We start from the raw sequence: 110,879 nt of genomic DNA, 5'->3' as shown, positions 1-110,879 counted from the left end.
GGCAAAGATTCCTTTGAAACACCGTGCTGAAACATGGTCAGAACCTTCTCATTTTCCTCATTAGTACAACTTCCGTAAAAAAAAACAGAAATCAAATTTTGACAATGGAATAAACCATGTTCACCCATGTAAACTGTCAAAATGTACGAAGTGTTGCTGTGAACAAAGTAATTGAATTACCGTTGTGGTAGGCCAAGTTTTTCTCCTGAACTATACATGTAGAAAGTGTCAAATGCATCCAATTTAAATTCCTAATTTCCTCCAATATAGCACAGACGGTGAACCCCGGGCCCGAAAGGGAGACACAGAGGGAACGATGCCCTTCTCCCCTGACTGTTCTCTAGTTCCCTAGTTCCCGATGTACCCCCTACTCTCCCTTCTCTCTAAAAATGCAGTTTAACGTCCGAAACATGCCACAACCAAGAAGTAGTTCAATGTCTGTGCAGTATTTACAGTACATGCAGCCGAGTAATAGAGCTGCCAAACAAAGCGAAACAGTATTTTCATCGTTGCGTCCCTTCCCCTTCGAGATAGTTGGAAAATGAACTAATTTTGGTAGACTAAGCCTTCATATATTGCTTTAACTTGTCTACGATTGATGCTACAGACTCAGATTCTTTAAAAACTAGCCAAAAACTTCTTAATTGTATAGGTCTTGGAAGTGGACTAAATAAATGTCCGAGAAGGTTCTTCAGTAACGCCTCAGGTACTTAAAACGCGACGTCTGCTGATTCAAACGGTGACTGTGTAAGCTGAGTAGAAGAGATTCCCTGTCAATACATAGTAATACTTAGTTAAATTACACGTTAACTGACCGAGCCCAGTCCAAATCAGTTATCATCACACCACTGTGCCCGCACCTGTGCACAGGTGTTTGTAAATTTGGTTTCGCTAATTTGTGATAGGTTTGAGATGCCACCTTGAGCGTCAGCGAGACAGGTGTTGCAGGCATGCGTCGCGTGCAGGTGACAGTGTATGATTTGACACACATACCGAGAAAAAGTACTTACATTTCACAGATAAACACCCCTAAAATTGAATACAACGTATTTCGCCACGGCCACATAACATCTCTAGTATTTATAAAGGTTATTAAGATTCCTTGAAGTTCCATCTTGTTTCCTCAAGTTATTTTTAAATCGGTATCATCCACTCTTGTAAAAAGTTTAGGAATGACCTTTCAGCAAAATTCTAAATCGGCCAATTGTCGTGAAATCACTCTCTACGCCTCAGCCTTCCCCTCTCCCCGAGTTAGCCAATCACAAATCGGGATCAGGATATCACAACGTAAGTAATCACTCCTCTCTCTCTGCGTGTATTAAAGAATAAAATATACATGTAACTCTCACTCAAGCTCTGAGCTACACAGTTACTAGAATTGTGCTCCCATTCAAAGCTGAAAACATGACAATTGTTCGTACATTAGTTGTGTTAGTTTTTATGCATGCATATATTTTTGCTGAAGAACTCATACAGCATGGCGGATTCGAAGAGGAAGGGTACACGGCGTTTTGGGACTGTACAAATTGCGACATGGCACGTGCACAAGACAGTCACGGAGGAATATATGCATTGAAAGTGGAAAACAGGTATGTGCATTTGATGTAGCTTAAACATTGTGTAGACAGAAAAATTGTTAGCTTTTTCTTTTTAATTAAAAACACGTATACTTGTTTTTCTCGTACCCTCTAGCAGGATGGCAGATATTATAGGCACACTTTCCTCATTTCTCAGAGAACAGAATGGCCGTCTCTTTATCTAAAGACATCTGTGAATATCTAGTGAAAAATCAATCTGTGGCCCTTGTATTTTTCTCGCAGAACCGTAAATAACATGGGGTTCTAGGATCTTTAAAAAGACATCCTTAAATGACATAGAACTGTTTTTAGCTTTAAACGCCTATTTGTAAATTTGGTTAAAACTATACCACGCGGTTTAATAGTTAGATTTGCAGTGCCTCCGCAGTGTCTCTATGATGATAGAGTGATCGTATAGCTGTGTATATACTGCATAGAGAACATTTTTATTCGAAACAAAGTAATTATAAGTTCTACATAAATGTAGTCATACAAAATTCATTAGTATTATAATATCCATAAGTGTGAGCCAATAAGTAGGCCTAAACAACTGTAATATCCACTACTGAATACTGAGCATTGGCTTTTATTAGAAAAGCTTAGTACCTGCCTAAGTGACTTTACAAACCCAAAACCTGTATAAGAAGCAATCAAGGATGGAAAATTATAAACGTATAAATTGACCAAAAGACGTAAAGAGGGTTATGTCACTGGGAGACAGTGCATGTGAAATATCTGCTGAAAGCGACATGTTACGGGGCCCTGAATGACAGGGTAATTTAATAGAGGCTACTTTAAGTAATACCGAAAGGAGAAGTCATTAACTTGCAATCTTTGACACGAGGTCTATAGAATTTTTAATTTTTACTAAGTATTTTTGCACTGAGACTGACAAGTAGACTGTCAACTACTGTATGTTTTTGTTTACAACTGCGTTTCTGCTTATACCACTTCGTGATTACTATATGCCAGCATTTAATATTTAATATTAATGATCAGTTATGTTAGGCCTATGCCCTTGTGAAAAATGAAAATGTGAAGAACTTGCCAAAACCGAAACAGATATATTACATCCGCATAGTAGGCGATAAATGTGAAAGCGGCGTATTAACCCTTACTACAACTAGAAAAGCACTCCGAGAACGCAGACCTCCGCCAAGGCAGCGATTTTTTATTATTATTGATTATTGATTGATTATTGATCCGGATCACCACCAAAAACTAATCACTGCTAAGTTAACCCATTTCCCACCTGCCCTGAAAATTTCATCAAAACCGGTCCATAACTTTTGGAGTTATGTTGATGACAAACAGACAGAAAGACAGACAGGGGTGAAATCATAACTTCCTTGGCGGAGGTAATAATAAATGCGAGAGCGCTGGTAGTGAGAAATTTAACTCGAAAGAGTCAGTTTAATTTTAAGTAAATGTTCTGATAACTTGTTTCTGTCCATTTGCCTTCACTGTCGCCGTCCCTTTCCTCTGTCTTACACATTTGTTCACCTTATAACTGCCAAAAGGTAATTTGTTTTCCTTTAATTTACTCAATAAAATGTAGAATGCAGGAATCAGTGCAAAAATCAGCATGATCGGATTGTTTTTACAAAGGTTATTGAATTTTTACTGATTTTTATTCATGAATGCGTCGTTCGCCTCGTAAGTGAGAAATCGTATTTTTGTTTTACTTAAGATTCAGTAAGGAGCTTCATATGATAAAAACGACAGGTTGATTATGAAAGTCACCATCATCGGTTTGTTTTCACGAATATTTTTTCATATACAGTATATCGCAATGTTTATGCGAATCTTGTTTGTTTAACTTAAAATTTAATTGATTAAAAGGCAGGCCAAATTAAAAAATCAGCATGTGCGATTAGTTAGGACTAGATGTCTAAGTGTATCTTCATGTGTATTTGCCAGCTTGGCTGACTAGTCGTTAAATACAGAAACTGGCTTCGTTCGTGTGAGATGATACACCGTCACCTGAAAGACATATGCCATAACACTAAGAGCGTCAGCTGTTGCGATTGCTTGCGATTATTATTTCCGTATTTCTTAGGATAAAGTGCGTGTAAGGCGTTGAATATGTAAAGAAACTTGTTGATCTAGATGATTTTAGTGGGGGTGTCGCACTTGTGACGCACTCCCTCCGTGCGTTAGATTTTGTTCGCAAGTTGAGAGGGTGTGCGCCGTATTCAACACGCAAGGGCACAAGCTCCTTCATTGCTTGCGACGTGCGTCTGAGATCACGCTTTTTTCCCCATGGTACCTTAAAAATCGCACATCTTAATTGCTAACTCCTTGCAAACTCCTTGCGAGGTGAGCAAGTTACACTTGCGTTTCGCTGTTCGCCAAGAATTCGTAGAATTTCCTAGACATGTCCAACATCCTCCGTATGTACTTAAGCCTGGGGCACAACCCAACGTACGGCTGCTACGTGTGATCTACGGACCAAAAAAATGGGGAAAACTTGGGATTTCGTGCGTGAGGAGCGCGTCCATCGTGCGGCTTTTAGACACCGCGTAGACACCACGTGGAAAATTTTCGACATGATCAACAGCCGCTGCGTGCGGTCTACGAAATCTCAAAAAAAAAAAAAAAAAAAAAAAAAAAAAAAAAAATAATAATAATAATAAAAATAAAATAAAATAAAATAAAATAAAATAAAAATAAAATAAAATAAAAAATGGAACACGTTTGCCTGTCGTACGGGACACGCGAGTAAATTCTTTTTTCCCCACTGCGATTGGGTGGCTACGATTCGTGCGATGCACGTGGTTAAGGCACACGATACACGTACTTATTTCTTGCTCACTCCGTGCTCACTCCACACTTCCACGCGCCCACCGTGTAGACCACCGGAGCTCGTGCATGTTGAGTGAGTAGTGGTCACTCCTTGAGCATGGACCGTGGGTTTAAAAGGAGGAGCTTGCACGAAAAAGCATCCTTTTCAGCCTCGGATTTCTAGTTTGAAAAATGCTTTAAAAGACAACATCTTTGACCAGTGCTGCGGATATATTGATCTCCTTAAACATGCACTGTTCTTTAACCCTCCCAAAAACATCTCAACACGCAATACTCGCATGCAAAGGACGAGCAACAACCGTAGGAAGTCAGCAAGACTGCCCTATGTTCACTTGCGTTGCCCTTGCGTTTCCCTTGCGTTGCTCGTACTCTTAGTACGGATAACGTACGTAGTGCACGATGCTTGTACTTAGAATGCACGGGGCACGCGGGACACTTGCAAAATCCCGTCAGGCGCAGCAGATACCTCTGACGTGCGGAGCTTGTGCTTCTCACGTACTTTTCACGCATTTTCTTCAAGCGCACTCCTTGCAATCACCAATTACTTGATTCGTTCCCTGCGATCTAGCTACGCCCAGCCAGACGAGAGGAACCTAAAAAAAAAAAAAAAAAAAAAAAAAGGCTGTATGCGAACTCGAATTTTCGTAAGAAGGACTTGTGTGGCATGTCTAGCGCTATATTTATTTCAGTATCGGATCAATGCCGTGCGGTTTATTGCCACCCGTTTATTCTGTATATTTTTTAAATGCTAACACAGGACAGATGAAAGTGCTGGACCACATCAAACAGTAAATGTTACTAGGAATGCTTTCTATGGGGCCGAATCCTATGTCAAGCTGCTGACTGACGAAGAGGGGTCGGTTCATACTAGATTAGAGCTGTTTACAAAGATCGCCTACACAGATGGTAAGTTGTTATTAATGCAACTGGTCATCTGATCACATCGTTCATGTACAGATACAAGTGTGTTAGTTGTGACGTTCATTGCGTTTGCTATTGCAATACATTACATAGACAACGCTTGCATTTTTATCTCTTAATTGTGCAACCATTTTCTGATTTAAAGGAACAAAAGAAAGTAGAAAAATCGGCAATGGCCCTTATATGACAACGGCAGAAGGTTGGAAGAAACTTGGAGGCGTGTTCAGGGCACCTGAGAAAGGTAAAGTCGGTCATTTGTCACTAAACCTCGGTATAAATAGTTGTGTAAATTAATGCCATATTTACCCATGTGTGCAAGAAAAGACAGACAAATAAATTCTGTCTAGCTCTGTGATGTGAAAATCAATTTCTTCTTTCCCGTCCATGTATAAAACAATGCACCGTTACGTCAATTAATGAACTATGATTTTATACTTAAAGTGATAACTGAACTTTTTAATCCATCCTTTCAGACATAGATGACTTAAAAATCTATTTCAAAGGCCCGGGCCCGTCAGTGTCCTTCTTACTTGACAGCGTCTCTCTGAAGTTAATTCCAGAAATGAGTGATAATTGGAAAGAAGAAGCTAACGAAACAATTCAGCAAATCAGAATGGCTGATATTAACCTCGAGTAAGGCTTTTATTACATGAAATCAATTGTAGTAGACAATGTGGTCGTAAAATAGGAAATTATTGTACACTTCTTTTCGTTTCCCGATACGAAGAAGCTTCCAAATATTGTATTAAAAATATTCATAAGAATTTGTTGAATATTTATTTATTCATTTATTTTGTTTTCAGAGTGTTCATAGGAGATGAATACGAATTAAGTGACGTAGAAGTGAGGGTAAGATTAGGATTTTTCTTGTTATCATGTTATCCCGCCCATCCGTGGATACTTTTGCACGTCCGCAGGTCCGTTTTATTTGCCAAAGATTTGGGTGAGGAAGTTGAATCGACGGGGATTGATAGACCTGTCATCAGGAATGCATCGTGCTGCATGGGTCCTTAGGAATTATAGTTTGACTGGGGATGGGACTGTCCGTGGGGTTTTATGATACTATCTTTTCACATAAAAATAATTTCATCGATACTTAAATTAAATAGCCACACAAGAAAAAATTGCTGATGTTTATTATCAATAAACATTACCCAGACTGTGACATTGGAGATGGAGCCCCTGGGTGCGAGGATATGCCATGGCTACCCATTGACAACACCTAGTTTTATAAGGCAACTAATCCAGCAGCCTGCATACAAGTTAATCATAATGATATCTTTATTAACAACGAAAAAAAACTAAACAAAATTTTTTTTTTCTTAAAAATTTGGAGGTCATTTTCACTTGCAGGTAGATCAAGTAAGAAGCAAATTTCCAATCGGGGCAATGGTCAAGGCAGACAGGATTCTTGATGAAAACGACAATAAGTACCGTGAATTTGTGAGCGAGACGTTTGAGTGGATCACGATAGCCAACGCTTTGAAATGGAGGTTAATGCAACGGGAAGAGGTACGAAAAAGAAGTTAAAAAATATAGTCTGTTAAAATTGAAACAATTTTAACGAAAATTACCAAAAGCAAATGTTCAATTCTGCAATCGGTCACTATATACAGTGATTTTTTTTTTTATTGCAAGGATTTGCTGGACTACGAAAAACCCAATCAAACGGTTGATTGGCTTGTGGAAAAGGGGTAAGGATGAATATCTGATATCGTTTGATCGAGGTACTGGACTGATAGTAGTGTTATTTCAATAAATGTCTTACATACATTTTCTTACATTTTTCTCTATTTAAATGGAAGACATTGACATTACAGTGTTGTCATTAGATTTCATCGATGATGATTATGAATATCTTAGTTCCACTAATTGGTGTGGCTAACTTTTTCTGAACTCTTCCAGCAAAGAAATACGAGGACACAATGTTTTTTGGGGTGTTCCGAAAAATGTTCCAGAGTGGCTGAAAGACAAGTCAGCAGAAGAAGTTAAAAAACATGTGGACGACCGGTTAAAGGGGGTCGTTCAGGCATTTAAAGGGAGGTAAGCGTTTAGATTTCACTCTTGTTAATAGTTACATTTTTCTCGAGACATTTTTAAGTTAACTATTTTATATGCAATCAGACGTAGGTTCTATTCACCTTATTTGGAATTGTGTCATGATGCTTAGTTTATTTTATGGTGAAAATATTGTTGAACACTAAAGTGTTCATAAGGTGTCTCATTTGGAGAAAATAATTGATTCTTAAAAAAAATTCTCTGCCTTTTAACATTTTTAACTTTTATGGAAAACATTTCGTATACATAGATTGGCCCACTGGGATGTAAACAATGAATTCATCGCTGGACACGGAGACTGGTACGAACAAAAAACTGGAGACAGGTTCCTTACAGAGAAAATGTTTCAGAATATCTCTGTCATTGACTCTGACGTGAAACTGTTTTTTAACGAGTTTAACGTAATAAACGGAGGAGCTTCTACGGACGTAAGTACAAAAATCAACATTTGGTATGATCTCGAGTAATTTAATAGAGGCCATTTGTTTGGACTTTTAAAAAGATATTTAAAATTTTTTCTAGTAAGTGTAGACCCATGGTCATTTTAGTGTGTTATTGTCCACTAAAACACACGGATTTCTGGGCTTCACTGTCCAGAAAGCTCTTGTTTAGTTTATGATGATATATGCCACTGACTTATTTCCTGAATTTCCAGGCCCTTGTTGACATGGCAGAGCAATACAAGGCTAAAGGTCTTCCTCTGTATGGTATTGGAACACAAGGCCATCTTAAAAACACTGGATACCCAGACATTCTAAGGATTAAGGTATTGAAAATATCTCACCAGCCTCACTTGTGATGATTTCCATGCATTGAAAAATGTACGACAGATTCCTTCTTTTAACATTTATGTTTCAGGAATTCCTTGCAACAAAACTGATTTTTCCATATTGCAAACCGACACATGTTTTGATTTGATTAAAGACACGATTTTCAATTATTTTTCATTGTATCCCAAGGTAAACCTTGACAAACTAGCCACGACTGGTCTCCCAGTTTGGATCACGGAGCTGGACACACCGGCTGTCGATATAAACGACAGAGGAGACTACTATACAGATGTGCTGACGTACCTGTACAGTCACCATGCGGTGGAAGGAATCATAATATGGCTGTGGCACGATGACGAAAATATGAGGAAGAATTACACAAATCTGGCAGGGGGGCTTGGTAATGATTTCCAGGTAATGTTTTCTGTTGCAGCTGAATAGTATTATTACCTACGACAATTTGCCGGTGCCGTGGTTATGTATATTTGTTATCGTTAGTGGGTTTGTGAGTTTGTCTGTGTACATCATTAGTAAGGAACAGATTTTGATAAAATTTTCGGGATATGGTACAGATGGCCCAAGGAGGATTGATTACATTTTTAAAAGTGATGATCCATTGATTAATTAAGAAATTAATTTGTCAATTAATAATGTACACATTTTGATGTTATTTACAGGATAGGTCACAAATGGGCCAAGAAAGAAATGCTTAGATTTTGGTGACGGTCCATTGATTAATTCATTAATCAACTAATAATAAAATTTTCAGGATTAGAAGGGGCCAATTTCATTAAATTTTCAGGATAGTTCAGATATGTTCTAAGGAAGAAAGGATCAAACTTTGGTGATGATCCATAAATTAATAAATTAATTATGACTTAATTATTTGTCTTGGTGAAAGTTGCTCAGTCGGAGTGCTTTTCTGCTTGTTGAATGTGATACTACTACTACTACTACTACGGAAAACCGTATATGCCTCAACGTTTTATCCAGCCACTTAGTCAGATACTGGTACTAGTAGTGAATTGTGCCCCCCCCCCCTCTTCTTCTGATGATAGTTTTCCACTGTATCAGTCAATATGAGCGGGTAGCCTAAATACGCTGGACAGCATTTTTTACTTGGGGTATCAGTGCTGTTAACAAATTGTAAAAATGAAAGCAACTTTGTTACAATTTGTACCATTAGATTTAATTAGGACATTATAATTCTATCTTCTCTATACTTAATACTTCTAAAGTTTGGGTTCTTTTCTTTTTTAATCACCCAATGTAATTTAATCAATTCTCTTTTTTTGATTCAGTTGAATGATGCAGGGATCAGGGTTCAAAACCTTTTAAGGAAGACATTGCGAACTAACAAAGTTATCAAGCCGACTTCCCAGTTGAGTACCATGGCAGTAAGGGGTAAGACTAGTTTTTTTTTTTCATTTCTCTGATTTGCCTCTCACTTTCTCAATATAAATTACATGATTAAAGAGGGCAATACAGGTTTCTTTCTAGATCTGTGTATAAAGAAGCACAGGACTGGTGAATCAGTAATTTGCCAAATTTGGGGGGGCGGGGGGGGGGGGGGGCGGCACAAACTAGGTTCACTTCACTCAATAAATACTAGAGGATCAGAGAGGCGATACCGCCTCCGAATATTGTACCACCAGCTGGAGCAAGCGCATTCGTATAGACCCCCACATACACAAAATAAGGGGTGCAGCCACCAGTCTTGTGCTTGACAAGCTGTAAAAATGCAATCAACAAGAATTTTCAAAATATGCAAAAAATATATATAACTAAAAATGGTGCAATCAAAGTTAAGTTCATTGTAAGGTAGGTCAAAGGTCAATTTCAAGGTCACAGTAAATTGCCAGTATATGACTTCCTATCCAACTTCAATAGTAACTATGGACCTATCTCTGCCAGTTTTGGAGATAAAAGGGAAGCAAAATTTGCAAAGTTCAGTTCATGGTGAAAAGTAGGTCAAAGGTCAATTTCAAGGTCACAGTAAGATTGCCAGTATATGACTTCCTATTCAACTTCAATAGTAACTATGGACCTATCTCTGCCAGTTTTGGAGATAAAAGGGAAGCAAAATTTGCAAAGTTCAGTTCATGGTGAAAAGTAGGTCAAAGGTCAATTTCAAGGTCACATTTAGATTGCCAGTATATGACTTCCTATTCAACTTCAATAGTAACTATGGACCTATCTCTGCCAGTTTTGGAGATAAAAGGGAAGCAAAATTTGCAAAGTTCAGTTCATGGTGAAAAGAAGGTCAAAGGTCAATTTCAAGGTCACAGTAAAATTGCCAGTATATGACTTCCTATGCAAGTTCAATAGTAACTATGGACCTATCTCTGCCAGTTTTGGAGATAAAAGGGAAGCAAATTTTGCAAAGTTCAGTTCAAGGTGAAAAGTAGGTCAAAGGTCAATTTCAAGGTCACAGTAAAATTGCCAGTATATGACTTCCTATTCAAGTTCAATAGTAACTATGGACCTATCTCTGCCAGTTTTGGAGATAAAAGGGAAGCAAAATTTGCAAAGTTCAGTTCATGGTGATAAGTAGGTCAAAGGTCAATTTCAAGGTCACAGTAAGATTGCCAGTATATGACTTCCTATTCAACTTCAATAGTAACTATGGACCTATCTCTGCCAGTTTTGGAGATAAAAGGGAAGCAAAATTTGCAAAGTTCAGTTCATGGTGAAAAGTAGGTCAAAGGTCAATTTCAAGGTCACATTCAGATTGCCAGTATATGACTTCCTATTCAACTTCAATAGTAACTATGGACCTATCTCTGCCAGTTTTGGAGATAAAAGGGAAGCAAAATTTGCAAAGTTCAGTTCATGGTGAAAAGAAGGTCAAAGGTCAATTTCAAGGTCACAGTAAAATTGCCAGTATATGACTTCCTATGCAAGTTCAATAGTAACTATGGACCTATCTCTGCCAGTTTTGGAGATAAAAGGGAAGCAAATTTTGCAAAGTTCAGTTCAAGGTGAAAAGTAGGTCAAAGGTCAATTTCAAGGTCACAGTAAAATTGCCAGTATATGACTTCCTATTCAAGTTCAATAGTAACTATGGACCTATCTCTGCCAGTTTTGGAGATAAAAGGGAAGCAAAATTTGCAAAGTTCAGTTCATGGTGATAAGTAGGTCAAAGGTCAATTTCAAGGTCACATTTAGATTGCCAGTATATGACTTCCTATTCAACTTCAATAGTAACTATGGACCTATCTCTGCCAGTTTTGGAGATAAAAGGGAAGCAAAATTTGCAAAGTTCAGTTCATGGTGAAAAGAAGGTCAAAGGTCAATTTCAAGGTCACAGTAAAATTGCCAGTATATGACTTCCTATGCAAGTTCAATAGTAACTATGGACCTATCTCTGCCAGTTTTGGAGATAAAAGGGAAGCAAATTTTGCAAAGTTCAGTTCAAGGTGAAAAGTAGGTCAAAGGTCAATTTCAAGGTCACAGTAAAATTGCCAGTATATGACTTCCTATTCAAGTTCAATAGTAACTATGGACCTATCTCTGCCAGTTTTGGAGATAAAAGGGAAGCAAAATTTGCAAAGTTCAGTTCATGGTGATAAGTAGGTCAAAGGTCAATTTCAAGGTCACAGTAAGATTGCCAGTATATGACTTCCTATTCAACTTCAATAGTAACTATGGACCTATCTCTGCCAGTTTTGGAGATAAAAGGGAAGCAAAATTTGCAAAGTTCAGTTCATGGTGAAAAGTAGGTCAAAGGTCAATTTCAAGGTCACATTCAGATTGCCAGTATATGACTTCCTATTCAACTTCAATAGTAACTATGGACCTATCTCTGCCAGTTTTGGAGATAAAAGGGAAGCAAAATTTGCAAAGTTCAGTTCATGGTGAAAAGAAGGTCAAAGGTCAATTTCAAGGTCACAGTAAAATTGCCAGTATATGACTTCCTATGCAAGTTCAATAGTAACTATGGACCTATCTCTGCCAGTTTTGGAGATAAAAGGGAAGCAAATTTTGCAAAGTTCAGTTCAAGGTGAAAAGTAGGTCAAAGGTCAATTTCAAGGTCACAGTAAAATTGCCAGTATATGACTTCCTATTCAAGTTCAATAGTAACTATGGACCTATCTCTGCCAGTTTTGGAGATAAAAGGGAAGCAAAATTTGCAAAGTTCAGTTCATGGTGATAAGTAGGTCAAAGGTCAATTTCAAGGTCACAGTAAGATTGCCAGTATATGACTTCCTATTCAACTTCAATAGTAACTATGGACCTATCTCTGCCAGTTTTGGAGATAAAAGGGAAGCAAAATTTGCAAAGTTCAGTTCATGGTGAAAAGTAGGTCAAAGGTCAATGTCAAGGTCACAGTAAGATTGCCAGTATATGACTTCCTATTCAACTTCAATAGTAACTATGGACCTATCTCTGCCAGTTTTGGAGATATAAGGGACTAAATGTTATAATTTTGGAGTTACCATAATGTGCCATAAATTTCCTACAGAAAAAATTAATTAAAATAAAGAAAAGGTCATTTTGGTCAAAGTTCTTGAAATGGGAGGTTCTCTGAAGTTGCAGAAGTTTAAATTTGATAAAATAATGTCATTTTTGACCACAAGTTGTCTGCTTTGCCAAGCATTATGTTTTATTTTTCCGGAGTTCAAAATTTATTATCCATTACCGTACTGCACATTTTTACGGAAGCCGACTGGTGCCATATGTTGAAAAAAAAAAATTATCTCGAAATTTCGAGATAGCATTTTTTTTGTTCAAATTTCAAAATACTATCTCGAAATTTCGAGATAAATTTTTTTGCTCAAATATCAAAATGCTATCTCGAAATTTCGAGATAATTTTTTTTTTGTTCAAATTTCAAAATGCTATCTCGAAATTTCGAGATAAAAATTTTTTTTGTTCAAATTTCAAAATAGTATCTCGAAATTTCGAGATAATTTTTTTTTCTACATATGGCACCAGTCGGCTTCCGTACATTTTCCTTTCACCACCAATATGTACTTTCTGATACAGCGTAACTCGAAAACCGTATGGAATACAAAAAAACCGAGACCACTTCCAGTGTTGGGCTTTACATGCTCTACAAAATGCAAAAAAGAATGGGTCTCTAGCATTAACGGTTCCCGAATTAGAGACAGTTTTCAGTTTCGGTATCTTATGGCCGCTACTCCTGTGAAAATGCACCGATTGACCCCAAATTCACGGAGATGAAAGATGACCTGAAGGGTAACACTTTCCAATAATATTATTGGTTAAGTCTGTGTGGCGTCTGAATAACAGGGCAAAAAAATTTTTTTTCGTAAAAAATTTCATTTTTTTGAAAATTTTGACCCATTTGACCTTGAAGTAAAGGTCAAAGGTCAAATCCGAGGGTATATTTGAAATCTACACATATGACTTTTGGAAAGCCGTCTATAGAAATTTTTCCCGTAACTCCTTCTGTAGGGTAGATAATTAGCATTTAATTTTGCCATTTTTAGACAAGGGTGCATTGCAATGAGTGCCACACCCAGACCCCAATACCGACAAAGCCCAAATTTTACGTGGAACGAGTTGAGATTATAGGTGACCTAAATCCATGAGATGGGTACGGGGGCCCTTACCGTCTAAGAGGAGAAGCGGTAACGGTAACATGGCGGCGGAGCCGGCGGAACGGACCGGACGGGACCGAAACCATGTGTACCGCCAGCGCTAACGCTGGTGGTAAATTTTTTTGTTCAAATTTCAAAATAGTATCTCGAAATTTCGAGATAATTTTTTTTTCTACATATGGCACCAGTGGGCTTCCGTACATTTTCCTTTCACCACCAATATGTACTTTTTGATACAGCGTAACTCGAAAACCGTATGGAATACAAAAAAACCGAGACCACCTCCAGTGTTGGGCTTTACATGCTCTACAAAATGCAAAAAAGAATGGGTCTCTAGCATTAACGGTTCCCGAATTAGAGACAGTTTTCAGTTTCGGTATCTTATGGCCGCTACTCCTGTGAAAATGCACCGATTGACCCCAAATTCACGGAGATGAAAGATGACCTGAAGGGTAACACTTTCCAATAATATTATTGGTTAAGTCTGTGTGGTGTCTGAATAACAGGGCAAAAAATTTTTTTTTCGTAAAAAATTTCATTTTTTTGAAAATTTTGGCCCATTTGACCTTGAAGTAAAGGTCGAAGGTCAAATCCGAGGGTATATTTGAAATCTACACATATGACTTTTGGAAAGCCGTCTGTAGAAATTTTTCCCGTAACTCCTTCCGTAGGGTAGATAATTAGCATTTAATTTTGCCATTTTTGGACAAGGGTGCATTGCAATGAGTGCCACACCCAGACCCCAATACCGACAAAGCCCAAATTTTACGTGGAACGAGTTGAGATTATAGGTGACCTAAATCCATGAGATGGGTATGGGGGGCCTTACCGTCTAGGAGGAGAAGCGGTAACGGTAGCCGTCCGGCGGAGCCGGCGGAGCCGGCGGAGCCGGCGGAACGATCCGGACGAGACCGAAACCATGTGTACCGCCAGCGCTAACGCTGGTGGTACAATAAAACAGAAGACTATTCAAATTATAATGTGTCTTGATTTTGTACACATAGGCCTAAAATGTTTATTTTGTCTAGATAACTCAAGAGGCTTATAGTTACTTCTTACACAAGTTAATCATGAAGGCATTATTATCATTATTTATGGCATCTTTTGTATTTATAAGCTATATATAACAGTCACTTTTAGTGATGAGAGTATAGATCCTATAAGTTTGAAAATGTGTAACCATCCCTGGACTATATAATCCTTTCCTATGCTCCAGCCTTCATGGGGGACTACACCATAAAGGTGTTGCACAATGGAGAGACAGTTCTGGAGAAGATGGTCACAGTTGGAAAGGAAGGTGCAAATGTCAGCTTGCAAGCAGGGTCAGGACTGAGCTGTGTGAACAGATGGTCTGCACAATCCGGAGTTGGTAACGGGGAAACTGTGACAGTTCCATGTGATGATGGTGAAATCATGACAGGATGTTCCTCAAGAACTATTGTGAGTATTATTTAGAAAATATTTTGTCCATTTTTCAGTAAATTGCCTTTGTCTGACAAAGATTAAAGTAATATATATTACCAGAACATCTTTAGTTTAGCTTTTACTGTAACTACAAAAATAAGAGTAAAACATATTAATGATAATATAAGGTGAATAATTAAAAGAAAGATATGCCTGTTTTATTCAATTCCCAGTTAACATACCCCTTTACCATAAAAAATCAATATAATGTTATGTAATATTGCAGGATAAATCAGAATATAGAGATGGTGAAAGGTTTGGGCGGGATTCCTCAACCAAAGAACGCTTTTGCAAGGCTATCAACAGTGCCGGTTCCACTGCCCCTGTCCAAGCCATTGCCCGCTGCTGTAAACTACCTGTGGACCTGCAGTGCTCCTACCCCCCAGCACAAACTTCGGGCACCGGCGATAATGAACAAATATCAATTCCTTGCCCCTCAGGCGAAGTACCAACAGGTAAGTCTAAACACCAGAACCATAAATGGTACTTACAAATGCTCACTTTAAATTACAGAAAGGTGACAGAACAGCTATCTTTACACTAGCACTTAAATGAGATACAGTGCAATTGTTAACAAACAATTTTTATAGTCTTTTTATCTGTTCTTTTTCATATTAGTTTTTATTGTTATCTGGCATGCATTTTGATGTAATGGACACTTCAGAAAAAAAATAATAAATTGACTAACATCAAGTTCCTCTTGAGCAAACATTTAAACTTTCAATAAAAAATGAATAAAAAATATTACAGGTGTCTGTACGCAACTACATGATGTTATCACCCATGCTTTGTCCATTTTAGGTTGCGCTTGCCTTGCTTACAGAATGACCTTTGATGGATCTTTCCCTGATATGAATACTTCATCGTGTATAGCACAAAATGATGGGGAAAACGGAGGTCAGTTTTGGCGCTATATATTCAACATTTTAAATGAAAAATTCCCATGGAGTAGCAAAAACAAAAAGCTACTGATATGCTAGTACATGAAGTCCAGTGGCGGATGTAGATGGGGGTCAGGGGTGTCCTAACCCCCCTTCAGTTTCTGAAAAATATGTCACAAAACTATTCCTCTCTTGAAATTCTTAACTATACCAAATTACCAAAAGTTTTTCTGGGCACCAACAAAGGGGCGATGATCGGCTTCGCATCTGAGACCTGTCATTTGGGACCCCCCTTCAAATAATCCTGGATCTGGTCCTGTAGTGACATATACCAGTTGCCTATTACCTTTTACTTCATTAACCATGTTTGATATTCACAAATTAAAATAAAAATGAAGTATTAAATCATGCCATCAGTCAAGGCAAGATCTCAGACAATGTTTTGAATATTTTTCACATGAATGTTTCTAGGATCTGTTGGGACTGGTGCCTGTTGTCAAGCAAGTGGCCTGGAGTGTGTCACCAAAATGTCAGAGCGCAGTGGAGACAATCAGGGTGATCAAGTTTCTGTCAGCTGTGATGCTGGGTATACCATCACAGGATGCAATGTCTACAATGATTTTGGTGGAACAGCTGGGGCATACATAGGTAATAAATAACAAAGTAGATCGACATGGCACAACTTCAAATATCAATTATTTGAAAGTTTTCACCGTTGATTATAAATAGATCACTCAAGATCAGTGCACTTCTGTATAATAGCCTTCACACCTTTCAGTTGAAAATAAGGAATGATGTAATTAACAGACTTCACAATTGATAAACAACAGACATATGATTAATCATGTCATTTCTTTATTTTTCCTATAGCACCGGGTGATGGCAATGGCCTTTGCATAGCATTTAATGGCAGAAATAGGACCACGCCCAACCAAGGTGTGAAAGCTGTGGTCACCTGTTGTAGGATTGCAAACTAATATTGATACCAAGGAAAAAGTCACTTCCTCAAACTTTCAAGACTTTCAATTAAAATGGTTATCTAATGTAATCATCATTTTCTTCTTTGTTCTCAAAATAAATTGACTCTCAAGACGAATCTTATGGCAAACTGTAGTTTCTTTTGCTTTATTTTTTACCCTGACATGCTGTGTAAGTTTTTATCCTCCCAATGTACAAACTGTTATTTATTTTTGCAAACTCTTGATAGAAAATTGTTAAATCTTCAGAATGAGTAGACATTTTAATCAAGCTAACTATTTGCTACCAGGGTACATGTACTATAAATACACACATCTTATATTTAAAATGTCTCATAAAATAAAAATGTGGAAACCAAGGAATAACAAGAAAATATAAATTCTTTTGCAAATATGGAAAAGAATATGATGAATATATTATTACCATTATATCTAATGTAACAAATTAACATCTGAAAGAAAAGCAAGCACACTGGTAAATGTCTTCCATCTTCATAGCTTTTTTAAAAAATTATATTTTAATAGAATCTTTAAAAATTCAGGCTCACTATAGATGATAGACCTAATGAAAAATAAGATTCTATGGTTGGTCTACAACCACAATTAAAATCGATCATCATAATTAGAATTACATGTTATTAGAATAAATATTAATGATAAACCTCATTACAATTCATAGAAAATGGTTTATGAACCCTTTTGTTATTCATAGGTCATTGTGTATATAAGTATTTGAAAAAAATGTGCACTGAATCAGCTAAATTTTTTCAAGCCGCATTTTAAAAGATAAAGAGCTCTTCAAGTACAGATATTCCAATCCAATGATCTAACAACATATTCAGATTCACATACTAGCTGGGCTATTCCAACTCTGCAATCACTGGAATCAGCTTACATAATTGTCTGAGCAGCTAAGGGGTGATTAACTATTGTGTTTTGATCAAGATGATTCCATTGATTGCATTTTGGCGAGAATCCCCCCCCCCCTCCCGCATAGTTGGACTGCCCCAGCTAGTATGTGTGCATCTGAATGCGCTCTAAATGTACGCCAATAGCCCCATCCACATTTTTTAAAATAATTGCCTAGTATAGCTAGAGGCTGAAAAATCACTGAAAGGAAAGACATTAACCCACTCGTATGACTCTCAAATTACTCTCAACAAAAAGCTTGTCAAATCTGAAAGATGATAACCTCTCATGCAGTGAAGGTATCATGAAACTCCTATTTGAAAATGAATTTGGAGATGCATGCATCTGGTTAGAACAGAATCCACACAAAAACTTCTTAAGCACCTTCAAAAAAACGCATCATACAAAACTGGCACAGTGAACTTGAGGACAAATCTAAATCTATTGCCAAATCAAAAATACATTTAAAAAAGAAAAATTTCTGGATGTTGTTCACAATGCTGAAAATAGAAAAAGCCTAAGTTGTTTTTGCACCAGTGCACATAAGCTCCACATTGAAACGGGCAGATATACTAGCACTCCTCGGTCCAACAGAACATGCTGTTACTGCTCTAAAGACAAAACTGACGAGGAAAAACACTTTCTAAGAATGTGCCCCCTATGCAAACTATATTGTATCCGGTATTTACAACACATTATGCAAACTTTGGCCTCAGAACAATTGATGAAGTTTACTGAAATCCAAAGAGGAAGAAACACTCATTGCATTAGCTAAGTTTCTCTCCTTTTGCTAAGAGCGATCTAGAAGACAGTGCTGCACCTACTGGCAATTGAGTAGTAGTAATAGTAAATTGCCTTAATAATTGTCTTTAATAAGTTAGGAGTCATACACCTTCTAATTGGTTTAATGTGTACTCATTTAAAATTACATTATATTGTCATTTTCATCCACCCAGGTGGATGCATACGTTACAATGAAAAAACTTTAAACTTCTTCTATGACTATATATAAATATAGAGAAAGGGGTTTTCATCATGACTGGCACATTGTCCTCCAAATGCTACCTGCTGACCTATACTGTAAACTTAACAAATGTATTCATCTTAATCTGTACTTCTGCTTCATATGATTTAATAATAACCACATGGATTTATCATGGATAGGCAAACAATTACTGTTTGTTACAGCTGTCCTTTTGGAAGGGCAGGAAGGTACTTTTTTTCAGCCTCCACTAGCTCATCTTCATTTTGAAGTTTGAAGATGTCTTTCACAGATGCAATCTGAAAAATTGAAATCACACAACATACAGTTTAATAAACGCAATTCTCAAATGTTCCATTTGTGTGTAAGTAATTCCTTAAACATAGCTGTCTTAATTAATACATCTAACATTTTTTTCATATAGCATAACAAATTTTGAAGGTCTTCCAGAAAAGATAATTACATAAAACCATCACAATTTTTCATAATGAAATTTAAAACTGTATCCATTTCTACACAATCTAGCTGAAAGCATATCTGGAAAGCTTTCATCCGTACACTTTGGACTTCAACAGTCACACAATGTACTCTAGATTTCTTCTTTTATTTACAACAGTTTGTGGTTAGTAGCTATAATTAAGTCTTAGGCAGTCAAGTCAATTGCAAAATGGGATATCTTATAGATGGTTTGCATTTAAATACATACTACCTTTTGCTCTACATTTTTCAATGACTTCTCTTCATAAATCTGCTGAGATGTGTGTTTTATCGCAGTTAATGCTGCTCTTAAATTGTGATTAGCCCATATGACCATAGAAATGCCCAAGTCATTAAAATAGTCAGTGGATGTGCTATAATAGTTGGTTGGTACGATCACGACTGGACCCTGAAATATAATTAATATACCTATTAACAGTAAATATAAACTAGAAAGCCTTCAAAAAAGGCATGGGTTGATTCTCAAGGAAAAAATGTCTATGCAAAAATACTGAGTGTCAATTTGCAATTTCAATCATTATCATGCACTGGTACAGATGAAAAATACATGTAAGTTTGAATTGGCACTATGAAATATCAAAGGCATGCATGGCTATTTAATACAGCAGTAGTACTGTCAGTGTACATAATAAGTGTGGCATTAGGAAGCAGTTTTAATATAAAATACACTATGTGCCACATAATCAAAGCGATTATTGCACATTTGACTTATTCAACATACATATGCAACACTTAGACAAAACACTGGCAATATTGACACTGAAGTGGGAGTTTCAGGCATCTTTTCTCTCTAGATTTTTTATGGCTGTCAGTGAAAGGTTATTTTTGTAAACCAAGTTATAGTATATGTAAGGGGGAAGGGGGTTGCAGGATAGTCATATCATTCCTTCAGTGTTCATCTTTTGGTTTGTTAGGTTTACTTTACAATGTAGCATGTACAAGTTTTTTTAAAATTTCATCTCAGGTTAGTAAATTAACTATAGTGACCTTTTCATTATTTCCATTTAAGTGCTGGTAGACATGCATATAGGCTGGTGAAAATCATTTGCCAGCATGTGCATTACTTAAACAGCAGTTGCGAGTTGTTTTGGAAGTGATCATTGTTTTGAGATTCTTCACATCTGGTTTATAAAACAGGTTTTGCAATAACATTTGTTGCATTTCATCATAAACATTTAAATACAGTCAATTTCTGTCTTTTGACTGAGCTGAATAAGAGAGTACTAAAAGATGAAACTGGGAAAAGAAGGTTTGACCGTCTCTAAATAAACAAAAGCTAGTGATGTGAAAAAGCACCAATAAAACAACCTTGTTATGGTAAAGATATTAAAATGTAGTACTTAGCATTCAAAAATTTCATTTCTTTTTGCCAGTCACACATGTACACGCATACTAAAGCATATATTATTTCAAAAGTGTGCACTTGAAATCTGCACTCTAAACCACGTCTAACTGACAAATTCACCTGATTTTTCCATGCCCTCATGAAAGCTTCAATTTCTGATGGATCTTTCTTCTTACTGTGCATCAAGATGGCATCAGCTCCTGTGATATTGCATATCATTTATACATGTGCATACTAACAAAATGAACTTGTTCCATGCTGATTTTAAAAACTGTTCATATTTAATTCCATTTTTCCAGTTATCAGTTATCAAACAGCTAGACTAAAAAATGATGTCTTATGCTATTTATATAAAATAACAAAAGAGACAAATAGATATATAACAAAATAGTCTTAAATAAATCTTTAATGTTTTAAGTTTTGAGGATGCATGATTGACAAAATATGGGTATGTCAAGAGTGACATTTCTCTAAAGTACCTGCATTTCTGTAGGTTTCTGCCCTGCGGAGTGCCTCATCAAGTCCCCAGCCTGCAATAAAAGCTTCCACTCTGGCCACTATGCAAAAGTCTGGATCTTTTTGGACTTCTTTACAAGCCTTTTCCATAGAAAGATAGAGTAATAAGTCATTAAATTACTCTTACTGATCGAATAACAAGACACTAGGAAAACTTTGAAAAATTATCACCTTATCAATACAACCTTTACTTATTAATGAATATGAAAATAATATTATTCCACCTTAATTTTTAATGCAAATTCTTCCATATCTGCCAGTGGTTGCATTCTACCTTCATGAAGTGAGTTTGTCTTTGGAAAGACCTTGTCTTCCATGCAGGCACCTGTATCATATAAAATTCATATGTTTACTAGTAACATGATATACTTGTTACATATAGATACAGAGCATACACACACACATCCCCAGTATGCAATAAGCAATGGTCCGTTTACACAAAAATTGAACCTTTCTAACATATTATTAAGTGAATATCAGACATTTTAATTGGGACACATGTAACACGTGTAATACCATTTGCAATCAACTGAAAAGATTATACTAATTATTAATTCAATTTTTTATTACACGAAAGTCACATTACTATACACATTACTATACTTTAAATATGAAAATAATGTCCCTGAGAAAAATTTGCTTCTCACTTTGTTTTTTCCCCCAACACTTCAAGACAGTCAACATAGGACTCAATTAAAATACCTCTAATAATTCTTTTACATAAAAATTAATTTCTTGCCAAAATTTAATTAACATGTGGTTAATTGCAGTAAATCGTTACCTCACTCAATCACACTTAAACCAATAAGTTAAGAGAGGACAGGCAGTTCATATATGAAAGAAATAATTTTTAATGCAAGTAAGAGTAAATGAAGGGGGGAAAGGTGAAAAGATAATAAAAGGAAAAAAGTTAATCACTTTCATGTGATAAACCTCATTCACTCATGTTCTTTTTACACAAGCATTAGTTATTTCTTCTTAAAAATATCATAAACCTGCTATTGCCCTAGATTCCAACTTCTGAACTAGTCTCCTTGCATTATTAAAGTTGCCATAGCCAGTGTCAGCATCAAGCAAGATTGGAATGTCTGTCGCATCACTCATGAATTCTATCAAGTCAAGAACTTGGGTCCACGAGGCTTCATTGCTGTCTCTGATGCACCACTGAGCAGAAATGGAAAGTCCGCTTGCCCAAATGCCCTTAAAGCCTAATGAAAAATAAAATATTCTAGTTTATAATAATTGTTTTTAGTAATTGAGACCACAGATCCATTTCACATGGCATTTTGTTTACAAATTGATTATTTATGAAAGTTGCAAAGATGGCACATATATAGGAAGAATTTAATGTTTAAACATTCAGTTTACATGTACATACCAGCACATACAATTGTGACTATCACATAAATAACACAATATCACAATTACAAAGGAAGCAACCTGCTCCAGAGGTACACTAGCAGAAAGATGCACACAATTAACACAGATCAATACACTTTTCTCCAAAATCAAGATGAACATATATGCAAGAATACTGGTATGGCAGCCATGATGTGGTGTGTAAACTGTTGTGAAGTGATACCAATCATATTGATCCATTTCGTTTGAAAGTTCACCTGTATAAATTCATGATAGCATAAAGAAATAAAGTTAACAAAACAGAATGATATTCCAGACTGACTAAAGCTGATAAATTCATAAGAAATACTGGGTTAATATTAACATTCTGGTGATGTCTGAAGGAAACCTACATTTCAGAAGAAAACTACAGGTACATTAGAGAAATCTTATGTGAGATGACTTGAAAACAATGTCAGCAGACAAATGGATCAATGTCACCTTTACCTCTAGTTGTCCAGTCTATATATCAGCCTTCAATAAATTATAACAGACAATATCTGTCTACTACATGTACCAGTAGCTGGTACAAGTTAAACAAGTTAGATCTAAGGTCAGGTCAGACAAGGCTAGGGGGACTTTTAACTAGTTAATAAGGGGCCCTGATGTTGTTGGTTTGATTTAATCTGAGAATGCATATCCTGCCATGGAATTAACATACATATGATACTTTAACTTTTTTTCATGGCAAGGATATGCATTCTCCAACTACAATTAACTATACTAGTAAAAAAAAGCTTAAATGTACTTATAAACAACAACACATAAACTTGATGGTAGACAAACAGGCCTACAGTCAGAATTCTCTATGAAGTATTAAAACGTGCCAATCCAAATTTTTCTTAGTTAACTATATTTGTGGGATCGTGCAGTTGCAGAAAAACATACTGCTTGAAACACCTGGATTATCAATATGATTTTCTTGAACATTACATTTACTCTCAAGCATCTTAGGAACTTCACTGATTAACCAAACAAATTTATTTCAAAACTTTCCCTTACTATAGTGCATAAATGCCATTATAACTAACATTCAAAATCGAACGAGGGACTCGAGCTTTTAAATCATGTAACATTGTTTAATCAACTCTCAAAGTCTCGGCACCAACTGATAAGGAGATTTAGCACCAAAATTAAATGTGTTTGCATGAGATAATCTGAAAATAAATGAAGTTTTCGTTTTCATCGATTAAAGCTGTTTCAGACATGAGGACATAGTGATTAGTCTTCAGCTGTTATATTGGCCCAAACTACTTTACCAGTATATAGGTTTTGACCAATATTCTCACTTGTTGATATATGCATGTGCTAGATATCTTTAAAAAGATCTCACATTACAAAATAAAAATTTGTATGTGTTAAAATATCATCTGAGATTGTTGTAAAATGATGAGGGATAAGTCATACATATACCTGAAATCATAATAATAATAATAATAATAATATTATTATTATTATTATTATTATTATTATTATTATTATTATTATTATTAATAATAAAAAGGAAGAGTTCTTTAAAACTGCACTACACATTGTCTCAGCATTATATACAATGTCATTATGTGTAGATTAAAACTTAGAATCTAAAATTATAAATTGTTCTTATTCCTCCATTCTAAAACAAATTTAGTCAAGAATATAACAACAAATAAGCAATAGTCATTTTAACAGCGACAGTCTACAAATATTTTATCTATAAATTACTTCTCAATAACTTCAACACACTATATTAGAGCTGTTACCTGTTTCCTGTACCACTTTAGCAGTGAGGCCATTATGTGCTTCCATTAAGAATTCCAACTCTGATGACTGCAGCATTGTCTTTAATTTTGTGGTTTTCTGAAACAAGCTTCTGTTTTATCAATTTCAATCAAGAAACTAATTATATTGATACCTAAGATATCTACTCATCTATCAACTTAGAATGGTGACACTCTGAGAAAAAACAAACCAACTAAAGACTGTTCAAGTGGGTCTCTTCAATTGCATTATTTCTAAATATTTAATGTTAATAATGTTAATTAAAATTAAAATTTGGATGCTTTTCAAATATCATTCCCATTTTGAAGGTAATTTTGGGGTATCAATGAAAACAGGTAGATATTCACACATTTGCCTGCCACAGGCCATTGTGGGCATCTTATACCCCATTTCCATAGATTTTTAGATCGATCTATCCCTGTGGGGAGTCTCACTAGATTACTGTCAGCTTGGCCGGCTTAAGCATCTGTCCCGCCTACTAAAAGCTGTAAGGGGGTAATTAACTATGGTGCCCGCTCGGCTGACTGCAATTTAGTGTGAACCCCCAGGGAGTTAGGTCGATCTAAAACTTAATCTTTAGATCGATCTAAATCTCTGGGAAAGCACCCTTACAACATTTAATTACTATTATTATTATTATTACTGTGGTTGTTATTAATCATAATTAAAATAATAATAATCTTAGAAAACCATAAAGGGTAGGATGAATAGATAGACATGATGGCATAATCAAAGAAAATTGCAAATTATTTAAGTGAAAATAAGAATGTTTACAGGTAATTATAATCAATATATAATTTCCATTATACTTCAAATATAAAAATCAATGAATAAATAAATGACAGAAGACAAAAAAGGAAAAAAGAAAAGAAGAGAATCAACTGTTTCTGTGGAGAGCCCTTATAACCTCATGTCCGGAAAAAAAGAGAAAGAGAAAAAAGAGAAAGAGAAAAAATAAATACACGTACAAAGTTACAAATAATATGATACCAGTAGATTTCTCATTTCCTAATTAATATCACAATTAGAGGCATTACCATTCAAGACACATCATGGAAAAACATATTAAAACTGTAAATGCTCTTGACATTTTTTTCTGACACAAAAATATCACAACATAAATTGTAACTTTGAGGTGGATTATGTCTTTGTTAAAAGTGTTATCATAATACATAGACATACTCTTAATGGTGTTGTTTTCCCATGGTCTGGTGCTCCACTGCAGAAATAACATTGTTGGTTCCTGGCAAAAGACTGGCCAGCAGCTGTAATAAAGAATATGCATTGTCTGGGATTTAAACTTTAGAGGTAAAATAAGTGCTGTTTTTTATTTCTTTTTGTCACATATATATATATATATATATATATATATATATATATATATATATATATATATATATATACTCGTACAGGAAAAACGCTTTTACTTTCAATATATATATATATATCTTTAGATAGGAGCAAAGGCCTTGGAACAAGCCATTGATGTTGGGGTAAAGGATGCAGTGGAAAGACTAGAGAAAAGATATCTGGATTATTTGGAAGTAACAAACGAATACAGGGTGTTATGTGAAGAAACAGATGCAGATACTGAATTCACAGTTGTTGCTGAGATGGATCTTCATGAATACGATGAACAGGTGAAAAAAACGTACCTCAATACAATCCAAGTTTATAAGCAACATAGCAAACGAAATGTAACTCAAAATTCAGACTCACCCATTCAACTGAAAAAAAGGGAAATCCCTAAATTCTCAGGACACAGAAGTGACTGGCCAGAATTCAAAAACATTTGGCAAAATATGGTTATTCCAGCCGTACAAAATAAAACAGCCTTGGCTGTGGATTTAAAAAACTCTTGTAAAAGTGGTCTAGCTTATGTAGAAATTTCCAACATCTCAGCAGGTTCGGAAAATGCTTATGATAAGATGGGAGGCTTTATGCCTACACTATGATAATGTACCATTGGCAGTGTCCAATGCTTTAGAAGAGATAAACCAGTTAAAACCAGTGTCATCTGAAGATAATTATCAAGAGCAAGTACAATTGATCAGAAAAATTGATTCCATATTTCAACAGCTAGAAATGTTAGATCAAGTACACATGGTTTCTTGTAAAGACGTGGCACGCATTGTTTCATTTTTTTCACCCTTACTCAGAAAAGATTGGGCAGAATTTATCAATAAGTTGCCAGTCTCAGCACAATTACATCCATTAGGTCCACTTCAGGATTTCTTACAATCAAAGTTAGGGGTTCTCAAACAAATGGCTAATGATCAAGCGTTATTAAAACCTGTCAAAACACAAAAACAAAGTCACAGTCACAATGTTAGAGCAAGTCAGAATGATAGTTGTTTTTTACACAATGGCAATTCTCATACCACTAGTCAGTGTAAGCTGTTTTTATCTCTTTCAGTGCCTGAAAGAAAAGAAAAACTCAGACAAGCAGGTAGATGCTTCAGGTGTTTTGCTTCCCACAGAAGAGCCAGCTGCAAAGAAAATAGTCCATGCTCTTACTGTAACAGACGTTCCCACCATACCCTGATGTGTTGGCAAGCACCCACTGTAGATAAAGGCTATAACACAGGTGACCCTTCTGTGGAGAGCAAACATGCTGAGAGCAATGTAGCCAAAAGTAATGGTAAGACACTCTATGCCATATATGATGTCCCAGTTTCTTCATCCAAAAACAAAACTGTCATTTTTTGTGATGATGGTGCTGATACTACTTTCATTTCTCAAAATGGTGTGAAAAAGCTAAATGCAAAGAAATTGGGAAAATTTTCTATTCAAATGAATACATTAAACTCTACAGACACAATTTCTACTCATTTGTATGAAGTCACTCTCATTACTGTCAGTGGTAGAAAAGTGAAAAATGAAACCTTTTGTTTGCCTACACTCTCAAGCTCTGTTTCTCAGTTAAGTGAAACTGCCATTGCAAACATTTTTCCAAATTTTGATCCAAAAACTCTTCAAAGGCCAAACTGACCCGTTGACATATTGTTAGGTGGGGATTATTTTGGTTTACATCCAAAAAAAAGAAATCGAGTCTGATGGGGCTAACCTCAGTGTAATGGAGGGGGATTTGGGTGTGTATTTGCAAGGATATCATCAGTTAATTGAGGAACAAACAGAGAAATCCAACAGCATTGGTTATTCAGTTACTCTCTGCAAATCTGTCAGTACATGTATGCATGTGAACTCCTCTTGCATGAAAGTCACTCACAGTGAATTTAACCCCCCCTTCTCAGACCCTTCTAAGGGTGGGGGCGCTGTGATTATTAATCACTCTCAGAGTCAGGGTGTTGTGTCCTCTATTGTCCCCCTATCAGACCCTTCTAAGGGTGGGGATGTTGTGAAAATCGATCCCTCTCAGGGACATACTGTAGATAGCTCTGTTGATCCCTTCTCAAACCCTTCTAAGGGTGGGGGTGTTGTGAATTTTAATCCTTCTAGAAGCAAGGGTGAACTTGTCTTTCCAGACTCCTTTGATGGGCACAAAAGTGTACAGTCTTTGAAAACAAAAAGTGAGTCACATTTTTTTGAAAAGCTCTCTAATATTGACACTTTCATATTAGGTGAGGAAATGGGAACGGAAATGAATCCAAAATGTGGTGCTTGCAAATGTGGAAAATGTCCATCTGTGGGACATACATATTCTTTTAAAGAGGAACAAGAATTACAACTGATAACGTCAAAATTGCATCTTTGCGACAAAGAACGTGAATGCTGGTCTACTGAATATCCCTGGTTATTTGACCCAGCATTATTGCCTGACAATTATAATGCTGTTTTTGCCACTTTGAAAAGTACTGAAAAAAACTAAAAATGGACCCTCAATGGGCAGAGAAGTACTCTGAACAAATACATGATATGGAAACTAGAGGTGTACCTAGAAAAATGACCCAGGAAGAAATTCTTGAATGGGAAGGTCCTGTCTTCTATTTGGCACACTTAGCTGTCGAGCAGCCACAAAATTCATCAACTCCAGTCAGAATTGTTTTCAACAGTAGCCAACTTTTTCAAGGGGTTTCTTTGAATTCATTTCTTGCAAAAGGCCCTGATACATTCAAAAACAATTTGCTAGGACTCTTGATTAGATTCCGTGAAAACCCAGTTGTTTTGAATGGTGACATCAGAAAGATGTATAATTCAGTTTTTCTGGGGAAGTTAGAACAAAATACTCACCGATTTTTGTGGCGTGACATGGAAAATAGACCCCCAGACATTTGGTGCATTACACGTGTAAATATGGGAGACAAGCCTGCAGGTACAATTGCAATTGAGGCAAAAGACATGACTGCTGACTTCTTTTGTTCTATCAATCCACAAGCAGCTGTTATCATCAAAGAATCTTCTTATGTTGATGATATAGTGGAAAGTGTGGAAAGCTTTTCTCAAGCTGAACTCTTATCCAAAGACATTGATCTTATTCTTTCCAAGGGAGGTTTTAAGACAAAAGGGTGGATCTTTGGGGGTCAGAATGTACCTAAAGCCAAGTCAGAATTACACAAAGTTTTGGGCATTTCTTGGATTCCCTCAGATGATGTTATTGTTTTCAAAGCATGTTTGAATTTCTCTACGAAACGTAGAAATATTCGTACTGAACCTGGCCTTCTTTCATCTCAGGTTCCAGGTGAAATACCTACTGTGCTGACCAGACGCATAGTTTTGGAGCAAGTGATGGGTATATTTGATCCATTTGGCTTCCTTGCACCTTTTCTCTTACTTGCAAAGATGTACTTGAGAGAAACATGGGCACTACGTCTAGATTGGGACGAAGCTATTCCAGAGGTATTAAATGTCAAATGGAGGAAATTTTTCTGTTCATTGTTTCAGATTGATGAATTGAAGTACCCCAGATGTTTGAAACCAGTACATGATGTTGTTGGTGATCCAATGTTAATCATCTTGTCTGATGGTTCAGAAAACGCATATGGATGTGCAGCCTACATTAGGTGGACTTTGAAAGAAATTCCCACTGTCTTTACACAAGTTGCAGATTTGCTTAATGAAAGACCAATAGGAGTGATGCCCAGTGTTGATTCTACTCTCAATATCCTTACTCCCAATTCTCTACTTCTTGGTAGATCTACTTCCAGAAATCCTGGAGGTTATGATCCTTCCTTGAGATCCCGTCTCACTTTAGTAGAAGGCTGTGTAAAACAGTTCTGGGAGCAATGGAAGAATCTCTTTGCACACACTCTTGTCCATCAAACGAAGTGGTTTAAAGGGAATCGAGACTTGAAAGTGGGAGATGTTGTTATAGTACCTGATAGCAATGTTCTCAAGGGAGAATATCGTCTTGCAAAGGTTACTGAAGTTTTCCCTGGCACTGATGGTCTTGTAAGAAGGGTGAAAGTGTCTTATAAAAATTATAGAATGGGAGAAAAAGTTCATGAGTACAAGGGTGCTAAGAATATTGAGGTAGAGAGATCTGTTAGAAGATAGGGTTTATTAATTCCTATTGAGGATATGTAATTGCTCTCAAATACTAATGCAACATTGTATATATATTATATTAGTACACAAGTTATTAATGATATTATATGATTATTTCTTTATTAGTTCTAGTTTAGTTACAGTATATGAATATATTTCATTAGTTAAAATTTTGTGTGACATTTAAACTTTAAGTTTAATAATTAGTGTCACAGAGATAAAAATATATAATGTATCTCTGCGAGGAGAACCTCCCGATGTTCTGGGATCAACAAAATATTGTCGAACTGTTCAGTCTAGGATGTAAAATGTGGTCACTCAGTCATGTGACACATGAAGACAAAAGACCACACCTACAGTACTGAGAGGACACACACACACCACTGACTTTGCTGGAGATAGACAGAAGTACATGACTCTCTAAAATATATACTCCACAATTTATTGACTGGCTTTCGGCTTTCGGCTATCGGCTATTGACAAAGATGATTTGCTATGAACAATTTTGAATAAAGCTAACCATGTGCAATAAGTGGTTTTATGTTTTTTTTTTTTTATAACCCAAAACATATATATATATAAGCTGTTAAAGCTATGTGAAACAATTTCACTGAATTGGCCACCATGAACTTTATTGTATAATTAGATGCAGCTGGAAAATGAACAATTCCCAACATTTAATGGTGCCCATATTCCAATTCTAATAATGATGACAATAAAAATGACCATTAACTCTGCCACGGCAGGTTTTATTACCTCCGCCAAGGAGATTATTCTTTCACCCCTGTTTGTCTGTTTGTTTGTTTGTCTGTCTGTCATCAACATAACTCAAAAAGTTATGGACTGATTTTGATGAAATTTTCAGGAACTGTCAGAAGATGATTAGTTTTTGGTGGTGATCCGGATCAATAATCAATCAATAATCCATAATAATAAAAAAACGCTGCCTTGGCGGAGGTCTGCGCTCTCGGAGTGCTTTTCTAGTTTTCTATGGCATTAGTTGGTCTGTTAGCAGTTTAGTGAGCAAGATATCTAAGGGACCATTCCCAGACCCTGTCGTGCCAACTATGGATCAATCTATCTTCAAGGGAATTCTCGATAAATTGCAATCAACTTAAGAGGCTTAGATGTCTGGCATGCCTACTGAAGCTGTTAAGGGTAATTAACTATCGTTTAAAAGTTTCAGTAGGCGTGCCAAACATCTAAGCCACTAAAGCTAAAGCAATTTAGCGAGAAACCCATTGGAGATGGATTGTTCCTGTTAGATCAATCTAGGTATGGGAACCAAGTCTCAAAAATTCTTATCAAATTTTGATAAAAATTTCAGCTTCATATGGAATAAGTTTGAACACACACACACACAAACACACACACATATCAGGCCCCTAGCCAGGGGGGGTTCGGGGAATTTGAAAGAACTGCCCTTTTTGTCAGGAAAAGGTCTAATCGGGTAAAGTTTGATCTATGCGCACTAAGGATTCATTGTAAAAGGTCCACTTTTTCGGAAAAAGAACCCCCCTTTTGAAATTGTTGGCTACGGGCCTGCATATATATATATATATATATATATATATATATATATATATATATATGAATACAAATAATGAAGCAAAGAAACTTTTTATGGAAAACTAATGCTGTTTAATTCAATTCATATAATTTGGGTGAAACAAATGTAGTACCCGGTACAACAAAAAGAAAGGAAAGAGTCATTTCATTTCTTTATTTTGTTATAACTTTAATCATCATAACATTTCCTAAAGTGAAAAGAAAAAACATTTTCCCACCATAATGAATAGATTTATACATTCCTTTAATCATGTTTTTTTGTTTTTTTTTTTTATTGCAACATTTCAATGTATTAAAACAATAAATAATGATATGTGGGTAAAAAATGAAAGTTTTCTATCTGCATCATCAAAAAAACAATAACGCCCAGACTGCAAGTGGATAAAGTAGAGGTGTAAAAAATAAATAAATGAATCTTTCCCCCAAAGGATATTCTCGAATTGCATGGGTAAACCCGTATAATACATAAAATGGGGATGCTGGGGAGCGAAAATTCAGTCTACGTATCATCAACTGCCCACGCACATAAACGGTAGCTCTACTGTAAGTATACTCAAAAATTAATCCGTTTTTCTACTGCGTTTCGATTCTGTTCTAAATACCTACACATACACACACACCCCCCGTTCCCACACGCACATAAACACACACACAGTCAAGTGCAATTCTACTTTTCATAAAATACTTACTCTTTGTAAAAGTAATCCTTGCTGCAAGGAGCGATATTCTACTGCTTGAGCACGCCATAAGGCCCGTCTTACTAGGTCACCCTATTTGTCACTATCTGTGGCCTTTTCAGGCATTTAACTGGTTTTCTATGTTGGTGCAGCTAATGTCTCTCTCTCTTTCTAGTCTACTACGATGTGGTAGCGAAGAAAGAAACTGATTGCTAGAAGATGTGTCAAAAATCCTTATCATATCTTGGGTCAAAAATATGGAATGATCTCTCAAATGACTTAAAGCAAAGCATCAATTCAAATGAGTTTAAATCACTTTTAAGGCTTTGGGAAGGACCCAAATGCAGATGTAGCCTGTGTAACCTATATGCTTTTAGTGAAAATGTGTAATAATACGTCATGTTTACATTGTTTATATAACTGTATCATTGAGCATTGTATGTAAAATTGTCTGTTTTTCACAGTTGATTTAGGTATAGCATTCTGCACATTTCCCATAAAAAAAAAACTTTTTTCTCTTTTTTCTAAATTGTTATCTTAATAGATTTCGTGTTTTTGTTTACTCTTTGTAGATTTTTTTTATTTTTATTTTTATTTATTTATTTATTCATTTATTTATTTATTTTTTACTAGACTTCATGTGTAATATTGCATTATTGTAGATATGTTTTTGTCCTTATACAGTCGGAGAATAGCTGTAAAGCTAATGTTTCCATTCAATTTGTAACCGACATGAAATAAAATTTATTGTATTGTATTGTATTGAGTCTTTATTTACTGAAATGCATTTTTTTACAAAGTATACACAAACAAAACAGGCCCGTAGCCAGTGGGGGGTTCGGGGTTCGAAAGAACCGCCCTTTTTGCTGGGAAAAAGGTCCACTCTGGATAAAATTTGATCTCGGTACACGAAGGTTTTATGGTAAAAGGCCCACTTTTTCAGAAAACGAACCCCCCATTTTAAATTGCTGGCTACGGGCCTGCAAAGTGTAACGTTTACTGACAATATGGACAAAATTCGCTATTATGTTCAAGCTGGCAATAAAAAAAAAGTTCATCAGAAGCGCGTTCAAACGATTTTTCGGACCAATGAACCTTCAAATTATCGAGACGCCCCTGGCCCCAGCAGACACCAGCTGAATGGCTCAATTCTTTTGATCATACTCAAACAACACCTCTTTACACTAATCTATATAGCCTATAGGCGACGACCTGTGAGAATTGCTTCCATACTTGTTGACAGTTCTATATACTTTACAGGAATAAAATATAATCAGTGACAATATTTAAGCTATTTTACAAACGTTTTGCATTACATTCATGTTCATATGTTAACGAATGAATTGGCCACATGATTACACACCTAACAGAATATCATTATGTTTCGATTTTTAAATTTTAATTAAAATGGTATTGTCCTGATGACAGTGAAATGTGTATCATTATGCACTGTAGGACCTGTTGGTCTTACTGACTACGACGGTAACCTGTCGGACTAGGCCCACAAGGACCTAAATGCCCCCATAATTGGCTATATCTATAGGCATAACATACAGGCCAAAGTTCAGACAAAACTAGCTAGGCCTAGACCTACGGTCTCAACATGATAAAAAATCATTTGAGTGCTCCCTCATGTAAATTTCTCCTGGCTCAAAGACAACATCTTTACAGACACACTTGGAAAACACCCTGCTTAAGCAAAGTCCAATTTTTTTCATTTTAAAAATATCCGCCGCTGACACTTATTTTTTAAAATTTTTCACCACTTTGCATAGAAAATCAGCGTGCTGTGTTGCGTGGTAAGTCAGCGCCATCTGTTGACAGGTTGAATCTCTACGTGACTGTCACATCAGGGTGAAGTATACTATGGTGCCCTCATCTTCCAGTCTTGTAGAGGCTTGGCTTCTTGCCTAACAGGGTATGTATAATTAAATATTGATCAATAATATGATGGACTCGTTCTCGTGGCTGTGCCAGTTCCATATGACAACCGATACGACAGGACTATTGTAGAAATAACTGTATGAAATTGACAGCTCGATAATGAAAGTTGATAACTAATTTTAGACGTAAAATAGATTGAACTTTTTTTGACGTATCAAGAATTACAGTATTAAATATTGATATATATTTTCCTCTGGGTAATTTTACCATCTGGGCTATGACTCTGAGTTGTAATATGTTAATCTATGCAATATCACACTTTTTCAAGGTGATTTTCATTACTCTGTAGCAGACGTCAAAATGCTGAATGGGCGACTCTTCCATCTAACAATAACAGCTGCAGCATGTTTTACAACATGTTCTTTAATACCAACATATGCTGCACAAAGAGATGACAAACATGGTGGTATTGCAATGGGTGTCAGCAAATACGGCTGTGATGATGGCAAGGTAAATTGTACACTATTTATGTTGTGCCGTATACTTGTATCCGGTATTATACTGCTTAGGGCTATGCAGGGGTCAACATGAATATAAAGCAAATGGTGAGATACAATGAACCTTCCACCCTGTCATTGTTATAATTGTGACCTTAATGCATTGTTATTGGATGCATTGTTATCCTCCCTTTATATAAAATTTTTAACATGCACTGAGAAAAGGGATCTTCATAAAATAAAGGTGCATGAACAATAACTTGTCCATTAATGTATTTTAAATTTGATCCAACTGTTTGGGATAAATTTGCAGAAGTGACAAATAGATGTTGGTGTGTCTTCTGTACAGCAGGTGCATCTTGGAAAAACATTTAAATGTATAGCTGGGGTAGATGTGCACAAAGTAGGCCTTTTAAAAAACTGTCATGCAAATTTATTTATTTATTTATTTATTTATTTATTTATTTATTTATTTATTTATTTATTATGATTTTGCAAGGCAATTTTATAATAATAAAAATGTGGTTCAATATCTGTCTCATATAATTCCCTGGTATAACTAAGTGGAAGACTGCTAAATGAAGACTGCTAAATGAAGTCTCAATGCATGCATGTGCTTGGTGAGTAATTTTTTTTTCTATACAAATATTCTGAGAACATGACATCTGCTTGTTTATTTCAGCATGGCATAAAAATAGACTGGGATGGATCAAGTGTGGAATATCATTGTTCTTTACAAGAGCCTTTCCTTGTTTTTAAAGAGGTAGTGCATTTTTATTTCTTTGGATCAACCGTGTGTGTGTGTGTGTGTGTGTGTGTGTGTGTGTGTGTGTTGAGAGTGAATGTACAAAAATATACAAAATTCAGTGAATGTTTTGAAATTGCCATATCACCTTATGATTTAGTGACTGAAGTACTTAATTGACAGTTTGATGTTTTACTTATTTATTTCATTTTCAGGTGCTTCCTGTTGAATTTTGCAAAAAAAAGTTAGACAAGGTAGTATACAGTGAAATATAGGTGTATTTTTTGAGGCACTTCCTTAGTCAATTATATATATATATATATATATATATATATATATATATATATATCAAGTCTTTCCCCGAGATTCGTCCAGCTGTCATTTGGACGGCCATTGGCCTTAAAAGATGGCCTATATTTCAAAAGATGGCTGGACAGCTGACAAATATTTGGGGTTGGTTGGTTGGGCAGGACTCCCAGTGCATCGATGACCAAATTACAGATTCACATTTTGGACTCCCTTTCCCTGAAATCCTGGGGAAACCCCTGATATAGGCACAGGGACAAAACATTGATCTGAGAACCAGGTCAACTAGACAATTCCTGGCATTTTTTGGTCTCTAAATTCTACAAATTGTTAATTTAGCTAATAAATAGGGCAAGTATAAGTATAAGAAGTTTTTTATATCATATTTAAAATATTCAAATTTTTACGAGATTACAAATTGTACCGTAATTGTTTGGTACCATTGCCGTGCTTTTGAAATAATTAAAACTGTCAGTCAGAACACGGAAGTAGAAGTTCAAAATTTTATACCAGCTAATTTCACCTACGCATAGGAAAATCCTCAGAGCATTACCTGAAATTTACCTTCCTAAAATTTTTAATGCATTTTACAATATCATTTTCTGGCACATAGGAATCCCCTCATTATGAAGCCAAAATAAATGTTATTCTAAGCAAAGTCCAAATGGAGTTGCCCTTTAACACATACAATCAGCAGAACATTTCTAATATATTTTCTCAAAGCAACACCAGAAAGCAAATGAAATCAACTAGATGGTAAACCCAGGCAGGCTTTGTCAATTTCAAAATTTTGTTTAGTTCAAGCAGCATGTTTTTGAGCATACACAGATGTTTCGATGCTGTGATATATATATATATATATATATATATATATATATATATATATATATATATATATATATATATACAACATTGGTCAAAAAGGTTGTCCCACCCTCATTTCCATGTGCTTTTATTTACAAATGATCACCTTACAGCTGTAAATTGTTAGAAATAATGCTTTTTATTACGGATACCGTGTCTAACATGATTAATGGTTTAAAAAATACAAAATAGTGATGAAAATATATATATTTTATACCATTTAATAAAATTTATAAGAGGTACCCCCTCAAATCGACTGTTTCACTGTGACTTCTACAGATGTAAAGAAATGTCTATAAAATTGAAAAGACGCCATTAAATGTTACCAATTTCACACACATTTAGCATTAGGGTGTGCTCGTTAAAAATCACGTGCCTAACAGCGTGTGCGTCTACCGCGCACTGCAATTATCTCCTGTAGACGGCGCGACAAGCCTTCAACACGGGCTACAATTCTGTTTTGTGTGATATTGTCCCATTCTTCTTAAACAAGTTGGGGGAGTTGGTCCACGTTTTTATAGGGTTGGTTCCCCTTTGCATTGCACACTCCAATTCATGTCACAGTTGATTAGTAAGTTTAATATCAGGGCTCAAAGATGGTGGTTCCATCCTTAGACCATTGTGTTTCATCAACAAACACTTGCCAGGCGAGAGGTGTGAGCAAGTGTGCAGTCATGATAAAGCCTGGAGTTAACCCCAAAGTCAGTTCTTGAAGATGGAATGAGATATCAGCTGAGATGCTACTTTCAGTGATCCCACAGGCACCTGAACCTGGCCATCCAGCACTGGAAGGAAGTCGATTTTGATGCAGAATCAAATTATTTCTTGTATCCCATCGATGGTCAAAGAGGGTCCATAGACATGTTAAAAAATGCCTCTTGGAAGGGTGTGTGTAGGGTAATATCGTGTTATTTCAATCCGCATTTGGAGAACATTCCAAGCCCATGGTATTAGTACATGGTTCCTTTTGGAACAAAACGTAACAGGGGCATTTTAATGTAACATTCTCAACAGAAATCTCACTCCATTTGCAAGAGGTGACTTCAGGGATGCTACTGGCTTCATTGTGACAACGCACTTACTCACAGCTCTCGTCTGGCAAACGATTTGTTGCAGAAAGACAGGGCTCTGAGGATGGGACAACCGTCTTTGAGTCCTGATATTAATCCTACTGAGCACCTGTGGCATAAATTGGTATGTGCATTGCAGAGAAGAACCAATTCCTAAATAATCTTCACCAATTCCGCCACGCTCTTTAGGATGAATGGGACAATATCCCACATAACAGAATTATTACCCATGTTGAAGGCTTGTCGCGCCGTCTACAGGAGATAATTGCAGTACGCAGTAGACGCACACGCTGTTAGGCACGTGACCTTTAACGAGCACACCCTAATGCTAATTGTGTGTGAATTTGGTGACATTTGATGCCGTCTTTTCAATTTTGTAGACATTTCTTTACATCTGTGGAAGTCACAGTAAAACAGTCGATTTGAGGGGGTGCCTCTTATAAATTTTACTACATGGTATAAAATGTGTATATTTTCACCACTATTTTGTTTTTTTTTAACCATTAAACATGTTAGACACGGTATCCGTAATAAAAAGCACCATTTCTAACAATTCACAGCTGTGAGGTGATCATTTGTAAATAAAAGTACATGGAAATGGGGGTGGGACAACCTTTTTGACCAATGTTGTATATATATACCTGTATATATATAAAGTGACATCATCATATTTGTTAAGTTTAGCTCTTCTTCTTTTGCTTACTTTTTTGTTGGGCATTTTGTAACTTACCATATTGACAAAATACCATGTTTTACAACCACAGGACAAGCTTTGGTAATTCTTTTTAAATTATTATTTTAACCTATTACTGTATTGTTCAACATTGTTTTTTCCCTTTTTACAGCCCTTACACAAATGTCTTAATGAAGAAATAATTTATAAAGAACATCCACCAACAGAGTGAGTTGATTTTGCATATATTCTCTCTGTATATGTTACAGTTGATAAAATGTGGGTATTGTGCAACAAAAGTTTGTGCCCCTATAGTAAATTTTAACTAAGTTTAACACTAAAAATCTACATTTAAAAGCCTTTTATATATTATATCAATTGGGATTATGAATGAAGATGATTATACTTTTGACAACATTTTCAAAAAATGGGATTTGTACCAAAATGTTGTTATATCTGTCTTAGACTGAAATATTTACCTCAAATGTTCACACTTTACTTGGGGTTAATAACATTTATTATTTATTTATTTTTAAATTGTATGTAAATTTCAGTGGTCCTCATCGCCCATTGTGGCCAGTGTATGGAGAGTACAGGTACCTCCCACCACAGAGATGGGTCCACTCACTAGAGGTAAGTGAAGTTCAACATGAAACTTTACAAATGTAATGCTTAGTTCAGTAATGACACAAATTAGCCACTTTACTCTCCTTAGGCATTTTTTTAGCAGTTTTTATTTATTTAATTTAATTTGATTTATTTACTTATTATTTTATTAATTTATATTAATTAATGTGTTATTTTTATTATTATTATTTTTCTTGCATATCTGAAAATGGACTTACTAATTACGGGTAAGGGATTTACTCAATACCTATTAATACCTTTTTTACATTTCATTCAGCATGGGGCAGCAGTGTTTTTGTACCACCCATGTGCAGAACCTGGTGTTATTGATCTATTCAAAAGCATTGCACGCTCGTGCCTGAGAAAACACATCATCACACCATACAGATTCCTTCCAGAGGAAAGGGTAATATCATATAGGAAACTTTGAAATATTTAGTGAAAAATCACATTTTTCATGTATGCTCATATGTTGTTTTTATCCATCACCTGCATCTGTCTGTGTCACTTAATTATGCCAGTCCAGTTCTGTTATCAATTTTTGAAATACACAAGAGTAGTAGCAACATGTATCTTCTGGGTTAAAAAATATTCTAGTGGTAAACATATTTCATTGCTGTTTCATTGCTATTGTTGTCTTTTATGTATAATTGCAGTTTTTTTTATACATAATTTAGAATTGCTGATATGTTTTTAGCCCTTTGCTATAGTTACATATGGCTGCAAGCTGCTGATGAGCTATATCAATCAAGATATCATTATAGCTTTTATTAAGGTAAGTCTTTTCACAGATGCTTAAAACTGGGTAACAACAGTGGGTTCTCATCTTTGAAAGTCTGTCAAAATATTCCTTTGTTGGATTACAGTGGGGGTGCTTTCAAGTGAAAGGGGATGGATTTGTGTTATTATAACAAACAATTTTTTAAATTCTTAGCTGAAAATGACACTCAAACAGCACTTAAATCTGGGACACAGACATACCAGTCTGTTTTGCGGCTTTACATTATAGAAAAGAAAGCGCTTCGAATAGTATTGTCATGTTTTTTGGTCATCTCAGGGATCACTAAGTCAGACACACTAGAGAAATACAAAAATTGTTCTTCGTCGCAAATTTTAATGTGTTACTGTGCATTACCATCATTTCTGTTTTTAACTCCAGTACAAAGTATGATCTCCCATACACGTGAACTAAACAAATCATTCAGTTTTGGGATTCAAATACCTGAAATACGCTATGCTTTTCATAAAACAACAAGGTTTAAGGGAATTCCTGTCAGATGTTTTGACCCAATCCTATTTCGATTCCTTCAGGCACGCATGATGGCGAAACCACAGCTAGCGGGTAGTTTCCATTTTCCCATTTAGATTTGGCACAGGGACCTAGAGTACATGGTGGAAGTTTCCATTGATGACATGATGACCTGGTCACATGAATATTAAAATTTTTATACTTTTTTTTTCAATTTTTGGTTGTTGTAATGAACAATTTATTTTAAGTCAACAAATTTTCCATTTGCTTTTCCTTTTTTCAGAAAGAGATGTTTATTTATCTTAGCTTTACAGAGACGCAGCAGAGCCTGCGAAGAAGTGCAAAATATGCTTTAAATATTTTAAGTAAACATGTTTTCAGTTTCAGAAAGCAAAATGTAATTGAACTATGCATTGAAGGTTTTAAGAGACACTAAAATAAATAAATAAAAAGAAAACTATAAACATTTTCTCAGTTGGGATTATAAAGTTTATAATGTACACAATATTACAGGCCCATGCTCCAAATGCTCCAGAATGGTTGGAAACTAGAGATGGTCATTTTAATGAAGAATTAACAGTTAAAGCAAAAATTGTGTCTGATCTGAAAGATAGTAGGTTATGCCCTTTTTGGGATGATAGGTGAGTAAAATAAGATAAAATGTAAATGAAACCAAGCTTTGAATTAAACTTCTTGCACTGAATTTAAGTTACACCATGTGTACATCCATTTTCCAGTAATCAGATGAAAATTGTGAACATATTCAAGAAAATTCATTTTTCTATTTTTGTTATCTTTTTTTTGCCTAGTCTTTTTTGATTCTGCAATTTTTACTATTTTTAATATCTGTATACTAGTATATGTAAGTTCTTCTGTCCAGTTGCCAGGTTTTTAATCACGATTGCAGTACTGTTAGTAGATTTCTTTGAAAATACCAACTTTCTCAACAGATGTATTTTTTCTCCCATCTTGATGTTTTCTAAAGAATTATTTAAAGGTGGAAGTTTCATTCATTTTCTTTTTTTTTTTTTTTTTCAGAAAGGTGACAACGTAAAATATATTATGAAAATCTCCATAAAACAACAGAACATGACCTTCTTTGAATAAATGGGCCGAATTCTTGTCCAACAATCCATTACAAACCTGACCCATCTCATCTCTTGCTTGGAGAATTCTGAAAACTGGTTAATATGTTTTTTCACCCAGGAAAAAAATTCCTTTTAATTTGGAGCACATAGTTTTGCTCTGCTCATTTAATATATTGAATTATAGTGGTAGTCTGGTGTAGGAGTGCTTGTTTGAATGCACAATTTTATGAGCTTAGTATATTTCTTAAAGTAACGTGCAAGTCATGATAAGTGCGTGCCAACCCAAAGTTTCAGTGTGGACTTTGGTTTCTTCTCAGCTTAAGTTATGAATGCTATATAGAGGCAGTCCTGTTAAACACTGTTAGACAATCTCAATATCTTTATGTCTTTTACCCATCAATTATTATAGATTGTGATTTTTAAACGACTTTTTTCATCATCTGAGAGTAGTGCAAATTGAATAATTCCCATGACACTGTGATTTGTTAATTGGTTATATCTTTTGTTTTTAAGGCATTTAGGGTTGCTTTTAAATCATTAATTTTATCATTCAGTCTTTTATCCCACCACAGCAATAATTCAGGTATTTTAACTGTGCAATGTTTTAATTATAAGGTTCACATTAAGAGATTTTTGAAATGTATAATTTCTGCATTTTAATTTTTTGCATGTGATTCAATCTTGTTTTAAATAATTGGAAAATTAAACATTTCAAAACCATTAACTTTTATGATTTTTTTGTTGTTGATTGTCTGATGTTAATTTAAGTAGTTACCATAATATACCACTGTTTCAGCCACAATAGAGTGGGGTCATAACATGGTTGCAACAAAAAAGTTCTAGTTAAGGAAGGCTGCAGGGTTTTAAAATTTTGCAGAAGTTCCCCTATTAATCATTAGTTCCACCACAGCACTTAAAGAAATCGGATGATATAGTGGCTTTGAATCGTGTCCATTCCTCATAAAATCCAATACTATTAACCCACAGATGTTTATCCACAACTTCTCAGGTATAACCTAATGAAGCTGTTGAACCATTCAAATTCATACAAACTAACAAGAAAATTGAAAAAAAAAAAAATTTTTTTAACTGCAGAAATCTAAAATGATGGCAAATAATTTCAATACGTGAGATTTGTTCTTTTAACTTACTTAAGAAAGCTTCATCCTTTAAAAGGTATTTGGAATGCTCAAATACTGTGGAAAGAAGTGATCTTTAAAACCTGTTTGGTAGCAAGTACTAGAGATTTAAAAGTGCTAAGAAAATGGGTGCATTTTTAATGTTTGCGACAGTGGCAAATGCCCCACATAGTCCATAATACTCTAGCCAATAATTAGTGTCAAGCCAAGATGAAGTTTTCTGATTGTGTAAATAAAAGCAACTGGAAATTGGGGTAGACAAACAAAATGTGTCCTTATTTGTGTAACATTTAATAAGCTTCCAGATCTATACTCAACTGATGGTCCAAAAATGATTACAAAAAGTCAATGTACGTAGACAATGACAGATTTTGTTTATAATAGCACTGAAGAAAATGTTCCTACTACAGTTCTTCAACATGCTCCCAACGGCAAAAGTCACTCCATCTTATACCAGGGAACTGAAACCATTCAGGCTTTGTTCAGTGTGATATATCATTTCACTTTCACTGGTTCACTCAAATCTTTTTAGTTTCCCTTTGTGAGAACAATAATGACACTGTGCCACAAAAACTGTGTTAACTTTTTCTTTTTGTCTATCACACAATGTTTGGTGATGCAGGAAATCTCCAAATGGTCAGAAGATTTTACATATCTAAGTAGATGCATGCTAAAATTTACTCAGTCATCGTCTTCATCGTCATCAGATCCAGAACCTGACCCAGATCCTGCACCAGAAGAAGGAGGTGTGCTGAGAATTTCCTCATCGTCAGGAAGCTGGAAATGGAGAATTGTAGATATAAATTAGCAAATTAACCAACCGGGCAGAACACGGATTGTCTTAAAAGCAGAATTCAAATTCATTAACCAGTCTAGGAGCAATATAAAATGAAGAATAATTGCAATGCTGTTCAGGAAGGCCTACTTAGTACCACTATTTCATAAATACCTGTATCTACCAAACACGTTTAGAAATCCTACGAAGTGAAATATGCCTAAATCTCTTCAACATAAACATAAGGACTTGATTTTTTTTAAAGCATCACACCTCTTCATTTTCCGATTCAGATTCTTCCTTTTTCTTCTGTTTCTTTTCTTTCTTTTCCTTCTCTTTCTTGGGCTTCTTCTCTTTTTCTGTCTTGGTTTTCTTTTTAAGTGGTTTATCATCACTGTCTGTGCTTGAGTCCTCAGAGCTGGAGATGAACTCCTTACTTTTGTACTCTCCCCCAGCCCCAGCCTTGCTCTCCTTCTTGGGGCTCTTTGTGCTGCTTGAACTTTTCTTTGGGCTCTTGGACTTCTTGGCCTTTGGACTGTAATCAAACAGGTTATTGATGATCAAACTTAAGCTAATTGATGTGCTTTCAAATTCAATATTTGCAACCTCAGTTACACTCGTTAATTAAGCTTTGGTACATGCTTCTTTTTATTCAAACAATGTTTTTTTAGTAGGGACATGGCTGTAACATTACAACACACCTTTCAGAGTCTTCGTCTTCCTCATCTGCATCTGCTTTGGCTGCTTTGTATGCTTCCATTGCCTTCTCATATTCAGCTTTAGCGGCAGCAGCTTTCTGTTCCCACTCCTGAAATACCAAACACTTTGTTTATAATGATGCTTAAATAGAAAAAAAAAAAAAAAAAAAAAACTGAAAATAATAATTAATGAGACAGATACAAATAAAAACAAAATAAATGAAAATCTGGTTTATTATATAAAATGATATGAGAAAAAAGAACAAGAACATGATGCACATTACGTTATACTACATCACATTTTAAAAGACAGACACTTTGTCTAACACAAATGAACAATATGCTATTCCATTCACCATTCCCTTTCGTTTATAACTTCCATTTCCTTTTCCCCCCCAGCTTACCGTTTTGTCTGTGACTTCCTTCCACATTTCTCCAGCTTTCTTTGATACTTCGGTAATGGATATCCCAGGGTTTTCTCTCTTGATCTGCTCTCTATGCTCATTGAGCCACAGAAAATATGCAGATTGTGGACGTTTGGGAGCATTGGGATCTTTTTTCTCCTTTTTCCTCTTCTTTCTTGGTCCCTCGCGCTAACATAAAACAATGACATTCATATTTATTATTGTTCACAACAGGATATTCAAGTTGATGGAATTTTCCAATTTTTTAATTTTTAAAATCACTTATCTTTAAAACAGAAAACAAAAGTCTTGTTAAAAATTTATCTAGACTTAGAGACTCACCACTGTTTTAGTTTTCATTTCTTTTTTCTCTTTCTTTTTCTTTTCTTTTTTCTCTTTCTTCTTGTCATCATCTCCATCACCCTCTTCATCTCCACTTGATGAAGATGTGAAATCTGTGTCAAATCTGAAAATATAAAGGTTTTTTTTTCACAAATGCTTCTCTCCAGTGATTTGTTACAAAAAATGCACTATGTGTAAACTATATAAACGGTGATGTAAGTCATTTTCATACATGAGGAAAATATAATAAAACTGAACAATTGGGAGAGATTGCCCCAAGCGAATGGTATCATAAAAGACAAGATCACAACAAAACAGACGAGAGGACCTCACACCTCATGCTAATTCTCTTTTTAGATTTTTGCTAAGCAACTGTATACTCTGATCTTTAAATATCGATTAGTAAAATAAATACTTATCTTAAATAAAGTAAACATTAAAAAAAAAAGAGTATTAAAACACACAATAACATATATACTTACTCTTCTGCCACTTCACTTCCACTTTCAGGGGCAACGTAATCATCATCTGTAAATAGAAATTTATCAAAACTGAAATATTAAAAGTGCTCAAAGTCTAACTTGACAATGCCAAATCTGGATATTCATTAATACCCGTCTTTGCATTTGTGTAAAGACAGAAGTAAATGACTTGACGTACCATCCTCATCTTCATCATCATCCTGGTCATCATCTTCTGCCCTTTCTTTTCCTTCTTGTTTCATTCTCTCCAAGTAGACATCATGTTCATCTTCATCCTCACTGTCCAGCAATTCATCATACTTGTCATCAGTCTGAAAAAGTAAAGCACACACACCATGTATTCCCAGTTTTATTACTCATAGCCTATGTGATTGCGACTAGGCAAGAGCAAAATGCCCTATGACAGGGTTTGAGATCAGAGAAACTCCAGAATAATGGAATCACTATAACTTATTCTTCTTGTCAATTTATAACTAATTTTTTCTAGATGTCAGATAAACAAAATACCACAAGTATAGTACATACGAGACCACCTGCTACCTTTTTCAACAATATAGGAATATAGTGGAGCTGGCATTGGTTTAATGTTTGCTTTTATAGAATGTAAGTACATAGGTAAATATAGAATATGTAAGTACAGGGTACTATCCAAGTCTCACATTGAAAAGCATCCTTACATTTTAAATTTTATTGTATTGACATCAAATTCAGGAACATAACAAACAAACCACGTACCATCTTCTTGCTTCCTATGTTCTTCACACCCAGCCCTTTGGAAGTGACAAAGTCATAAAGCTTTCCATACTCATCTCTACAAGAAGTAATTAAACATGTCAGATTCAGTGTTAGTAGTCTTCATAAAAAGATTTTTTGTTCAAAATCCAACATTTTTTTGCTATTAATTTGTTAATATTTTAATCATTTAAATTCATGCTCAAAATCCTTGACAACAATTTATGTATAAACTATGTATAAAGGTAACTGTTGTCTCCTAAAAAGAACAGAGCCTGCTGAACCATCTTCCTATGACCATCTTCTTATTTTGCTATCATTATGCATTTATTTTTCATTTCAGTATATTTATAATATTTTAATACAGTTAAAAAAATGTTACCACATTTCAGCAAAACTTACTTTTCAATATTAACAAATGTGTGGATCGTTCCCGACTTAGTCTCCACCTCAAAATCAAAGGACCTCGTGTTTGCAGCACTCCTAGCAAAGTTCACATTGGCCACTTCATCAAACCTGACATGTATGGGAGGCTTGTGGACAAACATAAAACCTCTCTCCAGAGGGTAGAGAAACCCAGTAGCAGCCTTATAGGAACAGCCTACAGCATGGGTTCCAGAGTGCCTGAGGAAAAGGAATGTGATGTTTAATACACAATGTATATGATGTCCATTTCTTATCCCTATAAAAGATCAGGATCTCTTGTTGGCAGCATAATTTGTCCACTTTTGCATTAAAAACATTTAAAATGGGAGTTACAGCTAACTGAAAGACTGTTTGCACTCGAAAATTTACTTGAATTCAGTAAACCAGTCATATTATCTGATGAGATCTTACTTTGTGTGATATATTTAATTGCTACATATTCCAAAGAAACTTACCCAATAAAGCTGCCAGGCACTGTAATCTTCCTATTCACACAAGCCTTCATAATGCGGCTTACTATCTCATACATTGGTCCAGACATCTCTTTTGTCAGTTTCCCTTCATACTTCTCCTGAATGTCTTCCCTAATTAAGTCAAATGTAATAATGTATAAACTGATTATGTCTGTTTATATCTATTTGATTATATTATATAAATTCATAAATATGTGTTACTTGAAAAATTAAGGAAGAGGTTCCAGATGTATCTCAACCAGGTCAACCCGCGTGAATCAATCATTATACAGAAATTAAATTCAAAGGTCATAAAACAAATTCACTGATAAGATAATATAAACTCACTCTGATAATCCAAGCTCTAAAGATGTCTCCTCGTCTTTGTTGAAAAGTAAAATTAGGAAGGGATATCTAGTCTGACCTTGTCGGATTGGTGGATCCAAACTCACCTGTCAAATTGAAAATTAAAGAAATACTTATAAGCATATAATTATAATATGTTCTAATATAATTATCTATCACACATACATTAAACCAAAATATTCAATAGTTTCCACTGCTGAATATTTTTGAATCTCAACTTCTTTTGAACATGTAATTTTTGTTATATTCATATCCTATCAAAACTAACTAAACAAACCTTACCGCAAAAAACATTTGTCGTCCATCTTTGTGTGGTAACAAAAACAGTCGCAGTACTGTATTATATGGAATCTTGTAATCAAATGTTTTACCATGGAGTTGTAGAAACGTAGGATAAATCTTGATATCATAACGACCCCTGCAAGAGAAACACAATGAAAACATTTGTACAACACTTTGAAGAGTAGACGTAAAAGCAAATAATAAAAATTCATTTTGCTTTATATTATAAATCTAATATTTTACATACACTTTCAAACAACAGTAAAACAAGAGATGATCCCAACATTACCTTGGTGTAAGACATTGAATCTCTTCTACTGTAGCAATAGCAGTTCCAGTTGCCTGGATAATATCTGCCTTTTCTAGGACATTCTGATGGAATTCCTAAAAAAACGAAATCATAATGAAAACAGTCACTTTTGGTAAAAACATTTGCAAAAAATATGGAATTTCATACTATTATCAGTAATATTAAAAGTTAAAAAATGAAACTAAGAGAGTCAAGTGGCTAAAAACTTTGAAACAAGAACTGCTTGAACAGTTCCTGTTATCAAGCTGTCAGCAGAGTAGTCATTATATACTGTCTAACAGGATAGCCTTTGGGGAGTTGTTAACACTCAAAAAGTGCACAACTAGTATCTCTCTAATACACAACCTGCACTTAGGTAATTATCTTTTAAAAACAAATACGGAAAACAACACTTACAGTCACAGGGTCCTTGTCTGGGTTGTCAGAACTCGAAGGAATGTGAAATCGGACTTCCATTAGCGACACAGGTGCATCATCATTCTGATGGAACTCCAATGTCACCTCATTCTTTGATGTTGTTGCATGGGATACATTTGATAAGGGAATCTCAAATGCCAATTTGTCATGAACGCTAAAATGTAAGGAGTTCCCTAAAAAGAAATAAAGCAAAAAATAAATCACCTTGATGTATATCTTACTACATAGAGTTTTGACTCTATGAGATAACAGCCTCCGCAGCATTGATAAAAGACAGACTGGAGGAATAATTTGTTTTGAAAATGCATGCTGACAAAAACATGGCAAACATGCAGCAAAAGAACAGACTGAAGCCACTGCAATACCAGCACTCAAAACCTACCTACGAAGTCTGCAACACCATAATTCCAGCCTCTCACTGACAGGTCTACTTTTTCCAGATCTTTCTGATAATATTTACTTAGGAATGGTGCTAGCTTTTCAAAGTCCTGAATATGAAATGAAAAAAATTGTGTGCAATATCCGATAATGATATGGATAACACTTTCTACATAAAATAAACGGATTCATTTATATTATTTCAATCCAACTGATGTAAAGACAGCACAATTCTTATCAACATTACATAACTAGGCACTCACAGAGTCAAACCAACAATACAATACAATACAAAAAATGTTTTATGAGTAAAAGCAAAAATTTTCAGCTACTTTTCCAAGTTTGGCACAGAAAGATACTAACGAATGAAAATGAAAAAAAGGTCTATATTAGGGGAGTGACTCTTAAAGTATTTAACACTGCACTGCTTGGCTAGTCGAACGGCAAGTGTACCACCCCCTTTTTCAAAATCACTTTAATCGTGCATACCGACTCTTTGAAGCCATCAAATCTATGTATGGATCCATTTTCAAGTCTGAGTTTCAGGCAGTAACCTCTGGCTCTGCACAACCACTGGGCCTTGACTACTTCACTGGACGGAAACTGCTCTACACGACCAGTTTTGATATTCTTGAAAATGACCAAGTTGCTCTGTAGTTTTAAGCGTCCAGGGTTCTGGAAAGAGTTATCATATGGAACATAAAATAAATTAAATGTCAATGAACTGAGGTGGTGTTTACAAGACTGTATTTCCAGCATTGTACCAAGTATGAGTCAGGGTTAACATATGGACTCCTAAAATCAGTGAATTCCCTGGTCCTGGCTGAAGCATTGAGTTACATCAAAAGTCGTCATGCATTCTTAAACCAAATTAAAGTACATGAACTGAAACTGATTTGAGTAGCTACAACATTCATCCAAATACATGATGTGTCGTAAAAAAAGATCGCTTCTTAATTTTTAATTCAAACACTACAAACCAATGTTTTACTAAAATGTTGGTCGGGGCAAACGTGAACATGTAACGTTACACGAACAATGTGCATGCAGTTACTAGTATTACTAGTAGTAGTGCAGCATGCGACTCGAAATGATCCTTGCCGGCCTTCTCGTAAATTACGAATATAAAAACCACCTTGTAAACAACTTAACTTACCATAGCCCCCCGAACCTCCTGAAGAGCATCGGGATATTCCAGAACATCACTCATTTCCAGATATTCGACTATATACCGTACTTCTATGTTACTGCTTCGTGAAAAACATTCGCCTCTCAAAATGGCGGGAATAGGCTCATGCAAGAGGTGAAGTTAAAATTGGTCAAAATTGTTACAAATATCATTAATGGATTTTAATTATGATCCTTAAAACGTAATTGGTGCATTGTATCATCAACGCGAAAAACCTATTAGAATAATGATTGAATGGTTCATTCTTGTTTCAAAAATATTACAGTATTATGGTTGCGTCTTGGACAAAAATATTCACCGATGTAGCAATTGAAAATGAGTTATTTATTTAGAGAGATTCTTTAGTCCAATTAAAAAATATATATTTTATAGTTTAAAAGAACATTGAAAAGTGTAGGTTGTGAGAAGGCTATTAGATGTCAGATTTTCAGCTTCTCATCTGCATATTAAACTGACCCTAACTCTAAGAGGTGCTGCCGCGGGGCTACTGGATTGATTAGCTAGTAGCAGGAAATGTCGTCAAAGAGAATAGGTTAAGGACAGACTTTTAAATAGAATTTGTAAAGTCGGCAGAGGGCAGCAAGACAAAATAGGCCTATGCAAAACGAATAGACCCCCCCCCCCCCTTAATGCCATGAACTGGTAGGCTGGCGTGTGTGAGCGATTAGCTACAAGCCCTCCAGGTAGGCCTACTAGCCTATTCTGCTAAAATGACGTTTGTAGGCTACTTTCATTCTTTCCGACACGAAATAAACTTAAAGTTTAACGTACGTAGGCCTCCTGTATTGGTATTGTAGAATAAGGGCTTAATAAGGCTTTCAACTTGTCCGAGATTTTTGGAAATATTATTATTATTATTTATTATTATATTTTTGTTATCCCTCACCCATCTTGTTGCCCATTAATCCGATGATGAGAGACGTATATTATTACTGTCCGCTATTCGGTGAACATATTGAGACCGGTAGACTACGGAGCGTTTATACGCTGTTTACATAATCCAATCAATCTTTTATTACCATTACAATTTGAATCTGCTATTCTATACTAAAGTCCACCTAAGTGATGGAATTAATTCTATACCGAAAGTCTCGTTGGAAACATACAAAAATTATCATGAATTATTATATAAAATGTGGTAGGGCCTTCATGTAAACGCATGTGTTCTTGTGGACATTAATGCAAACACCAACACCATATGATTTCACATGTAGGGCATTTTCAAATTTTACGAATTCAGAATAAAGAAAAGGCACATCCTCCTCTGTTTGCTGCATTTACTTCCTACAAAACTGACTATATACAACAATTAAATAAATCTTCATAATTAGTACAAACTGTAGACAAAAAATTCTGCGTAGCTTGAACCGCATCATTCAGCTTGCCCTCATGGAAACTGGCGACCTAGTTAAACCTGGTGTATACGTGATCAAAACAAAAATAGCTATATAATATTGATATTGAAAGTCGCTGCATGTGATCTGATTTTCAGGCTCAGTCTAGACGACGCGGAGATCTGGAGCCGGCAACATGGACGCAGCGAAAGCAAGACCGTTAGACGCATCTTCTGTCGACAGTGGACAAAACCAGGAAAACGAAGAAATGTTATATAATCGACGCCCTACATCATCAAGCTCGTCATCTCGTGCCAGCTACCACCCGGAAGGACAAGGTATTGTTCGAGGGAACAGGCGGTTTAGATCAGTCACTGATCAGTGGTTGCTTGGTCTCTCTCTCTCTCTCTCTCCACTATGCTCCAAACTTTATATCCAACACAATTTATCGATATTCGCTAAAGCACATGCCATATCAACGAGCTTTCTCTGTCTGTCTCAGAGGTCCACACAGGCGGTCTGGATCAGTCGCTGATCTGTGGTGGTTTGGTCTCTCTCTCTCTCTCTTATCTTTCTCTCTTTCCACTATGCTCCAAAATTTATCGATATTCGCTAAAACACATGCCATATCAACGAGTTTTCTGTTTCACAGAGTTCCACCTTAAGTGCCACAAATGCAAGGCGACCCTAACCAAAACCCGTGTTGTCATTTCTGTGGATGATCTCCGGGCTGAGGGCGTGGCCCTCGAGTACGAGCAGGAACAGGGGAGGGATGTGGAAATATGTTTGACAGACGTTCACGTGTATTGTTTGCCCGTGAAAACCTTCTACGACCCAGACGAAAGTAAGTAATGTTTAAAAAACTTTTTCGTGATCTGTAACCTATATCTCAAGTTAAGATACGTGTGTTAAGATACTTCATGGTATATTACCACTTCATAGGATAAGAATTACTACTTCATGATAGACTTCATAGTATATTACCACTTCATAGGATAAGCATTACTAGACGATGTTTGTAGTGGGGGTGATTGAGTAGGGAATTATGTAAACGTATTCGTGGCCAGTAAAATTGATACGATAGAAAAAGGAAAATTTAAAAAGACACCTTAGGCAAGTTCATAAAAATGCACGTGCCACCATTTAAAATATGCTTACCACCTTGGTGTAAATATGCCACATGTTATACATGTATAAGAGTCAATCTAAGAGATTTTGTAACGTTCAAGGTCGTGGCAGCTTTTCGGGGGAAAAAAACAGATGTATTTTTCTGCTTTCGCTTTGCATCTCTCTGTTTGCAAGAGGACCATTTACGTCAATAGCACCACTAATAGGGGCCTACTGGTGTTGAGCATGTTATCGAAGATCAAAAACAACAAGAGCAAAAATGAAATAAATGATAATTTTAATGTGACGTGAAAAAACAACTGTACACAAATGTTGAATAAAGAGATATAAATGGAAAATTGATGTTGTCACTGAGCTGTGGGCTGGTAGATCGTGTCGCTGTCGGGTCGTGATCCTTTGGCTGCTGAGACTAGGTACTTCTGAGCCGACGAATGGTAGATCGTGCTGTGGGCTGCTGAGACTAGGTACTGCTGAGCCGAGGAACGGTAGATCGTGCTGCTGCTGCTGTCGTCGTTGAACCGTGACCGGTAAATAGTATCGAGGAACGGTAGATCATGCCGTGGGCTGCTGAGACGAGGTACTGCTGAGCCGAGGGACGGTACATCGTGCCGCTGCTGGACCCGTAGACGCTACTGTGGAAGAGTAGACTGAGCAGTAAAACTGCCCAGCTTATATATATATATATATATATATATATATATATATGTTGCAGGTAAAAATCGTTCTGCTTCGGAAGAGTTCATAAAAAAGGAGGGGGCTTAGGTAAACCGTCGCTGGCAACTGGTTTTGTTATCCCTGTATAAGCGTAGCCTTGCTTTTATCTGGTATATTATTTTTTGTTTGTTTGTTTCTGACCCACTTTTCTTTTTAGGGTGCAAGCGCGATATTGTGTGCGTAAAGGAAAACTGCAACGTACACATGGAAAAAAAGGTAAAGCTAAATATTAGATTGGATAAATCAAGAAAGAAGTGCCACCCAATCCACTCCCCCTCCCCTCGCCCCCAAAAATCCCGGAAAATTGGATAATATCACTTTAAAAAACGTACTTAGGAGGGCTCAGAATCTATTTTTTCCACTTGAAAAATGGGGTTAGGATGACTCTGTCATTATCAAGCGGAACCTGCATGGATAAGCCATTTCACACCCCATACTATATGTTATCTTGGTCTATATTATTCTAGCAACTGATTTGGTTATAAAAAGAAACTAAAATCGTTTATGTATATTTTATTTGCCATTCTCTAGAATTACAGTATATCGTGATGATGTAATTGTTGTCTGTGCGTCTATTCTAAATTCCCATGATAGTGGACGTATCAACGATAACAACTTTTACAGACGCGGACCAAACTGATGTGGTTCCAGCATTACGTCAGGTCGAAATGCTACTGTTGCAAATGCAAAACGCAAGTTGGGAGGTAAATATCTAAAACGGCGGAAAACTGTTCATCGAACATCTCAAATTAGATACTTTGTTAGACTTATTGTATATGGAACAGTTCTAATACTTCTTGAAATTAAAATTTAACTAGTGAGAAGTAGACGTGAACGCCCTTTTTCTAATATTCTACAAGTAGATCGCTTGTAAATGAAGACAATTGTAAAAGAAAACTTTCTGTAGACACAGTGTATCCAGGGCCGTAGCCTCCGGGGGGGCAGGGGGGCAGCTGCCCCCCCTGGGATTTGAGGTGCAAAAAAAATAATCGCAAAGGTAAAAAAAAAAATTGCAAAGTTGGTATCAATTCTGTGGCCACCAGACAATCATTCAACAATCTGTTTACAAAGTTGTACTGTTTTTAGCCAACTCAGTTCATGCCAAAAAAATTTAATTGGCGTGTTGTGTTGAAAAAATGACTGTACTTATGGCAAAATGAACCCACAATTTCTGACTTCTGATTGAGCAATAAATAACATGCAGTTAATATGCACCAGAATGCAGTATTATACATACAGTTTTTAAAAATGTCCCCCTCCCACCCCCCCTCGGGGGCTTTGCCCCCTCGTGTCCGCTTACTGCCCCCCTGGCATTTTGCTCAGGCCACGGCCCTGGTATCTGTTAACTCAAAACTATGAAATAGATAAAGATTTAAATGATGAATAGGGATTGGTGACATCTTATCTTATTTATTTATTTATAACCAAAGCGTTTAATTGTTCAAATATATGAGAAATGTTCCCACAAAGAGATAGAAATTCTTCATGTTTTATGTTTTTCAATCAATTTCACAGTTTCTACAAGCCAAAAGACGAGTCATTCAACCTCCCAACGTTTTACGGTCTCATGCTTGAAAAGCTGGACGGAAAGCACCAGAAAGGTACTATACTGTTAAAGATATTTAATATTTAAGAGTTACGTGTACCTTTAAAAACGTATTTTTCCACTTTTGCTTTGCAACTCTCTGTTGACAAGGGCACCTTTAACTTCGATAACACCACACTACACGGGTATATTGGGTTTTTACCACTAGTTCGAAGCTATCATTATGTAAACGTAAATGAAGCTTGTTTTTATCTGGTACATTATACCTTTTTTAATTGACTCACTTCATCCTTTTAGTGATTAAGTGCCATGAATATTGGATTTTTTTCACTGGTGTGAAAGCTATCACTATGTAAAGCGTTACAATAATCTTGATTTTTTCTGATACATTTTAGGCCTACCTTTATATTTACTCACTTCATCCTATAGAGATTAAGTGCCATAAATGTACTACACTGTTAAGGCGTCAAGGATATTAATGAAAAAGTCCAAAATTAATGCAGCTAATTTAATTTCCTATTTTAATAAAACTAAAGGATAGTCTACCAAACAAAACAATTTTCCAAAGCTTGTAGTCGCAGTGTAACACGAGTGACGTAATATCAGCGTTTTGGGACTATAATTGTCATTTTTTAATCAAGGTTTTCTTTTAAGCAAGAAGCCCTATAAATACGATTGAAAGAGCTATCTAAAGTTGTAAAGTTGTCATTCTTTGCTAGTGGTGCACTGCGGGGGGGGGGGGGGGGGGGGGGGGGGGGGGGAAGGAGGGGGGGATGGCATAACAAGAATGTAATCTAAATTTAGATAGCCGACCAAATTCTCAAGACGTCGTTGTGTATGTCTCAATAACAAATCAAAGAAGCTGCATGAGCAAGGACGGTGCTGTTATAAAAGAAAAATAAGAGAAAAGCAGAAAATATATCGAAATTACCGTAAAAATGGCGTCCATTTTTGTGGAATTCCGACCCTACCTCTTTTTAGGAATAGTTTGTTTAGGTTTTGAATGGATTATTGAAGCAGGAAAAACACCTACTACAAGGCGATATAATAAACAGAATGTGCAAATGGTTATTTAAATAAAAATTTATTTGAAGTCACTGAAAAATGATCACAAAATTACCGTAACTAACGTTACATGCCGTGTCCCAGCCCAATGAAAAATTAATCTAATCCTATCTCTCCGTATTAAAACTCCATAAAAGTCCATGCTAATATCAGTTTTAAATGCCGCGTGAAAATTATACATCGATAGCGATCTGCATACTGACCTGCTTCCATACTCACTGACTGATGACGTCTCACACACGAATGGCTTCTTTTTGCACACTGAAAAGCCAGCTCAAACTGGTAAACTGGCGCGTGTCCCATTCTAATAACATGTAATGCAGCGCCGCTGTCGAGATCGGATGCAGGGCACAGGTGTAATTCCCTCGATTTAACCGACACAGGACTGTTTATAGAGATCTTCTTTGTATGAAGGTGAGCAGTACTGAGTTTCGTTTCATTTTTCTTCAATTGTTTCAACATAGACCTCTATATATGTATTGATTGATTCTTACCATTCGATTAGTAGGGACGTGACTTTGTCTGAACTTTCGTTTTCGTCAGTGTCCCATGGTAACGCGGTGACACCTTATTCATGTTCTCTTGTTCTCGAAAACTCAATCATCGATATTGGATGGCATTTTTTAGTTTTGTCTTAAATTAAGATGCTACACTGTGTTCAGTGCGTTTAAAATTTAACCGCCTGAAAAAACGGCAATGGATTTCTCGCAACACTAGCATTAGAGAGACACATGTACAATGAAGCACCGAATATGGGTGAAGAAAATGTGTCCCAGTAATGAGTGTTTGCCACTCATAATGCACTGTACTTTGTTTGAATAAGCAATAAACTATTTGTAATCTTAGGTTCCCTATTGTTCGTTATCAGAGTAAACGGATTCCTTGTATGATTTTTTTCAGAATCCCAAGAGTGGATGCTTTGGTAGAGCGCATGTGGATTGAATTCTTCAAAACCAGTTTTAAAGCATTGAGACAACACCCCTTATGATTTAAACTAAAACTGAAAACATTCCATTAGACCTCCATTAGTTTGTGCCAAATATATCTCCCAGTGTAGAGTGTCTTGGATTTGGTGGGTATAGCTGTTCAACTCTCCTGTGTGTCTTAACAAGGCCATCTGCTGTTTCCTTTTTTATGAAATGATTAACTGTGATGGTGTAGCTATCACGTTGCAAAATTACAGCTTCCCAGAGAACGTTTTAAATTTTTGGTCAAATTCAACATTTTGTAACCACTAGCAAAAAATGGCAGAAAGGTTAGCACAAAAACCAGTAAACTGATTCTGGATTTTCTCTTATTATTTTTACTTTTGATTTTATTTCGATAAAACGTGAATTTCACGAAATATATATGGACCGTCCATTTTCAGTATTAATAACTTCAAAAATAAATGGTCAATCAAAAATTCAAGGTACAGTTGACTAGAAATTATACTGAAACACAGCCACATCAAATTTCATGTCAATCTGACAGTTAAATAATGAGATATGGTGGTTGAAGTCTAGACTATGTTAATCATCTTCAAAGCAGAGAAATCGCTTGTAATCCATTTGACGCAGGTAATTGGGCTAATTTAGCAAATTAATTGCACTTCCACCTTACCTGTCATCATCTAATTGATCGGGGAGATCTATACACCATTACATGTTAAAATTGGGGTGTTTGTCTAGATGTCAGAAAATCTTACTTTTGTACGCAAACTTATTCGCCCCAAGAAAGCCGCTCTTCCCTGAGAAATGATTGACAGCTGAGTAGGCCTACCTACTCTTGTTTCACTGACTTGATTAATTATAATTATGCATATACAGACTCCTAATTATGCATAGGAGTCTGTGCACTGTCTTGTAAGTGTCTAAGGAAGCGCGAGCAAACAAAAAGCAAATTATTTGAGGTGCAAGCAGAGGACAATGCCACCCGTCGTGCGTGGACGCCCCCATAGTAACGGTGCTTGACAACGGAGGCGGAGCCTACAGGCTGCCACGCATACCAGTCAGGACAGGTAGAAAAACTCGTCCTAATGTACATTTTTTAAACTTAATTCAGTATAAGATCCAATATTGATTATTTCTAACATATAAAAATCCAAAAGATCGAGTTTTAGACGTATTTGTAATATCCTTGACGCCTTACGAGGTACTCGTTCTATTCCACAAACTTCGCTTTGTATTTGACCCTGTTATATTCTCTTAAAATGTAGCCATAAGACATACAAGCTGTATAAATGTATAAACAAATTTTGTGAGGTTGCAATAAGAACGAAAAGGGCAAACTGTGAGGTTAAAAAGCGTTTATAAAACCGTTGCCAAACATAAAGAAATGATTTGTTGTAAAGCAAATGACTCACTTTCACGAATCGCAGATAATAATTACAACGGAACCAAACAAGTAAAAGGATAGGGAAATATTGAATGTAAGTTAAATTTATTTAAGAGTCATCGAGTGTAGAAATTGTTTTGGTGGTAGGAAAAGATGGAACTTGTCAAAGTTATACATAGTTAGATCTGATTGGTTAATTTCTCAATAGATTTCTAACACGTGTGAAACACATGCAAACTAAGGATGGATATGGTCCTAGCATGAGTAATTCAAATAATATTTAAATATTTTAAATTGAAAACAAGTCTTCTAGAAATTACCTAATAAGGAAATGTTGTACGGTGGTTTGCAACATGAGAATGGAAAATTCCTTGTAATCACGCAAAAACAATGGAAAGAAAACAAGTAAACGCATGATCAGTATGGATAAATAGAGTAAAACTTTTTATGAAATTTTATGAAAAGTCGGTGAAAAAGCGTTCGAAAGCTCTCCAGACTGTTGTCTTTCCTTCACTATAACAGATTGTTAAAATGATGGTTCAGTCAAACAAATCCCTGATACCATATTTAGCCCAAAATATATGATCAAAATTGGAGATTAAGAGGCTACCAAGTTCTATACTGAGTTGGGATCGTGAGATGCAAATTTTATTTTTTAGTCATTCAATGACCTAGAAGTATGAGGATTTCAAGTCTGTGAAAAACCTAGAACTGGTGTTTTAACCATAGGCCTATTGTTTACGATCTATTAAATACTGACTGAAATTGATGGAAATTGGGGGTGGGAGCAGATTCTCGAAAGAATACCATAAAAGTTCTTGAATTTCCATGTAGATGAGTAGCCCGTGTTACAAGGGCAGCAAAATCAATTTAGACGTTTTTATAAAATTTCAAGCCCATTCAAATACTACCCTCTACCAGAGCGAGTGATAGATTTTTTACAGATATTCACATGTCTCTAGCTAGATAGATGGTGATTTAGGGCTGAACTCACCCTGTTGAGGAACCTCAAGGCTGATTACATGGCTGATAATTGTTTGCATAACTGCTCAGGCACTGCCACTTAGCAGGTCCAGTCTAAGGCTGTATTCCCAGAGCTTTTAGATCGATCTATCCCCGCGGGGAGTCTCACTAGATTAATGTCAGATAATCTGGCTTAAATGTCCGTCCCGCCTACTACAAGCTGTAAGGGGGTAATTAACTTTCGTGTCCGCCCGGCTGACAGCTATTTAGCGTGAACCCCCAGGGAGTTAGGTCGATCTAAAGTAGATCGATCTAATCTCTGGAAATGGGGTCTTAGTCTGCGTGACAGCAATCGAGACAGTTAATTACTCTGACTTCAATCACTTGCTCTTCTGTGACAGATAAAAAGCCTTAGACTGGTTGCGTAATGAGCAGTTATCACATCGTTGTGAGCAAGAGCAAGTACAAAGCCTTTGGCGCGCGCGCAGAGATAATTGTTTCCACATGGGATTCCTCAACAGGGTGAGTTCAGCCCTAAATGACCATCTATCTAGCTAGAGACATATCTGTGAATATCTGTAAAAAAATCTATCACTCGCCCTGGTAGAGGGTATTCAAATATAGGGCCGAAATTTTGTTGGAATTTTATTTGACAGAGTTTGAAAGTTTACTGTAAACACCGAAAAATTAATATATACAGATACATGTATATATTGCCAAACTAATTTATTTGAACGACATTGCTAAAAGTCATCACATAACGATTTTTTAAATTTTAAAATGAAAATATTGAAAATTAAAAACTTGTAGGGTGGATTGAGGATACGGAAAAAAGTATCTAGTTTAGCAGGAGAGTGCTATGAATTGTTTATTATTGGTCAAAGGTAGGTCGCTAAAGAAAACCGAGAAAATATGTTTTAATGCACTTGTGTTGTTCTGATATGCATGCACAGTATGGTAATGTTTTTTAGACTAAAGATAAGAAACATTGATTTTCATTCAAAGAAAATCAATATGAACTTTTTATTTTGCCGTCTAGATGCATTTTGGATTTTCTAGTTTTATTGTAAATTCGTACATAAATTTTTAACACATGGACTTTGCCACTATCTTTAATATACACGTATGTTGTATTATAGAAAACATAACACTTCGATATCTTGACACTATTACATGTATGTCATAAAATGGTTCATATTTTATCAACATTATCTTTGTGTATTTTATTCAATTATTTATTTATTCATTTGCAATGCTCTCAAAGAGTTGTACCTAAAATGCCGCCGATGTCAACACAGAGTGTCATGGAGGAGCAACATAATAAATTTGAGAGAGCACGTGTCTTTTGGAACTGGATTTCACGGGTCGGAAGACATTCATCTTTTCGAGGAAAAAGTCCATACGCAAGTTCACAGTTTCAAGGATGAAAAAAGTAAGTGGTATGGAACGGGGGGGGGGGGGGGGGGATAAGGCCGCATTCAGAAAAGTGGATTAACTTGTCCGAGGATCAAATATGGCGACCCACTAAAAAGCTTGTAGTCTTATCCGTTAGTAGACACGTGGGGAAGTATTCAAGCGGGTCGGCTTACTCAGGCTGTTCTACCTTCTCTAAGTTAGCGGACCCAAAAGTAAATACTTTGGGACATTTGGGATATATAACACTCAAAAACTTTAACAATCGCAAAAAAGGGAATAGCATGTAAATTTCTGAAAGATTTTTCGGTCCAGACCTTATGGACTAAACTGCTTCTGGTAGAGTTTAAGGTTCCTGAGGGTAATCTAGGGGAGACCGGGGCTAGTTGGCACAGTTAGACACATTTGACCTTGTAGAGCCAACTAGGATTGAGTTGGAGTAACAAAACCGGTTTCAAAGTTTGCCCCATGAACTAAGCAGCCTTGAAATTAATTTTTACCCATTTTTAATTTATCAAATTGATCTTTGAGAGTCTTTGATTTTTTTCTTGTCTTTTCTGGAACACCTCGTCATTTTTACTTTTTTGGAAGTGGTATCATTTATCATTTGTGTTCCTTGTAGATGATTACCACGTTTTCCTAACTGTAGAAGATGTTGACATTGACTGCCGCAAGAAAAATAAAGTAGGTTTGGGTGAATTCCTTAGAGGACCGTTTTATATATTTAATTAACAACTGGGCATCCTTATAATGTATGAAATATATAAAATGTACAACATGGATTAGATATATTTGTAACCTCGCCACTCTTTGAACAACATTATCATCAGTATGTGTATTTTTACAGGTAAAGAGTGATTGGTTTGTTGGTCTTACGGCAGCTGAGTGCAGATGCCCCCGGGACTGGTGCCAGCGGCTCGTTGGTTGGTATGTTTGTTCTTTTATATATTCTATATTAAGACAAAGAATGGGACACCGGATTCTACTCCTTTTTTCCAGTGGAACCCCCCCCCTCCCCACCACCCACCCCCGATAAGAGCACCTACAGCCTTCATAACATAACATGATGCGCTACCCGTGAAACTGTTCAGGTGTTTGCCCTCATAAAAACGTTGCAACGGCTTTATTTCTTTATATATATAGATCGGAAACACTTTGAATTTCAGGCGCTTCCAAAATGTTGACCGTCATTTCTACGGCTTGCTTGTCAAGGAACTACATGGACCCCACCTGAAAGGTAAGGTGGAAACTACTTTTACTACCTCATAAGTAAAAATTATCAAACACAAGCCGAAATATTTTCGTACCGTTAGCTTACGGCCAACCTGGGCGAAGGCCTTCATCAGACTGATGTGAGTAGATGTTGACACGCACTGACCGCTAGGTGGTATAGCGGCCAAGACCCTCTTATAATTGTCAGGAAGATCGACCCCCCCCCCCCCCCCCCGGTCCCTATTCATGCTTGGCTTGTGACGGCTGATGTTGATCGCTTTATGTTACGCGGGGTGTCAGTTGACTCAGATTCAAGGATCTTGGTTGAATTCCAGTCGATACTGTGTCCGGTCTCTATTACATGTTCAGAAATGGCAGAGCTGGTATTGCCTACAGTCGCTGATTTTCTGTGTTCACTCACCCTGGTCTTCAACTGTCTACCTGTCTCACCAATGTAAAAAGAATTACAGTCATGACAGTTGATATCGTATTATATTGTCACACAACGTTGTTCTCAAGGGGTTTTGTCCTTCAGTGCCACTTAGTAGGCTTGTTAAGGACCAAAAAATGGCTAAACGCTGCATTTTGTAGTACAAATTTCTAACTTGGCATAAATGTTCCTTGGGCCAAAAGAATTTTCAAAATGTTTTTGGCGGCCATCTTGGAGTTGAGGGATAAAAGGGCCACCAATGGCCTCAATAATGGTAAAAATGTGTTTTTTTGCTCATAATATAGTCCAATAGCGATGGTATATAATAAAAAATTGCATTGAGATATATTTGAATACGGGTTATTAATATCCATGGTTTTGCAACGTTCTCACATATCTTGGTAGGCACTTAAAACACCCTCTTTGTCCCTTCAAATCACCTACTATCACCAAAACAATATCAAAAATGACTTTTGCACCCCAAAATAGTAGGAATCGATATATATATCAAGTATATATAGACCAAACGCTTCAAAATTCAACATAAAACAGCAAAATTATGTCCACTTTCAAAATGGCGGGTGGCGGCCATCTTGGATTTGAGGCACAAATTGGCCAACAATTGCTTCCAAATGATCAAAAATGGGTTCCTTGTCCCTAATTTAGTCAGGTTTGATAATCTATACATGTTTCTAGGTCAAAAATTAATGGGAATATGAAATATTATATATTTTGGCACCTAATTTTCATAATTTATGCTAATTTATGCATGGATAGAGCGCGTCTCTTTGGATAAAAAAATTTCTTTTGGCCCAAGGAACATTTATGCCAAGTTAGACATTTGTACTATAAAATGCAGCGTTTGACCCCTTAACAAGCCTACTAACTAGATGTTAACATCATGTTACAATTGTTTCAATGTGTTTGTACTGGGGCCTAAAGGCTGTGTTGACACTGTGCTTTTTGTAGATCCTGCACACTTTCTCTGAAATTCCTTTACAATAAGGGAGAATCACTAACTGTTTTTCCTGTCTGTATCTGTTGGCTCACGGTTGGTCTTGGCGAGGTTTTGTCTTTAAAGCCCAGGGTGGGTAACCACACGTCATGAGAGCCTCATTTAGTGTCTTGTTCTCCAGTGTCTTGTCTTCCTCATTTGTCACGATCGTGTTGCACCTGTGTTTTAAAGTATTTACTACCCCAAATACCAATGGAATTGTTTTCCTCCAGCTCTCTAGTGAACTTGATGTTACGGTCTTGACTGTCGATAAAGTCAGTGATAGTAGTTATGTGGATTCTGTGGCAGATGGTGAACGTGTCGTCTACATATCTCAAACAAAGACGTGGAGGATTGGACATAGATCCCATTGCGGGATCCTCAAAGTACTCCATATACAGACTGGCCACAATAAGACTGATTGGACTGCCCACACCCTGAGCTTCAGAGATAACTTGACACTAACCTCTTCACTATAGCCTATCTTCATCGTGTCAGTGTATGTCGGTGTAAGTCGGTAGGCCTACACTAGTGAATAGTGCACTCACATCATACGATACTAGGGCTTCCTGTAGTCCCAGAATGATATCCTTCACTTTATCCACTAAGTCGTTAGAGTTCATTACATGGTGACATAAATTTTCCCACTAATGAGCGCTATACCACCTAGCGATCAGTGAGTGTCAACATTTACTCACATCAGTCTGATGAAGGCCTTCGCCCACTAATATATAATTTATTTTGCCCCAACAGGATGGTTGTGGTGTCAGTCCTGTAGGAACCATTTATTCCAACTGGAAGATATCGTTCCCAAGGATCCAGTGTCATCCAAGATAGTCTACAAGGAGAGTACAATTATTGGTCGAGTGTTTGGAGTCCGCGTTCCAGTCCTAAAGGATGAACACGGTTAGTGTTTAAAATGTGACATTAAAATGTTTCGGTTAAAAACGAAAAGAAGACCATGGGTAATGCCAGAAATACTTCACTCGATAGCTATGACATAATTTTTAAAATGCTAAACTGTAAATAGAACTACTTTGTTATGCGTATATACATATACCTATAACCCTAACGCACACTACAACCTAATCACTCTGCGTAGTGATATCTGGAATAAAGTTAGTTTGGCAAGCACATGGAGTCTTGAGTTGATAGCACTCATAAACATGGTGTCAGAATCGGGATGATTTACCTGTTTGTAGGAAACCCGCTGACTGAAAAAGCATTATAAATTATGGCGGAAGGACTCAGAAAACCTACTCCTTTGTCATTCGAAGGAAACGTAGAACAGAACTGGAAAACTTTCGTGCGTGAGTACGATATATATGTTGGAGCTTGCTATAGCGAGAAAACGCCAAAGCAGAAAGCGTACATGCTATTAAATCTCGCCGGTAGCGATGCTATCGAAAAATTTGAATCATTTACATTCAATGACGATGAAGACAAAGAAGATCCAGACATTTTAAAGGCCAAGTTCAGTGAGATTTGTAATCCCAGAACCAACGTTATACTTGAACGATACAGATTTAATTTACGCGCGCAACAAGATGGCGAGCGATTTCAGTCATTTTTAGCTGACCTGAAACACAAAATCAAAAGCTGCAACTATGGTAACCTTGAGGAAGACATGTTACGAGACAGAATAGTCATCGGTATAAAACATGAGAATACCAGAAAGGTGTTGTTGAGAGAGAATAACCTCACACTTACAAAAGCGGTGCACATTTGTCAAATTCACGAGTGCTCCGAGGTCGACGCCAAGCAAATGCAACAGCAGAATCCAGTGACAGTGCATCTAGTCAACAAAAAGAAGGCACAGAAGCCACGACAGGCTTTTAGCCATGGCAGATCACAAGCAAGTGAGACGGCCAAATGCAGAAACTGTAGCAGTAGTCACGCCAAAGGAAAGTGCCCAGCTTATGGTAAAAGTTGCCACAAGTGCGGTAAGCTCAATCATTTCCAAGTTGCATGTAGAAGCCAGTCACAGAAAAGTAAATCACCCCGTACACTCAAGGTCATTAGAGAAGTTAACACTGACTCTTGCAGTGACACTGAAGCAGATTTACTTGTAATTGACTCAGTGCATAGCCCACACGCAGCAAAGAAAGACTTACATGTAAAGTTTCTAGTCCATGATGTGAGCACAGAAGTCAAAGTTGACACAGGAGCTAAATGCAATGTAATGAGCCTAGCAACGTTTGATATGCTTCGAGACAGAGAAAGCATCAACACAGCAGACAAAATGAAACTTATTGGCTTTACTGGAGATGCCATAACTCCAGTGGGAAGTGCCATTTTATCCTGTGAACTTAGAGGTGAAACACATGACATTAAATTCAATGTCATTGATGCCAATGTCCAGACATTATTAGGACTACCAGACTGTATGAGGCTGAAGCTGTTACAACTGGGAGAAAGTGTGTACAGCGTGAGCACCACACCAGACATGTTTGCAGAATTCCCAGATATTTTTGACCAAAGGTTGGGACAACTACCTGTGAAGTACAAGATTACAGTTGACTCCCAAGTGACCCCAGTAGTCAGGCCAGTACGCAAGCTACCTGTTGCTGTTAAAGACAAGGTCAAGCAGGAACTAAGAAGAATGGAAAGCCAAGGAATCATAGCCAAGGTGACCAAACCTACAGATTGGGTTTCAGCAATGGTGGTAACCACGAAGAAAAACACGGACACAATAAGGATATGCATTGATCCAGGTGACCTTAACAAGGCAATCAAGCGTCCCAGGTACCCCATGAGAACCGTGGATGAAATCATAAGTGATATGCCCAATGTGCATTACTTCACTGTTTTAGATGCCAAGCAGGCCTTTTACTGCATTCCATTAGAAGAAGAATCTTCTTACCTGACCACATTTGGTACACCATTCAGTCGCTACAGATACCTACGACTGCCAATGGGAATCAGCTCAGCATCAGAAGTATACCAGCAAGCAATAGAAAACTTGATGAACGGGCTGCCATGTAAAATCATAATGGATGACATCCTAGTGTCAGGCGCGACAGAAGAGGAACACGACAAAAATTTGAGAGCAGTTCTTCAGAAGTTGAAAGAAATCAACATAAAACTCAACGCATCCAAGTGCAGATACAAGATGACCAGTGTGAACTATGTGGGACACACATTCACAGCTGATGGTCTCAAACCAGACCCAGAGAAGGTCAGAGCAATCCAGGAGATGCCCAAACCCAGAGACAAGACAGAGTTGTTACGTTTTCTAGGTATGACCAAGTACCTGTCCAAGTTCATTCCACAGCTTAGTGAGAAGTGCGCACCACTTAATGAACTTCTACGCAAAGATAACTTATTTGTTTGGAACCATGCACATGACACAGCCTTAGAAGCAATCAAGCAGGAGATAAGTCAGGATTCCTGTTTAGCATACTATGATGTTTCCAAGGAAGTCACGCTGACCTGTGATGCTTCACAAGCAGGCTTAGGAGCTGCATGTCTACAGAATGGGAAACCAGTGGCATATGCATCCAGAGCAATGTCAGACGCAGAGAAACGCTATGCCCAAATTGAGAAGGAACTTCTCGCAGTAGTTTTTGCATGCGCCAAATTCCGAGATTATATATATGGCAAGGACATAACCATTGAAACTGACCACCAACCACTGATCTCCATATGGAAAAAGCCACTAGCAAGTGCCCCAGCAAGACTGCAACGAATGCTACTACAGCTGCAACCATACCGCATCAGACTGGTATACAAGAAAGGGAAAGATTTGTTGGTTGCTGATACACTGTCAAGGGCATACTTGAATGAAAGCAAGGATGAATCTGAGAGCAGTGACGTGGAAGTTCTGTCCATAATACCTGTCGCAGACTACAGGATGGAAGAGCTAAAAGCAGCCACAGCCAAGGACCCTATACTGAAGAAAGTATGCAGTACAGTTCATGAGGGATGGCCTAAAAGTGAAAAGAACTGTGACCCAGATTTGAGACAATATTTCGCATTCCGAGATGAGATCATAGTTGATCAAGGTGTAGTGCTGAAAGGAAGCCGGATCATCGTGCCAGCAACTTTACAGCATGAATATGCATTGAAAGCACACAGAGGACACGCAGGCTGTCAAGCAACAAAGTCGAGGGCTAAAGACATAATGTATTGGCCCAGCATGATGAAAGACATTGACAGTATTGTAGAAAACTGTACCGTGTGCCTGTCTATGAAAAAGCACCAGCAGAAAGAACCACTTATGTCTTACCCAGTACCGACCAGACCATGGTCTATTGTGGCTACAGATTTATTCGAGTGGAGAGGTGTAAACTACATGGTAGCAGTAGACTCGTACACTAGCTGGTATGAAGTCAATACCCTAGGGAACAGTACAGCCAGTGCAACAGTTATAAAAAAACTTAAGTCGCATTTTGCAAGATTTGGCATTCCAGATATCCTCATTTTTGACAATGGTCCACAATTCAGTGCCAGAGAATTCAAGGAATTCAGCCAAGCTTGGAAGTTCAACCATGTAACCAGTAGCCCCCATTTTCCGTCTAGTAATGGATTGGCAGAAAGAGCAGTACAGGCAGCAAAAGCGCTTCTAGAGAAAAGTGCACGTGAAGGCAGTGACCCTTATTTAAACCTGCTAAATAGCAGAAATGTACCAAGAGATCCAGTGCTTGGATCAGCGGCCCAGAGGATGATGGCACGTCGCACCAAAAGTGACATACCTATAAATGAATCATTACTAGCTCAGAAAATACTTGACCCAGAGATAATTACACACCGCCTTTCAGAAAGGAGATTACAGCAGAAAAACACATATGACAAGACAGCTAAACCACTCCCAGCATTGCAACCAGGTGACAGAGTCATGCTGGAAAGCAAAACAGGTTACAACAAACCAGGGATAATCACCAAGGAAACTGCCCCGAGATCCTACAATGTCCAGTGTGATGATGGCAGTGAACTTCGCAGGAACAGAAGACACATCCTGAAAATGCCAGACCAGCACAAATTATCACCAGATTCAGGGGATATGAAACCAGATAATCAGGACAGTGCGAAAATTACGAGAAGTGGGAGAGTTATAAGACCACCCAAAAGACTGATAGAGGAATAAACCATACATGAGGACTGACATTCATTTGTGTTTGTTATGTATTGTTATTTCAGAGTGCCAGTGCAGGAAAGCACTAAGTTATGCAATATTTTCAGTGACATTCTTTTTACTTTACTTTCTGGGAAAGGAAAGGATCAGACAGACTGTAATTGACAAACTGTTGAAAGTGAATTCAGAGACTGTTGAGAATACACTAAAGTTAGACTGTTGAAAGTGAATTCAGAGACTGTTGAGAGTACACTAAAGACTGTGAATATAAGAGACTGTTAACATTGCAAAGTTTGCAATCATTCAGAGACTGTTCGTTTATTTGTCACAGTTAATTAATGTCAGATCAAATTCATTCAGGAGGACAGAGACTTTTCTTTCATTGAACATTAAAAAAAATGTTGACTTTGATGTTAATGTTGATTGTTTGACTTTGATGTTAATGTTGATTGTTCATTATTGACTTTACTTAAAACACTCAAAGTTATTCATTAGAAATACAATCAGTAAAAAGTTACAGTGCCAAAATCAAGGGACTATCTAGAGCTAGCAATACTGAGCTACAGTTACAGCAGTCCAGTAATTTAATAAAGGGAACCGGAGAAGATCAGCATTGGTCAGAATTGTGCCGGAAGTGACGTGCAGTGGTGTTAGAAACGAAGCTGAGTGGTCATTTTAACATAGAGGTGAACGGCAGTGAAGACGGGTTGTCGGAGGAAAAAGAAGTTTTCTAAACAACATGGTAAGATAACTCTCTTTTTTACGCATTTTGGGCAGAGAAAACTTGTAGAAATAATAAATGCGTGATATGAAAACGTGACACGGAACTTGAAGGTGCAAAATCGTGCTTAATTTGCGGTCAACTTGTTTAGAAATAAATGCTGCGTCGACCGCCAGCGCGACAAAAAGCGTAAAGGGGAAATAATTCCCGGGAGTCTGTAAATCGTCGCCATGTGGAAATTTGGCATTAATATAATCCGATATGTCCATATCTAAGTATTTTTGGGTGTTTTATGGTATGGGCTGCAATTACAACGATGTATTAGAGTTCTTGAAGGACCTTGTGAAAACCAGGAAGTAGTTCGTAACTAACAAGTGAAGTGTACCGATCTCCGACTGCTGTGCACAGCTGTATCTTTTTTTCAATATATTGACGAATTTTTGTCACAGGACAAATAAAACATTTCACTGACAAGATCTTCCCAAAAAGACAAAAAGAGAATTCAGGTGAGCTGACAGGTAATTAAGACTAGCTCAAAGTACTAATAATTGACATTATTATACAATACTCAGTTGGTAAAACGATTCTCACAGGTAGATAAGATGTAACATGACCAATTTCTATAGGCTAATGATTGCCAGCCTGAGGAAATTGATTGCCAGTCTCTTTTGTCAGTGATTTTTAACTCAGATAAGAGGCTGTCAGAATGTCACCTTTGTCTTGGCATTTGTTTCTGATTAGCGCCTTCCCCAGTGTAAAAGGTATATCAGTGTGATCATGTGTGTGAAATTTCATGCCAGATGGACATATAAAGATCTAAAAATTCGTCAATATATTGAAAAAAAGATACAGCTGTGCACAGCAGTCGGAGATCGGTACATTCCACTTGTTAGTTACGAACTACTTCCTGGTTTCCACAAGGTCCTTCAAGACCTCTAAAACATCGTTGTAATTGCAGCCCATACCATAAAACACCCCAAAATACTTAGATATGGACATATCGGATTATATTAATGCCAAATTCCCACATGACAACGATTTATAGACTCCCGGGAATTATTTCCCCTTTACGCTTTTTGTCGCGCTGGCGGTGGACGCAGCATTTATTTCTAAACAAGTTGACCGCAAATTAAGCACGATTTTGCACCTTCAAGTTCCGTGTCACGTTTTCATATCATGCATTTATTATTTCTACAAGTTTTCTCTGCCCAAAATGCGTAAAAAAAGAGAGTTATCTTACCATGTTGTTTAGAAAACTTCTTTTACCTCCGACAACCCGTCTTCACTGCCGTTCACCTCTATGTTAAAATGACCACTCAGCTTCGTTTCTAACACCACTGCACGTCACTTCCGGCACAATTCTGACCAATGCTGATCTTCTCCGGTTCCCTTTATTGTTATAGCTTTCTAGAAAAGGGGAGATGTAAATAGAACTACTTTGTTATGCGTATATACATATACCTATAACCCTAACGCACACTACAACCTAATCACTCTGCGTAGTGATATCTGGAATAAAGTTAGTTTGGCAAGCACATGGAGTCTTGAGTTGATAGCACTCATAAACATAAACCGTTTTAGAAAAAGTGAAAATGTGAAGGTTATAGGGTGGGGGGGATACTGAGAAGTTGAGTCTCAGTTCCAGTGGAAAGATAATTGTATACGGTGAACATTGTGTTGCGCGTTGGGTAAATTTTGGAATCCCATCTTTGTTTTGAATGAGCGTAAAAGGCTGCTTTGTTAGGTGTGACATGATATGGTGTATACCGTGTTGGGCCCTCAAATAAAACGTCTATTTCCAGGTATCCTAAGAAAGATTCTAACCGTAACAGGTGATAAGTTGATGGGAAACAGAGGGGACCCTGTAAAGGTAATTATAAGAAACCACATCGAAGTCAATGAATTCAAACAACAAAACCAAACGATGACGTTTCCATAAAGACTTGACAAACAAAAGGTGCCAAGAAAAGATGACGGAGAGAAAATTACTCTTTTTCCCGCGTGCAAAACGTGGTTGGTTGCAAAATCATGAAAATGCAGTAGAGCTGCATTTTGCAAATAAGCAAAAAGTAATACGCATTTTACCACCACTGTGCATTTTTAACCAGTTATTTAACATCCAAGTCACAGACTATTTGAAGTATTAAAGAGTTATAAGTGTGATGGGGATGGAGGGACCTTGACACCGAGTATGGTGTATATTAATATCGATATTTGCGCTTATGTTTTTACTGATAAAAATGGATTTTCTCAATAGGCAGGGGATGGCTGGTTTAAGGATTATAAAGAGTTTTGTCCAGTATGCTGCTCAACCTGTGAAGAAATCATAGGGCGGTATGTACCATTTGTCTTTAACATGTTAAATGCGATTCGGTCTTTATTCCGTGTATTTCAGCCACTTTTTGATGTATCCTTCAAAATGAAGTGAAAGTGAAGGAATTGTGACATTTTTTCAGTATCGACAACCAAGACGGTTATCACTTATTTCTAATACTAGTTTGCTATTTTATTACTAGTTGGCTATTTTATAGTGAAAACTAAGCAAAACAAAATCTTTTTTTTTCACAGGGAATATAAGGCGACCAAGAAGGGCGGCGACACACTTGCCGTTGTGTTTTGGGAGAAAATTGGTGGACAGTTTACCATTCCTACAGGTAAAATATAAAAACCATTACAAATATAAATACGGATGTGAAGCAATGATAATATACAAGTCATAACTGAAATATACAGATTTGTGAGAGCGAAAGTGACAGCACCATATTTATTGTTTCCAGGTCTCCGCTCTCTTCCTTATAGTAACGTCAGTGACAGGAAGGCCATTATTGTGGGAAACACTTACGTCAGCGACCCCGATACGCGGAACAAACTCATGTGCTGTGCCAACGACGCCGACGCCATGGAAAGAGAACTAAAAAGTCTTCGCCTTCCCTTCGAGGTGCGCACATTGAAGAACGCAACCAAAGATCAGATCATTTCAGCTTTAGAGAATATTCCGACAGAGAAAGACCAAGTTGTGCTGTTCTACTTCTCTGGGCATGGATCAGCCGAGAAAGGGTTTCACTTCATAGTTCCCGACAGCGATGACCGCCGGCACTGGGAGGAAGCAACCACGACGAGTTCAACCACGACGAGTTCATACATAAATATTCGCCAAATTGAAACGCTGTTGATGAAGACTGGGGCAAGGGTGAAGATTTCTATCATCGATGCCTGCAGAGGAACAGGTCAGTTCCACGACCAAGTTTCAGAAGAGTGTAGGAAGGCCGTGGACGATCTTTCACGCAGTTATCTGGATGATGATGATGATGGTGTCTTTGAAGAAGCAAGTTGTACACAAGTGGAAGAACGTGACGACGAAGAGGAAAACAGTACTCAGAGTACTGACGAAAATCGCGCCGCAACTACGAGCGTCGAGCCCAGCAGCGATGAGAATGGGAGAGATTTCCGTCGCTTAAATGAGTCCCACCAGGGGTATGGGTTTGTTAAGATGTATTCATGCGCGGACGATACCCTCTCTTCTGCCGGCGACCGAACATCCTTGAGCAATTTCACCAAACATCTGGTCAGCGAAATGACGAAAGAGCTTAGCATTTATAGGCTTTTTCAGCACGTGAACACCTTGATGAAAAGCGACGCAGGGCGCTTGAAGCAAGTACCACGTGTTCATTCAACACTTACCGAACCGTTCCGTTTTCAGACTCGTGATCTGCCGGATTTTTCTCACTTGCCAGCCAACAGGGATTAAGTTATGATACCATCAGTCGTCAAGCTTGATATTGATAGCTAGATAATCAAAATCTTAATTTGCTGCTTTATTCAAATATGAAGTAAGATAATATACCAATACAAATATAAGGTATAATTTTTGAAAAGATACAGAACAAATATAGTCGTTCCATATATTACGCTTCATGCTAGCAATTATACATTTTAGGATATTATATAATTTGACACGTTTTAAAGACAATAATCCAAAATTTCAAACAATCATACGAATAGGAATTGTTTGACAAATACATAGGCGACACATAAATGTATTGCATGTAAACGTGGATTTCAGTGACACAAATTCAACTTAAAGGTGCTATAAGTTTACAATAATATACTATTTCAAAGTTATTCAATTATTCAATTCATTTTGCTGATTTCTGGTCATTCGGTTATTTTGCATATTTTCATATATGTACTACTTCTTTATCTCAGTGTAGCAGACCATACGTAATTCCAGTGTATCCGATTTTCAGTGCATGTTGACTTCTTGAAAATACCTTTATTTAATTATATTCATAATCACTGCATCATACATTTTAACACTAAATTATTTTTATATATTATGTTGACCAGCCTCAGCAATGTCTCAATCTGTTGATTTTGAAAAACATAGTAATAAACATATCCACGTGCGATAGCAACTTTATAATATCTCGTTTTGTTTGTCCATTTATGTGCAGATTTGATTTCGGAGATAAAAATGGAGCTTTCTCATTGGGATGTAAAAGTAAAAAATTAAAAGAAATGGAGTTTTGAAATATAATGCAGAAAAAAAGTTCCCAGTCCCCAGAGGCAATTCGGCTTTTGAACTCTGAATAAGCCTAATTAAACCAGATATCATAAAGTGCGAGAGCAAGTACATGGCACCTGTATAGTATAAGGTTTTTTTCACTCTTCATCCCAACGCTGCCTTGTTACTTTGAAATGGTTCTGGGGCTTTGAAATTCTACAATAGTTTTCCGAACAAAATTATTTTTGGCACGGCTTATGAATGATGGCGAGAGATTTGCAAAAACTTCAATTGTAAGACCACTTCACCCCCAACTTCTCCCCCCTCTTTCTCTCTTGTTATTTTGGGAAAACAAATTTAAGGCTCTTATGCTCCAGGTAAAGTACAAGAATTTCTGGGCTACGAATTTTTTATCTCAATAACATTTTCATTGCAACGTTCGATAGTGGGGTGAATTTCAAGCATATGTAAAGAAGAAAATTTTTTGCACTGGTTATAAAAGTTAAATGTTAACTGCATCTCCGGGGCATCCTTTCAAGAGCAAGATGAAGCTCCCCGAAAGCTCTCTGTGCCAGAGTAACGGTGAAGCCATTGGCAACAGAATGTTGGTTTCAGCATATGGATTGGGGCAACTACCCACTTGAATGCTTGTTGCGCAACCACCGACGGGAATCTATTCAGTGTCTAATCAGGAATTAAGTGACAAGTTTTTAGTGAGTCGCTGTGTATGATCCTCTGATCTGTTTGTCCGCTGTTCTGAATGCGACCTATGGCTCCTGCAGGAGCTTACCAGTATGCCTGGCAAATCGCACTCCTATCTACTTCTCCAAATTATGCAGAAATTCCTTCTCCTTGTTAGTTGGAGTCTGCGAGCTGGAGAAAGGAAGAGGGGACCCCTACCCATTTTTTTCACTTCCTTCCATTTAAATGGAGGCAGTCTTCATGACCTTAAAAAGACAAGTTAAGATAGACATACGGTCCCGCCTCCAAGACAAATAGGTATACCAGATAGGAAGACAGTATCACTGTGCAGACGAAACAAACCACAGGGTGCATTAGTAGTCTGTTAATTTGTATACTATTTTAGAAGCCCCTGATATCAGGCGGCACCCCACCCACCACCATCCACAACCCTTCAACTTTTGGAGTTGTCCGACTCAGTGACAAATTTAAGGTGCCGATTTAAACAATCCGAATTCCTTGTAGATTTTACATTCGGTTGTACATTTTGTTAGCGGAGGTTTTTGTTGCACCTGAATTCGCCTCGCCGCATAAGCCTATTGGCAGTAGTGGAAACTAATGATGTTTCTAATATCCTGAAATTATCAAATAAATCTCCAAATGTCAAATTGCATTAAACTCAAATTTTGATATAAAATGCATGTATCTGTTTAAAACGATGTAACGACTGAATACACGATAGGCACATTGCATTGATAACTTAATATTGTATGCACCCAATGCTCCCAATGCAGCCTCCATGCCAGCACTGAATTACCCTCTACCTCTGATCGATCAGCAAGAAATGTCCACAATAATAACTGCGACCCTGGTAGAGGGTAAACACACAATACGACTTTATCTCTATAGACTGTAAACAACGTATTATGGAGAATTACAAACTACTGTAAAAACAAAGGCTACGTGAGGTAACCGATAATGCTTGTGAATTTTGAAGTCCCCGGCAAGAGACAAATGTGTGGATATTTAATGAAAACAACCTGTAGTCTCTGTAAAGGACATTAGTTTGCTGTTGTGTATCTAGATTGTTTATTGACAATGATTTATTACTGACTGTTGAAATAGTGGCGCTCTATATCATAGCTCATCCCAGTATGCCTTCCTTTATAAAGGGTACCGGAGAAGATCAGCATTGGTCAGAATTGTGCCGGAAGTGACGTGTAGTGGTGTAAGACGTAAAGCTGAGTGGTCACTTTTAACTGGAGGTGAACGGGAGAGAAGACATGGACTCGGAGAAAAAAGCAGTTTTTCAAACAACATGGCAAGATGACATTTCTTCTTTACGCATTTTGGGCAGAGAATACTTGTAGAAATAATAGGCACATGATATGAAAACGTGCCACGGAACCTGAAGGTGCAAAATCGTGGTTAATTTGCAGACAACTTGTTTTAAAATACATGCTGCATCGACCGCCAGCGCGACAAAGAGCGTAAAGGGAAAGGAATTCCCGGGAGGCTATAAATCGTTGTCATTTAGAATTTTGACATTTATATAATCTAATATGTCCATATCTAAGTATTTTGGGTGTTTTATGGTATGTGCTACAATTATAATGATGTTTTAGGGTCTTGATGTTTTAGGCAGCATGTATTTCAAAACAAGTTGTCTGCAAATTAACATGATTTTGCACCTTCAAGTTTCGTGACACGTTTTCATATCATGTGCCTATTGCTTCTACAAGTATTCTCTGCCCCAAATGCATAAAGATAAAATGTAATCTTACCGTGTTGTTAGAATAACTGTTTTTTCTCCAAGCCCACGTCTTCATTCCCATTCATCACCAGCTAAAAATGACCACTCAGCTTTACGTCTTACACCACTACTCGTCACTTCCGGCACAATTCTGACCAATGCTGATCTTCTCCGGTACCCTTTATTGAGGTTGCTGAATTAAAGGAAGAATATTGGTATTGTGCGTAAGTAAGATCGTCTGCATGCTCTCTAAATCTGAGGCCTCTTAGACTGCATTCCCAGAGATTTAGATCGATCCAACTAGATCGACCTAACTCCCTGGGGGTTCACGCTAAATTGCTGTCAGCCGATCACGCACGGAATTTAATTACCCTCTTATGCCCCTATTTCACACAGACCACGAATTCCACGAATTGCCATGAATTGACAAATTTCAGGATTCGAGGTTGAATCGTAATCAGTTCGTGAAGTTCTTAACAGATTCGTATATAATCGTAGTCAGTTCTTGCAATTCTTGATCAATCGGGAATTCGTGGCAAAAATTTTGAGCTGTTCAAAATTTTGGCCACGAACTCTCGATTTCAAAAATTCGTAGTGAATTTCTGGACAATATTCGTGCGATTCCAAATTCCCTCTTTGACGCTCGAGTTGTTCCTCTCCAACCTCCCATTACACCGGGCTTACGAAAAAGGAACCCTTCCATTAGACAGGTATTTGTAATGCGACCTCTGCGGTTACGTCACCTCCTGAATAGGATTGTGGAAAGGACCGACTCGAGCGTCAAAGCGGGAATTTGGATTTACGGTTTGATTGTGCGTATGCCATGCACGGAATTTACAAACGATCGACGGGATGACGTAGCCTGCAGCATTTGCGGTAAGCGCTCCGATGCCCGGCATTATTTTATTTAGATTATTATGTTTAAATTTGTGGAATCTTGTTTCACAAGCTTAGTCTATTTTATTGTCTCTATGGAGGTATATGGGGACTTTACGACATTCGGCTTGAAGGCTTTAACCACTTGTTATAGTTTATTTTTGCATTGTATTGGATTAATGTGGCAGTCTTAAGTTGTTCTAGGTGGTTTTCAAGTTTATGCACCCGTTTTTAAAATCATTTAGTGATATTACGACAATCGTTTACTATCCAATCATGGTGACAGCCGAACGTGCTTGAACCGCATTATTCAGCGCGCCCTCACGGAAACTGGCGACCTAGTTACACCTGGGCTCCGTATCTCGAAAGGTTCGCTATGTTGCGCACGTGCGCAAGTGTCTCGATTCCATGGTCCTGTGTCTCGAAATAGAATCGGTTATGGAATCGAGACACTAACGCACGTGAGCAACATAGCGAACCTTTCGAGATACGGAGCCCGAAAGCATTGCGCATTGCGGCCGAGCGCTAGAGTCTCGATTCCATAACTCTCCCATACGCGCCCCATATAATACCATGTAGTCTCTATGTCAGTAGTGATATCGCAATACGCGATGCTTTCGAGTAACCAAAACAAAAATAGCTCTGTTGATATTGGAAGTCACTGCATGTGATCTGATTTTTAGACTCAGTCTTGACGACACGGAGAGCCAGCAACATGGCCACAGACAAAGCAAGACCGTTAGACGTATCTTGTGACGACAGTGGACAAAATCAAGAAAGCGAAGTAGTTCGACGCACTACATCAATTAGCTCGCCTTCTCGTTCCAGCTTCCACCCGGAAGGAAAAGGTATTGTTCGAGGGGAGAGGCGGTCTGGATCAGTCGCTGATCTGTGGTGGTTTGCTCTCTCTCTCTCTCGCTCTCTCTCTCTCTGCTTCAAACTTTATATCCAACGCAATTTATCGATTCGTTAAAATACCATATTAACGGGTTTCTATTTCTCAGAGGTCCACCTAAATTGCCACAAGTGCGGGTCGACCCTGGCCAAAACCCTTGATGTCATTTCTGTCGCTGACCTCAAGGCTGAGGGAGTGACTCTAGAGCCCGAGCAGGAAGAGGGGAGGGATGTGGAAATATGTTTGACAGACGTTCACGTGTATTGTTTGCCCGTCAAAACTTTTTACGACCCAGACGACAGTAAGTAGTATTTTCAAATCTTGTACGTGCGCTCTTATCTCATTTTTTATATCTCAGCTTGCGTGGGATGGTGTTTGTAGTGGGGGCGATTAAGTGGGAAATTATGTAAACATATTCAAGGCCAGTAAAACTGATAGAGAGCTAATCGAAAGGGAAAATTAAAAAAGATACTTTAGGCAATCCATAAATATGTACGTGTTTATACGTCATCATTTAAAACATATTTGGCACTTTGGTGTAAATATGTCACATATTAACGTCAGTAACACCACTCTGACACTGTTTTTTAAACTATCACTATGTAGGCGTAGCCTTGCTTTTATCTGGTACATTATACTTTTTATTGATCCACTTTTCTTTTTAGAGTGCAAGCGAGATATAGTGTTTGTCAAGAAAAACTGCGATGTACGTGTATACCAGGAAAGAAAGGTAACACTAAATATTAGATCGGTTATCAAGAAAAAGGGCCACCCAATCCACTCCCCCTCCCCTGAAATATTTGAAAATACCGCTTATAAAGAGGGCTCAGAGTCAGGATGACTCATTATCAATCAGAACCTGGATCAGCCATTTAACACCTCATATCTTATGTTGGTCTATTTTAGTAAACAGCCGAAAAGCACATGAAACTGGTGGTGGGGAACCTTTTTGACCAATGTTGTATGTTATCTTGGTTTATATTATTAAAGCAACTGATTTGTCGAAGATGTTATTGTTGTCTGTGCGGCTATTCTAAATTACCATGATTATAATAGCAGGGCCGTAGCCTCCGGGGGGGGCAGGGGGGGCAGCTGCCCCCCCCCCCCTGGGATTTGAGGTGCAAAAAAAAAAAAATAATAATAATCGCAAAGGTAAAAAAAATTAATTGCAAAGTTGGTATCAATTCTGTGAGAAAATGCACTCATGGCCACTAGACAATCATTCAACAATCGTGGGAGGGGGACATCCCCTCCCACACCCTCCCCCCTCAGGGGCTTCGCCCCCTCGTGTCCGCTTACTGCCCCCCCCTGGCATTTTGCTCAGGCTACGGCCCTGAATAGTATAAACGATAACGACTTTTACAGACGCGGACCAAACTGATGTGGTTTCAGCATTACGTCAGGTCAAAATGTTACTGCAAATTCTGCAAAAAGCAAGTTGGGAGGTAAATATCTAAATAATGGAAAACTGTTCATCGCACATCTCAAATAAGATATTCTGTTAGCCTACTGTACAGGGTTACTACTTAATATGGAAGATTTTTTATCATTGTTATTGTTGAGTGCTGATTAAATTTTTTTTTGGTTTGATTCATCATAAAAGTATGTCATTGAGTGATAATAATATCCAGTCTTCCATTGTGAGATATTTTGGTCAATAATGTCAAATCTGACATAAGATGTTATTCAAAAGAAAAGAACACCCCCAGAAAACCATATCAACAGTTTGATGTCAGTATTAATTTTCAGCTAAGATATTTAAAAAATGCCTCCGGACTGTAATATGTTACACATTCAAAGAACTCACTACAGTAAATCATGAAAAGTCATCAGTAGGGGGTATGACCTCCAGCAGCCGATTGCAGCGCCCACATCCCACATGGCATACCCTGTGACAAGTTTTTTAAAGTTTGGGTGGGACATCATTCCACGCAGTGATATTTGCCTATCGCAGTTCATCACTATTTACCGACCGATGACCATAGCTATTAATTCTGCGAGTTTCTTCCGCCCACAGATTTTCAATTGGGTTCATATCTGGGGAGTCTGCAGGCCAGGACAGTTGCTGAACCCATTGGTTTCGGAGAAAAACAGTGATTCTGCGAGCTGGATGTGGAGTTGCGCAGTCGTCTTGGTACCCAAAGTTGTTCCTGAAGGTGACTCTTACAAATCGTAGCATTGTTTGTTGTAGAATGTCTCTATAGGAATTCTGGTTGAGGTTGCCTCCTAGAAAAATTAACTGGTTCTGGGCACCGGCAAGAAATGCTCCCCAAACAGAGACGTTACCACCCCTTGCTTGCACCCTAGGCAGTACATAATCATTGTTTTATGCCTCTCGTACACGTCGGCGGACAGGGATTCGGCCCTGAGCACTAAAAACTCCATATGATAATAATAATAAATTTATTTTAAGTCTAAAATCCATTTAAAATGTTCAGTAGACTTTACATTAAATATCATAAATAATACTACATAAAATATCATAAATAAAATCTAGGTAAAACAGCCATACAATTAAATGCAATTAATACAAGATTTATAAAACCAATTAAGAGTTAATCAAAATATTTCCTAAAAAGGTATGTTTTGAGTTCTTTTTTAAAATGTTTGGTAGACTTAATTGCTCGGATTTCCAGCGGTAATAGATTCCATTCCTTTGGACCTGCAGCTTTAAAAGATATATAACCGTAGGATTTTAATCGCATTTTTACTGGGTTGAGTAGCAATTGGTCTACAGACCGCAGATTTCGCAGTGGAACATAGTGACTAACAATTAATTGATGTAGATCGGTGCCAATCCATAAAAAGCATCGTGAGTAAAAACTAAAAATCTGAATAAAATTCTGGCTTGTAGAGGTAGCCAGTGTAAACTTTCTAAAACTGGGGAGATGTGTATGCTTGTGGATGTCCGAGTTAATAATCTGGCCGAAATATTTTGAATGCGCTGCAGTCTGGCAATTTGTTTCTTTGGACAACCGTATAAAATGGAGTTGCAGTAATCTAATCGAGATGTAACTGAACAATTTATGACTGTGGCTGCAGCAGAGTCAGACAACTGATTGCGAATTGCACTTATGTTCCTAATGTTAAAAACCGCTGTCCTGCATACACTGGCAATATGTTTGTTCATACAAAATACACCAAGATTTTTTGCATAGGTTTTTCGCTTAATAATGCTTGATCCAATTTTGAGCTGAATTTGTTGTGCTATCATACGATTATGTGGCTGACTTATTACCAAAAGTTCAGACTTTCCATCGTTAATTTTCAACTTATTACTAATCAGCCACCTGCGAAGATCGTCAATACATTTAGACAATATATCAATAGATTCTTTTGGATTTTCTAGATTGCAACAAGTAAAAATCTGTGTGTCATCAGCATAAATATGATAGCCAATCTTATGATGTCTTAGTATGGCCCCAATTGGTAAGGTATACATGCAAAAAACAAGAGGTCCTAGAACACTGCGTTGTGGCACACCGAAAGCTATTTCTGAAACATTTGATAATATGCCTTTTATCATAACCTGCTGTGACCGGCCTGTAAAATAAGAACGTAAAAGACTAAGAGCAGATTCCTTAATACCAATAAAATCTAGTAGTCCATGATTAACAGTGTCAAAAGCTGCCAATAGGTCCAACAGGACTAAAAGAACCACTGAATGTTTATCCACTCCACATAAAAGATCACTTTTAATCCTAAGTAGAGCTGACTCAGTACTGTGTCTGGCCTTGTATGCAGATTGCATTAGCTCTATAAGATTGTTTTTCTCTAAGTGTGCAACCAGTCTGGCGGCAATGACCCTTTGACCCTTATATCTGGCCTCATCACCGAAAACGACGTGATTCCAGTGTTTCGGCTGCAAACGCACGTGGTCCCCAGCCCATTTCAGACGTCGCTGTACATGACCTGCTGTTAACAGTGGTTTCCCTACTGGTCTTCGTGCAAAATAACCGGCTTGCAGTTATCTCTTGTTCACGAGGGACCTTGAAACGGGCGTTTGAATGACATTCTGCGACTCTTTTCTGAGGACACTGGTTGTCTTTGTACGACCAGCATGGCGCACTCTAAGGAGAAGGCGATCCTGTCTTCTTGGTGTGATACGCAGACACCCTGGTCGAGGTATTGGAGTAGGTGCCCTGTTGTAGCATTTCTTTGGAGGACTTTACTAACAGTTCCTGATATATGTTGCATTGCCTAGCAATTGCTATCCGTTTCTGGCCATTTTCTCTGAGAGCAGGGATCCCCTAGTAAGCTGCGTTGCTTAGCTGTCGAACCATATCTTCTCTAAAGTACCTGTCAAGTTTCAGAGCGATCCCTTTGTTGCTTCTCTAAATACACTCCAAAGACTGGCCAAACCCATGCGTTTTTATACAAGGGCAGAAATTGCCAAAAAGACCACCGGTCACATTTCTGACCACAGAACATGCAACTGCATGCATCAATTGTTTCGAGAGTTGTGTGGTAATTAGGTAACACACCTGGCTACACATGGAGTGACACCTAGGTTTTGGATTTAAAGAGAAAATAAATATTTTGTAGAAAATTTACTTGCCAAAAAATAATATTCCATATTAAGTAGTAACCCTGTATATGGAACAGATGATACTTCCTGCAATTAAAATTTACCTGATGAGAAGTAGACATGAACGCTCTTTTTCTAGTATTTTACAAAAAGATCTCTTGTAAATGAAGACAATTGTAACTTTAATATGAGAAACGTTCCCACGAAGAGATGGAGAATCTTCACGTTTTATGTATTTTTTAATCATTTTCACAGTGTCTACATGCCAAAAGACGAGTCATCCAACCTCCCAACGTTTTACGGTCTCGTGCTTGAAAAGCTGGACGGAAAGCACCAAGAAGGTACTATACTGTTAAGAAATATTTTATGTTTAGGAGCTACCTTAAAAAAGACGTCTTTATCCACTTTCACTTTGCAGCTCGTTGTTGACAAGGGAAGTATTATCTTCAATAACACCCCACGGATAATCCACTAGTTTGAAAGCTGTCACATTAAGCTGGTTTTTATCTGACATATCTTACCTTTTTATTGACTCACCTCATTCTTTTAGTGATTAAGTGCCAAGTATATTGGATTTTTCACTAGTTTGAAAGCTATCACTATGTAAACGTAACAATAAGCTTGTTTTTATCTGGTACATTTTACTTTCTAATTGACTCACTTCACCCTTTAAGAGATTAAGTGCCAGAAATGTACTGTAGTGTAGCGTAAAGAGGTCTTTCATCAACCTCATGTAAATATGTGAATTCTATTCATTTATTTTATGCTCTCAAATTCAATGCTCTTAAACCCAGAGTTGTACCTAAAATGCCGCCGATGTCAACACAGAGTGTCATGGAGGAACAGCATCGTAAACTTGAGAGATCACGTGTCTATTGGATCTGGATTTCACGGGTCGGAAGACATTCATCTTTTCAAGGAAAGAGATCATACGCAAGTTCACTGTTTTAAGGATCCAAAAAGTGAGTGGTTGACCAGGTGGAAGGCAAACTGATTTCCACCTCGTCAGATATTGAGACAAACGACATATAAAAAAAAAAACAAACCAATAGGGCCTAATTTATGATCTCATAATTGCAGGAAAACGCAACCGTAAAATTTGTCATCGCTTAAGCCCCCGTCACACTTTTTCGGAATCAGCAGGAATCAAGCAGAACCAGCCGGAATGACTAAATTTAAAAATCGTACTACATTCGGGAAGAAATTTCAAATTGAACTAAATTCTTGTCCACCGTGAATAAAATCGGAGTCCAAGTGACTTCAAACTTGGTGTCCAGCAGTGGTGCCTAAAATAACTCCCAATTAGAGTCAAGTTGACTCCGCGCGATGGAGTAACGCCATCCCAGATCCCACAGGAGGGTCACAATTGATTCCATTCACAATTGACTCCACAATTGACTCCATCCCTTGATTTATCTCTATAAAAGAGTCACCATGGCCCCATATTTTAAAAGGAATATTTGACTCCTTGGCACATAATGAAAAAAAAAAAAGACACAAGAACAACAGTAACAAGCGGCGAGACAGCAGGTTCCGTTTATTAAGGACTAATATGTCCCCGGAAGAGTTCGAACCCACGTCTTCCCGCTCCGGAGGCGGACACTTTAACCACAAGGTCATCCGGTCGCATGTAGTGGTGTAATAGCAATAGAGAGCTTTCGCAACTGCACGTTTAGGCGACCGACTACATTTAGCTATCCGTAACCGTAAAGTGACCAACGTTTATTTTTTCGTGATTTCGCAGAAAGACCCGGTTAGCCTTTACGGATAGTCGAATTGTATAGTAGGCTGATACATGTTTCCCGTGCTGTAAGCAGAGACGTTAAATGATGTCATACGCCATTGGACAGGTTAGGTAATTTTTGCTGCACGCGGGTGATGAACGAATAGGCATGATAAACATCACAGGGGTAAACACACTTTAGACCACGGTGCAAGTGAAGAACAAAAGACTCGGACGTGGTGTAACTCGCATAACCGCACGTCTCGCATGAATGCGTTATAACCTGTTTATGGACCGTGGTCAAAATAAGATAGACCCCTCGTCAGCGGGGGTTATGTGACATCCACTCGTGCTACGCACTCGTGTATGCCACATAACCCTCGCTGACTCGGGGTCTATCTATTACTAAAACTACACACGCTTCAGCATGGACCTCCTGCAAATGGCAGTTCAAGGCGATGATGAGGAGTTGATATACGCTCTCCTTCGCGATAGACCTCAGAAAAGGCTGATAACCTATGACCCTGAATGGCCAAGTTTTAATTTGGGTACCCTTACTAACGACTTTCGCTTTGAAAAGGAAGATGTATATCGCTTGGTAACGTTATTAGGACTTCCTGATATGATAACTGTAAGTAACAGATGCAGGTGCAGCGGACTTGATGCCTAATGTATGGTTTTAAAGAGATTTTCGCACCCAAATCGACTGAGTGATTTGGAAAGATTTTTTGGTCGACCTGCATCGACCTTATCCGTGATCATCAATCACACTGTTGGTCTACTCTATGACAGTCATCATCATCGTTTGGATACACTGGATAATCCGTGGTTGGGTCCTGCACAACTTCAAATTTATGCTGATAAAATACATGAGAAGGGTGCGCCGCTGCAGAACTGCATAGGTTTTGTGGATGGCACGGTTCGTCCTATAAGCAGGCCAACACGCAATCAACGTGTATGTTACAATGGACACAAGCGCATTCACGCATTGAAATTTCAATCAGTGGTGATACCTAGCGGGTTGATTGCGCATATTTATGGTCCTCTAGTACCATGGCCCATAGGAGCCTACGCGTGCGTCTTTTAGACGCCCCTTTACATGCGAAAACGACAAGGCCTATGCCGAGTTCGTCTTTTACTACAGAGCTTTGAGAGCCGAAAATGACATGGCTGTGTCTCTTTCGCCACTTACTGAACTCCACAGATGCGAGATTGACACGACCCATGTCGCGTTCGTCTCTCAAAAGACACTGTTATAAAACATGAAATAGGCATAACGTGTGATTTTCGCAGCTGAATAAGTAGACCCTTATAAACGAAGTTGACGTAACTTGAGAGTCATGTCGCTTTCAACTCTTACAAACCTCCAACAAAATCTATCTCCACACAGACGCGCGCGACATGTACTATGGGACATGGGTCAGTTGAAACCCTATTAACCTAAAGGGCTCATGTTACTTTCAGCCAACTCTTATATGTCAAATCCAATTAATTTGAAACAGTGTTGTGCTGTCCCAAAACATTTTTTTCATTTGAATCCCATCATAATTTAGTGCTATCTAGATAACAGTGTGGCTAATTGCTTGTAATAATTATATGGCCTCATATTTTCATTTTCAAGGATTCAAATATAAAGGGTTTTAAGACGATCCTTCTGTTTCAAATTAATTGGCTGAAAGTAACATGAGCCATTTAGGTTAATGTCGCTTTCAACTGACCCATGTCCAATAGTAGGCCTACATGTCGCGCGCGTCTGTGTGGAGATAGATTTTGTTCGAGGTTTGTAAAAGTTGAAAGCGACATGACTCTCAAGTTACGTCAACTTCGTTTATAAGGGTCTACTTATTCAGCTGCGAAAATCACACGTTATGCCTATTCATGTTTTATAACAGTGTCTTTTGAGAGACAAACGCGACATGGGTCGTGTCAATCTCGCATCTCTGGAGTTCAGTAAGTGGCGAAAGAGACAGCCATGCCATTTTCGGCTCTCAAAGCTCTGTAGTAAAAGACGAACTCGGCATAGGCCTTGTCGTTTTCGCATTAAAAGGGGCGTCTAAAAGACGCACGCGTAGGCTCCTATGGGCCATGGTACTCTAGAAGGGCGAAGGCATGATTGTGCACTGCTTCGTTTGAGTGGACTGATGGAACAAATGGAAGCTAGAGAGCTTACTGATAGGAATGGTCTACCATACGCAATTTGTGGAGATCCGGCTTAACCCATTAGAAGGTATCTGTTGAGTCCCTTCAGAGGAGCAAATTTGAGTGCCGAAGAAGAAGAATTCAATAGGAGAATGTCATCTGTCCGGGAATGCGTCGAGTGGGAGTTCGGAAACTTATTGCGAAACTTTGCCTTCCTGGGCTTTCGAAAGAATTTAAAAGTTCTGTTGTCTCCTGTAGCTAAGTACTACTTGGTAGGTGGTCTTCTGGTTAACTGCCATACCTGTGTGTATGGCAATCAGACCAGTCGGCACTTTCAACTAGATCCTCCCACCTTGGAGAACTATTTAGCATGAACTGTACACGTGTAAATTGTGCGTATGAAAAATTAAAGAGTAAAATCTAAAATTCATACAGAAAGCAAACTTTATTGAAATGAAATCTTGAAGAAAAACAAAGATTTAACAAAGACCCATCCCATGTGTATGTTGTAGGCAGCAAGAGCCTAGTATGTCAATTCAGTTTTTCTTTTTAACCAAAGACATATATATATAACCATCTCCATCATGTGTTTGTCTTTTCCAATTTTATTTTCTCGCTCTTTGTTTTCTAATTCAAAGCGTTCTTTCTCGAAGGCCAACTTGTCTTTCAGGTAACTGACGTAATCTGCTGATGAATCAGTTCGGCGCTTCTTAGTTGGCGGCATGTTGTCGCAATTTTAAGCTAAAAAAACAGAGTCACCAATTAATGCAGCGTCAGTTTTGTTACTAATATAATTAATATTAATCAATATTTCTCATCCCAAAATTTCAGAGTACAGATTCATTCAAATACACAAAACAGGACGCCGTGTGACTTTCGAAACAAGGCTTCATAAAATTTGCATTAAAAGTCAGGGGATATGTCTCCTGTCAACTATGGAGAAAATCGAGCTACTAGTACTGTCTTACTAAACGGCACTTACCTGACGGATATCCTGCTTGTTACGCGTCAAGTGCAGACGGCTAGTCTATAGACCACTTATAAAGGCATGTGTACTCGTAAAAACTGCTCACAAGATGATGACCTAACAGTCTTATAATACAATCCGTCACGCGTGCGGAAGGCCAGTTCTGACTACCTTGTGGTCAGTGGAAAATGCCCTTTTTACGGGTATAACCTATATTTCAATAGTAACAAAAACATACACACAAATAACAGAGACAAAATGTTTCACATATATTGCAAAAATAAAATGTCCAATACGATTTTAGTAGAGAAACGGTCAACTTTGAAAGGCTTCATTTCATGAAATTATGCTGATTTGTCAAACCGTTTTTCATTGACGGGTAGCAATCTAGCTGCGGATAATGTTCTCTCTAACCGTATGTGTACACGTCACTAGACAGCAAATTATGATGACCTAAACGTAGTCGTTCGCCTAAACGTGCAGGTGCGAAAGCTCTCTAATAACAAACATTTTGTAAATCTGGTAATAAACAGCATGACATATACATATACCACAGTATACCAATGAGTAAGCATACCTCCCCAGTGACATCCATTGGCGGGTCAAACCTACAACCTAGAAACAAAACCTGCTGACCTGTATACCAACATATCACATAAAGGGTGTGGGAAAAATAAAGAAATGCTGAAAACAAAGTAAAATACAAAATAACTTAAAATTGATTACAAATTTACACGAAGTACATACGAAAGTGTAAGAAAAAGGATAGACGAAAAGGTTGCAAAGACCCAAAGCTGGAGAAGTTTACGTTAGCGTTGAAATAATTTGCCTTATCCCCGACCAAGTGTGCTAATATCGTTATGAAAGGATAGATAAAAGTATATATATTGATGCACCTTGAAAGATCTACATTATAGTTGTTAAATAATCCCCGAAGAAGGCCCAGGGGCCGAAAGCTCGAATTGTATTTAACAACTATAATGTAGCTCTTTCAAGGTGCATCAATATATATACTTTTATTTTTATCAAGGTCTATACGGTGAATCAACATGAATCATCAAAAGGATAGATAGAAACGTTGGAATACCCAAAGCCAGAGAAGTTTACGTTATCGTTGAAATAGTTACCCTTTTCTCCGACTGGGTGAGCTAAAATGGTGTCGTTAGATAGTGTCGTTAGATTCCCTGTGTCGTTCTGTGTACGAAAGTGAAGTGAGCAAAAAGAAATACAGAGGAAGCCTTATATATGCTGTGAAATGAAAACTGTTCAGTGCAGGGTGTGGTACAGGCATGTGACGGTGCGGTTACGTAAGTGCGGTGGCCTGTAACGTTATAATTTGTAGAGAGAGAGAAAGAGAGAGAAAACAAGGAAGGACAAAAGAGAAAGAACGGAAAATGTACTTCGCATGAATAATAAGTAAACAAAGAACAAACTCAAATAAAAATAAAAATAAATAAATAAAAATATCGCGGGCAGTTACAGTCGGAATGCCGTGAGAATATTTAGAATGCAGTCATAGTGCAGTTAGAATACTATTCAAATGCCATGGCCATTCAATAATTGTTATCGGAGCAGCATATCCATCATGGTGAGGGACTGCATCAGCATCCATGGTGTGGGTGAATTGGTAGTGGTTGATGGACACATGAATCACCAGAAATATATCGATATCTATTACTAACATCCTTGGTGACAGGAATTATCAATTTGTTTACCAGGATGACAGTGCTCTTTGTCACATACCCAGAGCAGTTGATGATTGGTTTGACCAACAGGACATTCGCAGGGTGATGTGGCCTGTCCAGAGTCCGGATACAAACATAATAGAAAATGTGTGGAATGATATGTCAAAACTTTTGACAAATGCCCGTCCAACCAGCAGACAAACTCTGTTAGATTCAGTGTTTCATGCTTGGGCCAGCATAAGCCGTGAACGCATCAGACAATTATATGAATCCTTGCCTCGCAAACTGGCAGCTATTATTAGGTCACGTGGCTATGCCACTAAGTCCTAATTTTGGACTTGAAACTGCATATCTTGGTAGAATGTATATTATACTCTCATTTTGTGTGTGTGTGTGTGTGTGTGTGTGTGTGTGTTTTGTGAAATATGATGTTAATAAAATGATACCAAGAGCATATCATTCCACAGTCATTTATCTCCCCAAAAGAATTGGTTCAGTAGGGGTGACACTTCTATTGTCCAGTGTGTGTAGCTCATTCTGCCTCCAGTGAGACTAGGGTATTAAATTGGTTTCATTATTTTTTCGTGTTATGTACTTTAAACTCAGGAAATGAAGAACAGGAAACGTCACATGTTCCTTTAATTTCTAGTAAATGTTGCCCATTTTTCAGGGTAGTTTTTTTTATAGCCCCCCTTGATTCAAATCAGGGCCTCGAGTCCTTTGTTACCTGCGCTATAATACCCCCGTCACACTAGAGGCAGAATGAGCAAGAATGCCGTAGGAAAGACAATTCTTTGTGCATTCCTGGACATTCAAAGAGCATCAAAAAAATCCGAGTGCATTTCAAATATTTTACCCACTCTTGTGGTCGGCCTTTCGAAGTGCATTCCAAGTGGAAAGTTATTGAATGCATTTGAATAGTATGTTGGGACGTTCGTTGGCTACCCAGCAGAAAACATCTAGTTGTATATTATCGAAACCGTTAGCTGTTACAACACTGTTGTCTATTTTCCGGGCGATATGGATTAAAATACCATATAACAATTCATTTACATTTCTGTAATGAAGGCGAGTGTTTTTTTTTTTCTTGTCTTTGATTGAGCACGTCGTCATTTCAACATTTTTTGGAAGTGGTATCGTGTATCATTTCATTTCATTTCATTGTAGATGATTACCACGTATTCCTAACTGTTGAAGATGCTGACACTGAGTACCGCAAGAAAAATAAAGTAGGTTTGGGTATTTTCATTAGAGAAGCAATATATATATTTAAATACAACCTGGCATCCTTAGTGTGTGCAATATGAAATATTTACAACGTGCTTTCGATAAATTTTTAACCACAGCACTCTTTGGCAAAAGTTTATGGGCATAAGATATTGAACAATATCATCATCGGCATATGTATTTTTACAGGTAAAGAGTGATTGGTTTGTTGGTTTTACGGCAGTTGAATGCAGATGCCCCCGGGACTGGTGCAAGCGGCTCGTTGGTTGGTATGTTAGTTCTTTTATATACTCTATATTGATATAAATAATGGGACACCAGATTCTACTCCTTTTTTCCAGTGGAAAAGGCGAACGCACCCCACTCCCGTGAAAAGAGCATCTACATAATATAACATAATGTCCGAGTCATGAAATTGTTAAGGTGTATGCCCTGATGAAAACGTTATATAACAGCTTTACTTATGATATCAAATCATTGTATCGTAATGCTACAGAGGTAGAAAGAAACACTTTGAATTCCAGGCGCTTCCAAAATGGTGGCCGTCATTTCTACGGCTTGCTTGTCAAGGAACTACATGGACCTCACCTGAAAGGTACATATAGGATGGAAACTACTTTTACTACCTCTTTACTAATATAAACCGTTTGTTTACTTTTATCATGGCAATATGAATAACTATTATTTTGATCTAATTCTTATTTTCACTATTGTATCAACATGTTAAAATCATATTTATTGTATTTAAAGAATAACACCAGGTTGAGAATATAAAGTACATTGTAAATTAAGTACGTGACGAAATTCACATTATTTATTTATTTAATAATTTATACATTTATTTTTGCCACAACAGCATGGTTGTGGTGTGAGTCCTGTAGAAACAATTTATTCCAACTGGAAGATATCGTTCCCAAGGATCCAGTTTCATCCAAGGTAGTCTACAAGGAGAGTGCAATTGTTGGTAGAGTGTTTGGATTCCGTGTTCCACTCCTTAAGGATGAACACGGTTAGTGTGTAAATGTGACATTAAAACGTTACGATTAAAAACGAAAAGAAGACCATGGATAATGCCAGATATATTTTTATCAATAGCTATGACATAATGTTTTTAATGCGAAACCATTTAGAAAAACTGTAGATGAGAAGGTGATTGGGGGGGGGGGGGGCTGAGAAAGTAGACAATTTAGTCGAGTCTCAGTCCCAGTAGAAAGCTAACTACATGAGGTGAACATTGTGTTTTATTTTAATATCTTGGAATCCTATCTTTGTTTTGAATGAACGGAAAAAGTCGCTGTGTAAGGCGTGACATCGTGTACATCGTGTTGGGTCCTCACATAAAACGTTTACGTATTTTCAGGTACCCTAAGGAAGATTCTAACCGTAACAGGTGATAAGTTGATGGGAAACAGAGGAGATCCTTTAAAGGTAATTATAAGAAACCACACCGAAGTCAATGAATTAAAACAACAAAATCAAACAATGACTTTCCCATAAAGACTTGACAAATAAAAGGTGGCGAGATTAGAAATGTACTCTTTTGCCCTCTCGGGTAGATAACCCTTGTTGCAAAGCGCGGTTGGTTGCAAAATCAGGAAAACGCAGCACTTATAGTAAAGCTGCATTTTGCAAATAAGAAAAGCGTAATGTGCATTTTGCCACCACTGCGCATTTATCAAACATTTTTTTTTTTGTAAGTCACTGAAACGGTTTAATAAAAGTGGGATGGAGTTGGAGATACCTTGACACCGAACATTGAGGGACCGAGTGAATATTTATACTTATGTTCTAATTCGTTACACTCAAACGAACATAAAATATTTATAGTATAAACACAGACACAGTGTTAGGTATGGAAGCGCTCATTTCGTTCCGTGTGCTTTATTTCCGTTTGAATTGCCATAAATTCAGTCGTTGGTGAACATTGAAAACCATAATTATATCCTTGCTATTATTATTATTATTTTAACGAACCAAACTTTGAACAAAGTGTTTAAAACAAATATATGTAAAACAAGTCTTTTAAAAGTGTAATAAAATAATAATGATAATGATCAGTTCTTGAGTTTTTTTTTTTTTTTAACTCCATCTTGCTTTGTCTTCTGCCGTACCAGGATCCGAGCTAAAAAATTAAAACGTTCTGTTATGAAATAAGTATAACACTGAAAAGCTTGAACTAAGACTAAAACTAATTTCTCTATTCTTTCTAATCTTTACTTATTATATCTCGTATTTATTTATTAAATATATTTATTCAAACAAACAAGCTTAACACACTTTTTTTTTAATTTATAAAGTAAAACTCCTTCAAATTGGGAGGGTGGGAGGGAATTATATATATTCTCTGCCATCTTCACGGAATGCGAAAGAGCCTTCGAATGACCTAACTCTAAAATCTACTTTTCCTCATCACCTTCTATTTGATAACACTACTCAAGTGACCAGTCACATGATATTAACACTACTTAGACCTTACTGAACAGTTCGCACATAAACGTCACGTGTCTGCGTACCCACAACAAATATATTTATGTTCTAATTCGTTACACTCAAACGAACATAAAATATTTATAGTATAAACACAGACACAGTGTTAGGTATGGAAGCGCTCATTTCGATGATAAAGAAAGAAGAGTGTATCCTTGTATTCTATGCAAACGGAATGATATGTCAAAATAAAATGTGAATATTTATTTATTTATTTATTTAATTATCTTTTTTTTTAAATATATATAATTCCTTCTGAAAACACATTCAATCCAACTAACAGTTTCGAAAAACAAGTTTATTATAATCCGATTGATTGCCAAACTACCATCTTTTCTTTCAAGTTCTCTTTTATATAACCGTCTTTAGCGTTTTCCGATTTCCATCTTCCGTGTTTCTTAAATAATCGTTCTTGCACTCCGCTATTTGCCGCTGCGGTTGCCCCGCCTGATCTTAAACTATGTAAACCGAATTTATTTTTATCCAATCCAATACTCTGGAAAGCTGACAAAATTATTTCTCTGGCTCTTCCGGATGATAAAGGATTGTTTCCTTTTCTTAACTTATAAACCTTTTCTTTTTTGGAAAAATACACAGATTGGAAAATAAATATGTCGGAATTTTCTTTAATTTCGGCTAAATTTAAGTACCTATTTAAAAGAGCTACAGGGCATGTCTTTGAAGAGGTTTTTGCTATACATATGTCCGCCCCTGCTTTGTATACATCACTTTTGCTTCTTTCTATATGAATGTTCATGTGATCATTAAAGAACGTAATGTCTTTGCTCCTAATGTTTGACAATTCGGAGAATCGAAGGAAACCTGCATATCCTAATACGCACATACAGGCAATACGAAGATCTGCCAAGTTGGAATGCTCGTTTGCGTACTTATCTATTAACATAGATAAATGTTCTGGTAAAATAGGTTCTTTTTTCGTTGCTGTGATAGAGACTTCTCTAAAAGTTCCTTCTTTAACGCTTTTCGTAAGGAAGGAATCGGTAGGATCTGAGAAGCCGGCTAAGTTATGAGCCCATTTAATAGCGTAAAAAGCTCCGTTAAGGGTTGCTGCCGAATTTCCAGATTTGGCTAAATAAATAAAATACATGGACACGTGCTTTTCTGAAGCTGGTAAGGATGAAAGTTTTGAGCTGAAGCTATTGCACCAAGAACTAAATTTATTGAATGCATATTTATAATTTGAAACAGTGTTATTTGATTTTGACTTTAAGCAGTATTCCTGTAAAGATTTTTCGAGTTCTTTTAAGACTTCGTCTTGTTCTGATGGTTGATCTTTCCATCTTCCGATAGAAAAAATATCTGAAAAACGTATAAAAACACCGGAAATAAAAATCTATGTATAGCTTCTTTTTAATCTGTCTATTCTTCTTTTACTTATCTAAAAGCTTGACTTAATGATTCACTATTTACTTATTTTTATATTTTTTATGATTATCAGTATGAATATATTATTATAAAAAAAATACAATAATATATATAATTCAGCCCAACTATTTCTAAAATAGATTAAAAACTTCTATAATCACTAGATCAAAAAAGTTTATTCGACACAGATCTAAAAAACCCTTTAATAATTTTATTACTCTCTCGCACTCTGTTATATTAAACAACTGAATCGTCTTCTCCGATAAAGATTACTTCTCACAAGAATTTTCTTTCGCTGGTAATTTTTTTTTAAATTTATTTATTTATTATTTTTTTTACTCTCTCTTTCTTAATCGCTTCGTCATACTTTCATTCTCTTTCTCTCTCTATTCTACACAGATCAAAAACCCTTTAATAATTTTATTACTCTCCCGCACTCTGTTATATTAATCATAACTGAATCGTCTTCTCCGATAAAGATTACTTCTCACAAGAATTTTCTTTCACTCGTAAATTATTTTTTTTTACTCTCTCTTTCTTAATCGCTTCGTCATACTTTCATTCTCTTTCTCTCTCTATTCTACACAGATCAAAAACCCTTTAATAATTTTATTACTCTCCCGCACTCTGTTATATTAATCATAACTGAATCGTCTTCTCCGATAAAGATTACTTCTCACAAGAATTTTCTTTCACTCGTAAATTATTTTTTTTACTCTCTCTTTCTTAATCGCTTCGTCATACTTTCATTCTCTTTCTCTCTCTATTCTACACAGATCAAAAACCCTTTAATAATTTTATTACTCTCTCGTACTCTGTTATATTTATCATAACTGAAATCGTCTTCTCCGATAAAAGTTCCTTTTCACAAGAATTCTCTTTCACTCGTAAACTCTTCACTCTCTCTTTCTTTATCGCTTCGTCTTAATTTCATTCTTTCATTCATTTTCTACTAAAATTTTCTCTTCTTCCGAGTTCAAATTGCTGTGACATATATTTCAACGTTTCAGTTATTTTCCTTAAAATCTCTTACGCATTCTTCAAATTAGATCGACTTTAACTTAATTTATGAGGACTAAAACTTCATGCATTAAGCAACAGATATGAATATATATATATATATATATATATATATATATATATATATATATATATATATATATATATATATATATAAACAAATATAAAATATAATTCACTTATTTGGATTTTTTTTAAATATATCTGTTTGTCGATTTAATTATATGCACCAGGCCTTCCTCAACTGCAATGCATATTGAATGCAAACGATTTTTTTTCTTTGAATTAGATCGACTTAACTTGTTGTACTAGGACTTCCTCAACTCAGCATAACAAGCAACAGAATGTAATTATGCAAAGCATATGAGTTTTGATAAGCAAAGAAAAAATTCTAAAAATAAATTTATTATTATTATTATTATTGTTTTTCTGTTTGTCGATTTAATTGTATGCACCAGGCCTTCTTCAACTGCAATGCATAATGAATGCGAACGACTTATTTGATAAAATTTTTTCTTTCGCTCTTTCTTTAAATTAGATCTATTTTCTATTATAATTATTATAATTAATTAATTATAGATCTAATTTCTATTATAATTATTGTTATTATTATTAATTCTGTTTGTCGATTTAATTTTATGCACCAGGCCTTCTTCAACTGCAATGCATAATGATCACAATTAATCTATCAACTGAACGATCTCTCTCTCGTTTTCTCTCTGTCTCTCTCTCTCTCTTTCTCTCTCTCTATTCACTTTCTCTCTCTGTCTCTGAAATTAGTTCGACTTAATTTACGAATGACTTACTCTACTCCTCACTTCAATCAACGTACCGTTAAATATATATTTTTGATGAAATTTTTTTTTTACTACGTATGAATTAATATGCATGTATCTTTATTTATTTTTTTTATTTTGATTTATTTATTGATTTATTCTTAAGAATCTAATTTTATTATAAACTTGACTTATAATGCGATGTGCAAAAGCGTCCGAATCATTGTTTACTAAAACAAATCCGTAATTTCGAATATAAAGCCCTGTATACTAGTTTTATTTCTCACATTATTTATACATGTTTAGACACAAATATACATTCTTCAGATTTAGTAAGAAGAAGCGTCTAATTTTACAACAAGGACTGCAGATTTGAAATTTGAATTAAAAATAGAATGTTTGTTGTTGCCCTGTATATAAATATGTGAAGCGTCTTTAAATTCAAATATATCTTTGATGAACGTATGGGATTCGCTTCTCTGAAAAAGAAAAGGCCAAAATACAGACAATTGTAAAGCCTCTCTTCTGGTCCTCAAATCAAGTTCGGTCCCTTGGTTCTTAACTGTTTACCAGAGGCTCTGTTCTGGTCCTACACCTGTAAATGTCCATCATGACGTGTTCTAACGTGTTCCCCAAACGTGTCCTTGGCTGACTCTCTTTTGGGCCCCAAACTTTTTCTGCGGTATAGTCTTCATTTGGAAACCTGCCAGTATGACTTTCGGGGGAGGGGAGGAGATTAATTACTTGCAGTTAAGCAACTCAACTAACGGTCATTTGGTTGATTCGCAAGATCAACGGACTACCTGACTATTATTTCACAGCATAAATGGAAAGATAAAAAATGGAGAGTAACCTTGTGTCGCAAGGATACTACTTATAGTTATTTATTCCCTTCATGCTCCCTCTTCCCCCCCCCCCCCCTCCCCGGGCACTTGTAATTGATACTCCGTATCTTGATTAATGTGGAAGAATTGAAAGATGAAAAGAGCGCCCAGACGTGCTTCAGGTCACGAAGTAACGGATACGGCATCTCAGGCTACAAAATATGGCTTCACAGGACAGTGAACAAACTCGAGAAATTTCCCTCTCTCTTCAGAGCATATATGGTAACCCTGCTTCCTATATGTCTTTACAACAATTCAGTATCATTATACTGAATTCTATTACTGTTCTATTACTAATGTTGTATTCAACCATTTAATAAAATTTAATATTTGAAGAAAATTTTATTGCAGGATTTTACAATATCACTACTTTGCACCATTGCTATTATATGGCGCAGAGTACAGGTTCCAAACAGGTATACCTGCAAACAGTAAAATTGTTTGATATTAATAAAAATATAAACAATAATGTTGACCACTCAGCAGTCTAACTGGCTACGGGTTATTGCCAAGATGTGTTTAGTTTATAACACTCTCCCCTAGTTCGGGACATTTACAGAATGTCTTGACCTCTCTCTCCCTCGTCATAAATCTGACATTTAAAATTAGTATTTCAATTCAGGATATTTACAGAAATGTGTGAACATTATATTAATTTGAGAAAGTGTATTTTACAGTGTTCGTAAATGTTACAAAGGAAATTACCAAAAATATATAGATTTCCATATTGAGAAGACATGTTCCTCTACTCCCCCTCTCCAGATTTCCTGGCCCGAGGAGCAATATGTTTGTCCTAAGCTCTGAAGCTCTGAACGCGCTTGATTGAAACCAGAAGTGGAGATAGTAAGATTTTATTGCCCGAGCCAGACTACCGACTTTCCAATCTTACAGGTTGAAATAAGTGTGGGCAGGGGGGTATATATCTTCTTAACCGAACCATGATAAAGTATATCAGTAGAAAGGTTCAACTTGACTTTTTTTAAATTTCAAATCGTTATTTCATAACATAATTTAGTTGCTATGCCCTTATGCCCCCTTCCCACCCTGAACTCTTGTAATAAATATTCATTTTTTTTTCATATGAAAAATGAGAGCGTAAATTAACTTATCCCAACCGCTCACGTTTTGCATAACGTTTTTATATGTCACTTTTTGTTGGAAAGTTTTCTCACATCGAACTTAATTGGGTTGGAGTGTCTACATCTGTAGCGGTGCTTTAAAAGGTCATAAAGTGACCAATTTTTTAGATAGCGTTATGCGGGACTTAGGTAACTTTTATATAAACTGAAAATAATATACTGTAGATTGATTCACAACTCTGCCGCCGGTCGAATGCAAGCCCGTAAGGACCAACCAAAATTAAATGCCCGTGTCTGGTGCGAGTCCTCACACATAATTATAAAACATAGAAAATTACAGTATTTTATTCCATACGTCTTGGTTATAAAATTATCAAAGGCATTCCAATTATAATCGACACATAAATTGTATTCATATTGTCATTTTCATCCACACAAGTGGATGCATATGTTACAGTGAAGTAAACTAAACTAAACTAAACATAAACCATAACCCCAACCAAAAATTAATCCCTGACAAAGCTTAGATGTAACGAATTAACACAATCTTCCAACAATCTGCTTAAAAGCTCTAATTAGTTTTGGCGCTGTTCTGAATCTTTCCCTTGAAGTGGTAAATTGAAACGGGGATGTTAGCCTTTAATTTTGCCCAAGGGAGAACGGCGTTGTGTAACAGTAAATTGCATTGGTATGCATACTTATACTACGTAGTTTTACTGGATCTTTCCTCTACCATTAGTCCCTCAAATTTACTTTGGTCAGATCACTGGGATTTCATGATATTCCCTTCACTGTACGCTCCTAAAGCAATACAATTGGGATGCTACATGTAAGTTGTCATCCAGTAGCAAAACATCACTTGAACATTATCCGAATGATATGGGATAATATAGCTTGTGAAAGCCTAGGTATAAATACCAACAAGGTATGCAGCTCATCTCTAAACCAGCCCCGTCAATCAAACACACATTATCTTCACTTGCGTCTTAGTTTAAATGCAGTCAAACAGGCTATAAATACGAATATATTGCGCGTTTATTTTAGATCCGCTGATTCGAAAATAATATAATCCATTTCTACTACTTGCACAAAACGCCTACATTTTGGAGCCTGGGTTCCAAAATTTTGAATTGAACCGTTTGAGTTTTGTGTTTTGTGAGTTAGCGAACCTACTGTACTACTGTAAAGGGACCGAAAAGCTTTTGTATGAATTCAAAAAACTCCGGCGAAACCCCCCAATCGTCAAAATCGATAATTTTGCTCAAGTAATCGGCAGCTAATATCAATGGAAATTCCGAAATTAATGCAAGTCTTAAAAATACTGAAGGATAAATCTTGCAAAGATTTTTTCATACTTCCAGTTTGTACAATCTTAACGCAATTTTGATTATCCGAAAACCATTTGACATGAGAATTTGCTATGTGATGCCCAAAAGACATAATAGCCAGATCTACTGCTTTTAACTCTCTCCACGTTGAACTCATGATAGCTTCTTGAGCAGTCCAATTTTGGTGAAAAATTTTGTTTTCTATTTCGACTGTAAAGGCGCCCGCCCCTACGTTACTGGCGTCCGAAAAAATAATAATTTCTTTTTTGACGGACTTTAAAAGCGATCTGTTATTGTGAGAACGAATGTTTTGAAGCCAAAATTTGAGCTCGTTTAGAATGGGACATTTGTCCACTTCGGTTAAAGGGATATCCCAGGAAGATCGATTGACTACTGCCATAGAACAATATCTAGTATTGATTCTGCAGATGTTGCCCAGAACAGGAGACATGGAAATGATTTTTCCTACGACGCTGGCCAACTCCCTTGCTGTAAAAGAATTGAACTTAGAAATAATTTTTTTTATTGCTATTGAAGTATTTTGATTTCGCCTTTCTGGTATTGACAGAGCAAAAGATGGGGCATCCCAAATAATACCGAGCCATTCTAAACTATTAACAGGTGAAAGTTTTGATTTTTCTTCATTGATTAAAAAACCCGCTTGAATAAGAGAATTTCTCACTAACGAGGAATCTCTCTGACACTCATGTAAATTTTTTGAAAAGACTATCCCGTCATCTAGATATAAAACTATCTTAATGCTTTTTTCTCTCCAATACTTGACTAACGGCCTCAACCATTTAGTGAAAATATAAGGAGCAGAGGAAAGACCGAAAGGCAGAACGGTATAACAGTAGAAATGATAATCCCAGGAAAATCCCAAGAAAGATTGAAATCTATGTGAAATATCGATATGATGGTAACCTGATTTAAGATCAAATTTAATCATTAAGCAATCTTTTTCAAAGTAATCTATACTCGCTTTCCAGTCTTCGAACTTAACTTTATCTTTTTTAATATGATTGTTCAATTGACTTAAATCCAAAATTAATCTCTTCTTTTCTCTGTTTTCAGCAACGCTTAGAGGACTAACAATAAAAGGTCTAAAAGGCACTTGAACAATACAACCTGTATTCAACAATTCTTTAATTGTATTTTTGACAAAATGTGCGTTTTTTTATAGCTGATCTGTTATTTTGCATAAACATGGATGGAGGATTGGATATAAACGGAATATCGTAACCGTTCTCTATGATTCTGAGAATGTCAGAATAAGTGTTCATGTCTTTCCAAAATTGCATATGGGCACGAAGACTTCCTTTAATGCCGTCTGTCTTTGAGAAATTACGATCAAGTTTTTTTAAATGTTCTATATGTTGGCGCAAATGTAAGTCTGTCAAGCATTCAAAAGTTTCTGGATCTTTCAGAAAATACTTATCTTTTACATTTTCAATTGCGTTGGTTCTCTGGTTCTGGTCTAACTTGGGCGTTGGGGCAGCTTGATCTCCAGTGTCCCGGCTGCAAACAGAGGAAGCAGATGTCGGACGGCATCGGTTTGCGGATCCTACGAAAAGGCTGTGACGAAAAAGTGGGAAATCTGGGCCCTAGACTGGGATTCAACTGGCCTGCTGAGCTGACTGCGGCTGAAGGAAAAGGCCCTGGGTACGGCGAGGAAGCCATTGCTCTGTTGGTAGAAAAAGGGGCACCTGCGGCTGCGGTGGGAGTGGCATATGGAGAAAAACGGTAGTTGTTTTTACGCGATTGACGAAGAGCCCTGTTTTCCGCTGCTCTGATCTTTCTTTCATCTCCAGAATCGTCAGCAAAGTCGGAAATTTGATACTCTTTCACGGTTTTCCAACCTTCTTGTCTTTCTGGGTCCTCGGGGCGTGGACCCGAATCAGTTTGATCATTCTCTGCCATCTTCACGGAATGCGAAAGAGCCTTCGAATGACCTAACTCTAAAATCTACTTTTCCTCATCACCTTCTATTTGATAACACTACTCAAGTGACCAGTCACATGATATTAACACTACTCAGACCTTACTGAACAGTTCGCACATAAACGTCACGTGTCTGCGAACCCACAACAAATATATTTATGTTCACGCATTAAGTTTTTTAGTTCCATGAAAGGTGATGAATTACATATGATATATATTTTAAAAGCAATGCTTATGTTTTGCTGATAAAAATATATTTTCTTAATAGGCAGTGGATGGGTGGTTTAAGGATTATACAGAGTTTTGTCCAGTGTACTGCTCAAACTGTCAAGAAACCATAGGGCGGTATGTACCGATTTCTTTACCATATTAAATGCTATTGGGGTTGTAGTCCGTGAATTTCAGCCATGGTCTGTTGTAATCTTCAAAATTAAGGGGAGTGAAGTAATTATGACAATTTTTTTCAGTATCGGCAACCAGGATGGTTATTACTTATTTCTGTTCTTAATGTTGTTGGCTATCTCACAGTAAAAACATAGCAAAACATATCTTTCTCCACAGAGAATATAAGTCGACCAAGAAGGACGCCGTTGTGTTTTGGGAGAAAATTGGTGGGCAGTTTACCATTCCTACAGGTAAAAATACGAAAACCATTAAAAAATTGATAATATGTAATTCAGAAGTAAAGTATACCGATTTGTGAGAGAGAAAGTGACAGCACTATTGCATTGATTCCACTGATGGACCTGTTCCGAGACAACTGAATTGAGAGAGAGGGGGGAGTTGCTATGATTGCAAAGCCCGCCTGCATACCGATTCAGGTAATAGAACTGGTTGTAAAGTGTGAATTTGCAGTATCGACAGGAAATTGCCGAAATTAAAAAATGGTATAAAGTGAAAAATACTGGTAACATGTATCCGTATTTATTTTGTCTCTAGGTCTCCGCTCACCTCCTTATAGTCACGTCAAGGACAGGACGGCCATTGTTGTGGGAAACACTTACGTCAGCGACCCCGATACACGGAACAAACTCATATGCTGTGCCAACGACGCCGACGCCATGACACGGAAACTCAAAAGTCTTCGCTTTCCGTTCGAGGTGTGCATATTGAAGAACGCAACCAAAGAGCAGATCATTTCAGCCTTAAAGAATATTCCGACAGAGAAAGATCAAGTTGTGCTGTTCTACTTCTCTGGGCATGGAACAGCCGAGAAAGGTTTCCACTTCATAGTTCCCGACAGCGATGACCGCCGGCACTGGGAGGAAGCAACCACGACGAGTTCATACATAAATATTCGCGAAATTGAAACGCTGATGATGAAGACTGGGGCTAGGGTGAAGATTTCTATCATCGATGCCTGCAGAGGAACAGGTCAGTTCCATGACCGAGTTTCAGAAAATTTCAGGAAGGCCGTGGAGGACCTTTCGCTCGGTAATCTGGATGATGATGATGTTTTTGAAGACGCACCAGAATCTAGTACAATACCGAAGATGTCGTCCACTTCATGTCCCCCATGCGCTGCTGGAAGCGTGAACCCCAGTGGTACACCAATAGCCGAGACCGGGACACGTGGTGCACAAGTGGAAGATTGTGACGACGAGGTAGAAAACAGTACTCAGAGTACTTTCGGAAGTCGCGCCGCAACTCCGAGCGTCGAGACCAGCAGCGAACAGGACGGAAGAGACTTCCGTCGCTTAAATGAGTCCCACCAGGGGTATGGATTTGTTAAGATGTATTCATGCGCGGACGATACCCTCTCTTCTGCTGGCGACCGCACATCCTTGAGTTATTTCACCAAACATCTGGTCAGCGAAATGACGAAAGAGCTTAGCATTTATAGACTTTTTCAGCACGTGAACACCATGATGAAAAGCGACGCAGGGCGCTTGAAGCAGGTACCACGTGTTCATTCAACACTTACCGAACCGTTCCGTTTTCAGACACGTGATCTGCCGGATTTTTCTTACTTGCCAGCCAACAGGGATTAAATTATGATTCCAATCAGTCGTCAAGTTTGAATTAAGATAATTAAAATCTTACTTTGCTGCTTTATTCAAATTTGAAGTAAGATAATATGCCAATTTCGTTTATGAAAAGAAACAGAACAAACATAGTCGTTCCATATATTGCGCTTCATGCTAGCAATTATAAATTTCAGGTTATTATATTTTGACTTGTTTTAAAGACAATAATACGAAATTTCAAACAATCGTACGAATAGGTATTGTTTGACAAATACATAGGCGACACAAATGTATTGCATGTAAACGTGGATTTCAGTTACAAATTTAACTTAAAGGTGCTATATGTTTACAATAATACACTATTACAAAGTTATTCAATCAGTATTTCCATTTTGCTTATTACTGGCCATTCGGTTATCATGTTTGCATATATGTACTACTTCTTTATCTCATGTTACCATACGTAATTCCAATGTGTCCGATTTTCAGTGCATGCTGACTTCTTCAAAACACCTTTATTTAATTATAATTTATATTCATAATCACTGCATCATACATTTTTACACTAAAAATTATTATTGTTGACCAGCCTCAGCAATGTCTCAATCTGTTGATTTTGAAAAACATAGTAATAAACATATCCACATGCGATAGCAAATTTATAATATCTCGTATTGTTTGTCCATTTATGTGCAGATTTGATTTCGGAGATAAAAATGGAGCTTTCTTATTGGGATGTAAAAGTAAAAAATTAAAAGAAATGGAGTTGTGAAATATAATGTAGAAAAAAGTTCCCAGTCCCCAGAGGCAATTCGGCTTTTGAACTCTGAATAAGCGTAATTAAAAATTAGATATGGCACCTGTATAGTATAAGGTTCTTTTCACTCTCCATCCCGACACTGCCTTGATACTTTGAAAAGGTTCTGGGGCTTTGAAATTCTACAAAATAGTTGTCCGTTTTGAATCCGAACAAAATTATTTTTGGCACGGCTTATGAATGAAAGATCTGAGATTTGCAAAAACTTCATATTGTAAGACCACTTCACCCCCCACTTCTCCCCCCTCTTTCTCTCTTGTTATTTTGGGAAAACAGATTTAAGGCTCTTATGCTCCAGGTAAAGTACATGTAGACAAGAATTTCTGGGCTTCGAATTTTTTATCTCAATAACATTTTCATTGCAACGATCGATAGTGGGGTGAATTTCAAGTATATTAAAAGAAGAAAGTTTTTTTTTTTGCACTGGTTATAAAAGTTAAATGTCAACTGCATCCCCGGGGCATCCTTTCAAGAGCAAGATGAAGCTCCCCGAAAGCTCCCTGTGCCAGGGTAACGGTGAAGCCATTGGCAACAGAATGTTGGTTTCAGCATATGGATTGGGGCAACTACCCACTTGAATGCTTGTTGCGCAACCCCCGACGGGAATCTATTCAGTGTCTAATCAGGAATAAAGCGACAAGCTTTAAGTGGGTTGCTACATTTGGTCCTCCTCTGATCTGTTAGTCCGCTTTTCTGAATGCGACCTATGTCTCCTGTAGGCGCTTACCAGTGTGTCTGGCCATTTTCAGTCCTAGCTACTGCTCCAAATTCGGCAGAAATTCCTTCTCCTTTTTAGTTGGGAATCTGCGAGCTGGGGAAGGGAAGAGGGGACAACTACCCATTTTCTTTCACCTCCCTCCATTTAAATGGAGGCAGTCTTCATTACCTTAAAAAGACAAGTTAAGATAGACATACGGTCCCGCTTCCAAGACAAATAGTATACCAGATGGGAAGACAGTATCATTGTGCAGACGAAAGTAACTATAGGGTGCGCTAGTAGTCTGTTACTTTTGTATACTATTTTAGAAGCCCCTGATACCAGGTGGTACCCCACCCACCACCATCCACACCCCTATATTTTGGAGTTATCCGACTCAGTGACAAATTTAAGGTGCCGATTTAAACAATCCGAATTCCTTGTAGATTTTACATTCTGTTGTACATTTCGTTAGCGGAGGTTTTGGTTGCACCTGAATTAACTTCGCCACTTCCTATTGGCAGTAGTGGAAACTAATGATGTTTGTAAAATCCGGAAATTATCAAATAAATCTCCAAATGTCAAATTGCATTAGACTCAAACTTTGATATAAAATGCATGTATCTGTTTAAAATGATATAACGACTGAATACATGATAGGTACATTGCATTGATAACTTAATATTGTATGCACCCAATGCTCCCAGTGCAGCCTCCATGCCAGCACATAATTACCCTCTACCTCTGATTGATCAGCACGAAATGTCCACAATAATAACGTCGACCCTGGAAGAGGGTAAACACACAATACGACTTTATTTCTATAGACTGTACACAACGTATTATGGAGAATTACAAACTACTGTATAAACAAAGACTGCGTGAGGTAACCGATAATGCTTGTGAATTTTGAAGTCCCCGGCAACAGAAAAATGTGTGAATATTTAATAAAAACAACCTGTAGTCTCTGTAAAGGACATTAATCTGCTGCTGTGCAGATAGATTGTTTCTTGACAATGGTTATTACTGACTGTTGAGATAGTGGCGCTTTATCATATTAGCTCATCCCAGTATGCCTTCCTTATTTGAGGTTGCTGAATAAAAGGAAGAATATTGGTATTGCGCGTAAGTAAGATCGTATGCATGCTCTCTAAATCTGAGGCCTCTTAATCGTCGCGTCATAATGGCATCCTCAGCACAGACAATTAACACTTAGACCCCATTCCCATAGATTTTAGATCGATCTATCTTTGTGGGGTGTCTCACTAGATTACTGTCAGCTTAGCCGGCTTAAGCGTCTGCCCCGCATATTAAAAGCTGTAAGTAGGGGTGGGCAAATGAAAGCTTTTTTGGGAAATTTAATTTCAGACAAGTGGATTCTATGGCCAATGGGGCATGTGTTGTGATGTTCCATAATGGCAAAAAGCCTCTGCTGTCAGTCTAAAGTGCTTGTTGAAGAAGTAACCTTTTAATTTTGACTTAAAATCCTGAAAATCAAGGTGGCTGCCACAAAACACGTTTTTCACATACGGCTGTCCTAACTGAAAAGATGCCACATTAATCACCCCAAATTACATTCTTTATTACTGTTGGGTCTACTGATTATGGACCTATAAATTGTGTTAATTCAGATTGCATTATAACTTTCAAAATTCAAAATGGCCACCAATTTGCTTACACATGAAATGATATAATACATTATTCCAATACAAAATAAAATTTAATAAACTCAAGCTAGCTCAGCCCTTTTAGCAATTTTTATTTACTATGATTTTCTGACAGCTTAGGCCCTAAGTTCAAATATTCTGTTTGTTTGCCATGTTGATATGTGTGACAGATTCAGCTGTTGCCATAGTAACACAGGGGTTTTAGAATTATAATTTCTGAGACCTTTAAATTGCCATGTATTTCAAATATATGAACTCGATGTATTGTAAACTTTTTATAAAAAATTAGACTTGGATCTCAGTTATCAATAAAATTATTTGAAAAAATAATCATAGTTAAATTGCCAAAATGGAAGCATATCCAAGATGGCGATAGATTAATGTTGATTTTCTTCTTATTACTGAAAGTAGCTTTTTGTAAACTTTGAAAGCAGCATTGAAATTGAAAAATGTTAGGTTTATGGATATGCTAATATGAAAAAAATTGCATAATTACTGTTTACAGTGATTGTTACTCCTTTATCCTCTTTTTTCAGTGTAATAAAACCTGAAATTCATGGTGGCCATCACAAAACATCGTTTATACATATTGCTGTGCTGACCGAATATGTTTTACATTTTCGTTTCAAAATGCCTCTTTTGCTCTTTCTGATAAACTGAATTAACCTATTAGGCTATTATCTAAATATAAATCATTTCTGTTCATTAAGATTTCACTGGCCATTAATTTTCAAAAGATTTTCGGCCAAATATATTTACTTGGCTAATCCAAAAATTCACCGTGGCCACAAATGGCCATGACAGTGCAACAAACAAATAATTCTAAAATTTGTGCAGTTAATTACAATCAAATATGCCCTTTCTACACTGCCTTCATGGAAAAACTTGTCCATATTTAGATGGTGTTTATCTATATGAATAAATGGAATAAAACATTTATATGTATATGCCATTACTCAGCTTCAAACTGCTAGAGAGGTAAAATTATATCGACGTTTTGGAAAAATCAATTTACCCACTAATTTCAACTGAATATATAATTTCATTTTTATAATACTTAAATATAATTGTATAGAAATGCAAAATCACCCTCTATATTTGAAAACTAGTTCCCTTTCACTCAAAATCAGACTACTTTGTGTCAATAAACTTGCCCAATAGATGGTAAGAGCTGATCAAATCATTTCAGCCATCAACCACATGATAATTTATATACACACACTGGACAATAGAAGTGTCACCCCCTACTGAACCAATACTATGGGGGAGCTAAATGAATGTAGAATGATATGTTGCTGGTATCATTTTATTAACATCAAATTTCACAAAAAACACAAAATGAGAACAAAATAAACATTCTACCAAAAAATGCAGTTTCAAGTCCAAAATTATGTAAATTACTGCTTCAAACTGTCTAATAAGTCTTGTTTTAAAGCTTTGGTCTTTTAGTTTATAATTTTTTGTTAATTTTAAAATACCTTATGATTTTATTATTTAAGACACATTGTAAAACTTCAACCTTTAGGTTGCGATTTTAGCAAATAAATTATTATTATTATATTATATTATATTATATTATATTATATTATAAAATTAGCACTTAGTGGCATAGCCACGTGACCTAATAATAGGTGCCAGTCTACGAGGCAAGGATTCATATAATTGTCTGATGCGTTCAGGGCTTATGCTGGCCCAAACATGAAACACTGAATATAACAGAGTTTCTCTGCTGGTTAGACGGACATTTGTCAAAAGTTTTGACATATCATTCCACACATTTTCTATTATGTTTGCATCCGGACTCTGGGCAGGCCACATCACCCTGCGAATGTCCTGTTGGTCAAACTAATCAACTGCCCTGGGCCTGTGACAAGGAGCATTGTCATCCTGGTGAACAAATGAATAATTCTTGTCACCAAAAATGTTAGTAATAGATGGTGGCAGGCCTGACTCCAAAACATCGATATGTTTCTAGTGATTCATGTTTCCATCAACCACTATCAATTCTCCCACGCTATGGATGCTGATGCAGCTGCTCCATGATGAATATGCTGCTCCGGGTTCAAAAATTCAGTGCTTTTGGTTCAAATGCTTTACCAGCAGTTCGCCAGCATCGTGCACGTCTGTCATCAGAGGTCAGACCAAAGCGACACTCATCAGAAAAAATATTTAGGACAAATTGTCATGGACTGTCCAGTTCCAGATCCTGTTGACCCTAGTTCACTCTACGTTGCCTGTTTTGTAACGTTATAAGAGGTTTCAGTCTTGCTACCCTGCTGTACACTATATGAGCATGTAACCGACGCCTAGCAATTTTCACAGACACATTCTTATAATGTGAAATTGTTCCACTGTGTTGTCAACTGACAAGCAATGTCGGACTTTGACAACCTGGACATCAAAATTAGTCGTCGGTCTTCACGACCAGTAGTTTTTCTTGAACGACCCATCAGAGGCAATTTGTCTCTTGATCCAGTGTTTCTATACCGAGACCAGACCCTCTGCTCGGTTCTGACTGAACAATTCAATTGTATCGATATTCTGACATTGCTTATATTCCGCCTCTTCAGGTTAATAACTTGCACCTATATATAACCGTTAGATAATTGCCTGTATCTTGCCATATTGGTACCCTGAGTGTCAGAGCAACGTAAAAGCTAGCTTGCAAAATATACCTTGTGGTGGAGTCGCTTTTACTAGCACTGAAGACCAGCGGCCAAGCTAGGTTATCGTCAATTAAATAGAACTGCTCCGCAGTGAATCTGCAGTTGAATGTCATCAGACCAAAATAAAACGTAAAACAAATTTAATTCTGCTTTATTTAATTTTTTTTGCTGTATTTAAGATGTAAAGAGAAAAAATAAATAATATTCTTCTGAAAGAAAAGATATATCCAATGTTTTTGTATTTTTTGCTTATCAAAGAACATTTAGGCCTGAGATATACACTTGCACAATACATATGCTTGCCGTGTGCCAAATTTGACAGCTACACTGTATGCCCGATACCACTATAAGGGCTGCGCAATGGCTACACGAAAATAAGTTTTTACAGCAGAATGATGCTTGTATTGTGGCACTGACCTTCGACTGCAAGATATTTTCAATTCAAACTTCTAACTCCGCGTCAGGCACTTTAATTGCTTCTTGTCTCGGCTGCACGAGACTTCAGCGCAAGGCGGGAAAGGCAGCTCCAGGCGGGCAAACCTGTGACGTACGAGACTTATGACTTCCAAATATATCACGCGGACACAGCTGTGACGTGTGACTTCCAAATATGGAAGCGCACCAGGCAGAATTTTGAAGAAGAACGCCCCCGAGTTGCCGCTGTTCGCTAGAGCCTGGTATTGCTACTAAAGGTTATAAATGAAATCAAGATCGAGCTGGCAATACCGGAATCTAGAACCTAGGGTGCCTTGTGCTGATTATTTATTAAAGCGTAAGTTTGATCAGCGTCACTGTTGGCTACTCTCACTGTAATGCGTGCTAAACGACAGACAACTTATAAATGTCATCTGTGTTACTGTGTAAATGACCAAATTTAGTTAAAATATAACGAAGTCGGTGATTTAATCCTTCCAACATACCTATATTTGTTCTTTTAAAACCAGTGTCAGGTTAACACCAAATCAAAGCAAGTCTGGATGACTGGTTTATAGTGAACATGAGGCAAGCTAACACATTTACATGTAGGCGAAGGGGGTTTACTTCAGTATTGATTACAAACAATATCAACAGCGATTCAACTCCGTTGCCTGTCTTTCACACGTTTACACGAACACACGAAGGCCGCGTCGCGATATCTATCTCTCTCTTTCGAACAAGAAAAGGGCTGACCCGATCTAAGTAAGCTTTCTAAACTAATTTCCTTTTGATTGTGTAATGTAATTACTCCACTTGCTCGCCTACATTGTCTTGTAATTAACTTTCGTCTCCGCTCGGCTGACAGCCATTTAGCGTGAACCCCCAGGGAGTTAGGTCGATCTAAAGTAGATCGATCTAATCTCTGGAAATGGGGTCTTAAGGTTATAATCAGTGTGAAGAGGGTGTCTTGCCTCACCTAAAAGGACAGTTGTCTTTCATACTGGTTGTTGCTTAACTCATGCTTACCCACTCTGTACAAATATGGTTTCAAAAAATCGAAAAAACTATGACATTTATGAGCATTGTGTATCAAACGTTTTGATACGATTGAAATAAATGGACAAGAAGGATTACGGTATTAGTTACTATTTACCTTTGGCGTTAACATCGCCCTGCTATATAAATTTACAAATGTTGCAGATTGTAACAAAAATTAATTATAGTGTTCTTATGACATATGTTTTACATATTTGATAGTGAAACACCACTCGGCTTTAATGAATCACCAGACGTGAACTATGTCTCCCCCCTCCCACGCCTCCCGAAAAAACTGCTTCTTTTAAATTCGAAATGAATTGATTTTAAGACAAAGAAGTTTCCTTTTACGACTCGGTCATTGTACAGCATGTTGTAATCTGTATTTAAACAAGGCAGCAAAGCTGTCAAATGTACAGACAAAAAGCAGACAATAACAATGCACAAAATAGGCTACTGTCAATTCTGATGCCAAAGTACATTATGCTTACCTGCAATTTTTTATTCTCAACAGGTAATACCAATGTAAGTAAAATGTGTAACAAGCATAAGGCTTCAGGACCATGAGAGTTCACACTTTGAAAATGCCAGAATGAGAAAAATGAAAATTTCACACAAAATTGCATAAATTCAATAATAAATGATAACCCAATTGAGCTGGCTTTCTAATTTGAACTGCATGCCAATCCTAAAAATCATACTTGTAAGTTAAAAATAATAATAAGTAACACAGTTTTCTTTTCATAATGTTTGTAGTAGCAGCGCATTTTTGTTGATGTAACATTACATAATATAATAAATTACAGAATAACTATCATCAATTTTTTATTGGCTATAAATAGCATGGACATGTAGAAAATTTGATTACCATTCGGCTTCATGTCCATGGGAGCTCTGAGTCCCACAATGAATATGCCAACACGATAAAAATGAATATTTCACTAAAATGTATAACTTCAGAAAAAGAAGCCAATTAGACTACTTTTCCAACTCGGGCTGCATTTTAGTCCTGTGTTTCTTTTTTTTTTTTTTTTTTTTTTTTTTTTTTGAAAATTTGACAATCATAAGTAAAATGGTTTTCCCATAATGGTCATCATGGCAGCAGCACCCAAAATTGTGTTTTCTTCTATTTTGATGCAATATAATATAATGCTTAATGGCATGATGACCATCGATTTTTAATGATAAAATATACGTATCATGGATTTTCAGAAAATGTGACTAGCATGGGTCTTCTAGCCCATGGAGGTTCTAAGTCACACCTTGAAAATGCCAATAATGCAATATGTGAAATATTAAATTTTCACAA

General features: G+C 37.0%; 7 protein-coding genes across 12 annotated transcripts; 4 read left to right on the top strand and 3 right to left on the bottom strand.

Moving 5' to 3' along the window:
- Nucleotides 1–844: 844 nt before the first annotated feature.
- On the top strand, nt 845–17,151 carry LOC106181604 (uncharacterized). Its single transcript, XM_087001727.1, has 18 exons — nt 845–1,287; nt 1,466–1,589; nt 5,140–5,288; nt 5,449–5,544; nt 5,777–5,936; nt 6,107–6,152; nt 6,657–6,815; nt 6,942–6,997; nt 7,209–7,346; nt 7,612–7,789; nt 8,017–8,127; nt 8,321–8,545; nt 9,433–9,535; nt 14,915–15,138; nt 15,389–15,617; nt 15,964–16,059; nt 16,515–16,691; nt 16,914–17,151. Exons 1-18 carry the CDS (start codon nt 1,173–1,175, stop codon nt 17,018–17,020), a joined length of 2,493 nt encoding a protein of 830 aa, XP_086857853.1. The 5' UTR covers nt 845–1,172; the 3' UTR covers nt 17,021–17,151.
- Nucleotides 16,882–32,304, bottom strand: LOC106181605 (phosphoenolpyruvate phosphomutase). The gene is made up of 9 exons (XM_013566056.2): nt 32,133–32,304; nt 25,612–25,694; nt 24,411–24,507; nt 22,266–22,478; nt 21,495–21,595; nt 21,234–21,351; nt 20,875–20,954; nt 19,621–19,797; nt 16,882–19,210 (listed from the first exon to the last, which is right to left on the bottom strand). Exons 1-9 carry the CDS (start codon nt 32,188–32,190, stop codon nt 19,112–19,114), a joined length of 1,026 nt encoding a protein of 341 aa, XP_013421510.1. The 5' UTR covers nt 32,191–32,304; the 3' UTR covers nt 16,882–19,111.
- A 1,591-nt stretch (nt 32,305–33,895) lies between these two features.
- On the top strand, nt 33,896–41,847 carry LOC106151617 (uncharacterized). Of its 3 annotated transcripts, XR_015331792.1 has the most exons (11): nt 33,896–34,038; nt 34,354–34,514; nt 35,184–35,264; nt 35,462–35,500; nt 38,332–38,387; nt 38,714–38,792; nt 39,064–39,192; nt 39,484–39,561; nt 40,098–40,210; nt 40,549–40,676; nt 41,074–41,847. XR_015331792.1 is itself a non-coding variant. In XM_086999931.1 (10 exons), exons 2-10 carry the CDS (start codon nt 34,365–34,367, stop codon nt 41,087–41,089), a joined length of 756 nt encoding a protein of 251 aa, XP_086856057.1. In that variant the 5' UTR covers nt 33,896–34,038; nt 34,354–34,364; the 3' UTR covers nt 41,090–41,847. The 3 variants fall into 3 exon arrangements, 2 of the variants coding, with proteins under 2 accessions (XP_086856057.1, XP_086856058.1); XM_086999931.1 differs by lacking the exon at nt 40,098–40,210; XM_086999932.1 differs by lacking the exon at nt 40,098–40,210 and having other exon boundaries at nt 33,908–34,038; nt 34,333–34,514.
- A 687-nt stretch (nt 41,848–42,534) lies between these two features.
- LOC106161692 (FACT complex subunit SSRP1) lies at nt 42,535–49,650 on the bottom strand. Of its 2 annotated transcripts, none has more exons than XM_086999930.1 (17): nt 49,483–49,650; nt 48,816–49,001; nt 48,331–48,436; nt 47,928–48,121; nt 47,511–47,605; nt 47,217–47,357; nt 46,922–47,020; nt 46,577–46,705; nt 46,098–46,319; nt 45,699–45,774; nt 45,142–45,274; nt 44,964–45,009; nt 44,482–44,605; nt 44,140–44,328; nt 43,739–43,845; nt 43,311–43,572; nt 42,535–43,039 (listed from the first exon to the last, which is right to left on the bottom strand). In XM_086999930.1, the coding sequence occupies exons 1-17, from the start codon at nt 49,534–49,536 to the stop codon at nt 42,944–42,946; spliced, it is 2,259 nt and encodes a 752-aa protein (XP_086856056.1). In that variant the 5' UTR covers nt 49,537–49,650; the 3' UTR covers nt 42,535–42,943. The 2 variants fall into 2 exon arrangements, with proteins under 2 accessions (XP_086856056.1, XP_086856054.1); XM_086999928.1 differs by having other exon boundaries at nt 46,922–47,025; nt 47,222–47,357.
- Nucleotides 49,651–50,785: 1,135 nt separating this feature from the next.
- LOC106166806 (uncharacterized) lies at nt 50,786–103,783 on the top strand. 2 transcript variants are annotated; one of them, XR_015331642.1, is made up of 15 exons: nt 50,786–51,187; nt 51,502–51,693; nt 52,849–52,907; nt 53,316–53,395; nt 54,207–54,292; nt 59,846–60,013; nt 60,617–60,678; nt 60,842–60,921; nt 61,161–61,231; nt 63,384–63,536; nt 70,228–70,295; nt 70,683–70,759; nt 70,994–71,079; nt 71,203–72,509; nt 102,607–103,783. XR_015331642.1 is itself a non-coding variant. In XM_086998590.1 (14 exons), the coding sequence occupies exons 1-14, from the start codon at nt 51,046–51,048 to the stop codon at nt 72,171–72,173; spliced, it is 2,295 nt and encodes a 764-aa protein (XP_086854716.1). In that variant the 5' UTR covers nt 50,786–51,045; the 3' UTR covers nt 72,174–72,850. The 2 variants fall into 2 exon arrangements, 1 of the variants encoding a protein (XP_086854716.1); XM_086998590.1 differs by lacking the exon at nt 102,607–103,783 and having other exon boundaries at nt 71,203–72,850.
- On the top strand, nt 76,756–102,607 carry LOC106166805 (uncharacterized). Of its 2 annotated transcripts, XM_086998579.1 has the most exons (14): nt 76,756–77,087; nt 77,244–77,435; nt 77,800–77,864; nt 78,500–78,579; nt 81,918–82,003; nt 82,457–82,624; nt 89,344–89,405; nt 89,593–89,672; nt 89,928–89,998; nt 90,260–90,412; nt 90,764–90,831; nt 100,573–100,649; nt 100,866–100,939; nt 101,244–102,607. In XM_086998579.1, exons 1-14 carry the CDS (start codon nt 76,955–76,957, stop codon nt 102,293–102,295), a joined length of 2,361 nt encoding a protein of 786 aa, XP_086854705.1. In that variant the 5' UTR covers nt 76,756–76,954; the 3' UTR covers nt 102,296–102,607. The 2 variants fall into 2 exon arrangements, with proteins under 2 accessions (XP_086854705.1, XP_086854709.1); XM_086998583.1 differs by lacking the exons at nt 76,756–77,087; nt 78,500–78,579 and having other exon boundaries at nt 77,297–77,435.
- Nucleotides 91,250–100,548, bottom strand: LOC112042730 (uncharacterized). The gene is made up of 2 exons (XM_086998602.1): nt 99,809–100,548; nt 91,250–91,525 (listed from the first exon to the last, which is right to left on the bottom strand). Exon 1 carries the CDS (start codon nt 100,281–100,283, stop codon nt 99,813–99,815), a length of 471 nt encoding a protein of 156 aa, XP_086854728.1. The 5' UTR covers nt 100,284–100,548; the 3' UTR covers nt 91,250–91,525; nt 99,809–99,812.
- Nucleotides 103,784–110,879: the final 7,096 nt, after the last annotated feature.

This window comes from Lingula anatina, chromosome 1 (assembly GCF_051362555.1).
Source record: "Lingula anatina isolate TDL-2025a chromosome 1, LinAna3.0, whole genome shotgun sequence".
Lineage (NCBI taxonomy): Eukaryota > Metazoa > Brachiopoda > Lingulata > Lingulida > Lingulidae > Lingula > Lingula anatina.
This window is presented reverse-complemented; position numbering and strand designations above follow the sequence as displayed.

Coding starts and splice junctions, on each gene's coding strand:
- LOC112042730 (XM_086998602.1), bottom strand. CDS start 100,283: ATGGCAGAGAATGATCAAACTGATTCGGGTCCACGCCCCGAGGACCCA.
- LOC106181604 (XM_087001727.1), top strand. CDS start 1,173: ATGACCTTTCAGCAAAATTCTAAATCGGCCAATTGTCGTGAAATCACT. Junction 1,288..1,465: donor CGGGATCAGGATATCACAAC/GTAAGTAATCAC, acceptor TTTTTGCTGAAG/AACTCATACAGCATGGCGGA. Junction 16,692..16,913: donor AACAGCTGGGGCATACATAG/GTAATAAATAAC, acceptor TTTTTCCTATAG/CACCGGGTGATGGCAATGGC.
- LOC106181605 (XM_013566056.2), bottom strand. CDS start 32,190: ATGGCGTGCTCAAGCAGTAGAATATCGCTCCTTGCAGCAAGGATTACT. Junction 25,695..32,132: donor AAGGATTACTTTTACAAAGA/GTAAGTATTTTA, acceptor TCTTTATTACAG/CTGCTGGCCAGTCTTTTGCC. Junction 20,955..21,233: donor AGAAACCTACAGAAATGCAG/GTACTTTAGAGA, acceptor GCAATATCACAG/GAGCTGATGCCATCTTGATG.
- LOC106151617 (XM_086999931.1), top strand. CDS start 34,365: ATGCTGAATGGGCGACTCTTCCATCTAACAATAACAGCTGCAGCATGT. Junction 35,265..35,461: donor CTTTCCTTGTTTTTAAAGAG/GTAGTGCATTTT, acceptor TTTCATTTTCAG/GTGCTTCCTGTTGAATTTTG. Junction 38,388..38,713: donor AAAGAACATCCACCAACAGA/GTGAGTTGATTT, acceptor TGTAAATTTCAG/TGGTCCTCATCGCCCATTGT.
- LOC106161692 (XM_086999930.1), bottom strand. CDS start 49,536: ATGAGTGATGTTCTGGAATATCCCGATGCTCTTCAGGAGGTTCGGGGG. Junction 48,437..48,815: donor TTGATGGCTTCAAAGAGTCG/GTATGCACGATT, acceptor TTTCATATTCAG/GACTTTGAAAAGCTAGCACC. Junction 46,320..46,576: donor GTGCCTGGCAGCTTTATTGG/GTAAGTTTCTTT, acceptor CCTTTTCCTCAG/GCACTCTGGAACCCATGCTG.
- LOC106166805 (XM_086998579.1), top strand. CDS start 76,955: ATGGCCACAGACAAAGCAAGACCGTTAGACGTATCTTGTGACGACAGT. Junction 90,832..100,572: donor ACAGAGGAGATCCTTTAAAG/GTAATTATAAGA, acceptor TTTTCTTAATAG/GCAGTGGATGGGTGGTTTAA. Junction 100,650..100,865: donor TGTCAAGAAACCATAGGGCG/GTATGTACCGAT, acceptor CTTTCTCCACAG/AGAATATAAGTCGACCAAGA.
- LOC106166806 (XM_086998590.1), top strand. CDS start 51,046: ATGGACGCAGCGAAAGCAAGACCGTTAGACGCATCTTCTGTCGACAGT. Junction 60,679..60,841: donor ACTGCCGCAAGAAAAATAAA/GTAGGTTTGGGT, acceptor GTATTTTTACAG/GTAAAGAGTGATTGGTTTGT. Junction 70,296..70,682: donor ACAGAGGGGACCCTGTAAAG/GTAATTATAAGA, acceptor TTTTCTCAATAG/GCAGGGGATGGCTGGTTTAA.